A 138,135-nucleotide genomic window follows, 5' to 3' on the forward strand; every position below is an offset into this window, starting at 1 on the left:
GGGACCCAAGGTCTGTCCTTCCAGATAGGGCTCGCCGGAGAGCCTTGCGCCTGCGCACTGCACTCGGTGCGAAGCACACCACTCACCTCTACGCGCATGCGTCCGCACATCCACCGTGTGCTCAGTGCCATGCACATGAGTCCATACATCCCCTGTGTGCTCAGGGATACACGCATGCGTGCGCACGCACACGCGCGTGCGCGCGCGCACACACACACACACACACACACACACACACACACACGAGTGCACGCCAGTCTGCTGTGCGCATGCGTCCACACATCCCCTGCGCACTCAGGGCTCTGCACGTGCGTTGCGTCTGCTCTGCGCATGACGGTCCCTGAAAGGCGAGGTGTGCACATGCGCACTCAGAAAGCGCGGGAAAGGCGCGACGCCCGGTTGAAGGCTGTGGAGGCCGCTCGCGGCCGTTTACTGCCATGGCTTTTGCGCCCATGGGCCCCGAGGCCTCGTTCTTCGAGGTCCTGGACAGGCACCGGGCCTCTCTGTTGGCCTCCCTGAGAGCAGGCGGCAGGGAGACCCCCGTCCGGGGGCCCCGCCTGGTCTCTAGGTACTACAGCACGGCGGGTGCCCCCAGGCGGGGTGCCCCAGGGCGGGGTGCCCCCAGGGTGGGGTGCCCCAGCGGGGTGCCCCCAGGGCGGGGTGCCCCAGGGCGGGGTGCCCCAGGGCAGGGTGCCCCCAGGGCGGGGTGCCCCCAGGCGGGGTGCCCCAGCGGGGTGCCCCCAGGGCGGGGTGCCCCCAGGGCGGGGTGCCCCAGGGCGGGGTGCCCCAGGCGGGGTGCCCCCAGGGTGGGGTGCCCCAGGGTGGGGTGCCCCCAGGGCGGGGTGCCCCAGGGCCAGGTGCCCCCAGGGCGGGGTGCCCCAGGCGGGGTGCCCCCAGGGCGGGGTGCCCCCAGGGCGGGGTGCCCCCGGGCGGGGTGCCCCAGGGCGGGGTGCCCCCAGGGCGGGGTGCCCCCAGGCGGGGTGCCCCAGGGCGGGGTGCCCCAGGGCGGGGTGCCCCAGCGGGGTGCCCCCAGGGCGGGGTGCCCCAGGGTGGGGTGCCCCAGCGGGGTGCCCCAGGCGGGGTGCCCCAGGCGGGGTGTCCCAGGCGGGGTGCCCCAGGGCCAGGTGCCCCCAGGGCGGGGTGCCCCCAGGGTGGGGTGCCCCAGCGGGGTGCCCCAGGCGTGGTGCCCCCAGGGTGGGGTGTCCCAGCGGGGTGCCCCCAGGGCGGGGTGCCCCAGGGTGGGGTGCCCCAGCGGGGTGCCCCAGGGCGGGGTGCCCCCAGGCGAGGTGCCCCAGGCGGGGTGCCCCCAGGGCGGGGTGCCCCAGGCGGGGTGCCCCCAGGGCGGGGTGCCCCAGGGCGGGGTGCCCCAGGCGGGGTGCCCCCAGGGTGGGGTGCCCTAGGCGGGGTGCCCCAGGGCGGGGTGCCCCAGGGCGGGGTGCCCCCAGGGCGGGGTGCCCCCAGGCAGGGTGCCCCCAGGGCGGGGTGCCCCCAGGGCGGGGTGCCCCAGGGCCGGGTGCCCCCAGGGTGGGGTGCCCCCAGGCGGGGTGCCCCAGGCGGGGTGCCCCCAGGGCGGGGTGCCCCCAGGGCGGGGTGCCCCAGGGCCGGGACTGGCCGCGGGCCCAGGCAGCGCCCCACGGGAAGGCCTGCACCCCAGAGGGCCTTCCTATGGCCCCTCGCCTTTCAGCCTCCCACCCTTACTTGAAGAGCCTGCTGAAAGGTCCCCCACATGCCCGCCTCTAGAATGTTCTAGGAGCCCCTGGGCCTAACGCTAGGGAGTTGGGGACTCAGGATGGCTTCACTTCTGGTGGTTTGTGGTTTGTTTTGTTTTTGATAGATATTTTGGGGTGTTTTGGGGGGGGTAATATTAGTTTGAACTCAAGACCTTTCCCTCACTAGGAGCCATGCCTCAGCCAGTATTTATCTTGTTTTGTTTCCTTTATTTTTTTTCTGGGGGAGGGGGGTCGTGGGTCTTGAACTCTGGGCCTGGGTGCTGTCCCTCCGCTCTTCAGCTCAAGGCAAACGCTCTACCACTTGAGCCACAACACCACTTCTGGCTTTTTCTGCTTATGTGGTGCTGAGGAATCAAACCCAGGGCCTCATGAATGCAAGGCAAGAGCTCTACCATTGATCCACTTTCCCAGCCCCCCTTAATTTTTAAAAATAACAGTTTTTAGCTTCAAAAGCTAGTACCAGGTGCCAAAGGCTCGTGCCTGTAATCCTGCCTACTGGAGAAGCTGAAATTTGAGGATCATGGTTCAAAGTCAGCCCAGGCAGGAAAGTTGTTGAGACTCTCATCCAATTAAACACAAAAATCCAGAAATAGAGCTGTGGCTTAAATAGTAGACTGTCAGCCTTGAATGGAAAAAGCTAAGGGAAAGCATACAGGCCCTGAGTTCAAGTCCCAGTACACACACACACACACACACACACACACACACACACACTTCACAGGATGTTTCAGTGAGGGGAAAGGAATGTTGTAACTCTGTGCTTAGTAATAGTGGTTTTCTCACAGTTAGCAAAGACAGCAACACACGTCTTAAGTAAATGGAGCAATTTGTTTAAAAATCAACTGGAGACTCTATTATTTAAGGTAGAATTAACTACAGAAAATGTGTTTACACATTTATGTACTTATTTAAAACTTCCTCCTTTATTAGTTACTTACTTAAAATGCTTCATTACTTTGATTTCTTTATCTGTTTTTGTCTACCAAGTTTTTCATTCTAATTTCAATGTTTTTAAGCCTAGAGCAACTACTCAAAACCCCAAAAGAGCTCATGACTATAATCCTAGCTACTCAGGAGACTGAGATCTGAGGATTACAGTTTGAAGCCAGCCTTGGCAGGAAACTCAGTGGGACTTTTATCTCCAATAAACTACTCAAAAAAGCTGGAAGTGGCACTGTGGTTCAAGCGGTAGAGTGAGCACTCAGACCCAGAGTTCAAGTCCCAGGACTAGCATAAAACAAAAAAATGGGAATGTGGCTCAGTGGTAAAGTGCTTCCCTAGCATGCATGAAGTTCTAGGTTCTATTCCTCAGTACCACAAACAGAAAAAGCCAGAAGTGACCCTGTTGCTCAAGTGATAGAGTATTAGCCTTAAGCAAAAGAAACTCATGGACAGTGCCCAGGCGCTGAGTTCAAGCCCCAGGACTGAAAAAGAAAACAAAACAAAAAAAAAAAGACAAATCTTTACAAAAGCATTTCGTTTGAAGGAGTACTCCTTCATTACCCTGTAGAGGCATATTGATTTGCTTAGCTCTTAAATCTGTTTAAGTCCTCCCTGAAACTTTTTTCTTAATCTCTTGATATTAGAAAACACTAAATATTTTTTTTGGGGGGGGAGGGTCCAGTCATGGGGCCTGAACTCTGGGCCTGGGCGCTGTCCCTCAGCTCTTCAGCTCAAGGCTGTGCTCTACCACTTGAGCCACAGCGCTACTTCTGGCTTTTTTCTTTTGCTTATGAGGTGCTGAGGAATCGAACCCAGGGCCTCATGTGTGCAAGGCAAGCGCTCTACCACTGAGCCACCTTCCCAGCCCCAGGAAACACTAAATTTTTTTTTTTTTGTCGGTCGTGGGGCTTGAACTCTGGGCCTGGACGCTGTCCCTCAGCTCTTCAGCTCAAGGCCAGCGCTCTACCACTTGAGCTACAGTGCCACTTCCGGTTTTCTGGTGGTTTATTGGAGATAGGAGTCTCACGGTCTCTCCTGCCCGGGCTGGCTTTGAACCGCGATCCTCAGATCTCAGCCTCCTGAGTAGCTAGGATTACAGGCGTGAGCCATCAGCGCCCGGCAACACTAAATGTTTTAAAGTTGATTTTCTAATACCTAAGTTTTCAGTAAAAGTTCTGAAATTGCCACAGAAATGAAAACTGCTAGATTTAGTCTGGTTCCCCAATCAGACCATATGCTCATGTTCTGACAGACAACATATTTTGAAGCTGATGGTTTGTGAAATTACCAGTCAGCTGACAGAAAACTGGGCTCACTGTTAATGTTCTTCTGTAAAGTGTCCTCAGAATTGGCAAGACAACCACTTAGTGCAGAATTCACATTTATTCTTTCTGTGTTGATAAACTTCTTTCTATTTGAGCCACAAAATTCAAAAAGGGCCAATTCTAAAGCATGAGATCAGATGGGGCCATGTGCTACAACAGCTTCTTTTAGAATTCTTTTATATCACATTTTTGGGGAGAGAAATTCAAAGCCATATATCTTTTTCTCTTGACACTGGGGTTTGAAAGCAATGCCTTGTGCTTTCATCATTTTACATTCACTAGTATTTCACGACAGTACGTCTGTATTTAACTTCAGGTAAATTAAAGTAGATATGACTAGATAAAAATGTATTTGCAAATTGTTTTAATAAGTTAATGCAAAAGAGCACAACTATTCCAAATGTTAATCTGAGAAATAAAATTGCTTTATAAGTAACCATTGTAAATACAGTTGTTTTAAGGTGCTATTGAGGTTAGGATTTAGTGGGAGAGATCATTATTCACATGGATTAAGAACAACTAATGACCCTGCTGCCAGTAATCCTACATACTCTGGAGGCTGAGAGCAGAGGATCACAGTTTGGAAGCAGCTGGGCAAAAAAGTTTGTGAGACTATTATCTCCAATTAGCCACCAAAAAGCTAGAAGTGGAGTCATGGCTCTAGTGGTAAAGTGCCAGCCTTGAGCACAAAAGGTAAAGAGCAGTAGACAGGTTGAGTTCAAGCCCCAGGACACACACACACACACACACACACACACACTAAGGAGAAGCCAGGTTTGGTTGTGCATAGTTATAATCCTAGCACCCCAGAGGCTGAAGCTGGACAATCTTGAGTTCTAAGCCAGCCTGGGCTACAGGGAGAGTCTCTATCTCAAAAAAATAAAAAGAGAGAAAAAAAGAAAAAAGCAATTTTAGTATTGACCTGGGGAAACGTTTTATGTTGTAAAGCCTAGTTTGTCATTAAAATCAAATCTTGGTTTGTTTATTGTTTCAGTTCTGAGGTTCTTGAATCTATAGAAAATACCATTCAAGATGTAATCACAAGCCTGGCCAGAAACGAAGCACCTGCCTTCACAATAGAGAACAGATCCACCTGGGAGAATATAAAGTGGGCATTTTGCTGATTTGTTTTTACCTGCATTGTCAGCATCAATCAATGTGTTTGAGTTAGAGGTCAAGTCTGATTTTGTACTTTTTATGGACTTTGACATGCTAAAAAAAAAATGGAGGAAGATTAAAAAGAATGTACCAGCTGGGCGCCAGTGGCTCAAGCCTGTCATCCTAGCCATTCAGGAGGCTGAGATCTGAGGATCACGGTTCAAAGCCAGCCCGGGCAGGAAAGTCCGTGAGACTCTTATCTCCAATAAACCACCAGAAAACTGGAAGTGGCGCAAGTGGTAGAGCGCTTGCCTTGAGCTGAAGAGCTGAAGGATAGTGCCCAAGCCCAGAGTTCAAGCCCCATGACGACCTTAAAAAAAAAGAAAGAAGGAAAGAATGTACCATATAGAAAGTTGTACTAACTAAAAGTAGGAAGGAAACAAGATAGCCGGGTGCTGCTGGCTCACATCTGTAATCCTAGCTACTTAAATGTGAGGGTCATGGTTCAAAGCCAGCCTGTGCAGGAACATTCCTGAAACTGTTGTTTTCAATAAACCACCAGAAAACTGGAAGTGGTGCTGTAGCTCAAAGTAGTAAAGTGCTAGCTTTGAGTGAAAAGAGCTCAGGGACAGCGCCCAGGCCCTGAGTTCAAGCCCCACAGCCGACCAAATATATATATGGCCAATGAAAAAGTTAACAAAAAGTGGGACATTGCAAGAGGTTAGAAGCAAAAACAGGCACTGAGTTCTCCAGCACGGGGGTGGGGGGGGTGGGGGTGGGGGGGGTGGGGGGGGGCGGGGTGGAGGGGAGGTAGGCACAGTCACCTCTGCTGCAGAAGTAAACCACTGCTCAGGGCACTGAAGGGAAAGCATCTTGAGTGGGGAGACTCCACCAGGCACTCTCCTGAACACGGGCCCCTACTTGGCCCACAGCCAAGCCCTCAAACCTAATGATACCGTTTGTTTTTCAGCCCGTTGAAAGTTGAAAAACAGCAGGGATGGCTTAGAGTTTGTAACTGTCACAGGAACAGTGAAAAGAATATTAAAGGCTCCTCAGTCACTGAGTATTGTTTTCAATATAACTAATACAAACTGGGTATTCCCATGTCATTTTTGCTCCCTTTTGAAAGATGGATTGCATCCAACTTAAAAGCAGCTGACACCTAGTTTCTTTGCCTGGTGTCTTCTGCCACCTTCAGGAGAGGCTTGGCGGGTCCACATAATAATCTAATATCAGTGGTTATTTCGTGGGATGTCATTTTGCTACAAATAAAGTACCTCAACATTTATCATTATTCAATTGAGTCACATTGGTAAGTGGGTACATTAATGTTTAAAATGCAATAAAATATGAAATGCATAAATCATTCCACATGCACTGTCTTCTAATATGGTAGACACACACCAGCCCCATATGCAAACATACTTAGCTTAGACACCCTATCTTAGTTACCTGTGAGTTATAAAGCTAATTATGTAATTGCCAGGTGTCTCTAAAGCTTCTGTGGGATTTACATGCCATGCAGAGGGGGATGTTGTGTGTACTGTGTGTCCAGAGGTGAAGCTGTTTTCATTTTATTCCTTTGCTTTAAACAAAACAGGTTTGAAGATTCCGTGGGTCTTCAGATGGTGTCTCATTGTACCACAAAGAAAATCAAAAGTGACTCACCAAAATCAATTCAAAAATTTGGTAAATCTTTCTTAGCATCTGTAATAAAGAAGAATAAACGAATGTAGGCTTATTCTAGACTTTAGTTGTTCTGAGTTCAGTAATTTTACTTTTATAGACCAACTTAAAATAATTGTCTAGACTTTTGCCTTAGTAATAACAATGGAAGTAGATTCCATTGTTCCATTACTAAGTAAATATATTTCTCAAATAAAGTATTATTATTATTATTATTATCATTTAGTGGGGAATTATTCTCTCTGCTTTGCTGGTCATGGAATGGTTAGATTCCTCAGGCAGTGAGTCTGTATTTAACCCCTCTCTTCTGGGAAGAACATTTTAAAGGCATTATGGACAGTAATTAGGGATTTTTTAACTAAAAAAATTTAAGGGCAATGTCTTTTGAATTATTAGGGGAAATTAAAATGAATTGTTTGCTTTATTTTCCAGCTCTAATTCTTAAAATATTGTCCATGATTTATAAATTAGTGCAGAGCAACACTTATGCAACCAAAAGGTAAATATATTGTTTTGGAAATCCACCTTTAAATGCAGCATGAGATTTATTTGGATTGGTTTTCATTGTATGCTTTGGAAAAAGTCATGTAAGATTAGATATGGGGCAGTAAATTACTTTCCATATAGGTTGCATTTTACGGGGTTGATACTTTCTTCAAATGCCACTGTGATACTTGTCCTATTTAATTAATTAAAACACCTATTTTAAATCTCCAAAGAGACATATACTACACTGATAGCCAACTCTTTGGTAACCAGGCGGTTGTGGACAACATTATAGATGACATCTCATGCATGTTAAAGGTGCCGAGGAGGAGCCTGCACATCGTAAGTCGTACTTCAAGCAAAACATTTCTCTAAAACAAAATGTGAATTAAAACTGGGATAAACAAATGAAAGCAGTTTTTGCCTTTTTATATGAAAGTGGCATTTTCACACTATATCATTTCTCATAAACTTAAATAATCTGTTGCCACTTTAGCCTTGGATAAATGGATCCAAACAGGTGGATTAACAAATATTCAATACTTCAAAGTATGGAATTAGTTTCTCCTGCATCTCTAAATTCCAGTCTGAGCTAAAATGAAAGTGACTCCGCAGGAGGGTATGAGCAGGGTATTTAGCAGCACAAACTTAGAGGGGAAAACTCTCAGTAATTTTCCTACTTCTTCCAGCTATCCACATCCAAAGGGCTAATTGCTGGCAATTTAAGATACCTGGAGGAAGATGGCACCAGGGTGAACTGTACCTGCGGTGCCACGGTGAGTGGCTTTCCAATCTCACACCTCAGCCCCCAACCGCCCCTCCCATTAGAAATGCACTTTATTTATTTGTTATGTAACTTGGACCTTAAGATTTTAAAATATAACTGAAGGATGAGTAGGCAATCATCTACAGGGTTATGTATCAATCACATCATTTAAAAATATGCCAGCAGTCATCTTAAAATAAGAAGACACATTCCCTTTGAAAATGGATTGTTTCTTTCAGGCAGATTGCCTGTGGCATGACTGTTTCAGAAGGGTTGCTGTGTCATCTCCATAAAAATGCCAGGTTCTGGGGCTGGGAAGGTGGCTCAGTGGTAGAGCGCTTGCCTGGCATGCATGAGGCCCTGGGTTCCATTTCTCAGCACCACATAAGAAAAAAGAAAAAAGCCAGAAGTGGCGCTGTGGCTCAAGTGGTAGAGCGCTAATCTTGAGCTGAAGAGCTGAGGGACAGCGCCCAGGCCCAGAGTTCAGGCCCCACGACCAGACACCCCCTCCCCCCCCCCCCCCCCCCCGCAAAAAATATGCCAGGTTCTGAAACTAACACATTTCACCAAATCTCTGGCTGGGCTCTGATGCTTAGAGAGCCGGCAGGCAGCACTAATCACTGAGCTCGCAGAGAAGATGGGGTGGGGAAAGGGACCTCCGTGAGATCTTGCATCGCCATGCTCACTGCCCTTCTACAGTTTTGCTGCTTAAGCCGCCTACCTATAAAGCCTCCAGAAATACTGTAAGCTGGTGTGTGTGTGTGTGTGTGAGAGAGAGAGAGAGAGAGACAGAGAGAGACAGAGAGAGACAGAGAGAGACAGAGAGAGAGAAGGGGGGAATATGAGGGGGGATCTAGTTCCTGATGCTGGCATGGACAAATGAAAACAGAACTTTGTAATAAATTTTAACAACAGACTTTATACTTTTGTCTTGGAAATCAAAATTGTCTGTTTTTTTTTTAACTTAGGCCACTGCTGTGCCATCTAATATCCAAGGAATTCGGAGTATCCTTTAAGTAGGAAAACTATGTAAACTTGTGGAATGTTCCTCAGTTCCTTTGACAAAGCAGGCCTTCCTAACATGTAAGAGACAAGTTACACCCCAGGGCCATCAAGAGGAACACATGGGGCCTTCTTCAGACCTCTCAGGAGCTCACCATAAGGCAGAAGAGAGATAGCTAAGTAGATATGTTTATATATTTGAAGATAAAAGTGAAAATATTTCCTCTATAGCTGCTTTTGGGCCTATGTATCCAGCATTGGTGTTATTGGGTAGGAGACTGAAATACTCTGCCTTCAGTGTTTCAGCCTTAGCTTGTCAGATCTAATTACGGATGCAAAGTTTCTGTTAATTGTAGAAAAAGATGCAACATTTCAACGGCTCCTCGATGACAACTTTTGCAGTAAACTGTCTCCATGCATCATGGTCACGGTAGAGTATCTACCTCCCTTTGTGTCCACGACTAACACACCACTGAGCTGTTTATGACATCACCTCTGGGCCTGGGACAACATTCTGGTTCCGGTATGAACCATTGTTTGTGTCGAAGAACAGGAATGTCTAGGGTGTTAGCAAACCTTCTCAACCTGACTATGATGGAAGACGGGCCCTCGTCAGTCGATTAATTGATTTTTGTCAGTCATGGGCTTGAACTCAGGGCCTGGGGGTTAAGCTTTTTGCTCAAGGCTAGCACTCTACCACTTTGAGCCACAGCTGTACTTCTAGTTTTCAGGTGATTAATTAGAAATAAGAGTTTCACAGACTTTCCTGCCGGGGCTGGCTTTGACCCACAATCCTCAGATCTCAACCTCTTGAGTAACTAGGATTATGGGCATGAGCCACCAGCACCTAGCTCCTGATTTTATTTTTATTTTTCATGCCAGACATAGGGTTTGAACTCAGCACCTGGGTGCTGTTCCTGAGCTTTATTGCTCAAAGCTAGCACTCTACAACTTGAGCCACAATCTACTTCTGCCTTTTTGGTGGTTAAGTAAAGATAATAAGACTCCCACAAACCTTCCTGCCTTGAATCTAGCCTGGAATCATGATCCTCAGATCTCAGCCTCCTGAGTAGCTAGGATTACAGGTGTGAGCCACTGGGACCTGGCCTGGGACCTGATTTTTAAGTTCCTGTGACTTTCTGATAGTGGGGACTTTCCCTGGGCCTGTGGTGTCTCCCTCACACCACCCCCACAGTACTATTGGTGTTAGCCCTGGGGCTTCTCCCTGTTCTTCTTCCACAGGTAACGTCATTAACTCATCAGAGGAGCTTGCCTTTAAAAACATAAATGTGCAAAAAACGAGCAAAGAACATGAAAGCGTATGCGGACTCGTGTGGCCAGGAGGACTGGAATTGTTGCATCGCTTGGCAAAGGCCGTGTCCCAGCTGGCCCACCTGCTGCAACCCTGCAGACTGCACATGAGGAACCGTTACTGCTCACAGTGCTGCAGGCTGTGAGCCCCAGACCAAGGCGTTGCAGGTTCTGTGTCTGCTGGGGGGCCGTTTGTTGGCTCCTTAGACTGTTCCCTTCTCATTGAGCCCGAGCCCCCTACAGGGCTTCAGGATGAGATGGGAGAAGCCCATAAAGCTGGGCTATCCTTGAACCTTCTGCCAGAGGAGGGGAAAAGGAAAGGGAGAGGGGAGGGGAGAGGAGAGAGCTTAGGGTGTGCTGGCCGCTACAGAGCCAGAGTGTGGCCAGGCTCCACTCTTTCATGCTCTTTGCTCAGCCTTTTGCTTTGATACAACTGTGCTAAAACCTAGTTCTTTGAAGAAGCAAAGCTCTTCTACTTAAAATTCCACGGGTTTATAAGCTTAACAGGAAATATGGCATTGTGGGAGCAGCCAGGAGAGCAGTGTGGAGAGAAAGCAGGTGTTGGGTGACCCCATGGGGCTGTGAAAGGCCTGGCCAAATTCCCAGGTACACCTGACCTCTGCAGAAATAGCAGGTGCTCATGGTGGCTTTTGAGTTGTCCAGGGGAGAAAGTGAGTAGGATTAGCAAGGGCCTGGTGGGAGGGGCGGGCACTCTCTCCCACAAGCATGGAGGGGGATATAGTTCAGGGAAAGGACAGAATTAGGAATGCTTCATAAGGATTTGGAGGACCTGATGTGAGAAGCAAGTCAACATGGCCCTATGTGTTGCACCACACAGCTGTCCCTGCTGATCGCCATGGGGCTGCACACAGCTCTTCCCCGGAGGAAGTTCTGAGTGTGATCTTATCCATGTGATCCCAGTGGTCAGCAGGAACTCCTAGTCCCAAGAGTCAAAAGGGAAATGCAGACTGAGAGCCCAGAAGCAGAGGCTGGGGTTGGGTCCTTGAAATGGACGGTGGCTCTGTGGTTGGGTCCTGTGGCAGGCTGTAGCCAGCATTGTCTGCTTTCACCCCCTGACTAACCAGGGTGGCAGAACTATTACAGACAAGAGCTGCTACCTGGGATAGTCCTGGGCCTTTGAATCCCACCCACTACTAACACAGAGGCCTGGCTCATAGTTGCATTTGAATGAAGAGAAGACATAGGGGTGGTCATAAAGAACCCACATTTTTAAAGGGAGAGGTCACATGCTGCCCCTCAGCCCTTGGGTGAGGACATGTGCGCACAGCCAGGGGCAGAGCTATTGTGGTACCCTTTCTCTTAGTTTTGGTTATGGTATTTCCACACATGGTTCCTCTGTTGTTTGTAGGGCAAAGGCGTCCCTGATCTGAACACGAGACTCTTAGTGAAGAAGCTGTGGGACACGTTTCACATGCCTATGCTCACGCTGGTGGACGCCGACCCCCACGGTAATGCAGCCCTGGACCACCCACAGCAACACTCGGAACGAAACTTATTTCTGCCTGGGGCTTCTGCTCTGAGAATATGTTCACACAATATTGTTAGAGCATATTATTCAACTCCGAGGCTGATTATCTAAGACAATTTATGGTTGCGTTCGCCATATTAACTGAGAGCCATAAGGTTTGCCACTGGTAACGTCAATACAAATAAAGATCATAGTTGCTAAAGTTTGAAGGGGCAAATGATCTAATCTGTAGTACATGAGCTCATTCTAAAGTAAACCTTTTTTAACAGGCATAGAAATAATGTGCATCTATAAATATGGATCTATGGTAAGTATAAAAAGTAGGTTTTTTTCCATTGATGGCTTTTCCATTCTCTTATCACTCTCTAATAAGCCAAATACCCTCCCACCCCAAATCCTCAAGGATCCAATGGCCTCTGTGTCAGTCTGTGCTTCAAAGTGGCTCTGAAGGCAGCTCCAAGCATCCCCAGTGTGACTAGACAGTAGAGAGCCACTCCCAGTTAGTCACATTGTCACGCTGCCTCTTCCACACTCCTGCAGCCACTGCAGGCCCGCGATCTTCCCCACCAAAACATGCTCTGAATACTTCAGGTAGGCTTGAATTGTGACCTTGCCTTTTCTCCCACCATAAAGAAGGGTAAATACCACTGAATTCTGCTCACTAAACTGTGCAGTGCCCACGGCAGTGGCTCTCAGGCCAGTGGCTTCGGCATCCCTTGAAAACTTGCCAGAACTGCAAATATCTGTTCCCACCCGACCTGCTGAATCGGAGTCTCCATGTGACTCTGAGGCCTGGCTACATTGGCAGATGGTGAAAGGGTGTAAGGTACGGTGATCTCCATACCTCGCCAGCAGTGACCAGAGCAGTCATTTGCTGTTTTGCTTCAGAGGAAATGAATACAGTCTAACACTTAGTCCTCCTTAATAGAATTTGGTTGCAAAAACAGGTATGTTGGATTTTCTACATGTTAAGTAACCTCACCTAATGCGCATCTGCTCTTTATTTCAGTCCATGTCCTTCGAAGCCCACAATCTCACAGTGCCTGCTATTAGATGGCTTGGTCTCCTCCCTTCTGATATTAAAAGGTCAGATGGGGTAGCAGAACCGGGGCATTTGAAATGGTGATTCACTGGGGTTCTGAACAATAAGCCGATCAACACTGTAAAGAGCAGCACATAATTTTTTTTATGGATATTGTCCACTATGAATCAGGATCATATAACTATGTGTTAATTACTAGAGCTTCTATTTCTACCATTAAAATACTTTCAATGAGTTTGGTTAGTTTTGAATTCAGCAAGCTATAAAGTGTTTTTCCTAATTCCCGTGGGTAAAACATTTTGTTCATTTTTTATACCTAAAGTATAATATATAGATTATAAGTAATCAAGAGAACACTATAGGATTCAACTTGATCACACATTTAAACTTTTAACTTCATAAAAATCACATTTTACAATTGATAAAGTTTGAAAAGGCAAAGTATGGCCGGGCACTGGTGGCTCACGTCTGTAATCCTAGCTGCTCAGGAGGCTGAGATCTGAGGATCTCGGTTCAAAGCCAGCCCGGGCAGGAAAGATTGTAAGACTCCTATCTCCAATAAACCACCAGAAAACCGGAAGTGGCGCTGTAGTTCAAGTGGTAGAGCGCTCGCCTTGAGCTGAAGAGCTGAGGGACAGCACCCAGGCCCAGAGTTCAAGCCCCATAACCGACCAAAAAAAAAAAAAAGAAAAGGCAAAGTATGGCAAATCGAATATCTCTTCTCATTATGGGAAACATATCCGTAGGTAGCAACAAGAAAATCAATGAGAGCTGAGCTGCTTTGCTCTCCCACATCATTTCCTGTTTTCACAAAGGTATGATCTCACCCACCCGTTACTTTCTCATCTGCTTTGTGTCACATGACACCGTGTGGTTACTCTTTCATTCCTTTCTATGTCATTTCACCTTGATATCTCCTATGGCTGAGTACCAACTGGACTGACCACTGATGCATCTGTGTGTTTAGCTGCTCATCCCCACCAGAGTCTTAGTCTAAGAACTGTGGGGACAGTATCCACGTTTGCTTCTGAAGAGATGAGAGTAATGCAGTCTCTGCTCTGCTAATGTGAAATGTAAAACAGTTTCTTGTTGTTTTGATTTGCCACTGAGATTTCTTTCATCAGTGTGTGATCCCCAGTTTTGGGTGCTAACTTCCTAAAGCAGGTATGTGAACAGTCACAAAATGAGAGTCCCAGAGGAGATGCATCCTTAGATTTAGAGTTTTTACCTCCAGTGAATTAAGGTTTTATCCAATGCAGTAAGTGTGTCATGGCGGTGACGTGCTTTTGTGCAGACCATTTCTAACACACATTCAGGACAAGGGGTTTGATCAGTGTCAAGGTAGAAGATCTGGAGAAATAGCTGTGTTACTACATTCCAGCAGCACCCTCAGAAGCACCCGAAGAAACATGCCACTAGCCGGGCGTTGGTGGCATACGCCTGTAATCCTAGCTATTCAAAAGGCTGAGATCTGAGGATCAAGGTTCAAAGCCAGCCCGGGCAGGAAACTCCATGAGACTCTTCTCAATAAACCACCAGAAAACTGGAAGTAGTGCTGTGGCTCAAGTGGTAGAGTATTTGCCTTGAGCTGAAGAGCTGAAGGACAGCGCCCAGGCCCAGAATTCAAGCCCCACAACTGACAAAAAAAAAAAAAAAAATGCCACCCAGGGACACACTGACAGCCACACAAACATGCTGCCAGAGCTGCTGCCCCTCCCCTTCAGCCGCACTGTCCTCCAGCCCATCACAAGGATATTGAAAAAGGCCAGAAATATAGGATGTGTGACATCAAAGGGGATGACATCACAAGTCCCAGATCTTTCCTGGTCTATTTGTGTGTGTGCATGTGTGTGTGTGTGTGTGTGTGTGTGTGTGTGTGTGTGTGTGTGTGTTGCTCAAGGCTAGTACTCTACCACTTGAGCCATAGCTCACTTCTGGCTTTTTTTTGGGGGGGAGGGAGAGGGGCGTTAGTTTATTGGAGTCTCATAGACGTTCCTGCCCAGGCTGGCTTCAAACCACAATCCTCAGATCTTAGTCTCTTTAATAGCTAGGATTACAACACCCAGCTTCATGTTCTATTTTTAAAGCACAAACCAAGATAAAACTACATTCCCTTTTGTCTACTTTAAAACTCGCTAGGTGTCTGTGACTGTGTGGGGTGCTTGCGAAGAAGAGAACAGAGCAGTATCTACCTCCCAAATCCTCCATGAATGATAGATGTTTAGTCTGGGAGAGGAAGCTAACATCCCTCAGAGAATCTCAGTTGCTGGCCATGTGCCCTAGAGCTCCTGGCCCCAGGAGCAGGAAGTTCACAGGGCCTCACTCAGGCCTCACTCATGTTCTGGTGTCAAGATACTTGATGCCAGTGCTGTGGATATTTGTTCAGTAACCAGTGTCTGTCTGCCTGTCACCATCTCATGAGTCTAACAAGAAGGAAATTTAAAAAATCAAATCTATTTACTATGGAAACACAAACCTTCACTATAAACCTGAACACTTGCTGGTATGGGAGATCCCAAATGGTGGATTTCAGAGGAAGATCAGTGCTGATTTTCGTCTTATGTTTTTTTTTCCTGAGCTTCCTGATATGACAAATATATGTGTTACAGAAACACTTTGATGGATTAGCAGCATGGCTCAGGTGGTAGAGCACCAGTCAATGAGCAAAAGCCTCAGATACCAAGTTTGAGTCCCAATCTTGGACCAAAGAAGGGAGGAAGGAAGGAAGGAAGGAAGGAAGGAAGGAAGGAAGGAAGGAAGGGAGGGAGGGAGGGAGGGAGGGAGGGAGGGAGGGAAAGAAAGACAGACCTACCTTATTGTCACTGATTTTTCCCCCTTTGTTTTCCAGGCTAAATATACCAAAAAACAATTTGATCCCACTGACAAAGCATGACCATATGAAACTCAACAGTATTCTGAAAAGACCTTATGTTAACTGCCAACCACTCTGGAGAAAAGAAGTAACTGATGTTTTGCTTTAAAATCAAGTACTGGGTGTTCAGTTGTCTTTTACTTTACTAGTGTCTATTCATGTAATATTTCAACAGTATTCTTGAAATTTTGTATAAGAATGTATGTTAGTGTGGTTTTGTAGTAAATAATTGTTGAAATTGAGTGCTGATAGATGAGTTGAGCTGGATGGAGCTGTCTAGCATACCTACCCTTTGTCAGTGTCAGCAACCTAGTTTATGGGATTAAAAGGAAGAAGAAAACAACCATAAAAGTACCAGACCATTCCTGGTTATTCAAGGCATCATAGTAAGTATGATATGTTTACCTGATGATATGTTTTACCGACAGTAGTTCTAGAATATTCTGGCTGGCTCTAATGACTATTGCCTTGTGGTTCTTCACCATGACTAATTTGATGAATTGGCCACACTGTAACAGAGAGCTCTGGTCTGTCTGACTCTGTTTTATGTTACTGGCAGATGGAAATGATGGCAGAGTTGAACATGAAGGCAGAAATCCAAGCTTTGACCTTCCTGTCATCAGATTATCTTTCCAGAGTATACTTGCCCAACAAACTGAAATTTGGAGGATGGCTATAAGTGAGCACTGGAAGAATTTGCCACTGCTGGCGGATTTCATCTGTCTGCTTTAATTGGTAAAGACACTGTAGAGAGAATATAACATCCTAATGTTGTAAACAAAATAATTTCTATTATATTTTGCTAAACCAAGTGGTCTATTAGAATGCTCTAATATTTTCTCTAGGAGTTTTAATTTTACCCTCTGCAGAGACTGAATTTTATTTTGTTCTAGATTAAGCTAAAATATATTTGATGTTGACTTTTCAATTTTGTTTGGAAAAAATATTTGGTGTCATACAAGACGATGAAATGTTTTCTCTACTTTCTGCGGTACAACATATATCAGGTATAAGTATCTTCTTAGTAGCAGAAGACTAATAATCTGAATTTGCGTAGGTACAGGGGAATTGGGTGCCCAGGTCTCACCTGCATTGTGTGGCTTGTACAGGGCCAGCCCTGCCCACCATTTCATTGAAAGACTAGTGAAATACAGTAGGAACAGACATAGGAGGTGGCCGAGCCTTTAGTGTATGGTTTACTTTGTTTTGAGCATCCTTTTTATCGGTGATACTGAAATTTTTCTCCAGAGTGACAGGCATTATTTCCCACATTCAAGCCTTTCTCTAGTGTCTAGGTCTAGAGAAGTCACGGCATCTTCAGTGTTGACACTTACAGCCTGCTTGCCATCCCAGATCACAGAGTGGTCTTCTCAGGGTGAGCCTCATCTGTGCCATGCCCATGTGCTCACCTCTGTGAGCCTCCAAACTTGGGAGGTTCACCTTAGAGAACGCATCATTTGTGGTAGTAGGAGACTGAATTTGCACTTTTACCTAGGAGGAGGCAGGTACAGAGGTCTCAAGTTTTAATAACTGTAAGACATTGCTTCCTCTTGTAAATCTATTTTAGTTTTGCTAGAGTGAGTTTTATGACTTTATCCTGAATCTCAGGAATTTTTCATCTTAAGCAGGACTAGGAGCGTGTGGAAGTATGGCACTGTTGAGTTGGTTTATGAGGATTCACAGTAACTAAATACCATTTGTGGAAATTTTACATAAGCTTGTCACCACTTCCACATCTCATTTCATTCTCCAAGAACCTTGTGACCGCTCATAGTCTGCTGGTGGCAGCACTAACGTCCAAAGCCACAACAATCCCCTGCCTCAAGAACAGGGCCCGCTCATGATACACAGGTCTAAGCTGGGCACTGTTGGCTCACTGTTGGCTCACTGAGATCTGAAGCTCACGGTTCAAAGCCAGCCTGGGCAAGAAAGTCCATGAAACTCTTATCCACTAAATGACCCCCCCCCAAAAAAAAAGCCAAAAATGGAGTTGTGGCTCAGTGGTAGAATACTAGCCTTGAGCACAAAAGCTCAGGGACAGCACATAGGTCCAGAGTTTAAACCTCAGGACCAGAAAAAAAACAAAAAAAAGGTCCAGTGAAAATGTGGGTGGGAGGGCCTTGCTAGGCAGTTCTGACTTCCAGGACAGCAGCATCAAAAGAAGCAAGCCCTGCCTCCGGGGCCCACATTCCTGGTGACTGCCCAGAACACACCACCTGGCCAGGGTAACATGAAGGCAACACAGCAATAAAGTGCTTAATTAGACTCACAGAGCAGACATTTTTTCTTTTCTTTCCCTTCCTTCCTTCCTTCCTTCCTTCCCCTTTCTTCCTTTCCCTTTTTCTTTCCCAATCCTGGGGCTTGAACTCAGAGCCTAGGCACTGTCCGTGAGCTTCTTTTGCTCAAGGCTAGCACTCTACCGCTTGAGCCACAGCGCCACTTGTGGCTTTTTCTGTTTCTGTGGTACTAAGGAACCCAGGGCTTCATGCTTCCTAGGCAAGCATTCCACCAATAAGCCACCTTCCCAACCCAGAGCAGACTTTTTTTTCTTTCTTTCTTTCTTTCTTTTTTTTTTTAGGGGGGGAGGTCCAGTCGTGGGGCCTGAACTCTGGGCCTGGGCGCTGTCCCTCAGCTCTTCAGCTCAAGGCTAGCACTCTACCACTTGAGCCACAGCGCCACTTCCGGCTTTTTTCTTTTTGCTTATGTGGTGCTGAGGAATCGAACCCAGGGCCTCATGCATGCAAGGCAAGCACTCTACCACTGAGCCACCTTCCCAGCCCCATGAGCAGACATTTTTCTAGGCACTTTGCAAACAATTATTCATTCCACCTTCACATCCCCTTGAGCCTAGAAACTTTCACTGTGATCACCACTTCATACATGAGAAAATAAAGGCCTAGAGAAGTTAAATAACTTCTCCGAGGTCACATAGCCACTAAGCAAGGGAGCCAGGGCCCACTGCCCATGTGTGGCCTGGGCACACTGTGCTGGGGGAGGGGGGGATGAGGGGGACTGTGCTTCTCCACCCCGTCCCCTACATCACCTCTGTGGAGGTGACACTCCTGGCATGAGACTCTTCTGGAACACACTGACACCACACATCTTGGGAACTCTGCAAATGCTGTTTGACTTCCTTGTGACACCTTCAAAAATTCTAAGAACAATTTTGGAAATCACAAACATTTTTCTTTAAATTTATACTGCACTTAATCCCTTAACATATAATAATGTCTCTGAATTTTGACGATTTTGGAAAAAAATTATGAACCCATAAAACATCTGGGTTAGAATACAGTCAAAATTAGGAGAAAATGGGAAAATGTACAATTGTCATTAAAATTTGGAAATAAATTTGAAAATGGCTCGTGGATAACACTAAGTTTAGATAGTTAAGTCATCTCAACTTTATGCTTAGCAATTTTCAATTATTTGGGAAATGAAAATAGGAACAAGCCAAACTATAGTTTGGCTTTACTGCCTGTGTTTATTGGATGAAGATGGGAAAATAATGCTGGTAGCTATTTGGAACCATATAGAATTCGAATTCCTAAGACTGTCTTCCAAAAAGGATTACTGGAAAATAGAAAGCTAGTTAAACTGGCATCTGTCAACCTACATCCTCTCCACTGTCATCCCTCGGGTCTATTTTGAATATTCCCACAACTTGAATCTTGGAAGAACATTGGATCTGTTCGTGGTTAGGATGAACAGTATAACAAAAAGATGTCCAGAGACTCTTGTTTTTTCCTGAGAGGCTCATAATGACACGCGTAAAAGCTGCCCATAATATCCCGATTTCTGGGAAATTTAACTGTCGTCCTTGGTGATGCTAAGTGACTTCAGAAGTGTGATTTCACAAAAACCAGACAAACAAACAACATAGTACACTTGGTACAAAAATCTGCCAACCCTTCCAATCCTTTAGGTTCTACTCCCCTCCCCACCAACACCCCCCCCCCCACAGTTCACTGTTTGAATAGGTGTCTACTCCATTCTACTGTCTGCTGAAAGAACAGAACTATGCTGTGGGTATGTTCACATTAAAAGATTTTCAGCTGGGCACCGGTGGCTCACACCTGTCATCCTAGCTACTCAGGAGGCTGAGATCTGAGGATCATGGTTCAAAACCAGCCTGGGTAGGAAAGTCCATGAGACTCTCATCTCCAATAAACCACCAGAAAACCAGAAGTGGTGCTGTGGCTCAAGTGGTAGAGCACGCCTTGAGCTGAAGAGCTGAGGGACAGGGCCCAGCCCCAGAGTTCAAGCCCCATGACTGACAAAAAGAAAAAAAAATGATTTTCAATGGAGGTCTTGGAATGTGGCTGGGTGGTAGAGTGATTACTTGGCAGGCATGAAGCCCTGGGTTTGATTCCTCAGTAACACATACACACAAAAAAGCTAGAACTGTAGCAGTGGCTCAAAGTTGAAGAGTGCTAGCCTTGAGCAAAAGAAGCTCAGGGACAGTGCCTGAGGTTCAAACCCTAGGACTGGCAAAAACAAAAACACATTTTCAGTGGAATGTCTTTGTAGTAAAATATTGAGCAACATTTCTATTGTTAAATAGATGTTATTCACCATTCAAAGTAAATAACCCAATTCAACTTAATACTGTAATATAAGCCAAGGGCACCCTCTGCTGGCAGCAGCAGCTCACTAATGGTTCACCAATCCACTCCTTTGGATGGAAACTTTCTTTTTTTTTTTTTTTTTTTTTTTTGCCAGTCCTGGGCTTGAACTCTGGGCCTGGGCACTGCCCCTGAGCTCTTCAGCTCAAGGCGAGCATTCTACCACTTGAGCCACAGTGCCACTTCTGGCTTTTTCTGCTTATGTGGTGCTGAGGAATTGAACCCAGGGCCTCATGCATGCAAGGTAAGTGCTCTACCACTGAGCCACCTTCCCAGCCCGGGTGGAAACTTCTTTAAAGCATTTTCAAGTCCATTTTTTTCCTTTATCTTTAACTTGTGTTATAAATATGCTCTCCAAGAACCACTGGAGTCACAACAATAGACATGGAAAATGAAGAATTGTCTCTGCAAGGCAAAATTTGCTTCTGCAGAAGGATGTACCATCATCCAGAAATATGGCAAGCAAGCACAGAGAGCAAGCAGGCTACTCCCGATTATCCCTAGCAGCAGCCCCTGCCCCTTTGCTCAGACTGATTGAGCTCAGAAGGTTCACAATCTGCTCACAATCAAGTCCGCTTTTAAAGGAATGACATGGAAGAGCTTGGGCTACACCCCCACGTGTGTGCAAGTACATTTACAAAGGCTGGACAGCTGGGAGGACTTCACATGCCCCGTTCCTATTGTGGTAGGACCTGCTCCTGTCCCCTGTGCCTGGGAAAGTTGAATTCGTGTGCATATGTTGCAACTAAGCTGTTTACAAAACTTTAGGAAGGTGGCTCACTGGTAGAGTGCTTGCCTTGCATGCATGAGGCCCTGGGTTTGATTCTTCAGTACCACATAAGCAGAAAAAAAAGCTGGAAGTGACACTGTAGTTCAAGTGGTAGAGTGCTAGCCTTGAGCTGAAGAGCTGAGGGACAGCACCCAGGCCCAGAGTTCAGGCCCCACGATCGGACCCCCCCAAAAAACAAACAACAAAAAAACAAACAAACAAAAAAAACCTTTAGGCCAGCCTATTAGAACTTTTAAATTAAACCTTTCTAAGCATATATCATTTCAAATGAAAAGTAATAGGTACTCAAATTGTCAGCATACTCACTGTCCATCCACTTAGTAATAACTACAGAAAATTGTAGATATTCATAGCCATTCACCTGTGTAATGATGCTGGAAAGCCACAGCCAAAGCTCAATTTCAGTTCTTTTCTTTCTTTTCTTTTCTTTCTTTCTTTATTTTGTTGGTCATGGGGCTTGAACTCTGGGCCTGGGTGCTGTTCCTTAGCTCTTCAGCTCAAGGCAAGCGCTTTGCCACTTGAGCCACAGCGCTACTTCTGGTTTTCTGGTGTTTAATTGGAGATAAGTGTCTCATGGACTTTCCTGCCCAGGCTGGCTTTGAACTGTGATCCTCAGATCTCAGCCTCCTAAGTAGCTAGGATTACAGGCGTGAATCATCAGCACCCGGCTCATTTTTAAATGATTTTTCACTATACAATATGGCTCAACAATCACATCCATGGATACAAATTTTTATTGCTTTCCCTTCTTGTTTCTAGAGCAAAAATATGAATGACCATAACTTTGGGGCAGGCCATTCATGTACCAAGTCTGCCGCCTTCTACTGTCTGCCTCTAAGGGAGATACAAGCTGGGCTGATCTCTGACTCATTAACCACAACTGGGTCACTGTGAGGACTGTGTTTGAACGACACAATTCAGAAAGTCAGAATGCAATGGGCAAGCATGCTGCAGTTGCCAGTGCTCCAATGTTCCATGCAAAAGCAGCCTGTCTAGTCCCTATCCCTAAACAGCAAGGGGTCATAGCTGTGTCTCATCTATGGCCCTTTTAAAAGACAGTGATTTCCTGGGTTCTGTCCCAGACCTATAAAACCAGAATCTCTGAGATGCTGATGTCTCACACCTATATAAATCCAGCTATTCAGGAGGCTGAGAACTGAAGACTGAGGTTAGAAGCTAAATCCAAAAGACTCTTATCTCTAGTCAGCAAAAAGCCAAAAGTGGGGGTGGGGGGTCATGGCTCAAGTGGTAGAGACAAGCTCTGAGCAAAAAAAAAAAAAAAAAAAAAGTGAAGTTAAAGTTTCAGCACTGAGACGCACGTGCACACACACACACACACACACACAGCTGTGGGGGTGTGGTCCAGTCATTCAACCCATCTAAATCAAATCCTAGGCATCAACTGTGGTATGTCCCAGCCTGCTGGAAACGTCATTTCTCAGGCCCACCAAGTCCTTCTGTATTTGCATTTTATAAGATCACCACAGATCCCAGAGCTCTCCAAGAAGGCCAAGGAAAGCATCGCCCAGGTCCCTTCCTGTGGTCTTCTCTCTTTCAGATGCTATATTTAGACTGTGTGTAGAAAGTCATTTCTCTGAACTGAAGTGCACTGTGCCCACAGACCAGACAATCAAAATGGTGTCACTCAGAGTAAAGTTCCATGGCACTTCAGATCCTGCCCTTAAAACAACAACAACAACAAAACCACGAAGCTGGGTGCCTGTGGCTCAGGCCTACAATCTTAGTAGGAGGCTGAGATCTGAGGATCATGATTTGAAGTCAGCCTGAGCAGGAAAGTCCGTGCAACTCTTACCTCCAATTAACCACCAGAAAACCAGAAGTGGAGCTGAGGTTAACGTGGTAGAGCGCGAGCCTCGAGCCAAAGCGCTCCGGGACGGCGCCCTGGCCCTGCGTCCAAGCCCCACGACCCACCCTCTAGAAAGAGGAACAGGTGAACCCGTTGTCTCGCTGTTGTTCTGTGTTCCTGTTCCCACCTCACAAAGAAAGCGAACTTTCAAAGACACTCTGCTTTCTGTTCTTTGTTTCTGGCATTAAGTCCGTCTCTAAAACCACCTTCTATTGGCTGCACGGGGACACTCGTTCTAGGGTCTCCAGTCATGTTATCCTCAGCCCGACTAAGACCAGGCTGGTCCAGCCGCAGGACTTCGGAGTCTGCGGGAGCACAAGAGTCCCGTGGCCAGCCCGGGGGCCGGCATCAATCACTGGGGCCCCCTCCGGGGACGGCGGAGGACAGGAACTGGAAGCACTCGCGATTTCTTTAAGCTTTGAAACAAGACAAACACACTTAACTCACTAGCCCAAAGAGCCAACTGCCCTTCCGGAAGTCCCGGGTTGTGGAATTACAAACGCGGTTGCCTGGCAACGATCACGCTTCGCTTATTTTCCACCCGTTCGGAAACTGCTGGCAGAGGGATTTCCTCTTGACGTCAGTGGCGTCGTTGCGCATGCGCACGCACCGAGCGGACGCGGGCTCCTCCTCCCCCGTTGCCTTCCGGGAGACACCGGAAGTGGCAACGAAGCGCGTGCGCTGTTTCCCGCGGCGTTTGGGAGCTCGCGGAGAGCCGGGCCCCTCAGCGCCCCGCGCGCCCGCCGCCCCCTCCTCGCGCGCGTGGCTCCTCGCCTCTTCCCCGCGCCCGTCGCCCTCTCGCCTGCGCCGGAGCGGGCTTGCGGGCGCCCAGCGCCCCTCCGCCGCCGGTCTCTTCTCGGGGCGCCCCAGGTAGGCCCCGTGCGGCGTCCCCGCGGTCCCGCCGCGCTGGCGCCGGGTCTCAAGCCGGCCGAGCTTCGACGGGGCCCCAGGCAGCGCGGCCCGAGCTGGGGAGGTTTCGGGGGTCACCTCGGAGCCGGCCCCCTCGTTTTCCTGGGTAAACTGAGGCCCAGAACGCCGCCCCGCGGACGGGTGCGTGTGTCCGGGCCGGCCTCCCCTTCCCGCGGCTGCTCCGGGGAAGCCTTTCCGCAGCGGGCGGTGCGGAAGGACGGCGCGCCCTCGCTCCGTGGCTTCGTGTACCCGAGCCGCTCCGGGTACCGAGCGAGACGAGGGCGGGGCTGGCGTCAGCCCCCGGCTGTCTGTCCGTGCTGCCAGACCAGTGTGCACCGGGCCGGCACAGCCGCCTCCTGTCAGGCCCGCGGGCCGCGGGAGCGAACGCGGCGGAAGGCCCGCTGGACAGGAGGCTTCAGAAGTCTACCTTGAGACGCTAAGTTCGCCCCCTGCACGCCACGTTCTGATGAGTGGGGTCACGGTGCAGCTTCACCCCAAAGCGCTCTGCGGAGGCCACTTTTGAGCTGGGATCTGAACGTTGGAGAAGAGGCCGCTGGGTAGAGCCAGAAAGGCCTCTTGAGTGGAAGGGCCATCTGGCACAAGTGGGGGCGGGTGCGCAGGTCCCCAGTATTTCGGCTTCCCAAGGCCAGCACAGGCTTGGCTGCTGCCTGATCAGTGTTTGAATGGTTGCTATCTAGACTCATGCAACCAGAAGTGGGACAGAAATGTTTATTAAGAACCTGCTGTGCCAGGTGCCCGTGGCTCACGCCTGTGATCCTAGCTACTCAGGAGGCTGAGATCTGAGAATCACAGTTCAAAGCCAGCTCAGTCAGGAAAGTCCATGAGACTTTTATCTCCAATAAACCGCTCAGAAAACCGGAAGTGATGCGTGGCTCAAGTGGTGGAGCACTGGCTTTGAGCTGAAGAGCTCAGGGACAGCACCCAGGCCCAGCATTCAAGCCCTACCACCAACAGAAAAAGTTGATGTGTGGTGACAGGCTTGGTGGCACACCCCTGTAATCCCAGCAGTGGAGGAGGTACAGGGAAGGAGCAGGGAACTGACATCATCCAAAAAAATGAACAGGATTGGGTGTATGGAGCGCCTGTCAAGTAGGTGCAAGGCCTTCTAATACTCTCCCTACTCCTCCCAAAAAAACTTACTGTTTTTCAAGCACTATGTGTGACTTCCCCATAGTTTTCATATTTTTTTCCCCCACTCCTGGGGCTTGAATTCAGGATCTGGGGATTATTCCTGAGCTTCTTTTGCTCAAGGCTAGCACTCTACCACTTGAGTCACATCGCCGCTTCCAGCTTTTTCTGTACATGTAGTACTGAGGAATCGAACCCAGGGCTTCATGCATACTAGGCAAGCACTCTACCACTGAGCCACCTTCCCAGCCCCTCATAATTCTTATGAAGTATTGGAGTCTCTGTTTTACAGGTGAAGAACTCAAAGCTACTTGTTTTTCTGTCTGGTAATTGGTGCCCAGACCTTATGATTCCTTTGCTTTGTCACTCAAGCAGTTACCTGGTGTTTCAGGTACATCCCAGCTGAGGGTGGAGATGTGGCTGGTCCTCACAGTGCCTTCTGCAGTACACATGTGCACAGTGGCTGTTCTGCCCTGTTACTCGTATGAGGTCTGTCCCTCTTGAGCTGTCCTGTCTGAAGAAGCAAGTGTATCACTTGGCTCTCCCATGGTTTGGCCAGGGGATAACGTGATAGGGTTCTGGGTGTAAAACATCATAAACACTAATCACTGAGAGCATTGAAATATGTCATTAATGTAAGTGAGCCATTAGGGAGTTGTAGTGCTAGGACTTTCTCTTAGAAGAAAGGAAAAGGCTCTTCACGGAGACTATCACTTTGGCCTAATTCCATTTGTCCTGGAGCAGTCCTGGCGGTTATGCATTGCTGTCCATCTGCAGAACAGAACCTGAAGCCTAGAATGTGAGGGCGCCTGCTGTGGCAAAGGGCAGGGCTCCATTGAAACTGGCTTTCCTGGGCCTGCTACACTGATGCCCAGGAGAGAATGTGGCACAAGGAGCTGGCCCAAGAAGACGCCACTAGCATAATGCCTCACCTAAGTGCCCTCCAAAAGAAACTGGAAGGGTTGGAAGTGTGGTTCTGGTGGTAGGGAGCCTGCCAATGAGCACAAAGTGTCATATTCAAAGTTCAAGTTCTGGTCTCTGATAAAGAGAAAAAAAAACAACCAAATTCCTGCCAAGGTTGGCTGCTTTTCTTGGTAACTTCAGGCTGAAGCACAAAAATAAGAAGAAAGTTTCCACCTGAAAAGATAAGGTTTTTGTGTCATTTTTGCTGTTGGACCTAGTGTTCCTGTTTAAAGTACATAACTAATATACACAGTTATCTCCTGCCGGCTACTGAAGAGCAATTTCTAATGACTGATACTAGTTTATTAGTGGTAACAACAGACAGGCTAATAAAAGATAAAAGAAAGCTGGGTGTTGGTGGCTTACACCTGTAATCCTAACTACTCAAGAGGCTGAGATCTGAGGGTCGTGGTTCAAACCAATGAACCACCTAAAAATCAGAAGTGGAGCTGTGGCTCAAAGTGGTAGAGCACTAGCCTTGAGCAAAAAACTTAGGGACAGCACCCAGACCCTGAATTCAAGCCCCACGACCAAAACAAATAAACCTAAGAGGATACAAAAAAAAATAGGTGAAACTGGAAATGTAAACCTGTTCTGAAGCAGAAAGTTTACTTTTGGCAAGCTCTCTGCTTGCTCTCTTCTGAGGAGAGGCACCTGGCCTCCAGCCACTAGCACGTTGCTTCTGTGGTCTGTATCACCATGTTGCTTCTCAGTCATGTTTTCTTTCTTCTTTTAAGAGCCAAAATGAGTCTGTTTGGCACCACCACGGGGTTTGGGACTGGCGGGACCAGCATGTTTGGCAGTACGACCACAGATAACCACAATCCCATGAAGGTAAGCAGATGGCTTGTTGGGTGGCCTAGGAGACTCCTTTGGGATGAAAGCTCAGACTGTCTGGCATTAGAACTCAGACATGATCCCTACTGGACTAGTGACTGCCAACTCCCGACCTACCAGGTCTCCGGATTCACTGAGCTGCCCAGGACCCCCTTAGGACTCAAGGAGGGGAGGGCAAGATTGAACTGTTAAGAGTGTGGCTTCCAGATAGAGCTCTTCTCTTTTAACCAAAGTAAAGGAAGGTCTAATTGTATCTTTTTTTTTTTTTTGCCAGTTCTGGGGCTTGAACTCAGGGCCTGGGCACTGTCCTGAGATTCTTTTGCTCAATCTACCTCTCTACCCCTTGAGCCACAGTGTCACTTATGGCTTTTACTGTTACGGAGGAATAGAACCCAGGGCTTCATGCATGCTAGGCAAGCACTCTACCACTATGCTACATTCCCGGCCCTCTCTATAGGATTTTGAAGCACAAAGTCCACTCTGAGTGCTGAGTGAGGATGGTAGAGGTTTGATGTGATGTGGACATTCTAACAGTGTCTTTCCCAACAGGACATTGAGGTGACGTCTTCTCCAGATGACAGTATCGGGTGTCTGTCCTTCAGCCCTCCCACCTTGCCGGGGAACTTCCTCATTGCAGGCTCCTGGGCTAACGATGTAAGTGCATCTCAGACACCTCTGTGTGCTCCATCTGCACCATGTTACTGATTGAGTTGGAGGGTCTCTTGACCAGCCTGGCCTTGAGCTGCAGTTCTCCCAATCTCAGGTTCCCAAGTAGCTAGGATAACAAGCATAAGCCCCTGAACCCAGCTTAGTTCAGTACCCTGAAGTACATTCCCAAACCAGTTGTTTTCTTTGCTGTGTACACAAAGATCAATCAAAATGGACAAAAAAAATTCAGAGCCCTACTAGGATGTGAGGAGACACTTCACAAGTAGAATGTGTGACCTTCACCACACTCATGACCAGAAAAAGCCTTGTCATGTAAGTGTAGAAGAATAATGTACTGGCCAAGGTAGGCTGGGCCTTGTGTGGCTGCTGGTCCCGGTGTGACTTACAAGCAGCCCTCAAGGGAGGAGTGCTGGCCATGACTGTCATATTTCACCTTGAGCCTTTTCCCATGACTCTGGCAAGCACATGTGATGACATACTTTATGCACCTTTTCTGAATCAGTCTACTGCGCTGAGAGTGCTGTGCACTGTGACACTGGGCTTAGATCCACATTGATGGATCTGAGTCTGGGAGCCAGGAACAGGCCGCATTGTCAGACTGCTAGCTGCTGCCTGCATCCTCTAGGGAGTGTGAAGGTTGTAACTGCGATGCTAATGATAGTAGGTGATGGGTTCCTTTAAAGTTTGTAGAAGATACCACAGTGGCCTACAGCACTGGAAGGCCTGAGGAAGATGAAGGGAGGAGGAAGTCGGGGCTGAGCAGGTTGGCCTTTTGTGTGTTGTTTTTGAAAGACTTCATTTGATTTGTTGCCAGAAAGTGTTAGGAGAGTGGGCAGCGGGCAGGGTTGTGCAGGTACAGCCAGGGTCCCGGGATCTCGAGTCCTTGGCATCAGCATGAGTGGACAGAAGGCTAAGCACCACCAGGCTGGGGGGAGGGCGCTGGGGAGGGGTGGGGGGGGTACAGCATAATAGACAGTGTACCAGCTTTGTTGTCCCACTTCCAGCCTAAGTCAAATCTGCTACTTTTATGAACAAAGGAGAAAAAGTGGAAGCATTCAGAGTAGAAACTCAGTCTCCAGTCTGAATAGTTGCATGTGACAGTATGCTGTTCTGCTGTAAATGGCACATGATGCATACGAGGTGAGCACGTCAGCCTTAGTTTTATGTGCAAGCAAGGGAATCTTTATGTCTTACTGGCTTAGCAGGACAGTAGCTGCCAGCGTAGATATTTTAGGAATGTTGACGCATTAGGTAGTTAGTTCAGTAGTGAAGCGGGGTGGTGAACTGTACCCCATCAGTTTCTCAGGGTTGATGGAATCGTCTTACTGCTGCAGGTTCGCTGCTGGGAGGTTCAGGACAGCGGGCAGACCATTCCAAAAGCGCAGCAGATGCACACTGGGCCTGTGCTTGACGTCTGCTGGAGTGATGTAAGTATTGGGCCACTCCTTTCTGCCTTCGTGGTGGGTTGGGGTTTCCACTGAAGGCCTTGCACTCACCAGGCAGACGCTCTTCCACTGCAGCCACACTCTAGCCTTTTCTTGTGTTTAGATTCCAGATGAGGTCTTGTGTTTTGCCTAGAGCTGGCCTTGGACCCAAACCCTCCTGTTTCTACCTCTCAAGTGCAGCTGGGATGACAGGCATGCACCATCATATTCAGCTTATTTGTTTTTGTGTAGACTCACAAACTTTTTGTCCTATCTGGTCTCAAACCACAATCCTCCTGATCTCTTGCCTCCTGATTAGCTGTGATGACAGATATGAGCCAGCCACTTGATTTAAGTCCATTTTTAATATTTTTGGGTGTTGTTTTTTTTTTTTTTGTCGCTTATGGGCCTGAACTCTGGGTCTGTGTGCTGTCCCTCAGCTCTTCAACTCAAGGCTAGCGCTCTACCACTTGAGCCACAGCACCACTTCCGGCTTTTTCTGCTTATGTGGTGCTGAGGAATCAAACCTAGGGCCTCATGTATGCGAGGCAAGCGCTCCACCACTGAGACACCTTCCCAGCCCTCTAATGTTTTCATCTATTTAAAGTACTGTGTAATTCATACTATTCTTAATTCAAAACATTCATAATTCTTTCTTACCTGAAATGATGTGTATTGGGAAGTTTGGACTGTTTCAGTTTATTGCATTAAGGATGCTTAACCTGTGGCATGTGTGTAACTGTAGGAATTTTTTTTTTTTTGGGGTCCGGTAGTGGGGCCTGAACTCTGGGCCTGGGCGCTGTCCCTCAGCTCTTCAGCTCAAGGCTAGCACTCTACCACTTGAGCCACAGCGCCACTTCCGGCTTTTTTCTTTTTGCTTATGTGGTGCTGAGGAATCGAACCCAGGGCCTCAGGCATGCAAGACAAGCGCTCTACCACTGAGCCACCTTCCCAGCCCCAACTGTAGGAATTTTAAGTTTCTGAAATCACTTTCTGTAAATATTGGTGCTTTTAATTAGGACTTTAGTTACTCTGAATGCTGTTTTTGCATTAAAAATTTTTTTTTGTGGGGCTAGGAAGGTGGCTCAGTGGTAGAGCTCTTGCCTTGCATGCATGAGGCCCTGGGTTCGATTCCTCAGCACCACATAAGCAGGGAAAAGAAAGCCGGAAGTGGTGCTGTGGCCCAAGTGGTAGAGCGCTAGCCTTGAGCTGAAGAGCTGAGGGACAGCGCCCAGGCCCAGAGTTCAAACCCCACAACCGACCAAAAAAAAAAAAAAATTTTTTTTTTTTGTTGACTTGTTACCTTAAGCATGGATTCTGTAATCTCTTTTAGCTATAAAGGTTTGAACTTAGCCTCTTACTTGCTATAAGCAGGTGCTCTGCTGCTGAGCCGTTGCCCGGATAATTTCTTAAAGTCTTTCCTCTCTCTATGCCAGGAGCTTATTTTGTTTTTAAATTTTGAAGTTTTACTATCCTAGAGTGGGGAAAAGAGAGGCTTCTTTTATCAGACCTTCAAAATATTTGGATTATTTTGGGATTTTTTTTTTTCCCTCTCAGGCCCTGAACTTGAGCAGTTTCATGCCTGTGCTCCAGTTCGTTTGCTCTGAACTTTCTTTCCCTTTATGCTGTGGTGGCGGCCATGGGGCTGCAGTGGACAGGGCTCTGGGCAGTGTAGAGCCCGGGGGGGCTGACTGCCAGCATCTTCTCTCCCCATCACAGCTGCCTGGCAGCCAAGCCCAGTCTGGAGATGCCAAGGCAGAGGAGTCACAGTGCTCGGAGCCAGCCTCAGGCCTCTGTCTTCACAGGCGCATTGCTTTATTATAGACATAGCAAAGCCGACCCGGTATGCAGCCCTGTCCTTGGCAGTGCACGGTTACAGTGACACTGATGACTTATGGTCCCTGGACCCCCTCAGTCCTCTGTAGTCAGGTCTTCCCGCACTCCAGCTCCTGGAACTATCATGTTTTCCATGCCTACATTGTATTTAGTGAGGTTGTACTAGCTCAGAAGTGTGCAGTCAGAGCCTCTGGTGGCTTCTTCCAGTCAGCACAATGTGTTGGAGATCCACAGGTGCTGTGTTTCCTGCCGTTGTCCTGCTTGTGGCTGAGCAGGGCCACGAGAGAAGGAGGCCATCTGTGCCCCGTCTGCTGGCCGAGTTGCCTTTGCAGGACCTGTGGTATTGTTCCTGTAGTCCAGAGGAGACAGGAGCAAGTCACTGTTTCCCTTGTTCACTGGAGGACTGACAGCTTCCAGTGGGCAGACTGTTCTAGGGGAGGTCATGGACGACCACAGGTTCACACAGTGGCCACAAGACAGAGCTGGGCACGTGGCCTGTGTGTGAGGAAAGCTGGCATGGCATGCCGCCTCCCACCTCAGGATGCGGCAGGGCCGGGGAGAGCCTCTGTGCGTCCGCATTCGCCAGCTCGTGGTTTGGGGTCAGGCCTGGCATTCTGTGGTTCAGACTGGATGGTGAGAATGGTGACTGGCGGATAGTGCGCAGGCCGGGGCCTTACGAGCTCCATGGAAGTGGTGATTGTGGACACACGCACACTCTACAGAGCCAGGCAAGTGTGCGCGTGCCTCCGTCAGCCAGCCTTGGTGAGAGTTGATGAGCATTTACGTGGTATGCCAACTTCTTCTGAAGCCCAAAGTAAGAAAAAGTAATGACCATACTACTTTTTTTTTCTTTTTTTTTTTTTGGGGGGGGGTCCAGTCATGGGGCCTGAACTCTGGGCCTGGGCGCTGTCCCTCAGCTCTTCAGCTCAAGGCTAGCGCTCTACCACTTGAGCCACAGCGCCACTTCCGGCTTTTTTCTTTTTGCTTATGTGGTGCTGAGGAATCGAACCCAGGGCCTCAGGCATGCAAGGCAAGCGCTCTACCACTGAGCCACTTTCCCAGCCCCTCCATACTACTTTTTTTAAGCCTGCTAATATTTGTGTTGGTGGCTCATGCCTATATTGCTAGCTACTCAGGAGGCTAAGATCAGAGGACCATGGTTCAGAGCCAGCCCACGCAGAAAAGCCCGTTAGGTTGTTATCGCCAATTAACCACTAAAAAGTGAGAAGTGAAGCTGTGGCTCTGGTAGAGCACCAACCTTGAGCAAAGAAGGCCAAGTAAAGGCACAAGGCCCTGAGTTCAAGCCCCAGTCACGGCAGATGTGTGCACAGAACGCACACATGCACAAGCCTGCTTATGTGTTAACTCAAGAAATAAATGGTAACGTGCTGTTCTTGATACTATAGTTTGCAACTACAAGAAAAATAATGGCAAAATGTGTACATTAACCTAATGTCTGTAGGTATAGTTTAATGTTCTCTTTTAAAAATAATTTTTTGAGATGAAGTGATTACATAAATTTTATAAATTTCACAGTACTCTGGGGTAGTGATACTTAGTTAAAGTCACAAACCTTCATAAGGCAAGTTGCCATTATAGTGGTCTATAAAAGTCGGGTACTGGTGGCTCATGCCTGTAATCCAAGCTACTCAGGAGGCTGAGATCTGAGGATGGAGGTTCAAAGCCAGCCCGGGAAGGAAAGTCCGTGAAACTCTTATCTCCAATAAACCACCAGAAAACCGGAAGTGACGCTGTAGCTCAAGTGGTAGAGCACTAGCCTTGAGCTGAAGAGCTGAGGGACAGCGCTCAGGCCCAGAGTTCAAGCTCCATGACCAACCAAAAAAAAAAAATAATAAGCTTTGACAATAAAGCTATTTCTTCCCCATCAGATGATATGTACATTTCTTTCCTTTTGCTTAGTGTGAGCTGTTCCCTCTGTCCCCCTTATTCCCTCCCTCCCATCGCTGCCCTTGAGTTGCTTACTTCATTTTCGTCAATGTCCAGTGCAGCTAATAAGTCCCTCTGATGAATTTTTTCCGTTTCCCTCTGATTCTGTGCCTTCCTCTTAGCTTCCTTCAGATATGTACATGTATATACCACAGGTGAGGTCAAGAACATGGAGTCATTTAAGTAGAGGTCCTTTGTTTCTTGAGTCCTGTTACTTAGTCATATCACCTTGCATTTTGAACATTCACATATCAGGGAAGCCATGTGCCGTTTGTCTCTCTGATCTTGGCTTACTTCGCTCGGTTTAATGTTCTATTAATGGCAGGTTCTCATTTTATTTTAGGATGGGAGCAAAGTGTTCACGGCATCGTGTGACAAAGCGGCCAAGATGTGGGACCTCAATAGTAACCAGGCCATTCAGATCGCACAGGTACAGGGCCCAGGCTGTCTAGCCATTCAGGTAGAGCTGAAGTGCCTATGTAAGTGCACTGTGCTCTAGCGGTTCGAACCCTTTGCTGAGATCTGGGTCAGCAGCCTCACCAGACGCAGTAGTGTTGGAGTCTGGAAAGATAGGCACCGCAGGTGGTCCTGGAACGTTCACATTTGCACATATAACACCTGTGTGCCGCTCCTCGCTCAGCAAGTGTTCACTGAGTGCCCACTGTGTGCCAGGTGAGACCACACCTGAGAAGTGAACCTAAGAGAACCCGAACTTGGGGGCCCAGCTTGAGGATACAGGGGGTCAGAGGAGGTTTCCACACTGACACTTCTGCAGTACTGAGTTACACACAGATCACAGCACCTTGTTCTAGAAGCATCTCCCCACCCTGGTTTACACCCCCCAGTGAGTATAGGTGACAGCATCCTTACTGGGTATCCCCAGGGCGGGGCTTGGCATGGCTCACTGCCAGGTTGTGTTGGGTGCTCTGGTTTTGCAGTAGTGCTGAACTCGGCATTGGTTTTGTTTGCTGTGACCTTAGTATCTTAAGTTCCCTTGATTTTCAGAACCAAGGCTTTCTAATAGATTGTTGCATTGATCTGTCTGGCTTTGTGTTGTTGAAAGCATGATGCTCCTGTTAAGACCATTCATTGGATCAAAGCCCCAAACTACAGCTGTGTGATGACCGGTAGCTGGGACAAGACCTTAAAGGTAAGCTGTGCTGCTGGGGGCAGTGCGGCCTGGTCAGGGCGTACATCCATCCTCAGCACAAGACTGCAGCTCTGGCAGTCACTTCTGCCTCCTCTTGCTTTCAGTTTTGGGATACCCGCTCTTCAAACCCTATGATGGTCTTGCAGCTCCCAGAAAGGTGTTACTGCGCCGACGTGGTAAGGAACAGCATTTTAACTCTTTGAAACAAGGATAGCTCGCCTGCGCGTGTGCATCATGGTAGTCTAGAGCCCCTTGACCTTCTTATCAGCCACAGGTCACAACCACCCTCTGCATCTCAGGAGACTCCGCTTTATCGGAGCGGGTTTTGTCACGTGTGTGCACACAAGTCACTGGCGCACCTGGGTGGGGTCACACGTGAGGAAGGAAGAGTGTTCTCCAGAACGCCCCCTTGGTATGTCTTCTGTGTGAACTGGCCCTAGAGTTCCACTTGTAGGACTACCAGGAAAATGACGGGCGCAGGTTGTGTTGCTGTGTCCTACACATGTGCGGAAGCGACACAGTGGGCTAGCCCCACCACCTGTGTGCCTCTGGACTCTTAGCTGCTCCTACGTATTCCAAAGAAGCGAATGGCGGAGGGTGTGAGCAAGGGACGTGAGCCACAGAAGTGCAGGCACCCACATACTCAGGGCCTTGGACAGAGGTGACTCAGGTCACAGCCTAAGCTTCACATGAATGATGTACAAGGCCCAGTTCTCTGGGTTTTCGTGAATGTCAATAGGAGACTACTAAACTTAACCTTCCGTGATTTTATGAATGAAACCATTGTTCTAACCCTTTGGTATAAAAAGCTTCCTCCCTCCTTCATTTTAAGCGCATCTCTGCTTTCTTCCATTCCCTAGATATATCCAATGGCCGTGGTCGCCACTGCAGAACGGGGCCTGATTGTCTACCAGCTGGAAAACCAGCCTTCTGAGTTCAGGAGGATAGATTCTCCTCTCAAACACCAGGTGAGGCAGAGAACACCAAGAAATGAACAAGGTCAGGGGGAGAAGGGGGGAAATGGAGGGAACAGTGGAAGGGGTGGTATTGACCGAGATGTAGTGTACTCATACAGAATTGTAAGCATTCTTTGTATACTACTCATTTGAAAAAAAGAAAGGCTAGACTTAGTTGCTCATGCCTATAATCCCAGCTACTTGGAAGGTGGAAATTAGGAGGATCTTGGTACGAGGAAAACCAAGGCAAAAAGTTAATGAGGTCCCATCTCAACAAAACAAGCCAGGTATGGCGGGCAGGCACACAGGCCTTCTCACAAGCGTCAGGTAGCACGCCTGCGCCCTCTTCAGCTTGGGAGGATTACCATGACTCCCACCTTGCTTTGGGTGTCATTTACAAGGCGTGCCATATTGTCACAGAGTCAAGCTCCCCTGGGATTTTTTTTTTTTGGGGGGGGGTCCGGTCGTGGGGCCTGAACTCTGGGCCTGGGCGCTGTCCCTCAGCTCTTCAGCTCAAGGCTAGCGCTCTACCACTTGAGCCACAGCACCACTTCCGGCTTTTTTCTTTTTGCTTATGTGGTGCTGAGGAATTGAACCCAGGGCCTCATGCATGCAAGGCAAGCGCTCTACCACTGAGCCACCTTCCCAGCCCCTCCCCTGGGATTTAAGCACCGCTGATGATCAGCAGCACCGACAACTAGAAATGGTTGCTTTTGAAACTTGATTTTTTTTTTCTGATTTAGATTTGTTTTTGTGTTTGCTCTGCTTGGTCAAAACCATGCAACTAAGTCAGGCTTACCAGACTGAAAGCTGTGAGGATGGGGAGATCCTGGAAATGTCAGAGTCAGACCAGCATGGGTCGCAGGTCCTGCCAGCTGTCAGCCAGCAGAGTCTAGGTCAGGAGCTAGAGAGACAATCCTGGGCTGGTTGGCAGTGTCGTAGCAGCTGAGTGAGGGGCCGAGTGACAGCGGCCGGAACACAGCACGGACGGGCTCTCCCTAAACGAGAAGGCGGTCTGCCATGTGTGAACCAGCGGAACCAAGAAACACCATGTGAACCAGCGAGCTGGGAACGTATGCCGCCCAGCTCCAGAGTCCGGAGGGCTCTGGTCATGGTGGGGATAGGATGCGGCCTTGGCTGCAGCACAAGAATTTCAAGGCTCAACTCTGAAAAGCCTATGTCCTCGTCACCTAAGGGCCACCTGCCTGGCTGAGGCCGGCCGGAGGGCAGTCGCCTGGTTAGTGGTCATGTGGAGGGCATCTGTATAGCACTAGCCATACACAGATCAGGCAAAATCCTGTGGTTCTTAAAAAGATAGAAAGTAGGAGCTGGGAAGATGGCTCAGTGGTATAGTGCTTGCCTTCCATGCATGAGGCCCTGGGTTCGATTCCCCAGCACCACATAAGAAAAAAAAAAGCCAGAAGTGGCGCTATAGCTCAAGTGGTAGAGCGCTAGCCTTGAGCTGAAGAGGTGAGGGACAGCGCCCAGGCCCAGAGTTCAGGCCCCACGACCGGACCCAAAAAAAAAAAAAGATAGAAAGTAGAACTTGCTGGGATGAAAATGCCTCAGTCACATTTGATAACTGTGACATCTGACATTCACACTGATTTTCCTTTCTAGCATCGCTGTGTGGCTATTTTTAAAGACAAACAGAACAAGCCGACAGGGTTTGCCCTGGGAAGTATTGAGGGGAGAGTGGCCATCCACTACATCAACCCTCCAAATCCGTAAGTGGACTCAGCCTGTGGGAGTAGTCACGCAGACTGAGAAGGACAAGCTAAGATGAGCCTCTGCTTTTCAGGGCCAAAGACAACTTCACCTTTAAATGCCATCGCTCGAATGGAACCAACACCTCTGCTCCTCAGGACATCTATGCGGTATGTGGAGACAAGCTGGACTTTACCCTGGAAACACCTCTAGGTGGTGCTCCCAGTGTTACAAGATCAGAAAAAAGCAATCCTATTGGGCACCAGTGGCTCTGCCTATAATCCTAACTACTTGGAAGACTGGGGTCCAGAAACTCTTGAGGCCAGTCCAGGCAGAAGTTTGACAGACACCTTCTCAACAGATAGCTGGGCACATTGGTTCAGGCATGTCTGCTCAGCTATGTGAGATGCTGAGATCCAGAAAACGGGTTCTAGGCCAGCCCATGCAGAAAATGTCTGAAACTAACTGTAGAAGATGCTGGGTGTGGGGCACATAACCTGCCAACCCAGCTACAACAGAATGCCTAACGTAAGTAGAATGTAGTCCAGGTGTGTGCCCAGGCAGACTTATCTGAAAAATGACCAGAAAAGAACTGGAGCCAGGCGTTGGCTCATAACTGTAATCATAGCTACTCAGGAGACTGAGATCTGAGGATCAGGGTTCAAAGCCAGCCCCAGTAGGCAAGTCCATAAGACATTTATCTTCAATTAACCACCAGAAAACCGGGAGTGGCAGTGTGTCTCAAACTGGTGAAATGCTAGCCTCAAGCAAAAGAGCTCAGGGAGAGTACCCAGGCCCCGAGTTCAAGCCCAACTGACAAAAAAACGAGCCAAGGCTTAAGAGTTCGGCCCTAAGTTCAAACCTCAGTTACTACTTTTGTTTTTTTTCCTTTCATTGTTAAGGTGATCTACAGGGGGGTTATAGTTATATAAGTAAGGTAGTGAGAACATTTCTTGTCAAACTTGTTACTCCCTCCCTCATTTTTCTCCCGATTCCCCCCACCATTTTACAGATCATTTCCAACATACTGTCTTGTGAGTATAGCTTTTGCATTGGTTCCCCCGTTGTCCTCTTAGTCAGAGGGCCCTGTCTTCAAACCTCAGTTACTGCTTTAAAAAAAAAAATCTTTAGCCCAGAACCAGTGGCTCACCCCTGTAATCCTAGCTACTCAGGAGGCTGAGATCTGAGGATCACTGTTGGATGCCAACCCAGGCAGGAAAGTCTGTGAGACTTATCTCCAATTAACTACCAGAAAGCTGGAAGTGGAGTGGTGGCTCAGAGTGATAGAGCGCTAGCCTTGAGCACAAAAGCTCAGGGATACCATCCAGGCCCTGAGTTCAAGACCAACAATGAAAAAGGTCTTTGAAGAGCCTGTGTGCTCAGCTAATGCTGTGGGTCTAGTTTCTGTTTGTATATGCACATTCACCAGCTGTGCTCAGTTTGCTCCGGAGCGCAGTCTTTTGCATTTCTACTGTAATGAGTGCTGGGAGTCACTTCCCACACAAGGGGAGACAGATTGCTGTTGGTGTTTCTCTGAGCTGCAATCGTTGGGTTGCAGCTGCCCTGTGCCCTCCTGCTGACTGCTGCTTCTGTTTGTAGGCTTTAGTCCTGGGCTGGCATAACTCCAGGAGCATGTTCCTGACTCCCAGTGCAAGCATTCATTGGCAGGACCAGCCCTCCACCCATCTCTGTCTCTGCTGTTAACCATGCTTGTCCACCCTTGCAGGTGAATGGCATTGCCTTCCATCCTGTCCATGGCACTCTGGCTACTGTGGGGTCAGACGGTCGGTTCAGCTTCTGGGACAAGGATGCCAGAACAAAACTGAAGACTTCAGAGCAGCTGGACCAGCCCATATCTGCTTGCTGCTTCAATCACAATGGCAACATATTTGCTTACGCTTCTAGCTATGACTGGTCCAAGGTGAGCCGCCACAGGCAGGCCAGGGTCCTCTAAGGCAGCAGGGCTGGCGCAGGAGCAGACCCACTGGAGTTAGGACACTTGTGGGACTTGTGTATCCTGAGGCTGTCAGTGCCACCTCCCCGGGAGGGGCCTGCAGAGCTTCCTCCCTGATGGGGATGGCACTCAGTGCAGGCTAATTAGAGCCCACACAAAGGAAGAGGTTGGTCAGCACAGGCCATCAGGCCACTCTACCCTTTAGCACAGGACTGGGCAGGCTGTGGCTGGCACCCTGGAGAAGGGGCTGTGGTCACTGCTAGGAAAAGCAGGGGAAGAGTGGGTCATGGAGCTGTCGCCTGGGTGCTATTGGTTGGTTTGTGGTTTGGGCAGGAGGAGTTAGGAGCCGATGGGGTCTGGGCATGGTGTGAACTAGAGAAGCCTGTTGGCTTGGGACCGCGTCTCAGCCCACCGTAGGTAGCCACCAGCTTCTGCTGTGAGCTCTGGACAGTGCGTCCTGCCACCTCTCCTTTCCAGCCTCCTGGTGTCTTCTAGCCCATCTGAGTTCACTGCCTGGCTGGAGATGCCTTTGCTGGCTCCTGGCTTCTCACAGCCAATCTTTGGCCCTTTCCCAAGGGTAAGCCCAGCCAGCCTAGAAACCTGTTGTTGAGCCAGGTGCCAGCAGCTCACGCCTCTGTAACCCTAACTACTCAGGAGGCTGAAATCTGAGGATTGTGATTCAAACCCAGCCTGGGCTTGTGCATGAAACTTTTATCTTCAACTAACTACCAGAAGACAGAAGTGGAGCTCTGGTTCAAGTGGTAGAGCAGGCTTTTGCCTTTCTACTGTAATGAGTACTGGGAATCACTTTGCTTGAGGAAAAAAAAAAACAACTAAGCAAGAACACGAGGGTCTGCTTGCAGGGATGTGTGGTGGTGACACATGCTGGTGCTTGTGTTGGTTGGTTACACATAGGTGACACCATGGCCAGGATAGGGACCCCCTCCTCATCTCTCCAAGGGCTTCATGCATTGCCCCGGCACCTGGCCAGCATGGGGATTACAGGTGTTTGCACAGGTGCCACACACATTTTCTTTGTTCCTGGCTTTCATCGGTAACTGACTCGTGCTGGTGTGTGCCACCTGTACCTCATATACTCAAGGGAGCACAGGTTGCGGCTGGGTTGTGCCTGACCGGCAGGGGTTCCTGAGGCCTTTTGGCCTCCCTCACCTCCTCAGTGCTTCACCGATGCACTGCTCAGCCCAGCAGCCAATCCGCACTCCGTTTGCCAGGTCTTGTGCTGCCTGTAACCTAGCTGCTCAGAAGACTTAGGTAGGGGGATCTGGAGTTGGTGGCCCACTGGGCAGCTTGGCGAGTCTCAAGTCTTAATGGAGGGGCAGTTCAGGGGCAGGAGGTCCTGCTTCTGTCCACAGCATGCACGCACACGCACATACAGGCGCGCCTCTGCATCGTGGCCTAGCCAATCTCAAGGCATTCACAGAGCAGTGAAAGGCGCCAGGAGCCTCTGCTGACCGCCACTTAACACTAACACCTCACAGGTTCCAGACATCAGCCCCAGCTTACCTCTGGGTGGCAACCTGGCTGTGTGTCATTGATGTTAGCCCCCAGCCAGATGCAGCCATTTGAGAAAAGCTGCCCTTGGCACATTATGGTGGGCATTAACACTTGCATGGACCAGCTCATACTTGGAGAGCTTTCTAAAGATGCCTTTGGGAATGAGAGTAAAACATGCCATACAGTACAGGCGCAGAGCGCTCCTGGCTGCGCCCGCCTCTTCAGGCCTATGTCAGCACCCTGTCCTGTTGCAGCCCCGGCAGCTACTGCTGCAGCAGCGTATTATGTCTGGGACTTGCCTGCCGGCTCTGCCCTGTACTGGGCAGCACCTGGTCACCAGCCCTGTCCCAGCATGAGCCTGGCAGCCACACGGCCTTGGCCTTTGCTGCCCTGGCAGAGCAGCTCCCTGCCATCTAAGGCCTCCTTCCCATGCCCCGGCTCCCTCCCACTGGGGGCCGTCTGAGGCCCCCGTTGACCCAACAGTAAAGTCATGGCCCACCTCCGCAGGACGTACTCACACCTGCCCTTTGCTATTCAGGGCCAGAGAGATTTGGGTGGTACTTGGGTTTGAACCTGGGGCCTTGTGCTTGTTGGCCCAGCAGTTTTGTACCTCCTTCAAGCATTTAGCTATGTATGCAAAAACCACCCACAGTGATGGCTGTGCATTTAATCAGCTTTTTTACCCCCTTTCAGGGACACGAGTTCTATAACCCCCAAAAGAAAAACTACATTTTCCTGCGGAATGCTGCTGAAGAGCTAAAGCCAAGGAATAAGAAGTAGGGGTGGCTTTGGGCTCTCGAGATTCCTCCCGCTTGGCCTCCACTGTACAGATTCGGGACCGAGGAGGCGGTGTCAGCCATGGATCTGAATTTCCACCCAGGAGGAAGTTGGCCCGGCCGGCCCGGGACCCGGTGACCCTTGGCCTGGCGACTCTCCACTGCCAGCCTGCTGCCAGCTCTCCTGTGGCCAAGGACTGAGGCCACGTGGAAGCTGGATTCCTGAGGCACCACTGTCCTCTCGTGTGTTGTTCTCCGTGTGCTGGAGAATCTGGGAGAGCAGCCTGTGAGTGCTGTGCTGTATTTTATAAAGTATTTTGAAGATTGCTGCTGCCTCCCTTTCCCTACCCCTCCTTGCCCTGCCGTTGGACTCGGGAAACTGTCGTCCTGCCAGCTCTGCTAGACCACCATCAAAAACGGGTCTGGGACTCTTTACCCTAGGGGGGAGCGGGACCCCACCACAGCCCCTTTCCTCCTGGTGTCCTCAGAGTTCCTGCTGAATGACAGGTCTATTGCAGTCTTGCGCACCCAAGTGGGTTCACTGTGTGGCCTGGTCTGCTCCCTCCTGCACCTGGCTAATGCTTGGTTTCAGTCCGACCAGCAGGTGGCACCAGCGCCCATCCCTTCCCCTGAGGTGGGAGAGGGTGCTCCTGGCGGGGGTTGTGGGATTTGAATTCAACTGAGTGCTGGCCCACCCCCTCAGTTTACTCTTGTTACCACATCCCTCATATTTGGAAGGTGGGATGGAAAAATTATTTTCCTCTTGGAAGAATAGCTTTAAAATAATACAGTAAAAGCCAGGTGCTGGTGGCTCATACCTGTAATCCTAGCTACTCAGGAGGCTGAGATCAGAGGATTGTGGTTCAAAGCCAGCCCAGGCAGCAAAATCTGTGAGACTTATCTCCAGTGAACCACCAGCAAACTGGAAGTGGTGCTGTGGCTCAAATGGTAGAACGCTAGTCTTGAGCTGAAGAGCTGAGGGACAGTTCAGGTCCACAACCGGACCTCCAAAAAAAAAATCTCAAACTTTCCAGCCCAGGCTGGCTTTGAACTGCAGTCCTCAGAATAGCTAGGATTACAGGCAGGAGCCCCTGGCACCCGGCTACCTCACTGGTTTTTTTTTTTTTTTTTTTTTTTTTTTGTCGGTCGTGGGGCTTGAACTCTGGGCCTGGGCACTGTCCCTCAGCTCTTCAGCTCAAGGCAAGCGCTCTACCACTTGAGCTACAGCGCCACTTCCGGTTTTCTGGTGGTTTATTGGAGATAGGAGTCTCACGGTCTTCCTGCCCGGGCTGGCTTTGAACCGCGATCCTCAGATCTCAGCCTCCTGAGTAGCTAGGATTACAGGCGTGAGCCACCAGCGCCCGGCTACCTCACTGGTTTTTACAGAGTACATGCACTGAGTACTTCATAAAGCAAGGGGTTCGTGTGGTGGCTGGCAGGGCCTGGCAGCATGGTGGTGGCTGGTGACGGCCTCATTCGAGTGGGGGGCGGGCAGTCCCTCGTGAGTCTGCACCCATTGTGAAGATGGCACCCCGCTGGCCCTGGCTGTGGAGGAGCCACCATTCATAGGTTGCTGAGGTGGGTGGCATGAGTTCCTGCTCTGTCTTAGCCCCCCAGCATTTTAGAGCTGTATGCACCCCAACCCCAGGCCTGGCCTCGGTGCTGTGGGAGGTCATTTGGGCACAATCATCGTGTTCCCTGCACCCCAACTCCTACAGCTCGTCTCACTTGGAAGCACGTGGAGACCGCGTGCGTGCGTGGCGCGGTTTTTTTCAGGCTAGGTGAAAGCCTGTGACGTTTCACACATTAGGGCGGGGCTGTGCGTGACGGCAAAGACCCCGTGCAGTTGGCTGCGCATGGTGGGTTGCATCCCTGTAATCCTGGCGCGAGGGAAGTGGATGCAGGAATGTTGAAAGTTCCAGGCTAGCCTGGGTACATAGCGAGACCCTATTTTAAAAAAAAAATCAAGTATTCCATGGAATGGAGTCCAGGAGCCCCGGCTTGCTCTGTGGCTCTGTGCTTTGTTTCCTTAGTGCAAAGCGCTGTGCTTTTCACAAGAGTCCTGGGGCAGCTGGGGAAGGCTGGACTCAGGGACAGCGGCTGTGCGGGGTAGGGGGGGGAGGCTCTGCCTTGGGGGGAGGGGCGTCTGTCACCAGTGGTGAGGCTGGCACCTCCCTCTAGTCAGCCCTCCCCAAACAGCCGCCCCACCCCCTACTACTCCTGGGGTGGAAAAGGGAACTTCAGTTGGTGTGACTTGCTCATGCAGAAGCCCCAGGGGGTGAAGGGGGAAAAGCACCCCAAAAGTGCCAGAATAAGACACGTATGGAGAGAAAGTGGGGCGAGGTGTTCCCCTGTGCCTTGTTCCTCCCGTGGCCAGAGGCGCCCAGGGAGGGGAGGTGGAATCACGGCCGGCCCGCCTTGTGAGTGCTGCGTTTGCACAAGGCTTCTCACCGACATTAGGGTCCAGTAAGTCCTTGGATATAGGGGGCGTTGTAGATTGCTAATGTCCACCCCTAGATGCCCCTAGCATTTCCTCCCCTGTCTGTGACCGCCAAAGATGTCTCCAGACCACACTGCCAAATGTTCTTTGGGTCACGCGTACCAGGAGCTGTGTCTGTGCCTCATGGTCCCAAGATGTGGGCCACAGCTCCAGACGTGACTCCCGTGTTGGGGGCAGAAGGGAGAATGAGGAACCTGCACTAGCAGGAAAGTGAAAGCTTTCGCCCTACCAGACTCCCTTGTGGGTCTCCCAGTGACACGGGCGGCCCCGCCCCGGCCGTGGCTGTGTGCACAGGCGGCCCCTTGCTGCAGGGAAACTGAAACCCAACTGTGCTTTCTGAAGTCTTTTGTGGGAGCGAGAGGGAAGCAAAGCGAGGGGACTGCTGTCATCCAGACTGGGGCCCCACCGCCCCGGGCTTTTGCAAATGCGCCTGTCTGCACCAACACTACCAGCCCTGCCGCTGGCCGCTGGCCATGTCCAGCTGCTCATTGGGGTGACAGACGATGGCCGATTTTAGACTTTAGCTTAGGCTGTCACTCAACTGCTACCCAACTGACAGCTTTTTGTTTTGCACCAGTCCTGGAGCTTGAATTCAGGGCCTGGCACCGAGGTTTTGTGTTCAAGCCTAGTGCTCTACCACCACTCCACTTCTGGCTTTCTTTGGTGCTAAACTGGAGATGAGAGTCTCAGGGAGTTTCCTGCCCAGGCTGGCTTTGAACCTTAATCCTCAGATCTCAGCCTCAGGAGTAGCTAGGATTACAGGCCTGAGGCACTAGAGCCCAGAAAGCTGACAGTTTTTACAGGTGGTAACCCCCTGATGTCTAGTTTGTGTGCAAATCCTGCACACCCCCCTCAGGCCTGCCTCTGGCTTCCTTGTGGCCAGTCCTGGTGGCTTAGTCCCTGCCTGGCCCCGAGCCTCTCCAGCGTCTCCCAAACCCTGAGACAGGAACTGCCTGAGGGAGACAAGGGAGCCCCGACAGGAAAGGGACCCTACTCAGCCCCAGGCCACAGTCCTGACCATGTGACCTGTGCTAGAATGTTCCTCTGCTCACAGGAGGGCTGCCGAGACCCTGGCTCTCGGGTGCCCCCACAGCCTGCCGGAGCCACACATTCAAGGCCCTGTGACAACTGCCACCTCAGTCCCAGCCAGCTGTGGACTTGCACAGGCCCAGGGCTAGGGGAACCTAGAGCTTGAGCCATCCTTAGCTCGTGCCATCCTGAGCCCGCCTCTCCTCCCTAAACCCCTTTGCATATCCATGGAAATGAGTTGGGGCTGACTGTCCTCTACTGAGGGGTGGTCAGGCCAGCTGCTGTGCCCAGCCTGGCCTGCACTGCCCATCAACGCATCTCCCCAACCCCGAGCTCCACCAGCCCAGCACCCAGAGCTGGAGACCTGTCCTCTTGGAATGCTGCTGAGGACAAGATGGGCTCCTGGGTCCGGCCGGCCAGCCGCTGACCCCGGTAGCCACCCTCTGAAAACCCAGTTGGCGTGTCCACTTGTGGCAGTGGTTGGTGCAAGGGTGAATCGCTGAGACATGAGTCACCAGTCCCGGAGCTGGCACTGAAGTGCACTGCCAGGCAACAGGTCCTTCTTATGAGAGACGGGGGAGAATTCGCAGCCCCACCTACCATTCCACATCGGAGGCAGAGCCCTCAGGATCACCATTCACACTCGGCCAGGACAGGAAAGCCGAGGAGACTCGTCTCCAATTACCCAGCAAAAGGTGGAAGTGGAAGTGTGGCTCAAGCAGGAGAGCACAAGCCTTGACCAAAAAAGCTGAGAGATGGTGCCCAAGCCTTGAGTTCAAGCACCAGCACCAGCATGCGCACATGCGCACACACAGCCAGCACACGCGCACACACGCACACAGCACACACACACAGCACTTGAAAAAGTACTCACTAAATGGCAGAAGTCGGAGCTGTCGCAGCCCTGGCTTTCTGTTCGTTGTTCTCTGCGCCCAGGGTGGCCCCGTCTGCCCCCACCCCCCTGAGTGCCCCTTCGAGGGGCACCGGGGCCATGGCACTGCCCACCTTGTGCCTGGCTAGAGCTTTCTCAGGAAAGCAGCAGAATGCCCCCACCCTTCCACGCGCCCTCAGACCCCTGGAAGGATCCCCGGTGCAAATCCGGGCCAACAACGCTCCTGTGGGAGGTGGCGGGTGCGGGAGGGGCACTGGTGAGGCAATGCCCCAAAAGGACGTGGGCGGGGCCTGGGCCACAGTTTCAGACCACCGGGCCCTGCTCTCCAGCGTCCGCAGTGCCCGGCCAGCACGCCCCCGACCCCCACTGCGTGCCCCCTGACCCCCACAGCATGCCCCTGACCCCACCCTGTGCCCCTGACCCCCACAGCCCACCCCCTGACCCCCACAGCCCACCCCCTGACCCCACAGTGCGCCCACTTACCCCACAGCCTGCCCCTTACCCCAGTGTGCCCACTTACCCCACAGTGCACCCACTTACCCCATAGCCAGCCCACAACCCCACAGCACGCCCACTGAGCCACAGCCTGCCTCCAACCCCAACAGAGCACCCACTGACCCCCACAACGCACCCCCTGACCCCACAGTGCGCCCACTGAGCCTGCCCCCGACCCCACAGCGCCCCCCGACTCCCGCCCTCCTCGGACTCTTCCGCAGGGTGGGGTGGGAAGGGCCATGGCCGCTGGTGGCCAGGGCAGTTGTAGGCCACATGTCGGCCACCCTGGCCCCAGCCTGCCCCAGTTGCCCTGCTGGGTGTCACAGAAGGGCAACTGAGTTCCTGGGATAGGGTCCCAGCTGGTCCAAGAGCACGTAGCTGCCCCCTTCAGAGCCTCTAGTGGGTGCAACAGGGACGCAGGGGATGCAGGGGTCATGGGGGCACAGGGGCATAGGGGATGCAGGGGTCATGAGGGATGCAGGGGTCATGGGGGATGCAGGGGTCACGGGGGCACAGGGGCATGGGGGATGCAGGGGTCATGGGGGATGCAGGGGTCACGGCGGCACAGGGGCATGGGGGATGCAGGGGTCATGGGGGATGCAAGGTGTGCGGGGGATGCAGGGGGCGCAGGGGCCAGGGCGGCTCGGGGTGGCCTCACCACGGGGTGGATTCGCTCAGCAAGCACTGTCCTCCCTAGGGAAGGGTCAGGTGTCCCCAGGGGAAGCCTGATCGCAGGTGATAGGGGAGGCAAGGGTCAGACCCCGGACGGAGCTCAGCTTGGAAGACTGGGGGTTCCCTTCCCAGGAGGCCGGGGTGGGGTCCCCACCGACTGCCGGGCCGGGCCCATCTCGCTGGAACTGGACCTGGGCAGAGAAGGGGCCGGGGGCCGGCGGGAGGGCGGCGGGACGCCCCGCGGCCGCCTCGCTGCCCACTGCCCGGAGCCAGAGGTGCGGCTCCCACTTGGTCCCGGGTCGAGAGCGAGCCCCCTTGGAGCTGCAGGTCCCCAGTGCACAGGAGCCGAGGAGGGGGTGAGGCCTGCTCACCCCGGAGCGGGGGTCCGGGGGTGCCCGCCCCGCCCAGGGCACTCTCCAGGCCTTTCGAACGAGAGGCCTTCTTTACGTGGTGCTGGCCGGGGAGATCTCGTCCCTTCGTCCCCCTTTTCTGTGGCTGGGGACAGGGAGGGGGTGGGATCTCTCTGCTTGTCTCCCCAAAGGTGGGCCCACGGGGGTCGCCAGCACCAGTGGCGGCGGGGCTGCGCTCGGCCTCCCCCAGCGCGGGCGGCTCCGTGATCGGGTCCCGTCCCCGCCCTGCCCCGGTCTTGCACTGGGTCAGAGGCCGGTGCGGCCTGTGCTGCGCGTGGGGGGGGGGCCTACATGTGCAAGTGACCCTAAATCCGATCACCCTCCCTTAACGCGGGGCGTTGCTGTTCCTCTGGCAACCCCGGGATTAGACTCCCTGTCCGGCGTCCATCCCCGACAGCGCTCCCTCCGGGCGGGGCGGGGACTCGGCTCCAGGCCCGGCTTGAGGCGCGGGCCAAGTGGGCGAGGGGTTGCTGCAGAAAAGCCAGCTGGCGGGAGGCGAACTGCTACCCTGTGCTCCCTCCCCGCCAGCGCTCGCTCTCCCGCGCGCCCTCACCCCCACGTCCCCTTCCCAGGACCCCTCGCCTCCATCACGCCCCACCGCGGCCCCCGCCCCTGGCGACCCGGCCGGGCGGGGCCGGGACTACACTTCCCGACGGCCCCCGCGCGCGGAGGGGGCGTGGTCCGACGGCGGGCGTGGTCGAGGACGGGGGCGGGGTCAGCGGGGGCGGGGCCTGCTACAAAGCCCGGGGCGGACGCCGGGGCTCAGAGTTCGCGAGGCGCCGGTGCGGAGCGCGGTCGGGCGCTCGGACGGGCCCGGAGGTTGACGGCTTCCCGCCGCCCGCCCCCACCCCCCCATGCGCGCAGCGTCGCGCGGCCCGGGTCCGTAGCGGCGGGGCGCCCCCCATGCTGCTGCAGCCCGTGCCGTGCGCCCCGAGCGCCCCGAGCGCGGGCTTCCCGCGGCCCCCGGCCGCCCCCGGCGCCATGCACGGCTCGCAGAAGGACACCACGTTCACCAAGATCTTCGTGGGCGGCCTGCCGTACCACACCACCGACGCCTCGCTCAGGAAGTACTTCGAGGGCTTCGGGGACATCGAGGAGGCCGTGGTCATCACCGACCGCCAGACGGGCAAGTCCCGCGGCTACGGCTTCGTAAGTGCGCGCGCCGCCCCGCCGCCCCGCCGCCCCGCGCCCCGGCCGCGCCGCGCACCTGCCGCCTCCCCGCCCCCGCCGCCCGCCCCGCCCCCAGCGCCGTCGGGAGGGGCCCGGCCCCCCGGGGTGCGGTGGGGCCTTCCCTCGCCCTTCCTCCCCCGTTTCCCAACAGACCCCGGGGCCGCCCCAGCGCACCCCGACCACAGTGAAAGCGAGCCGGAGACGCGCTTTCCGACTTCCCTTCCCGCCCGGGCCGGCTCCCTCCTCCCGGACACCCGCGGCCCCCCAGGAGGGGCCGCCCCTCCCTGGGGTTCGGTGTTTTCCCTTCTCCACTCCCCGGGGGATCGCTTCTGCCCCGGGAGGCCGCACTTGGCAGGACTTGAACTGTGGGAGAGCCGGAGTCCAGGGGGGCAGCCTGCGGGAGGCCCCGAGGGTGGGCGCCCTGGAGGGAGGGGCGGCCGTGCTCCCCCCCCTTCCCTTCCCTTCCCGGCCACAGGGCCTTTGATCGTCTGTGCCACTCCAGGTGACCATGGCCGACCGGGCGGCCGCCGAGCGGGCTTGCAAAGACCCCAACCCCATCATCGACGGCCGCAAGGCCAACGTGAACCTGGCGTATCTGGGCGCCAAGCCTCGCAGCCTGCAGACGGGTGAGAGCTTGTGTTTTCCTCCCGGCTCTTCTGGGTTTCTATATTCAGCGCTGGTATCTGTCCGGTGAGACGGGCCCCCTCCCTCCGGGAGTGGCAGTCAGCTATCAGTGCTCGCAGAGCCCTGGCTGCCGGGCACGCACCCCAGCTCGGGAGCCCGACCCCAGCTCGCCAGTGTGTGGGCCCCGGGGACGGCGTGGGAGGGCCCAAGCCCCCGACTGCCAGCTGCCCTGACTGAGAGGAAGTTGCCCTCGGGGTTGAAGGCTGAGCCTCACCCTGAGAGGCGCTGCTCCCTCCTGGCCCCCAGGCTGGCGTTTGTTTCAGCTGGTGTGGGGGGTGGGGTAGCCTGGGAGGGGTTAGGAAGCTGGTAATCCGTTGAGACTGGGGATGGATGGTGTGCACGCCTCCCCCAACCTGAGGAGTGAGAGCCTGACTGGCCTTTCCTTTTAGGGTTTGCTGTTGGTGTGCAGCAGCTACAACCCACCTTGATCCAGCGGACCTACGGGTGAGTGGATGTGGCCGGCGTGGGGTGGGCGGTTGTTGGAGATGAGGCCGCCGGCCATGGGCTTTGCTAGTCTGAAAGATTGGGGGGATTTCCGCTTTTCAGAAGCATGATCGTAGTTTGGCAGTGAACTGGGGAAGACTAGGCAGAAGTACTTCTCCATCCCTGGCCGGGGGAAGCTTGAGTCTGGGAGATGCCAGCCCCCTCTGCCTCCCACCTGTGAGGTGTGGTGAGCGGCTTTGGATACACCTGGGCAGGACGTTTGTTTGCCTGCATTCTGGGGAACCAGTGAACTGGGCTCTTCCCTCCGTGCCCTCAGACCTGCTCTAGTGCCAGGCAGCCGTGGGTCTCCGCCCCCTGGGGTGGGTCCCAGCTGGGGTGTGATGTTTGATCGTGGCCTGGCTGCTTGTTGTGTGACATGCGCTAGAGCAGCACATCCCACTTCCCATGCTGAATATGAGGCCTGGCAGCTGCACGGGGCACGGAGCACCCTGTCTGGGGTCCTGCCTGGTTAGGCCCCTGCAGCAGCCGGGGACTGGTGGCTCTCGACCAGAGGTGGGCAGCCCTTCCCTGAGCTTTCCCAGGCCATATCCCGGTCCCTGGACTTCGGGTCTCCATTTGAGTGTGGCCCACCCGGGTTGCTGTTATGCTGCTAGGCAGTGCAATGGTGTCCTGGTAGCTTGGCAGATTCCGTGGAGGGAGCTGGAGGTGGCCTGGCTGGAAGTGTCTGTTCTCCTAGGATAGGCTTGCAGTGTCCTGGGGCCGATGGTTCTAGACTTTCTCCTTGAGATCTGTTCGCTCATGATCTAGGGCCGTGTGGGAAGGTGTTTGGGGACACTCACTCCCAGCCTTTGTATCTTCAAGGGTTTGGACCAGGGAGAAGGGCCTTTCTGTCTGTGTCTGCAAGGCTGCGTGAGGAGCAGGCACAGACCTGGCCCAGCCTCTGCTGCCTTCAGGGCCCGGGGCTTCCCACCCGCATCCAGCTCTGCTCTCAGCCGTTGCTGCTGCCTGAGCGACCAGTGCCTGGCCTCTGGGGCCAGCACAGGCCCGGGTTCAAATCCCGACTCTACACTTGGGTCCTGGCACAAGGTAACCCTAATTTTCCCTTCTGGAAAAAGGGAGCAACACCTCGTAACAGTACCCCGTGTGTGGGCTGGGGTACCATGCGTCCTGCAGACCTCCCTGTGCGCCCTTCCAGCCAGCCTCTGAAGTGGGGACCCATGCCACCCACAGGGAGACTGAGGCGAGGATGGGCTGGGTAGTCTGGGGAGGGGGGATGCTGGTTGGTAAGTGGGAGGAGACTCCAGGAAACCACCGTCAGCCAGCTCTTTGGGAGGTGAGTAGGAAGGCCCAGCCTTTTCCTTCTCCCGCAGTCCCTGGAGCCCCTGGCATGGAGTGCTCAGGGGTCGGGCACAGATTCAGTGCCATGTGCACCTGACTCACGGTGGCAGTGGTTTGTAACTGGACCACCAGCTGGTCCTGGGGTGGTCATTCAATACTGCTCACTGATTGCCAAGAGGTGGAGGTCCCGTACAGGGACAGGTCAGAGAGATGGGATCGTCCAGAGAACGTTTTCTGTTCTTCCCAGCGAGCGCTGTCCTGAGCTTCAGCCCCCGTGGAGGCCCGGGTAGCGGGATGGCCGGGCTGGGTGGTGCAGCCGCGGCCAGGCCTGGCTGTGTAGGTCATCTGTGAGCCCCAGCTCCCGCCCTGGGCCGGCCTGGAGGGCCGGGCCTCAGCGACCCCTTTGTCTTTGCAGACAATTGGGCTGGGGCACAGGAGGCCTGGCTCGGCTGTTTTGTCAGCCCAGGCTGGCAGTGGAGGCCAGGCCTGCCTAGATGAGGGTACCATGTGGGGAGAGGGCTAGGACTGGGGAGTTTGGGGGGCCACAGGGCCCGAATAAACGTTCTCCAGGCTTTCCAGGGCTCGGCTGGTTCAGAGGAGTCCGTGGCAAGACTTTCAGCAAGCCTTGCTAGGAGCCCTGGCCTCGTTGCCCAGAAAGACTGTCAGCTTGGCGAGATTCCCCAGAACCATCTGCCACTGCTCTATGCCCGGCCCCGCCAGGCCTTTCCTTTCTGAACCCCAGGCCTGTGGGTTTCCCTTGTGGATGCCGTGTGTGTGCGTGCGTGCATGTGTGTGTGCGTGTGTTTGTGTGTGTGTGTGTGTGTGTGTATGCAGGGAGGAGGCAGTTCTGCCTGGCGGAGGGGCTCTTGCTTTCTGGAGATCTCCTGTGTCCAGGCAGTGTGCTGGCCTGGCCTGGGAGGGCCTCTGAGGGTCAAGGGCATCTGTCCACTCAGCTTGGGTCAGTCAGGAGCCCAGCAGCAGAGGTTGCTCTGGCCAGGCTGCCCCTGGGGCCTCTGTGGGCTGTTTCTGAAGATCCCCATTCGTAAAGAGGATCTTTGCTGGACGCTGCTGGCTGGTGTCTGTGATCCTAGCTGCTTAGAGAAGGCTGAGGTCTGAACACAGCCAGCCCAGACAGGAAAGTGTGTGAGACGCTTATTTCCAGTTATTTACAGAAAAGAAAAGGCCTAAAGTGGAAGTGTGTCTCACGTGGTAGAGCACCGTAAGCAGAAAAGGCTAAAAACCAGTGCTGAGGCCCTGAGGTCAGCCTCAGGCCAGCTGGTCGGCCGGACACACACACACACACACACACACACACACACACACACACACACACACACGCATGCACGTACGCACACACACATGCCCACACGCCCACCTGTGTAGGGTCCCCTGGAGGATGACCACTGTACCTGGCGCACTGGCCGCCTGGCTCGGGGAACGCTGGGCTCTGTCTCACGGCAAGGACTGCTGGCGTGTTTGTGATGACCGGAGCTGGAACCTGCCAGACCCACGCTCGGTCCTCCGAGCCCTCTGCGGGTCCCGTGGTGGCTCTTGGTGTTCTGGACCAGGCCTGAGCTCCCCCCACGCGGGTCAGTTCAGGGTACTAATAGTTCGGCCGTGGGGGGCAAGGAGACCAGAGCAGAGCCCTTCGTGTCTGGTACTCGAGGTGCACGCCGCCTGGGGTGCTCACTCCCTGCCTGGCAAGGCCGCGGTGGAGGCTGAAAGATCCCCAGTTCCAGGTCAGCCCTGTCTCCATAGTGAGGGCCAGCAAGAGGTCCCGACCCCCAGGGACACAGCTTATCTTTTGGGGTGGCAGGGCAGAAAGAACTATGTGCAGCGGGGAGCTCTTTGGTGGAGAGGTGCCAGCAGGGGGTGCAGGGTTGGGGGGGGGGGCTGAGCCTGTGTGAGTCAGAAGAACCGCATGCAAAGAAGGATGCTGCTCCATGCAAAGCCGGCCTGGCGCGCAGGGCCTGTGTTGTTAGTGCACCTGGCCAGGGAGGGTCGTCGCGGGGGGCCGGGGGGGGGGGAAGAGGAGGGAGGGTGGTGGTGGTGGAGGGGTGGGTCTCCTGGCCAGGGAGGGCTGTGGGTGTGGGTGTGAAAGGGCCTGGGTCTCCTGCGCTGTTTCTGCACCTCAGGGTCCGTCTGGGTCTGGGACGAGAAGTCAGGTGGGCAGAGCGTCCTGCAGCGCTGTCTGCAAGCCCACCGTGGAGCAAGTCCCTGGGTGTTGGCTCTCCCCCCCCACCCCCCGCCGCCCTGTGCAGCCTCACCTTTCTCTCCCCTCTCTTGGGGTGGCCCTGCCGACTCCCCACAGCCGCTTCCTGTCTGGCTGTCTGACAGCAGCCAGGGCGCCCGAGGCCCGTGCTGCACCTGTTGTTTGTGCCCGGGCATTGCCGGAAGCCAGCCTCTGCGTTCCTCTCCAAGGCTGAGCTCCCACTCTGCCGGGGCCTGGCTGGAGAGGGCCTCTTCTGAAGCCTCGGACCCAGAGGCCACGAGGAGCCGGAGGCTTGGAGACCTGGACAGAGGCTCAGCCCCACGGCCATAGCCAGGCCGGCAGAGGCTCCCAGAGAGCTGACAGGGCTGGAGCTTAGCCTGCCCTGGGGCCTGGGCGAGCCCCTGCCCAGCTGGTGATCCCAGCGCCCCCTGCAGGATGGCTGGGAGGGGGGAGGGGGAGGGAGCGGGGCCTTGATGGCAGTTGTGGAATCTGAAGCTGGGTGTCCGGGCTGCCAGCAAGTGCTGGGCTGAGGAGAGATGTTTCCCAGCCTCTCCGTGCTGGTTTGATGAGCCTGGGCTGCAGAGCGGCAAGTTGGGTTGTCCCAATCTAACTCGGTGGGGGTGGGGGGTGGGGTGGGCAGGTGACAAGTTCATGTGTGTCCCGGCCATACCACAGGCAGCCTTCCCCTTCCCTGCCACTGCACGGGGGTTCCCCAGAACCCCTAAGGCCTGGCTTGCTGCCAGCGGTGGCACACTGGGCCCTCCCTTCCTGCTGAGAGTCTCCTGGGTGGGCAGCGCAGCGCTGGGACCAGCTCCCAAAGCCAGAAAAAGTGAACGGCCCTTTGCCTTTCCTGGGCTTCTTTCAGTGGTGGCTCTGTTCAGGAAACGCTCCCCCACTCCCCCCCCCCCCCCCCAGCCCTGCCTTTCCCTCGGGGCTTTGGGTTTGAGTGCAGGGCAAGGCCCTATCTCTTTTTTGTTTTGTTTTGTTTTTTTGGGTCCGGTATTGGGGCCTGAACTCTGGGCCTGGGCGCTGTCCCTCAGCTCTTCAGCTCAAGGCTAGCGCTCTACCACTTGAGCCGCCACAGTGCCACTTCCGGCTTTTTTCTTTTTGCTTATGTGGTGCCGAGGAATCGAACCCAGGGCCTCAGGCATGCAAGGCAAGCGCTCTACCACTGAGCCACCTTCCCAGCCCAGGCCCTGTCTCTCGTGACAGGCTGTGTGCCAGGCCTGCCCGTTGGGGTGACCTGTCAGCAGCCACCCTGTCCACTGAGGGCGCAGGTGCCCTGCTTCTCACCCAGCCCCTCCTAGGGCAGCCCGGGCCCGGGCAAGCTCGGTCTTGCACTCTGGCATCCTTAGTTTGCCGATGGGGAAATTGAGGCCAGGGTGGCTGCATGGTGTCAGGCACAGGCCACACGTGGCCCCGTGGGCGAAGCTGGGGGGTTCCCCGGTGCTCCTTGCTGATGAGGCCTGAGCCAGCTGGGTGGGAGGAGAGGGCTCTGGGAGGGAGCTGTGTCTGCTGGGCTCCCGCACACGCGGGTAGCAGAGAACCCTGATCATGGCTGTGTTGAGAACTCAGCACCCAGCGGCCTAGACGGGGGTCTGTTCTTCAGACTGCCAGAAAGAGTGAAGCTGCAGGCCCAAGAAAACATCTGGGAAGGTGAGCTTGCTTGCAGCGGGGGGGGGGGGGGGGGGGGGGGGGGGGTGGGTAAGGAGCCTGCGGGCAGAAGCATGGTAGCTGCCAAGGTCCTGGGGCTGGTGGGAGATGGGGTGGAGTCTGGGGGGCTGGAGGAGCCCTGGGAAGCCCCAGGTCTTGGGCTGGTCCTGGAGCTGTTGAGGCCTGGGGAGTCTTGAGCATGATTCTGTTCCTTCTGCTGTGTCCAGTGACCCAGCCCAGAGACCTGGGAAGAGGCGGGGGTGAACACGGGCACTGATTGGCGAGGAGAGTGCTCAGCGTGTGGCACAGTCCGGAGGCTGTGGGGCAGGGAGTGCATCCAGCCTGTCCTGGCCACAGACGTGGGGCAGAGGAGCCGGGCTGGGCTAGCTTGTGCCCTCTGCAGGCCTGCGGGTCCAGCGGGCAGAGCCGTGGACGGCAGGGGCGCGGGAGGCCTGGTTCCCAGGGCCAGGAAGGTCTTGGTCTGCGGTGGTGTGTGTGTCCTGGAGCCCAGGGTTGTTGGTGTGTGTGTGTTTGCACGTGCACGTGTGGGCCTTCTTTCCTCGGCTTGGGCGCCCCTGGGCGTGGCCTCTGGTCATCTCGGGTCGCCTCTGGCGTGGCTGTGATGCGGCTCTGCAGCCTCTCCTCTTCACTTGGCCTGGGGCAGGAAGGCCCGCAGCTGCCGGGCGGCCGTGCCGGGGTGACCGCTGCCCGCCTGGCTGTCGGGAGCCATTTCAACGCCCCCGCTCGCAGGGCTGTGCCGGCCTGTGTTTGGGGACAGTCGGGCTCACGGCTTCAGAACCCCACACTTGGAGGGCCGTCGGGAAGGTCTCATGGCCGGGTGGGCTGCAGCCTCCACTCCTGTCAACCTCGGTGTCCCACGGCTGGTCCTGGAGGCCACACCTGGAGGACAGACGGCGAGCTCTGCTCAGTGCCCAGGTCCCGTCGGGAATGAAAGATGGCCTCCCCAGGGCGGCAGGATTTGAACCCAGGCCGTGTTGTGCCAGGCTGGCAGGGTGCAGGCTCCAGGAGTGCGGGGCAGGCGGAGCCTGTGCCGGGCTTCCGCCAGAGGCCTGGGAATGGCTGCCGTGCGGGTCTGCGTGCGGGTCTGCGGTCTGGCTCAGGCTGCGGCCTTGGCGGCTGCCAGCCCTGGTGTGGGATCGGATCTCCAGCTTCTGTGGCTGCCTGCCCACAGAATCGCGTGGAGAATCACGGCGTGCCACGGTGTGGCGCGTCTCTGAGCCGATCAATCAGCAGGCGTGCGTGGAGTTTCGTGCTAGCGCCTCTGCCCCGTGAGGGGTTCAGCAACCCCCCCCCCCCCCGCCCCAAGGTGTGCATTCTCCTCGCCTCGTCCCACACCGCTGCCAGCTCGTGGCGTGGGGGGCAGGGCCGCCGTGGGCACGGGTTGGGCCTGCTCAGCCCCTCGGCGTCACTGGGGTATTCTCTGGCTGCAGGGACTCCGCCCTCGTGCCCCACACTGTGGAGCCAGGGCAGCGGGCGGGGGGGGGGAGCAGGACAGGCGTGGGGCCCGTGGTCTGCAGGGCACCCTGTTTTCTGTCGGTGGCTGGAGTCGGGTGGGTCTGCAGACCCCCGTTTTCTGTCAGTGGTTGGAGTCGGGGTGGGCCCGCAGGGCATCACTGGCATGGGTCTCGGGCCTCCTGTCGCCCACCTCTCCACCTGCGCCTGCACTGGCCTGGCCTTGAGCCTGGGGGGGAGGGGCAGGGGGTGGCCAGGCTCGCCTTGGTGGACCCCATCCCTCCCTTGCCGGCTTGGAATTCTCAGGGATTTTGGTTTTGGTTTTGTCAGTTGTGGGATTTGAACTCAGGCCCTGGGCGCTGTCTCTCAGCTTTGGTTCAAGGCCAGCGCTCTACCACTTGAGTCTCGGCACAACTTCCAGCTTCTCCTGTGTATGTGGTAATGAGGAATCGAACCCAGGACTTTGTGTAATGCTAGGCGAGCCCTCTACCACTAAGCCGCATTCCCACCCCAAATTCTCAATTTTAAATCGAAACGGCACACTTTTTGTTGTTGCTCATGGGGCTTGCACTCAGGGCCTGGGTGCAGTCCCTGAGCTCTTTTGCTCAGGGCTAGCACTCTACTACTTTGAGTCATAGCTCCACCTAGGGTTTTTCTGGTGGTTTATTAGAGATGAGGCTCACGGACTTTCCGGGCTGGCTTTGAACCGCGATCCTCACCTCTCAGCCTCCTGAGTAGCTAGGAGGCAGTCTTGTGAGCCTAGCACCCTGCCACAAGGCCATACTTTTGAGTTTTATTGAGCTTCCTAAATCTCATGGTCCTGCAGGAGATGGGGAAAGTCTGGGAAAGCTTTGTTGGGGCTCCATTGCGGGGGGGGGGGGGGGGGGTGGGGGGGGCTGGGCTAGTGTCCTGCTGGGAGCAAGCACAGCTTGTGCAAAGGCCCTGAGGCACGGTCCAGCTGCTCTCCTACCCCACCTGCTTCCAGTTCCAGCCTTCCCCCTCTGACGTCGGCCCTGACTCTGCTTGTTCCACAGGCTGACGCCCCACTATGTCTACCCGTCAGCCATCCTGCAGCCCAGCATGGTGATCCCGGCCACCCCGGTCCCGTCCCTGTCCTCGCCCTACCTCGAGTACACGCCCGCCCACCCAGCCTACGCCCCGTACCCGCCAGCCGCCTACGACCAGTGCCCGTACGCCGCCTCACCGGGCTCGGCCTCCAGCTTCGTGGGCTACGGCTACCCCGCCGCGATGCCCCCCTCGCTCCCGGCCGCCGCCCCGGCTGCCGCGGCCTTCCTGCAGTACCAGGCGCCCCAGCTGCAGCCCGACCGGATGCAGTGACGCGCCCGTGGGGCCTGGGAGAAGGTGGGGCGCCCGCCCGGGGGCTGGGCAACCCCCCACCCCCGCCAGCCGTGCCGGGGTGCGCGCCCCGCCCTCGTGGGGACTTTGAGACTTGTGTTCTGTCACTGGGCGGCGGTGGCGGAGCCCGGGGGCACCCGGGCCCCAAGGCCGGTGAGGCCCCAGTCGGGATGCGCAGCAGCCTTCAGGGGTACAGGATGGACCCTCCTCCCGTGTCCTGTGATCTGCAGCCAGGACGCTGTGTACCCCGCGGGGGGGCGCACGTCGTCCCCCATGGGGCTCCACGCCGATGCCGCCACGGCGCGGGCTCCCGGCCGGGCAGCCGCGCCCGCACACCTACCTCAGGGAGCCGCGTGCCGCCGCGCTGCCCTGCCGCACCGGCCGCCTGCCCGCCAGGCCGGGAGCAAGGTAGCTGTGGCCATTCCCGTATTTTATTAGACCGGCAGGGGATAACAATAAAGCTCGTTTTCTTCAGAGCTGTTGGCCTGCGACCTCGCCCCGCGCGGGGGGGGGGGGGGGCAGGAGGGGGCAGCGGGTCCGTCCAGCCTGTGCTCAGGCCATGTGCTTGGTGCTTTGAGCTTGGAAGTTCTGTTTTGCTAAAGCAAAGAGGGCTGAGTGGTTTAGGACCTGGGGGGACAGGAAGGGGCCCCGTGGGGTCCTAGAGCTGGGGCTTGGGGGAGGTGGAATCCTGGGGGATTCCATGGGTTCCCAGGGCTGGGACGGGGCCTGACAGACACGGTGAGGCTCAGGTTGCCAAGGGCCCTCAGACCCGGCTGGGTCGTTCCCCGCCGCCTCTGCCCTCCACCGCTGCACCCGTCCCAGCGCCGCCCTCTTGCCTGCGCCCTGCCCCACAAGCACCCCAGATGCCCAGAGAGCCCCGGCTCCCCGAGCTCCCAACCCTCTGTGACTCCCCGCTGCCCACGATGGCTTGTGGAGCCGTGGCCTCATCTTTCCTCACTTTACCCTAGTCCTGGCAGCCTTTAGCTTGTCATGACGCTAGGCAGAGCCACCACAGGGCCTTTGCACTTGCTAGCCATGAGGACCCCTACCCCGCCCAGCCCTCACACCCAAGTGGAGCTGGTGCACACGGCCCGGCCAGACCGCACGCATGGCCACTGCGATGGGCAGGAGAGGCGTCCAGCAAAGGAGCCCCGCCTGCCCCACAGGAGTCTGGGATGTCCAGTCTGGCAGGCCAGCGGGGCAGAGACCGGTCACCAGGAGGAAGCAGCTTCCTGGGGGGCTGTGGGACCGAGGGGTGAGCAGTGAGAGGGGGGTCCACATGGAGTTCACCCCCCCTGCCCCGTCCAGACAGGAAACGGAGGCGCAGAGGGGTGGTGCTCTGCAGGTCTGCTGTCCTTCGGCCTCCCCGGGCTGCTTGGCCTCCCCGGGCTGCTTGGCCTCCCCGGGCTGCTTGGCCTCCCAGGCCCGGCCCAGGCTGCCCTCGGTGTCTCTTTGCCAGCACGAGGGCGGGGCCGGGGGCTTGCTGGGGCTGATAAGCCCCGCAGGGTCTGCTGCGGGCACTGCCAGGGTTATCAGCAAGGCCACCTGCCGGCCGTGTCCTGTCCCTATCAGCCTCCCCAGCCTCCAGCGCGAGGCTGGGAGTGGCCCTGGATCCTGGGAGCGGGGAGGCAGCTGTAGATGGGGAGCCCAGCGGGGTGTCCGAGGGCTCGGCTCAGTGGGCTGAGGAGCACAGGACTGGGCTGGCTGGGACCGGCAGCGACTGCCCGGGACCGGCAGCGACTGCCCGGGCCCGCCGCCCTCACCCCAGGGGTGGAGGCTGCCCTTGGCCCTTTCCGTGGGCCCTGGGGCGAGCGCACACCAGTGGCCTGGGTTCTGTGGAGGTCGTGGGCGGCCTGGCTGAGGAGCTGCCCTGCCAGCCTCTGCCCTGTGCACTTCCTCACCGGGACACCCCACGGCCCTGGACGTGAGCATCTCAGCCACGGCAGCCCCCCATCCCACCTCGCCGCCCCCAGGCACAGACCCCCTGCCTGTGCCCGGCCTGCCTGCCGCAGGCGGGGGCAGAATGGTGCCAGGGGAGGTGAAGTCTGGATGCTCAGGCTTAGTATTCTGGATCTTAGGCGTGACGGCGGGAACTCTGGCAGCCATCTTGGTAACACCCCCTGTAGATGAGCTAATAGGCACAGCGCGCTGCCAGGGTTTGTCACTAGGATAAAGGAGGGCGATGAGGATGGATGGTGACCCATTCCTGTGACGCTGCCTGCGCCAGCCTCACACGCAGCTCCCGCAGCCACTGCACCAGGCGCAGTCCCCACGCCTGGCGCCCCAGCTGCTCGGGAGGCTGAGGTCTGAGGATCACAGTTCAAAGCCAGCCTGGGCAGGAATGTCTGTGAGACTCCTCTCCAGTTAGCCCGCAAAAAGCCAGGCCCTGCGCTCAAGCCCCAGCGTGTGCGCGTGCTTACACACACACACACACACACACCCACACCCACACACACACACACACACACTGTTCTCCAGCACCTCCCGGGTCCCTCATGGGTTGGCACCCCCACCTCCTGACCCTCACACACAGCCTGGTCACAGCTGGAAATGGAGGCCTGGAGGCCCGGCCATCTTCACGGGCAGGGCTAGGGTTTACATCCGGGCAAGGTGCCACATGTTTTCCCCAGAGACGTAAACACCACACCTGGACCCTCAGTGGGGGAGCCGTCCCTGGCACGGCGCTGGCACCTGGCTCTGATACCTTCAGGTCTCCTGGAAGCCGATAAGTCCAGCTGTGCTTATCAGCGGGCTCCCGGCGGGGCGGGGCCGCATGCCCCACCCGCGTGGCACCTCCACGCCAGCCACCCAGGGTGACAGCCACCCAGGGTGACCCAGCTGACCCAGGCCCAGCCCCAAGCCGGAGGCTGTGTTTGTTTTCACAGACAGCCTCCAGCTCAGCCCCTCCCGCCTCAGCGCTGTCTAACCCAGCCCCGCCCACCCTCCCTCCTCCCCTCTTCCTTCCTTCCTTCCTCCTTCCTTCCTTCCTTCTTACCCCCTCCCTTCCTTCCTCCCTCCCTTCCTTCCTCCCTCCTTCCTTTCCTCCCTCCCTCCCTCCCTTCCTTCCTTCCTCCCCTCCCTCCCTCCCTCCCTCCCTTCCTTCCTCCCCTCCCTCCCTCCCTCCCTCCCTCCCTCCCTCCCTCCCTTCCTTCCTTCTTTCCTTCCCCTCTCTTCTCTGCCAGTACTGGGGCTCGAACTCTGGGCCTCACGCACTCTGTTTTTTTCTCAAGGCAGATGTTCAGCCACTTGAGCCATTCTTCCGGGATTTTGTTTTTTTCTTGTGGTTAATTGGGGATAAAAGTCTCACGGATTTTTCTGTCCAGGGTGGCTTTGAACTATGATCCTCCTGAGTAGCTGAGACTGCAGGTGAAGCCACAGGCCCAGCTCAGCGCCTCCCCGCTTCTCCCTTCTCCCTGCTTCTCCCCTTCTCCCCGCTTCTCCCTTCCTCCCTGCTTCTCCCCTTCTCCCCCCCCCCCCCCAGCAGTCTCAGCTGCAAAGGGCTTTGATCATCAGTTTGAACATCAGTTTGCTAACCCCCCAGGGAAGCCAGTTAGGGTGGGGTGGGCCCCCCTTCCCCCTCCCCCCTCTCCTTCCTCTGCTTCTTTTCTCCTTCCCTCCCCCTCCCCTTCCTCCTTCCCACCTTGATTCACTTAAGCAGTCTAAAAGAACCACAGGCTCCAAAAATCAACGCTGAAGCCAGAGACCCACCTCACAGACACCTGGAGGGGGAAGAGGAGAGAGGCCAGGTCAGAGGCCAGAACCCCAGCCCACACCACTGATTCCAGACAGAGCTGCCCAGACCCGCTGCCCACCCCCCTGCCACCCCGCCCCGCCCTCCCTGCGTCCTGGAGCAGAAACAATGCAGATGTCCAGACACTGAAAAGCTGGCAGTGTCAGGGCCACAGACAAGTGGGGAACCAGCACCGGGCATGGAGCACTTAGCACCAGGCTGGAATGCCCTGCACCAAGTACGAAGCACCCAGCACCGGGCATGGAGCACCCAGTACCAAGCATAGAGCACCCAGCACCAAGCTGGAATACCCCGCGCCAAGTACAGAGCACCCAGCACTGGGCATGGGGCACCCAGCACTGGGCATGGGGCACCCAGCACCGGGCATGGAGCACCCAGCACCAGGCATGGAGCACCCAGCACCAGGCATGGGGGAAAGAGCGCCAGGCATGGGGCACCCAGCACCAGGCATGGAGCACCCAGCACCAGGCATGGAGCACCCAGCACCAGGCATGGAGGAAAGAGTGCCAGGCATGGGGCACCCAGCACCAGGCATAGAGCACCCAGCACTGGGCATGGGGCACCCAGCACTGGGCATGGAGCACCCAGCACCAGGCATGGGGGAACGAGCACCGGGCATGGGGCACCCAGCACCAGGCATGGAGCACCCAGCACTGGGCATGGGGCACCCAGCACTGGGCATGGAGCACCCAGCGCCAGGCATGGGGGAACGAGCACCGGGCACGGGGCACCCAGCACCGGGCATGGGGGAACGAGCACCGGGCACGGAGCACCCAGCACCGGGCACGGGGCACCCAGCACCGGGCATGGAGCACCCAGCACCGGGCATGGGGCACCCAGCGCCAGGCATGGGGCACCCAGCACCGGGCATGGGGCACCCAGCACAAGGCATGGGGCACCCAGCGCCAGGCATGGGGGAACGAGCACCGGGCACAGGGCACCCAGCACCGGGCATGGAGCACCCAGCACTGGGCATGGGGCACCCAGCACCGGGCACGGGGCACCCAGCACCGGGCATGGGGGAACGAGCACCAGGCATGGGGCACCCAGCACCGGGCATGGGGGAACGAGCACCAGGCATGGGGCACCCAGCACCGGGCACGGGGCACCCAGCACCGGGCATGGGGGAACGAGCACCGGGCACGGGGCACCCAGCACCGGGCATGGGGCACCCAGCACCGGGCATGGAGCACCCAGCACCGGGCACGGAGCACCCAGCACCGGGCATGGGGCACCCAGCACCGGGCACGGAGCACCCAGTGCCAGGCATGGGGGAACGAGCACCGGGCACGGAGCACCCAGCACCGGGCACGGGGCACCCAGCACCGGGCACGGGGCACCCAGCACCAGGCATGGGGCACCCAGCGCCAGGCATGGGGGAACGAGCACCGGGCACAGGGCACCCAGCACCGGGCACATGGGGCACCCAGCGCCAGGCATGGGGGAACGAGCACCGGGCACAGGGCACCCAGCACCGGGCATGGAGCACCCAGCACTGGGCACGGGGCACCCAGCACCGGGCACGGGGGAACGAGCACCGGGCATGGGGCACCCAGCACCGGGCACGGGGCACCCAGCACCGGGCATGGGGGAACGAGCACCGGGCACGGGGCACCCAGCACCGGGCATGGGGCACCCAGCACCGGGCATGGAGCACCCAGCACCGGGCACGGAGCACCCAGCACCGGGCATGGGGCACCCAGCACCGGGCACGGAGCACCCAGCGCCAGGCATGGGGGAACGAGCACCGGGCACGGAGCACCCAGCACCGGGCACGGGGCACCCAGCACCGGGCACGGAGCACCCAGCACCGGGCACGGGGCACCCAGCACCAGGCACGGAGCACCCAGCGGGGCACGGGGCACCCAGCACCGGGCACGGAGCACCCAGCACCGGGCACGGGGCACCCAGCACCGGGCACGGGGCACCCAGCACCGGGCACGGAGCACCCAGCACCGGGCACAGGGCACCCAGCACCGGGCACGGAGCACCCAGCACCGGGCACGGGGCACCCAGCACCGGGCACAGGGCACCCAGCACCGGGCACGGAGCACCCAGCACCGGGCACGGAGCACCCAGCACCGGGCATGGGGGAATGAGCACCGGGCACGGAGCACCCAGCACCGGGCACGGAGCACCCAGCACCGGGCACAGAGCACCCAGCGGGGCACGGAGCACCCAGCACCGGGCATGGGGCACCCAGCACCGGGCACGGAGCACCCAGCACCGGGCACGGAGCACCCAGCACCGGGCACGGAGCACCCAGCGGGGCTGTGCGGCACTGTGGAGTGAAATGGCAGCAGCTGTGGGGCTGGTTTGAGTGGGGGTGTGCGTGGCAGGAGTGGGGTGCTGGCTGCTTGGGGGAGGCCTCCTTGGGGTTCCCCCCCACACCCCCATGACAGACCCTCCGGCGGGGAGAGGAGGCGTGAGAGCAGGTGTGCACAGCGCCAGCCCGGCAGGGCCCCGAGGAGGCCAGGAGACCCAGCGGGGCCCAGCCAGGAAGTGGGGTGTGTGTGTGTGTGTGTGTGTGCACATGCTTGTGTTCTCACACATGGGCATGTGACTCGGGGACCCAGGGAGCAGGCTGGAGCCCTCCACCAGCCGAGACCCCGGCCCCTTCTGCCCCCTCCAGGCCCTGGGGCCCGGCCGGCGCTGCCCGCGCTTCCCCGCAGCCATACTGTCCCAGAGCCCCTGGACCTGCACCAGCTGGCCGGTGCTGCCCGGGGTGGTGTGAGGACGCAGGCCTCCAGCCAGCCAGGCTCAGCTGTCCCCTGGGAGGGTGAGCGTCCGGGGCCTTCCCGGGCACCACCGGCCACCAGCCGGGAGGACGGGCCAGGCCGAGAGACTCGGCAGGCCCGGGGCCTGCACGGGGCAGAGGCGGCTGGGAGGGCGGGCCAAGGGCCCAGGGCGTCACAGCCAGGCCTGGTCCGCCCCGCAGGACTCCCAGCGTGCATAGTGAGCTGCGGGCGGCCACGGGACAGTTACCGCCCCCCCAGGGCAGGTCAGCGCTGGCCCCGCAGCGCTGTCCTCCTGCAGCGGTGTCCACGTCCACTGAACACATAGAAGGGCGCAACGCGCTCTCAGGCCTGGGCCGCGCGTTAGCTCCAGCCTCTTCGGGGTAGGTGCTGGTGCTGGTGCTGGGCCCATCGCCGGATCCCTTCCTCTGGTGGGGGGGGGGGGTAGGTGGGGGTTCTGGAAAGTTCCTTGAGGTTCCCAGTGACTAGTTCACCTGGACCCACTTAGAGTCCCCAGGGGCTCCACCCTGGGAGGTCCCCTGGGGTCCTGGCTCCTAGAGGCTCCTGCTTGTGGAGGTCTGCTCCCCAGGATAACCTGCCCCAGGGCCTTTGCTCTTTCTGCCCTGCTCTGGACATCTCCGAGGACTACTGTCCTCCCTCCAGCCGCGTCCCCTCTGCCACCCCTGGGACACAGGGCCGGCACAACTCAGTCACCGGTGCTCTCCTTGGATTCTGTCCTCATCTCCTTCAGGAAGAAGAGAGATGCCCACAGACACAGAGGGAAACCCAGTGGAGGGGGTGGGGGAGGGGGAGACCCAGAATGAGGGAGAGAGACACACCAAAGACACGGAAAGGAAAACCCTGGGTCCTGACGCAGGGCCGTGCCAGCCCCCTCCTGCCCCCCCACCTGACTGCCCCGCCCTCAGGCCAGCTGGCCTCTCACTCTTTGGAGATGGTGCTCTGATTTAGGTGGCAGAGTCTATTGAATAGAGAGGAGGAAACAAAAATACAAAAGTGGGGTTGGGGAGGTGGCTCCGTGGTAGAGCGCTTGCCTCTCATGCATGAGGCCTTGGGTTCGATTCCTCGGCACCACATAAACAGAAAAGACCAGAAGTGGCGCTGTGGCTCAAGTGGTAGAGTGCTAGCCTTGAACCAAAGAGCTGAGGGACAGCGCCCAGGCCCAGAGTTCAGGCCCCACGACCAACAAATACATAAGTAAATAAAAATAAATACAAATAAAAGACACAGAAAATTCCGAGCAGGCGGCTACCCTGTACCACAGGCACTGGAAGATTTTGGTGAGAGTTGCCACCTCTCCCCCACCCCTCTCTCTCTCATCCAGGCTGACCTGAGGCTCTGGTGCCTTCTGCCTCTACTTCCCTAGTGCAGGACTTACAGGCATATACTACCATGCCTGGCTAGACGTCTTTTAGCAGTGAAGGACACAGCGAGACTCCCTGGACCCTGCGTCCAGTGCGTGGTGTGGTCACAGCAGTGACTTGTGCAGTGTGGAGCTATGGTTTGGTTTTTCCCTTGGTGACCTGGTGACACACGGAGGTCCAGCCTCACTGTGGGAGGGGCCCTGTGAGCACCTGCCCGGGCATGGTTTCGCCCCGGCCCTGCTGCTTCCCCTGGAACCTTCTGGAACCAGCCGGGAGCCTTGGGAGCTGTAGGACATCGGGGAGTGGCTGGCACGTCTGTGCTCAGGAGGGCCTTGAACTCGCTGGTGCCATCTTGAAACTCCTGGAAAGGTTGGGTGAGGGCTCCCAGTGCCTTCACATAGGCATGAGGTGCAGCCAGTCATCTGAGGGGGAGCCCTTCCCCCGGCAGCGCACACTCTACCCATTCTGCAGGTGGGGAAACTGAGGCTCGGAGAGCTCCTGGCTCTGGACACGCCAGGCGACTGCTTGGAAAGTCCACCCTGTCCCAGCCCTCTCCTCGTGAAATAGAGCTAAGGACCAGCCCGGTGGAGAGGTCCCTGCTGTCCCCAGCCAGGCCAGAATTAACTGTCACCATTTCCTCTCCCCTGAGGGTGGGGGAGGGTTGGAGTCAGGGGTGCCCCACCCCCACCCCGCTAGGCTTCCTCTCCCCAGACTGCACCCGCGCCCCTGTGGCTGTGGCTATATTTAGATTCGGGGTGTCCCTCTGAGCTGGGGTGTGGCTGGTCTGCTTCCGGCCCTGGAAGGGAACTTCCTACCTGTCTCCCCAGAGCCCCCAGCTAGGAGCCTGGGAGTCCCAGGCTGTGTGCGGGGCTCGCAGCATGCGCCCCACAACCCCACGCCACCCCCTCCTGCTCTGCTGCACCCTGGGGCTGCAAGCGCCACACCAGGCTCCGGTCCTGTGAGCCACAGCCTCGGGGAAGCGGAAATCAAACTCCACACAAGAAAGACCCGGAGTACTGGCAGGTGGCTCGCGCCTGTCATCCCAGCCACTCAGGAGGCCGGCAGCTGAGGATCACGGTTCAAAGCTGGTCTGGGCAGGGAAGTCTGGGAGACTCTTTTCTTTCTTTTCTTTGGCCAGTCCTGGGGCTTGAACTCAGGGCTGGGCGCTGTCCCTGAGCTTCTTTTGCCCAGGGCTCTTCTACTTGAACCACAGCACCACTCCCGGCTTTTTCTTGTGTCTGTGGGACTGAGGAATCGAACCCAGGGCTTCATGCGTGCTAGGCGAGCCTGGACCCCTGAGTCACCCTCCCAGCCCCGTCCGTGAGACTCTGATCTCCAATTAGCCAGCACAAAGCCAGAGAGCGGTGGCCCGAGAGGTAGAGCTCCAGCCTTGAGCGCAGCAGCTCCAGGACGCAGCCCAGGCGCTGTCAAGGCCCAGGCAGCACAAAAAGGTAGAAATGAGGCATAGCCGCCGCACCGGGGCCTGCAGCGGACCCGACGCCTGCTCGCCCTTCCCTCCGCCGCCCGGGATGCGCTCGGCAGCTTGGTCATGGCGCGGGGACACTTCCACGGCCAGAAGCGCCGGTCCCTGCAGCGCTCTCGCCAGTGCCCCTTCCACGGGCGGCCCTGCCAGGCAAGTGCCCACAGGAGGCTCCGCGTGTGGACAAGGCCACGGGCCTTGGCGTCCTGCGGCTGGATTGGGTGGGGGAGGGCCCTGGTGGGCGGGGCCTTGGCATCCTGCGGTTGGATTGGGTGGGGGAGGGCCCTGGTGGGCGGGGCCTTGGTGTCCTGCGGCTGGATTGGGTGGGGAGGGCCCTGGTGGGCGGGGCCTGGCATCCTGCGGTTGGATTGGGTGGGAGGGCTCGGGTGGGTGGGGCCTGGCGGCACAGCTGGCGCTCTGCCTGTGGACGGGACCGGGCACCTGTCTGTCGCCTGACAGCGCCCAGGCGCGGCTGGACGGAGGTGATGCCCAGGGGAAGGGGCTGGGAGAGGAGCCACAGCCGGTCACCCGCAGAGACTCGCCTGGCACAGGACAGGCCTGGGACGGAAGGGGCCTCGGTGGCGCGGCGGCCGTGGCGTGGCTGCGAGCGGACTCCGGGGTGGAGGGTGCGGCCTGGCGCCCTCGCTCGCCGCGCCCGGCCCGGCCCCCCGGAGCACCCCGTGTCCCCGGCGCCCGGCAGCTCCCCTGGGAGCCAGCTGTCAAACAATCTCCCCGCCAGGTCTTTACAAGAACCTGCTGCCGGGTGCCAAACACCCCTGAGGACAGCGCCCGTCCGGCCGGGCCCCGCTTCGCCCGGCCTTATATAGGCAAAGGCCGGGGAGCGCGCGCGGGCGGGCCAGGCCCCCGGCCGGGGCGCCCCGGGCCCGCGTGCACGGACGGGGCCAGGCCCCCGGGGCAGGGGCTGCGCCTGACGCAGGGGCCCTGGGGCTCCCCCCCCCGGGGCCTGCGCGGCCGGGACACTGTCCCCGTGTGCTCTCCGCAGAGCCCTCCCCGCGCACCACCGGCCCCCGGTGCCCGCCAGGAGCTTCCAGGTGGAAGCTCCGGAATGTTCCATTAGCACGGGGCAGGCGCCCGGCGGGGAACGCGGCCTGGCGGGGAGCGCCCGTCTACGAGGCCCAGGGAGGCCCTGGCCTCTCCCAGGGCTCCCCTGCAGGGCCTCGCCCGCCCGCCCTGCTGCTCTGTGGGGTCCAAGACCTGGGGAAGGGGGTGTCAAGAGCAGGGCGCGGGTCGGAAGGTGGCCTGGCCCTCACCGGCGTCCCGGGCAGGAGAAGGCTTGGAACCAGGCGAGGGAGGCCCGGGACAGCCCCGTGGGGAGGGCACGAGTGCGGGGCTCCTCGGGGCCTGGCAAGGACCACATTGGACCTCGCTAGACAGAGGGTCCCTCGCCCTCTGCCCAGTGCCCCCCCATGTCCTCACAATCCTGGGGTGCCGGGGTCGCACCGTCTCCCCGACAGCATGGAAGCTTGGGGTGGGGCTGGCCAGCACCTGCTGGGTGTGACCGTGTGTGTGTGTGTGTGTGTGTGTGTGTGTGCGTGCGTCTGTGTGCTCACCTGTGCACCTCTGAGCCCAGGGCACCTGCAAGTTCACGAGTTCAGCCGTGGACTCTGACAGCGTGGCCCAGTGGCCGGCACAGGTGAGTGGCCTCGGGTGGCTTTGGCTGTGGTTCTGTGCGGCCCCGAACTCCGGGCCCCACAGCCTCCCCACCCCAAGGCCGGGCGGGGTGCTGCTGCCCCAGCCACAGAGGTCAGGGGGTCACGCTGACCGCAAAAGAGGAACACACACCTTGGAAACCACATTCTCCTCTGCTCCCCCAGAGCTGCAGCTCCGCATCGCCCGAGGCCCAGGGGACCCAGACTTTGCCCACCTGCCAGCTGCCCAGACAGCTGCCCAGTCCTGGTCCGCCAGGACTGATGTGCCCTCAGGTGCCAAGGACCAGGCCCCCTTGAGGTGCTTGGCCAGACAGACGCCCAAAGCTACAAGCATACAGTGTGAATGCTCAGGTCCCTGCAAGGGTGAGGGAGGAGATGAAGGGGAGAGGCCAAGAGGGCGGAGGGGAAGGGGCTGCAGGGCCAGGGAACAAGCCAGGTTCTGGGGGCGATGTGCCAGACAGTGCAGACAGTGTGTGTAAAGGCCCGGGGGCAGCCGCCGCAGGGCAGCCCTGTGTTATCAGTGCTGCATCCTTCCGTGTGTGCGCCAGCGAGTGCTCCAGGCCCACGTGGGGGTCAGGGACACCATAGCTGTGGTCCTGGCTGCTGCGCCTGGGTGAGCCCCGTCACACGTCCGCGCATCTCAGCTGCGTGCGCACGTGTGCACTTCCTGTGACCGCAGACAGCACGGCCGGCGGCAGCCACGCTTCCCTGGCTTTCCTCCGCCGGCGCCTTCCGCGGGGGCCGGGCTCACCCCCCACCCCTGCCCCATGACCACATGGCTTTGAGGGGACATCCTGCCGTCCTGCAACCGGACTTGGCCGATTTCCCCATCAGCCCTGGCTTCTGGGGGAGGGGTGGCGCTGCCCCCACACTCCTAAGAGACCTGAGGTGGGGATGTGGCTGGCTGAGTTGGTGGGGCGTCACCTGCGACAGGAAGCCAGGCCGCTTCCCCTCCCACCGGCAGGGGGAGCCAGGGGCTGAGGCACAAGGAAAGTTGGGTACCAGGTACCTAGGACAGAAGCTAATAGGAAGGAGGCGGGTGGGATTGCCCTGGGGGGGCTGGGTGCAAATCCAGCCACGCCCATCACCACCATCCACCCTTCCTCTACTTGGTTGGGTACAGAAGCCTGGCATGGCGGGAAGATGGGAAAAGCAGAGCCCACCTGACTTCCTGCGGCCCGGGGCTGGCGTCCAAGGCTTCCTGGGGCTGTTTGGGGCTGGTGAACCACGCCCCCGCTTCCAGAAAAATCCACGGCCTTCACCTCTCCAGTGCAGACCCGCGTGCAGGCCTGCCTCCGTCCCCAGGCCCTGGAGGTCAGCCACCCGCGCCCACGCCGGCCCTGCGCTTGGTTGTTTTCCACCCAGGCCCTTGCACACAGGCTGCCCGGGTCCGGGCGCCCTCCAGGCCCTGAGCCCCTCAGTTCACATTCTGGCCTCCCCACCGCGCCTGGTACCAGCCGCCATGCCCCGCTGGGGCTGACCGGGGGTTGGGGGCAGGGGGCATGCAGCCTGCTCTCCTGGGTCCCTGGGAGTCAAGCCTGCCTGCACTGGACTGCTCTGGCAGCCATGGGTAGCCTGGCCCCAGCTGCTTCCATAAGTCCTGCTGTTAGCTTGCCTGCCTGCCTGCCTGCCTTCCTTCCTTCCTTCCTTCCTTTTTCTTTCTTCCATTTTTGTCGGTCTTGGGGCTTGAACCTGGGCCTGGGTGCTGTCCTCAGCTCTTCAACTCAAGGCTTGCACTCTACCACTTAAGCCACAGCACCACTTCCGGTTTTCTGGTCCTTAATTGGAGATAAGAGTCTCACACTTTCCTGCCCAGGCTGGCTTTGAATGGCGATCCTCAGATCTCAGCCTCCTGAGTAGCTAGGCTGACCGGTGTGCCTGGAATCTGGTGCCTGGCTCTGTGAGCTTTCTTTAGCTTGGGTTTCAAGGCTCACCTTCTACTCGGCCCCTTAGCCTCCTCCCTGCTCCTGGCTGCCGCAGCAGGACTTGAACTCACTCCTGCCATCCGGTTGATGGTCTGCTGTCTTCCTTAACCCCTACGGTGGCCTGGAGTAACTCTTAACCCAGGGACAGCCGGGGAGCAGAGGACACGGCCCCATGCTGAACTGTGGGGCACTCTGCCACTTGAGCCACACCTCCATTTCCGGATTTTTGCTGGTTAATTGGAGATAAGAGTCTCTTGGATTCATCTGTCTGGGCTGGCTTCAAACTACCACCCACAGACCTCAGCTCCTCAGCCCTGCGTAGCTACGGTGACAGGCATGAGCCCCTGGCGCCCAGTGCACAAAACATTCTTGAAAGATCCTGCTTTCAACTTCACCACGGCTGTTCCCAGGAACATGGCCGCTCACGTCCACGGCCCACAGTGTTCACCCCGGGCCCCGAGAACTCGTCTTTGCAATCAGGTGAGGATGCCGGCGACTGCCAGGCGGAGAAAATGGGGCCTGGAGGGGGAGGGGAGTGGCCACACTGGGGAGCATTTTGGGGGGGGAGGGGGGATTGGGTCATTGCTTGAGCCTGCAGGCCGCCAGCCTCCCACCTGCCCTGAGGTGCTATTCAGAGCACATCCACCAGGTGGCCCTGCTGGCTCTGGGGACAGGTCCACCCCAGCCAGGGGTCCCCGAAGCTAGGACAGCCCGAGTCTCTGCTCCAGCTGTTCATCGACAGGAGAGCTTTCCTGAGAACTTTTCTGCCTGAGCTGACCTCCACCTGCAATCCTCCCAGCGTCGGCCTCCCAAGTAGCTCAAGGTGGCAGGTGTGAGCTGGAAGGACAGGGACGGCTTGCAGGAGGAGGGGTGCGGGCCCACACAGCTGGGCTCCGCTCCACTCCGATGTCCAAGGCCTTCTGCCTTTGGTGCCTGGAGAGTGCAGGCTGCGGCACAGATGTCTGGGCTCCAGACCTTCTTCCTCCCGACGGAGAGCCTCAGTTTCCCCACCTGGGTTTTGCTAAGGTGTAGTGAGGGAAGCGCACAGGGCGGGCTCTGCAGCTGGCCACCAGGGGGCCCCGTCCTTCAACTGGTGCTCACCCCGTTACCCTGAACAGCACTTCAGTTCTGTGCCCACAGCTCCCCTGCCCTGCCCTCCCCTCCTCTGCCCTCTCCTCCCCACTTCCCTTCTCCCCTGATTTCCCCAAAGGAAGCAGGAGGTTTCCCACAGGTTTGGCGAGAGGAACAAGCATCAGCCTTGGTGGGGCTGAGATGGAGGACGGCGGCCCGTGTGCCGACGCGATCGAGGGCCGCAGGCAGCCCCGAGCCTCGCTCTCCTCTGCAGAGAAGAGCATTCACGTGGGACAAGGGAGGAAGAGCGAGGCTCCAAGCTCCAGAGGGAGGGAGACACAGGGCTTTCCCTCCCTCCTCCTTCCTTCCCTCCTTCCTCTCTCCCCCCTCCTGCCTCCCTCCCTCCCTCTGTCCCTTCTTGGCAGGTGCAGTGGGGATTTGGCATTCCACCTGAGCTGAGCTGGGACCCACACAGCCTGGGGACCCTCTTCCCGGAACCCCAGCGGACTCGGGGTGGCGTGGGCCAGAGGAGCCGGGACGCCCCTGGCTGCCCGAGCCGGGTTCCGAGGCTGCCGGCTGGCGTCGCGAGTGGCTGGTGGGCCTGTCCCGGGGTCCTGAGCGCACCTGGCCGGGGACCCGGGGTGGGGGGTGGGCGCCCCCGCAGGCGCGGTGGCCCAGGGGCGGTGCTGTGTCTGTCTGGATGGAGCTGGGGCGGGCTCAGGAGGCAGCCTGGGTGGGGACCATGGATGGAGGCCAGGAGGCCACAGAGCGGATGGAGCAGGGCCCGGCCTCCACCCCTTCCCAGCCTCAGCCCTGCTCCCCGCAGCGCCCACCCGCGCTGTTCATAGCCAGGGAGGGGGTGGAGCTGGCTCACGCAGAGGGACCCGGGTGGACGGTGGTAGCGGCCAGGAGGCCCTCCGCGTGCACCCATGCCCTCTGCCCACCGGGCTCTCTGCGCTGTCCGGGGTCTGTGAGTGCCCGAGCCTGTGGGCAGCACCCAGGGCCGCTCGGCTCCCACTGACCAAGCACCTGTGCAAACCCGTGCTGCTGCTCACCACCCGTGACCAGCTGCCACCCGCCGCCGGGGCCGCAGCCTGGCTGTGTCTCCGGAGCTCAGTGCAGGACTCGCGCGCCCGCCCCGGTGCCCGCGCGCCCGCCCCGGTGCCCGTGCCCGCCCCGGCTCGTCCATCAGGAAGCTCAGCCACAGGGGAGCGGGGCTGCGCGCCCCCTAGAGGCCCATGCTGGTCACCACACGCTGGCCTCCGTGTGGAAGCTGCAGCAGGAGGCCCCAGTGGGGTGCACCACAGGGTCCCCATCACCACACCCGCCCCTCTCTGCTCTTCCCCCCGGGCAGGGAGTGGGCGCCAGGCCACGCGAGCCATGCGCAGCCCTCGCTGAGTCTGGTTCTGTCTCTTTGTGTCCGTGTCTCTCCCTGCCTCTCCCGCCATCTCTGCCATTGTCTCTCTTCACTGTCCGTCTGGAATCCCTGGGGAGCCCCCACACCCCTCCCCCAGCCCCCCCAGCCCAAGATGGGGGCCCGGATGGTGGGCATTGGAGACGCGGCCCCTCCTCCGGATGGAGAGGAGCGCTTGGAGCGCTGTCGCCGCCGCTGTTGAGCCCTGACCAGCGCAAACGCCACTGCTGAGCCCGCCGGGGCCAGGCGGGGCTGTGCCCGAGGGGGCGCCAGGGGGCGGGCCCCCGGTGGGAACGGGCTCCATCCCAGGGGCAACTGCTGACCAGCATCCCAGCATGCGGGCCCAAGGCAAGACTTCCGGACGAGCCAGGAGAAGCAGGACGCTGGCTTGATGCCGGGCCCGGGGCTGGAACTCAGGGCCTGGCCCTGAGCTCTGGTGCTCAAGGCTGCACTCTCCCACTTGAGCCACAGCTCCACTTCTGGCTTTTTGGGTGGTAATTGGAGACAAGAGACTCTTGGACTTTCCTGCCCAGGCTGGATTTGAACCATGACCCTCAGATCTCGGCCTCCCAAGTAGCGGGGATTACAGGCGTGAGCCACCAGCGCCCGCCAGCAGATCTTGGGATAGTTTGCACTTTGTGCTGCATGAGGTTCTCCGACTTCAGTCGAGTGCCCAGTTTTCCAACAGGGGACGCGGTCTACGTGAGACCTGCGCGGAGCGACCTGTCACCTCACACGCCCCACTGTCACACCCTCTCCTTGCACAGAGACTCAGGCACCTGTGTTTGGGGCTTGGCTTGGCCCGGCCCACACGCTGGATTGTGCATCTCGCTTTCCCCTCCACACGTTTCCCGTGAGCCCCGCAGGCCCTGGGAAATCCCCCTCCCCCCTCCCCCCACCCCCCGCCGCCTCCTGCAGCCCCTGGGGCCCCAGGGCTGCTGAGGGCTGCCGAGGCAGCCGAGGCCTCTGCATTCACTGTGACTCCCGCAGACTCTGGACATGGCTAAATTTGGTCAGAGTGTACTATGGGTTGCGCAGGGTGCCTGCGAGCTAAAAATACCAGCCTGGTCTGGGCGGAGGCTGTCAGCGGAGCCGGTAAGGAGACAGCAGAGCGAATCTGGGTCTCAAAGTGCCCAGGCCACCGGGGTGTCTCCTGGGGGGGGGGGGCAGATGCCATCTCCCACGGGGCCCAGCCACCGGGGACTGTATTTCAGATGTGTCTCCTCTCGCTGGCAAAGAAGCCCAGTAGAGGCCACCTCTGAGCCCTCCTGGGAGGGGCGTTATTTTACCTCTCTGTGCCTCAGTTTCTCTTTCTGCAGAATGGACCAACTTCTCATTGCTTAAGAACTTGAATGAGGGGGCTGGGAAGGTGGCTCAGTGGTAGAGCGCTTGCCTTGCATGCCTGAGGCCCTGGGTTCGATTCCTCAGCACCACATAAGCAAAAAGAAAAAAGCTAGAAGTGGCGCTGTGGCTCAAAGTGGTAGAGCGCTAGCCTTGAGCTGAAGAGCTGAGGGACAGCGCCCAGGCCCAGAGTTCAGGCCCATGACCGGACCCCCCCCCCCAAAAAAAAAAAAAAGAACTTGAATGAGACACTACAGGGAGATGTGCTGTGTACTGAGCACTGACATCCACGCTCATCATCTCCTCATTACTTAAGTCGTTATTGTCTATAGCGTGGGACACCTCAGTGAGTGGCTTCTGTTTTCAAACCAACTGACTTCTCTACATGAAGTCAGGAAGCCGGAAGCTCACGCCTGTCATCCTAGTGACTCAGGAGGCTGAGATCTGAGATCTGGTTCAAAGCCAGCCTGGGCAGGAATGTCTGTGAGACTCTTATTTCCAATTAACCACCAAAAAGCTAGAAGTGGAGCTGTGGCTCAAGTGGTAGAGCACCAGCTTTGAGATGACAGCGCCTGGGCCTTGAGTACAAGCCTCAGTACCAGCAAAAAATAAAACAACAAATGAGAATAAAATAAAAATAAACTCTCCGGATGAGAAAGCATCTAAGGGAGGGTATGTGGATTTCCCATGAGGCTGGATCCTCCCTGTGTTTCCCTGTGGGACCCCCAGCCTCCTCCTCATGTGCCCCCCATATCACTTGGGTCTGGCTCTGGTCACCTGGGTGCTGACCTCACCTGCAGCTCTGGGGGAGGTGTGGCCAGGGCTGGCCAATCAGAGCGTCTTGTGCCCCTGGCTCTGAGCACTGATGGCACCTTGTCCTCTTCACTCTGAGTTGGAGGATGTTTGGAGCTGTAGGTTGGGAGGGCATGCGCAGTTCCTGGGGGTGTGGCTCTCTGCCCACCATTTGCCATCATGGGGTTGGGGTGTATTCGAATGTGCATCCATCCCCAGGTGGGAGCAGCTATGAGCTCCTGTGACGTCCATGCAGAGGGGGTTAGGCCCAGCTTGGAAACAGTGCAAACCAGCCTTTTAACAACCAGGTTGTAAGTAGCACTTGCCATGGGGGTCCCGAACTTGCCTGTGAGTCATCAAGGTCCCACTGAGCCTCAGCTCTGCAGAAAGGTGGAGCTGGTGGGCTGGGAATGTGGCTTAGTGGTAGAGCACTGGCCTAGCATGCATGAACCCCTGGGTTCGATTCTCCAGTACCACAGAAACAGAAAAAGCCAGATGGAAGTGGCACTGTGGCTCAAGTGGTAGCGCATTAGCCTTGAGCACAGAGAGGCTCAGAGACAGAGCCCAGGCCCTGAGTACAAGCCCCGGGACTGGAAAAAAAGAGAGAAGGAAAGAGAAAGAGAGAGAGAGAGGGAGGAAGGAAGGAAGGAAGGAACTGAGTGGGTGGGGCAGTGTGGGAGCAGCCTGAGATTCTTAGGCCAGGACCCTGACAGCCACAGGGAGCCCGCTAGAGGCCATTGTTGCCAACATCTCCTCACCCAGACCACTGGACAGTACCTGAGAACAAATGAACATGAGAGGATTCCCAGCAAACATCAAATCAAACAGTGACTCCACCTCAAGCCTTTCTCCTACAGTGCAAGGCTGGTTCAATCGCACAAAGCCTCAGTGTGTGACCAGCCGAGTCAGCAGATCTAAATGTGGCCTGTGCTGTCCTCCACAGAAACAGAAACGACATCCAAATCCATTTGTGATAAGCTCTCCCCAAACTAGGGACAGAAAGGCACATCCCTCTGCCTGATGACAGATACCCACAAAGCCTAGGCCAGCATCTTGCTTTCTGAGAAGACTGTATGCTTTCCCTGATTTGGGAATAAGGCAAAGGCAAGTACCATGCTGCGGTTCCTGGCCATGGCCACAGGGTAAGAAAAACACCAGAAACAAAAACCAAGCAGAGACACAAGGACTAGAAAGGGAAAGGTAAAATTGTATTTGCAGATGACATGTCTACCTACATAGAAAAGCCTGAGGAGACCGTGTGGAGGCTCACGCCAGTAATCCTAGCTACTCAGGAGGCTGAGATCTGATGGTTTAAAGCCAGCTTCGGCACAAAACTCTGAGACTCTTATCCCCAGTTAACCATCAAAAAGCTGGGCTGGAGGTGTGGCTCAAGTGGTAAACAATCAGTCAAGCAAGCATACTGAACAAAAACATGAGAACCTGAATTCAAGCCCTAGTGTTGGCAAAGAAGGAAGGAAAGAAGGAAGGAAGGAGAAAGAAGGAAAGAAGGAGAAAGTCTCAAGGACTTTACAAACTACTAGAACTAATAACTGAGTTCAGAAGAGTTGCAGGATACATGACTAATATAAAAAAATCAGCCATATTTCTCTGTACTAAACAAAAGTACTAGAAATCGCAATTTTCAAAGTAGTACAATTTGTAATAGTCCCCTAAATAGGAAAAAGTTGGCTGTAGATCCAACATCCATATAAGATCAGCAAAAATAAAAAAAAAGTCCAAGGAGGTGTAAAAAAAATTCTTTCTAGGTGAGATTGATTCCTGTGTGGATGGGAAGGATGGATGCTGGTGAGGTGAAAAATTCTTCTCAAACGGATCTGGTCATAGCCCCCACCCCATCCCAGCAACAAGCTAATCTGCATTTGTTGACAAGTGGATTTGAACATGGATTTAGGTAACCAAAGTAATTCTGGAAAAGGACCAGGGTGGGTACTGGAGCCAGTTGATTTTGGTGATTACCATAAGAGTTAAGAGAATCAAGGACAGGATGGGTGGGAGAGGGCTCAGGGCATCCGAATGGATGGGAGATGGAACCCTCCCCCGGCCAGCACAAGTTTGCACAGCCCACAGCTGTACCGGGAAGCCTTGGGACAAGGAGACTGTTTTGTTGTTGTTGCTTTTAAACAAATGGTGCTGGTGAACGTATTTTCCACATGTGAAAAAAACCAGATGCTGATTCACACCTCACACCAGCAATAAAATTGGCCTCATCACAGACTTAAGTGTAAAAGAGGCGGCCATGGAACTTCTACAAGTAAATCTGAGAAAAGATGTGTGTGTGTGTGTTCCAGGAGATGACATCCAAAGAACACAAATCAAAGCAGGAGCAGACCGTTTAGATGCACCCAGAGTTTTTAAATGCCTGGCCTTTGAAGATCCTGCTATAAGGACCGAGAAGTCAGGACGTGAATGGTGAGAATAGTTGCAAAACATCCATGGGATAAAGATCTTATTTCCAGACTGTTTACCTCTCAAACTCTCAAACGTCCTGGAGTAAAAGTGTTCATAAGATGCAAATAGAAGCCCCGTGCTTGTGGCTCACGCCTGTCATCCTAGCTACTCAGGAGGCTGAGATCTGAGGATCTCGGTTCAAAGCCAGCCCGGGCAGGAAAAGTCCGTGAGACTCTGATCGCCAATAAACCACCAGAAACCCGGAAGTGGCGCTGTGGCTCAAGCGGTAGAGTGCTTGCCTTGAGCTGAAGAGCTGAGGGACAGTGCCCAGGCCCAGAGTTCAAGTCTCCCCCCCAAAAAAAAAGAAGATGCAAATAGATATTCTACCAGAAAAAAAAAAAAAAAGGAAAGCGGAAGGCAAGTAAGTCCAGGAAGCCTTTACAGAATCATCTGTTCCTAGTGGAGGCCAACGAACCTGGCAGTGAGGCGTCTCTGCCACTAGGGGGCAGAGGCCAAAAGCAACGCTGGCGGAAGTCTGCCAGTGCAGAGGGGCGGGGTGGGCGGGGCTGGCTCCTGGCTGGGAGGGAGGGGCCATGTCCTCTCTGGAAATGATTTGGGAGGTCCAGACCAGTGAAATGAGCTCCATCTCACTCACCCCAGGCAAACGCAGTACCTGAAGGCAGCCACTAACAACAGCAAACCAGCGCGTACCTGGGCAGCCTGCGAGCACCCTCACGCTGCCCTGCAGGGGACCTGGTGCTGCCCTGGGGTCCCCGGGTTAAGCGTGGGCCGGGCTCAGGGTGCTGCCGGGAGGCGGTGGAACCGTTCCCAGGAGGAATTTGGAGCCTGGTCCTTGTCTCCTCTCTTTCCAGCATCTTCCATCATGTGATTCTGCCTCCATATCCCAAAGCCAAGTAATCACAACCCCCATCTTTGAAATGAGCCCCCAAAGAGCCTTCCTCCGTTAGGCTGGCTCCCCACGACTTTGCTCCCAGTGGTGGACGCCACTCACGCAGATGCCGGGCACGAGTGGATCGTGCAATGCCACACGCCGGCCTGGGCGCAGCCATGACTGGCAGTGTCACAGGCAAATGCACAGTGTGTGGTCCTGTGCAAAGAATGTTCTGGGGCTGGGAGGGTGGCTCAGTGGTAGAGCGCTTGCCTTGCATGCCTGAGGCCCTGGGTTCAATTCCTCAGCACCACATAAGCAGAAAAAAAGCCAGAACTGGTGCTGTGGCTCAAGTGGTAGAGCGCTTGCCTTGAGCTGAAAAGCTGAGGGACACCGCCCAGGCTGAGTTCAAGCCCCACGACAGACCCCCCCCCCCAAAAAAAAAGAATGTTCTGGAAAAGACCATACACTGGGCAGTAAACTAGTTGTGGGAGCGAGGGGCCGAGAGCGAGTGCCAGCCACGGGTCTGGTGGATTGGAGGCGTGAGGTCCTGCCGGGCGAGGGCTGTAGTGGGGCTCTGTGTTCATGCCCTGCTCACGAGCTCGGCTCCCCGCGGGGAGCTGCATTCAGTGGCGGAGGGCTGCTGTGGATAAATAGCGGGGAGGAGCTGGACGCTGGGAAGTCACGGGAAGCGGTCTTGGAGTGCTTGCTGTCAGACCCGAGTCTGCACTGGCCTCTGACTCCTCTTACAGTTTCTCTGAAGCAATTTAAAATTCAGTTTTCTAGGGCTTTCGCTGAACAAGCTGGGTCTTCCGGCCCCTGCAGACCCATGCCTTTGTCCTGGCTAGGGAAGGATCAACACTGTTACGATGCAGTTGATCTTAGTCTTTTTTTTCTTTTCTTAAAGCTAAGTGTATTTTTAGGGTAAACATTTTTCTTGGGGCTTGAACTCTGGGCCTGGGCGCTGTCCTTCAGCTCTTCAGTTCAAGGCTAGTGCTCTACTGCTTGAGCCACAGCGCCACTTCCAGTTTTCTGGTGGTTTATTGGAGTCTCACAGCCTTTCCTGCTCGGGCAGGCTTTGAACTGCAATCCTCAGTTCTCAGCCTCCTGAGTAGCTAGGATTACAGGTGTGAGCCACTGGTGCCTGGCTAAGGTGAACTTTTAATGGAAGCACCACACACATAAGACAGTGCAAATCTCACGAACAGATAACACAATCAGGGCTGACAAAGTGAACGCCTCCCATGCCAAGTCCACTGTCAGGAAGCCATTTATTTAAAAAATCAGCCAGGGGTTGGTGGCTCACGTGTACAATCCTAGCTACTCAGCAGGCTGAGATCTGAGGATGGATCACAGTTTGAAGCCAGCCTAGTCAATTAAGTCCATGAAACCCTTACCTCCAATGAACCACCAGAAAGCTAGAAGTGGAGCTGCAGTTCAAATGGTAGCGTGCTAGCCTTGAAGGCAAAAGCTCAGGGGCAGTGCCCAGGCCCTGAGTTTAAGCCCAGGACCATCTCTCTCTCTCTCTCTCTCTCTCTCTCTCTCTCTCTCTCTCTCTTTCTCTCTCTCTCTCTCTCTCTCTCACACACACACACACACACACACACACAGAAACATTGCTAATACCCAAGAAAGAGGTGTGGTGAGATCTGCCATCACTGTTCACTCCGGTCATAACCACGCTCCACAGGTCACAACGTGGACAGTCAGCTAGCGTCTGTCTGTACGCAGCCGCCCATCCAGGGCTGACTGGAAGCCACCTGCCGGTCCAGTGAGCGCTGGCTTTGGGCCTCTCCAGTCCGAGAGTAACAGCTGGGCGCAGGACAAAGCGGGCTTGCGGACACAGGGACTGTTCACCTTCCCACAGACAGCGCCGCACAGCATGCTGGCCGGGCAGCGCGTAAGGGGTCGCTGTGTCACGGTCCTGTGTGCGGTGGCCACAGTGTGGAAGAGGCCATCGAGTCTAGCGCACAGAGCTCTGCCTTCTTCCATTCCCTAGTGAGAGCCCAGGCTGCTCTTTAGGGTAGAACCTTCCAGAGTAAACCGCCTGGAGCCTGGCCAGCAGGGGGACCTCCAGATCCTCAGCATCTATGAGGGTGGGGAAGAAGCCCAGACTGGAGCGAGGTCAGGGGCCCTGGAGGTGCGGACTGGCAGGAGTCACCCCTAGACTCCCCTCTGTGGCTCCTGGTGTCACCCCTGGGCTCCGTATCTCTGGCGAGGCTGTGCCTAAGAGACGGTCCTTTGTGTGAGCTCCCTGGAGAACTGAGTAGAGGAGGTAACGGTGCTCTTCCCCTCCCCTCCCCCCGGCTGGAGCTTGAACTCAGGGCCTGGGCATTGTCCCTTAGCTTTTTCCATTCAAATCTGGTGTTCTACTATTTGAATCACAGCTCGACTTCCAGCCACCAAGGGACAGCTGCTGCTCACGGCCTTCTCTGGGAGGGGACCAAATTTCAGCCTTTTACCCCTATTGTGGACGCCCCTTGTCAGCAGGAAGTAGCCAGGAGTAGCCCTATTGTCAGCAGGAGTAGCCCTATTTCATGATTATTTAAAAGCTGGAATGTAAGGTCTGCTCCTGGATGGGGAGCAGACTCCACCCTCCTCGCAGCGAAGTCTCCACCCAGCACCTGCGTTACCTAGACAACTGGCACACCTGGAAGAGGTCACATCTGCATCTGCTGAGGTCACATCTGAATTCGATGTGGCCACACTTTTCTCCACCCATACCCTAGATAAGGCCTAGCCCAGGCCCAGAAGCTCTTTCCCAGCCGCATGGAGGGCCAACATGGCCTGGTGCCAGCCAGAATGATGAATAAACCTACCCCTTACCTGAATACCACGTGCGTGGTGCTGTTCTTACTCAGCAACCCCTCTTTTAAAAAAACCTAACAGGTGGTTTATGGAAAAGGCATGGACTTCCTGCCTAGGCTGGCTTCAACCATGATCCTCAGATCTCAGCCTCCTCATTGGCTTGGATTATGGGTGTGAGCAACTTGTGTCCATTCTTCCTTTTTTATTTTTGCCAGTCCTGGGGCTTGAACTCAGGGCCTGGGCACTATCCATAAGCTTCTTTTTGCTCAAGGCTAGTACTCTATCACTTGAGCCACAGCGCCACTTCCAGCTTTTTCTGTGTATGTGGTACTGAGGAGTAGAACCCAGGACTTCATGAATACTAGGCAAGCCCTCTACTGCTAAGCCTCCTTCCCAGCCCGCAGTCTTCCTTTTTAAATACCATCTCCTGGCAAACACTGGCTTCAGGCTGGCAAGCTGTGTGTCCTGTGGGTACCAGTAGCTCCTACTAGACCTTCACCTTTGAAGAAGGCAGGTCCTGATTTCGCCAAGGAAACAGCTTCATTCTAGCCTCTGTGAAACCCCTTTCACGTAGCCATCTCCAGTGCTGTTAAAGACCAAACACCGTGTTTCACTTCCCTGTGGTGAAGGTGAGAAGTTAGTAAAATTGCCAGGCCTTAGCTGTAGCTGAGTAGCGAGTTTCAGTCTGGAAGCCAGGTGTCGCCTGCCCTCTAGTGGGCAGTGTGGGCACGGCAGCCACCCAAGTAGAATGCCCTAGAAATACCTACCACCTTTCTTGGGGCATTTGGTGAACTCGGGTCATGCTACAGCCGATTTGCTTGACACAGCCTTCCACTCAAGCATCACACAATCAGAACACACCATTTCTCCCTCCCAAACTCGTTTCCTCTGAAGGCTCTGACTGCAGTCCCGGGCGGGCAGAGCATGACTGGCACCCCTGGAATCCATGCGGCCCTGCGGCTGGCACTATCTCCCAGTCCCAGGCCATCACAGCTTGTGCCTGATCTTTTCCAGAACATTCCACAGACTGCCTTTTCCTGTGACATGCCAGCCCTGCCCTCCGTGAGTGGCCTGTGTGTGTCTTGGGCCGGGCTCCCAGCTCTCGGTGTCACGCCTCAGGGCTCACCTGGGCCGAGCAGGTTTCCTCTTTACGCCGCATCCTGTTCCTCCGCTCAGGACACACGTCCTCTCTCTCGAGGAGCCGCTCTTGGTTACTGTGACTGTGCTGCTGGGGACCCACCCGAGTGTGCCTGATCTTTGGGGGCGAGCCCAATAAGGAGGTGTTCGCAATCAACCAGAGGTGGCCCATTTTCAAGACCAGGCATTTGACGCCGAGTGGAAACTCGCCAGGAGCGACGAAGTTCACGCGTCGGGACACCTGTAGGTAAACAGGACCCACGAGAAGGGGGGCGTTAGCAAGGGAGAAACGGAGGGCGGAAAATGAGACAATGGTAGAAACCGCGCCGGGAAGCACCTACCTGAAGAACCACTCCGGAACTCACAGAACAGAGTGAGCGGACAGCCACACGCGCTTCTAACACTCACAGAACAAAGTGAGCGGACAGCCACACGCGCTTCTAACACTCACAGAACAGAGTGAGCGGACAGCCACACGCGCTTCTAACACTCACAGAACAGAGTGAGCGGACAGCCACACGCGCTTCTAACACTCACAGAACAGAGTGAGCGGACAGCCACACGCGCTTCTAACACTCACAGAACAGAGTGAGCGGACAGCCACACACGCTTCTAACACTCAGCGAAGCTCAAGAGGTGCATGTGTTCAAATCCCCCAATAGAAAGTAAGGAGACTTAGGCCACGTCACTCAGAACTCAGCCAATGAGGACCTGGGGGGCGTCCCCCCCCCCCCCGCTCCTCCCCCAACTCAGCCGATGACCCGGGGAGTCCCACGCACTAGGGATGACGCCGCTTGTTGTAATCGCCGAGCGTTGCCCGCCACGAGACCCGAGCCTGCAAGACCACCACGGCGGCGTGGCTTGTGCCGTGTGTGGGCGCTGCCCCCCCCAGCTTGGGCTGCATGCTGCGCAGGGCACGGGGTGCTGGGTAAGGAATGGCGTCTGCCTTTTCTAGGACGCTTTCTGCGTCCCGGCCGTGAGCCGCCTGCAGCTGGTGCGGGGAGGGGGGAGGGAGCCTTCCCTGTGTCTCCCAGTGCGGCGCACCCCCCCCCCCCCCCCCGCCCCAAGTTAGGGCGACCTGTAATCGCATGGAGACGAAGGCGGCCATCTTGAGTCAATTCATTTTATTGAGTTGTGCAACATGTTCCAACATTACAAAAAATAAAACATCGCCAAGAGAATTCCTAGGCCCCACGCAGCGTCCGCAGACCCCGGGCTGGGCGTGAATGGGGTGGAGTGGGGAGACCCACGGCTACTGGGATCACCCTGCCCCTCCTGACGCACCCACACGTTCACGCAGACACAGAATCTGGGCAGGGCTCCTTGGCAGTGTGGGGAAGGCCACGGGGGAAGGGCGGGCTCTGGGAAGACCTGGGGGTGCGCTGAGGCCCGCCAGGCATGCAGGTGGGGGGCACACGGCGGGGGGGGGGAAGGGGAGTACCCGGCACTCACTGGTGCCAGCCAGTACAAATTCTTTACACACTCCTTTTCCTGAGCCCTTGTGTTTCTTCTCACGGGGCCAGTGGCTTACAGCTGTACAGGAAGTCACTGGAGCAAGGGGAAAACATCATGACACAGGAGAACCCAATGCACACGGCCAGCCCGATGCTTCCACGCGTGAATGCAACAGAAGCGGAAGGAGACTCAGCTCTGCCCCCTCCTCCCCTCCCCCCCATGTGCTGCTCAGGGCCCCTCTTCATTTCCATTCTTTTAAAGAAGCGTTTTGGGTTGAGTTTTTAGAGCTAATTAAAAGCACCACAGTAAGTTTTAAACTTCATGGAAAATTCATTGGTATGAAAAGGATGTAAATTCATATTCGTAATGAGATGCTTAAAACGATTTAAGATTTGGAACTTCTCGGGTGTGTACAAGTCGATGTAAAGTTTTCAGCGTTGAGAAGCCCTGGCTGGTCGTAGAAAAATCGCTATCCTCGGAAAGGTTACTCAGCAAAGGAACAACAAATGCGTGGGTTCGAGTCCCCAGCCCGACACACGCGGTCTGCGGTAGCTTCTGAGACTCGCTCCCACCCCGCCCGAGCGCCGTGCTGCGGCTGCTCCCCACAAACTGACCAACAGAGACAACCTTATGAACTACGGGAAGAGTGCGGGTTTCGAACTTGCTCAGCAGGGCAGGAGGAGGCGGGGCGGCGTCACGTCACGTGGCCATGCTGCTGCTCTCAACTCGCTGCACCGCCTCCGGCTCCGCCCGCATGGGGCGGCTCTCCCCGGCAGCGCCATCTTGAGGGAAAGACACGAGAAGATTTAAGTGAAGACACCGGGGCTCAGCCAGGCGCCCTGGGGCCCAGGGGATGTTTGGGGGCATCCTGGGCCAGGGGCGAGACCTGCTTCCTTTCCAACCCAGCCCCTGGAGGCATCATGGGCGGTGGCATGCGTGGGGCATGGCTCCGCCAGCATTCACCATGTGAGTGGGGTGCGCAGCACCGGGCCGGCTCTCCCCAGCCCTTCCAGCCCCCCCTGCTTCCCCCCCCCCCCCCGCATGCGGGGCCCAACAGCCAGTGCAGCGCCTGGCATGCAGAGGCAGAGGCGGCGTCCCGGCTTCCAGGAAACGGGGGGGGGGGGACAGATGCCCGCCGGGCAGTACCAGGGCTGCCCGTCCTGGGCTGACCTGAGAACCACGCTAGCTGCCTGACTCCCGTGGGTGAGAGGGTGGAACGCAGGGCCACGCTGGCCTCCGCCCCACTGGGGAACAGACCCTGGAGTGGGTGTGTGAGGTCCACACGGGCTCACGACCCGACACAGGTGTGGGGAGGGGAGAGAACGGGCGGGGGGGAGGCATGGAGCCTCCTCAGAGACCCCCTGGGGCTCCACCGGTCCTGGAGTCGGGGCGCTGTGCAGTGTGCCCCGAGGTGGAGTGTGCGGTGTGTGTCCGTGTCCGTGGCTGGGCACCTGTGTGTGTACCTGTACTGTGTGCAGGTGTGCACAGGTGCGTGGCACTGTGCACAGACCTCAGACCCTCACTGACTTTTCTCTTTCCTCCTGAGCCTTCTGAGAGGGGTGATGAACCCTGGGCCTCACCGGCTGCCTGAGCCTGCCAGCATGGCTGCAATTAGTGGGGTGCTGCATGGAGCCGCGGGGTGCTGGGAGGCGCCGCTGGGAGCAGCGGAGTCAGGCACAGCCAGGTGCCTTCCAGGTCTGGGCCGGGCCTGCGCGTGCGCAGTGGGCAGGTGAGTGCTGCCCTCAGCGCCCAGACACTTGCACCACACACAAGTCCACACACGGGGAACACGACACGCACACAACGTACCATCCCTGCAGCCCGTGGGTCCGGGGTCCGCCGGCGCGTTCTTCCCCGCGCAACCCTCGCCCGAGAGGCCGGGGTGCTCCGGTGCCAGGCCACACTGCTCCGCGTGGCGGTGCATGTTATGCTGTGGGAGAAACGACACAGGTCACGCAGAGCACACCACGGCCCCGGTGCAGGCCCCAGGACCCGTGTGGACAGCAGGAGCGTGGAGGACGTCTGGAGCCAACCCCGGCGTTTGCGCAGCTGTGAAACACCAGCTTGCTTTCGTGGTCTTAGTGAAGGAAGTCAGAGAGCGGCCATGCTGCCTCTCCAGAGCTCGTAGTCTCTACGTGAGGACCGAGGGAAGCGGGATTTGAACTCATCACAGTGCTATCATGCTCCACTCCGGAGGGGACAGCGCCCTGCTGCTCCTGACCTCCAGAGCTCACAGGACACACCAGAGACAGAACCTCGGCCCAGGCAAGCCCACTCCGAGTCTGACGCAGGGAACACCCAACGGGGTCAAACCAGCTAGAAAAACTTGTTTGACCTTCATAGGACTAAATAAATTCTAGATGGGAAATTTCCTCACTGAGGTGTTTACAGTGTAATCATAATACAAAAAGAAAAAACTCCCAAAGTTCAGTTTGGAAAGTTCACGTGCCGAGTGAAGGATGAGTGTCCCGAGTTCACCAGCGGCAGCCCGGCTCCGTTCTCAGGTAGGTGGGGCTGGAGCTACTCCAGGGCGCAGGCGCTTTGCCTGGGCTCAGGCCCAGGCGGACACTCACTGAGCCCACCGTGGCCGCCGGGGACGGGATGTAAACAGAAAGGGGACTTAGAACACGTGCCACAAGCTGCTTTTCTCAGCTAGGGGTCAACGGAGTCCCCAGGAGGTGGAAGAGCGCCGTCAGCCTTTGCTCTAGTGGAGTGCATGCGCAAGCCCAGTCTGCCCTCCGTGCAACTGGGCTCAGGGCTGGAGAGCGGCTGCGTCTGTTCTGTAGTGAGAAACCACACACACACACACACACACACACACACGCCAAACATGCACACACGCCAAACATGCACACACGCCACACATACACACCACACACATGCACGCACATACCACACACACATGCATGTACACACCACACATGCACACACACCAAACACATGCACATATGCCACAGTACACACACCACACACACATGCGCACACACCACACGCACGCACACACCACATACATACCACACACACAAAACACATGCCAAACACATGCACACACGCCACAGTACACATGCACACATGCCACACGTACACACACCACACACACACACTACATACACATGCACACGCACACACACACACACAGGTTCAGCAGAGTAGCTTGCAGATATGGACGGAACCCAGTGGCAGACTGCAAAAAGGACTGCGGGGCCGGCTTCCATTCTCAGCGCTGCAAGAAGTCAATAAATGATCTGCTTAAAGATGGCAGGATTCATTCACTTGGGGTAAAGAAATGTGAAAAACCAGCGTGGAAGAGAAGCTGTGACCCCAGAGAGAAGCTACCACCAAGAAGCTGTGACCCCCAAAGAGAAGCTGTGACCCCGGAGAGGAGCCGTGACCCTAGAAAGGAGAAGCTGTGATCCCAGAGGAAGCCACCACCGAAGTGAAGCTGTGACCCCAGAGAGAAACCGTGACCCCGAAGAGGAGAAGCTGTGACCCTTGAGAGAAGCCACCACCGAAGTGAAGCTGTGACCCCAGAGAGAAACCGTGACCCCGAAGAGGAGAAGCTGTGACCCTTGAGAGAAGCCACCACTGAGGTGAAGCTGACCCCAGAGAAGCCGTGACCACGGGGAGGAGAAGCTGTGACCCCGGAGAGGAGCTGTGGCCAAGCGCAGGGCAGGGCCCTCGTGGAGGGACCCGGGCAGGCTGTGCACCAGCTGGTGTGCTCATCAACTGTGACCGCTGCCTGTTAACAAGCATTAAGTCTGTAAATTATTTCACTTTGTGAACATGAAGTTGGGAGGCAGAGCGTTGCCAAGCTCTCTCTGTGAATGACAAGAGTCCAGTGGACGAGAAGGGCGGGAAGGCACTGGGCTTTGGGCTGGAGTCCGCCCCCGGAGGAGCCCTGTCATCCGGGCCATCCTCGCCATCCAGTAGCTTCTCTCTACCCCCACAGCCCTGCCCTGGAGCCTCACGGCGGCCGGGGGCACAGGTAAGGGCCATGGATGGTCTCGTGCTGCGTGTAGACCTCTCTCTGGGTTTTGAACTGGAGACGTTATTAGCGCCGAGACACACCTCCACACCAAGGGTGAGAAAGATGTTAGAAACCCGCCTAACCCAGGCCACAAAGACCACAGAACCCCGCAGCATGCTTGGAGACCACAGAGAGCAATGGTGCAGCCCACCAAGGGTCCGCCAGTGAGCAGACCAGCACAGAAGTACAGAAACTCGAGAAAACAAACTACCTCCACACAACAACCAAGTGAAGGAAATCCCAGACACCGAGCTCAAAGGACTGTTGGTAAGAATGGGCAATAAATGCACAACTACTGAGAAAGCCGAGATCTCAGGATCTCGGTTTGAAGCTAGCTCCAGGAGAAAAGTCCCCATGAAACTCTTACCTCCAGTTAACCACTTACAAACCAGAAGTGGCGCTGTGGCTCAAGTGCAGGGCACGAGCCTTGAGCAGAGAGAGACTCAAGGGCAGTGCCCAGGGAGCTGACCAGAATAAAAGAAGGTACCCATTATACCAAGCACATGGTATGACATTTACTTTTAAAGATCTTACTGCTGCCCTCCACTCCCCAAAAAGAACAGTCAATGAAACGAAAGCATCTGTAAGCAATGACACCAAGGAAGCACACAAAGGAATCAATGGAAACACAGACAAAACGTTAAGTGAATTCCTAATAAAGAGGACGCAGGTAAATGGCTACAAGAGATCAAAGAAGACACTTAAATGAAGTAGGGAATTAATGCCTGATGAGAAAATAGAGATCCAAATGGAGGGAGAAATCCTGAAAAATAACCAGAAGGCTGAGAGAGGAAGGAAGTGGATACCCCTGCAGCAGAGTCCACATTGAAGGTAAGAGTCCTTGAGCTCGAGCAGAAAGGGAAGAATAGGGGGAAAAATCAAAGAACTGTAAAGAAATTTGCTGAGTGGGGGTATATGTGTGTGAGGGGGAGACAGTGGAAGAAAAAACTAAGGCGTGGGTAACACTGTTCTACAAGAAATGTACCCATCACCTTCCTCACGTAACTGTTACCCCTCTGAACAGCACCTTTACAACAACATTTAAAAAATAAAAAAGAAATCTGTGAGAACTAAAAGACCAAACCTACATTTGATGGGCATTGATGAAGGAGAAGAGAGATTGGCCAACAGTGTGGGGAGAGGCTGTCCATATTCAACAGCATAATAGCATAAAACCTCCCAAGCCTGGACAGGGCGAAGCTGGTCTGGGCACTGACCACAGGCTTTTAGAATACCCAATACACCAGAACAGAAAAGAACATCTCCACAACGCACTATGGTTAAAACAGTAAGCACAGAGAACAAGCCAAGCTGCAGGAAGCTGTGGAGAGAGGTAAGAAACGGGTCGCTTACAAGGGAAAGCCCATGGGCAGAGCAGAGAGGGCTGGCAGCGACATGATGCCAAACATTAAAAACCCAGAACATTCTACCCAGTGCAGTTTTCACTCACAACAGAATTGCAGATAAAAAAAACCACGCCACAATGAACAAAAACAAACAACTCACCACCACTAAGCGAGGTTACCTGAATGCTGCGTTTACTTTCTGAGGGCCTGCTGTTTCCAAGGTGGACTGCTGGATCCCCAACTGCGTCTCTGTGGATGGGGCCTCCTCACAGCTGTCAACTGCTCCCTGGGAAGTTGGGCTGATGTGTGTGTGTGCGTGTCCCACGATGACATAGCACTGTGTATTTTGAAGTGCTTGTTGGCAGTCCACTGACGTCTTTGGAGAAATGTCTACTTAGATATTTTCATTATGTTTTGGCTTTTTGCTTATTTGCTAGCAGTCTCTGAGACAAGTTCTCACAAAGCGAGACCTGGAATGTGAAATCTCCTGAGTGCTAAGACTGCAGGTCTATGCACCACCATGCTCAAGTGAGTCTGGCTCATCTCGCCACTGAGCTGTGAGAATTCTTCACAAGGTCCAGGCACATGTTCAGATATGCTTTCTTAGATAGAAGAGCAGTCTTGAGACTTCAGTGGGGCCCCTGGCTTCTTTCTTCTTTCTTGCATCAGGGAAATGTCTGTTTCTGACTGTTCTATTAAACCATCTCACCTCTCCATAGTTTTAATCTGGCCTGAGTGCTGTATTCTAAGCTGCACCAAGGGCTGGTTCCCTCAGAAGCTCACCCCAAGCTGACTGCCAATGAGCCATGTAGGTGTCTTTTGCTGTCACAAAGGCCCAACACTCCTGCTTTCAGTGAACTTCATTCTTTCTCCAGAGCGCATGCTGGGGTTGAGAGAACCCTGTGCCACGTTGTTTTCTGTTGTTTGGACGGTGCAGTGGTTTGACAACTCAAAGCCTTGGGCTTGTTAAGGCAGACACTCCATCATTTAACCCACTCCTCTGCCTCTACTGTATCTTTTTTGATCACGTCTTGTCTTCCTGTCCACCTCTACCTCTACTTTATTTTTTTGATCAGGTCTTTTTCTCTGTCCAGGCTGACCTATCTATGGCTCCAGAACTCTGAGATTATAGAAACATCCCTAGCTTGTCCACAGAAATGAAGTCTCTCTACCTTTTTGCTTGGACTGGCCTCAAACTTCAATCCTCATGGTCTCTGTCTCTCAAGTAGCTGCAATTACAGTCTTACATCACTGGCACGTCGCAAAGGCCCTGGACTGCCACTTGCTTGGGGTCCTGAGGAGGGCCCTGTGGGGCCCCACAGAGAGGGCCACATGGAAAGGAAGCCAGGCCTCTGCCCACAGCCAGTTGCTGACCCACCTCGGAGCGACGGTTGGGACAGCCCGCCGTGCCATGTTGCAAGTCCTGTGGACATCTGGTTCAGCCTGGCAGCTGAGCCCTCTCCCACGCCAACCCCAGAAATTGCAAGGTAGTCAATGTTTGCTCCAAAACTCAGGTTCTTCAGGAAGCCCCAAACCATCTGCAAGGACGTGCGTGGAGGACATCCCTTCCGGGAGGGGACCCCACGCTCCTTCTTCACACAGTGGGGGTCTCAGAGCCGAGCCCTCTCCTGCTGCGTGAGAGGCACTGCCCCCGATGCAGGCGGGTCTTCACACGGTGGTCCCTTCCCCTCCTGGGGCCCGTACTGCATGTGCGTGGCTCTGGGAGCTTACCCTGCGGGAGAGCCTTTGCCACACCCGGGGCACTGGTGGGCGGTGGGGACGAAGCTGGGATCGTGGTACTTCTTCACGTGCACACTGAGCAGCTGGGTCTGCCGGAAGCATCTGCCGCAGGCCGGGCAGGCGAAGGGCTTCTCTCCCGTATGGATGCGCATGTGGGCTGCCAGGTGCCGCTCCTGGGGGGGAGGGGCACAGCTGACCCCGGAAGTGACCTGAACTTGGCACGCAGCACCTAGAGGGACACAGCTGATGCCGGGAGTGACCTGCAGGTGGCACGCAGCGGCAGTGGAAGCGTCCCCGTGTCTGTGAGAGGCTGACACTCAGCCCTGCCAGCCTCTGACATGCTGGTCGCCCGTGTTGTCGGAAGGTCCCGTGGGGAAGGCCGAAGCGCCCACCTTGAGCAACTCTGACTGCCCCGAGTCACGAGGCCCCTGGAGTCCTACTTCCACAGAATCAGTTGAAGTCGCCGAGTTTACACGGGGCGGACAAACGCGAGAACGTCCGGGGCTCAGGCTAACATAGGGACATGTGGCTGAAGTGAGCGTGAACTCTCTTCCTCTCCCTCCCCACACGTGTGTGGCAGGATGAGGTCCACAGCCACTAAGCATCCACGGCCATCTGAAACGCGATTCAGCCGCGCTGTGCCCGACACCCTCTGACGCCGCAGACCCTGCTCCTGACGCCCGCAGGCTTCGCCGCTGGTGCAAGGAAAACCCATCGAAAAGCAAGATGTCAGATCCTTGTGCTCACTAATCCTTGATTTCACATTCAGACTCCACAGGTGGTTTCTTAGTTTGGTGGCACTGTGGAGGGTAAAGCCACACTGAGCGTGCCCCTCTGGCGGCCCGTGTCTGTGCGGCATGGTGAATGATCTCCAGTGTGAGATGCATTCCACAGGCCAGGTGTGGGCAAGAACCCGGGCTCTGAGCTATGAAGACTTTGCAGCTGCAGACACATTTCACAAACCAGCATGCAACGGGCCAAACGCTCTGCACATCAGTGGCTCATGCCGCTAATCCTATTCAGGAGCTAAGCTCTGAAAATGCAGGTGCGAAGCCAGCCCTGCCTGAACATAACTATTCAGGCCTCTACCTCTAAAAATAACCAACAAAATACTGGGCTAGTGTGGTAGAGTACCAACTGTGAGCAAGTCAGGCTTGAGGCTCTGAGTTCAAAACTCTCAACACTGACACACAGACGCAGGCGCAGACACACACACACACACACACACACACACACACACACACACACACACACGTCTTCTCAGAGCCACGCCAGAGGAATGCCATTAAGGACTAGAGAGCTATCAGCCCTCAGCAATGAAAATAAGACTTCCAAAACTCAAAGCGCTCTCTTTCCTTCAGAAGGATGGGTCTACCCGTGACCCATGTCCTTGCAGGGCAGGGCCACACTGTTCACCATTAAGAAGACACGCAAGCATCCAGTAGGCGGGGTGGTCTCCCCGCGGCTGCCCCTCCCTGGGAAAGCAGCCGGTGCATTCTGGCGCCTGCCCTCTCCCCTGGCATGCCGGACACAGGGCGCTCTCGTGTCACCTCCCATTCCTCACACAGGACGTGAAGACCAGCCACCAGCACTTCCCATTCCTGAGTGACAGGGCCCTTGGTTCCTGCAGCCAGCGGGGGCCCCACAGCCATGGCCACTTCTGCGGGCGTCTGCCAGGATGCTGCCAAGACTCCTGCTTGGCTTACACAGGGGGTGAGGGCTGGGGGCACGGTTGAGCGGTGCAGCGCCTGGCTTCCAGCCCCAGTTCTGAGGTGTGATGGGCTCAGACCTGGGGACCCGTCACTGCCCCGTGGACTCTGGCTGGTTCTGGTCCTCTGAACAACTGTGAAGCATGGCTTCCCCCAGGTTCTCAAGGTAAGAGAACCCTGCTCCACCTCCCTGCCCCCCACCCGGAGCCAGGGCCCTGTGCCCCGTTCTCCCCGGGGGCCAAGCACGCACCTGCTTGCAGGCGTAGCCGCAGTGCTGGCACACGAACGGCTTCTCGTTCTTGTGGCTCCGCTGGTGCTGCAGGAGGGCGTAGCGCTCGTGGAAGGTGGCGGGGCAGTGGCGGCACGTGAGCTCCGTGGTGCTGTAGCCGTGCAGGTTGCGCAGGTGCACACCTGGATGGGCACACAGAGCAGAGCGTGCTGGGGCCTGCGGACCCGCCTTCCCGCCCGGCGGCCAGGTAAACACTCACCGGAGCCCGCTGAGGTGAACTTTAGAGTAACAGAGGAGTTTTACCCAGTGGGGATCACACTTGTTTTGTTCTGCTAGGAGACGGCGGGATGATTCCCCATGTTACAACTGAGCCCCGGGAGACGAACTGAAATCTGAGGGCCCACCCTGGAGTAGCCCCCACTCCCTTGTCCCAGGCTGGGTGACTGCCGGAGCGCAGCGCTGGCCGCAGGCAGAGCCCCTCCTGCCCGTGGTGCCCCTGAGCCACACCACCGAGGGCATGACGGCGCCAGTCTGCGTCTGGCCAGGTGCCTGGAGAGAACACGGGCAGAGCAGAGCTACGGCCCACCCACCGCCTCGGACGAGTCAGGGGACCCCCTCCACGCCTGGCACGTTTCTGTATGTCCCCAAACACAGCAACACTAGACTGAGAAAGCTGTGGGGTGCAGGTGTCCACCAGGTCTCTGTGAAGTGGACAGGCCTAGGCCAGGATCGTGACAGCCTGTGGATGGCACTTAACCAGCCTGGCCACCAGATGGCACCATAAGACCTCTGGAAAAAAATGGTGCCTCCAAGTTTCCCGGCCCAGGGAGCCGGCGTCGGGCAGGCCGAGCACGCTGCACACTCACGCAGGTCGCTCTTCCTGGCGATGAGGGTGGCGCAGCGGGGGCACTGGTGTCTGGGCGCATTCTCACTGTGCTTCTGAGCCACGTGCATCTTCATGGTGCCGCTCTGGGTGAAGCGGGCGTGGCAGACATGGCACTCGTACGGCTTCTCTCCTGCGACACGGACAAAAGGGGGAAGGATGCTCTGGGGCGCACCCCCACCCTTTCCACTGGGCCGGGCTTCCATTCCCATCAGGTGCCCAAGTCAAGCTGCAAGCATGATCTCAAGCACCACGCTCTGCGTGGCTCAGGCACGGGGCCCAGCCACGTGCGACTGGCTGACCACGGGGCTCCCCCGCACCTGGGACTTCCCACCTGCCCATGGGGGGGGTTCTTATCCACAGGAGGAGCGCCCACATGCATGTGCACACACACACACACTCCTTACACAACACACCAGGTGTTTAGTATCTGCTAGAGCACTCTGCGCATGCACAGCCCCAGAGTGCGTGGAAGCATGGACTATCACTGAGTCGCAGCGGCAAGGGCCCCGGGGGCCTGCGTCCACTGCGGGCCACGACCCGCTGGGCCTGCGTCCCCCTTCCTGCTAACCGATTGGCAGGAATGCACCCATGGAGGCTGAGCTCTGCCACTGGAGAGAAGGTTCTAGAAAGGCAGCCGTGCTCCTGCGAGTCTCACCTGAGTGGGTGCGCAGGTGGCGCTTCAGCTTGTACGCGTCCTTGCTGGCGTAGCTGCACAGGTGGCACTGGAAGGGGCGCTCGCCCGTGTGCGAGCGGATGTGGCGGGTCAGCTTGCTGGCCTGGGACATGGGACACCACTGAGTCTGGACATGGCCTGGGACAGGGGACGCTGAGCTGGGCTGGCTGTGGCTCGTGTCCTGTGGGGACGTCCTCTGCCCCGTTGGGTCTGGGGGCCGGTGGGATGAATGACGCACACCCAGGCCGCTAGGTAGAAGCCCCCTGCCCGCGCTGGGCTGCTCATAGCTGGCCGCACACAGGACCTCGGGCAGGCCAGCCACGTCTGCTTCCACACAGCCACCTGAAGACTCTCAGGCGCCAGACAAGGCTGGGAACCCAAGGCACGCGTCTGGATGGCTGGTGGGCTGTGAGGCCAGCAGGGCCCGAAGACTTTGGGCCTGGCTGCGTGCACTGCAGCCGCTCTCCATGGGAGGTGGGGCGGTGGAGAGTGCAGGGCAGCCCCTTCTCCACACAGACCCAGGCCGAGCTGGAAATGGCTCACATCAGGGCAGAGCAGCAGGGGTCCGGCACCCCAGCCCCTCCATCCCCAGGCTGCAGGGGACCCTGGCACCAGCGCCCACAGCACTGGGGCAGGGACCCAGAGAGGCCTGAAAGTCAATGGAGAAGGCTGCTCACCCCAGCTCAGAACCCTCGGGGACCTCTGTGCCTGCACCAGCGAAGCCAACCTTTAGCTGACATGAGAAAGTGCCTTGACACACAGCGAGTGCAGAAACACATTCTTGGAACCCTCTGACCCCTCTGTGCAATGTCTTCACTTGTGAAACCCAACTGCCTCAGGGCTGAACCGAAACTCACGCCATCCCCCTCAAGGGTGCCCACATCCCTTCCCGACTGGGCTGGCCAGCAGGGCTTGGCGCCCTCTACACCCCAGCAGACATGTAGAAACAGATGGGAGCCAGGGCATTGGCAGCTCACACCTGTCATGCTAGAGACGCCGGAGGCAGAGATCCTGAGGATCACCGTCCAAGGCTAACCCAGGCAGGAAAAAGTAGCAGAGATTCCATCTCCACAACAATCAGCAAAGAGCCGAGTGTTGAGTGTCGGATGGATGAGCTGGCTTGAGGCGCTGAGTTCAAACCCGAGAACCTCTAGGAGAGCGAGCAGGGAGTAGAGCGACGTACCTCCACGCTGGCATACTGGCAGAGCGAGCAGCGGAAGGGCTTCTCGTGGGTGTGTCTGTAGCGCCGGTGACGCACCAGCTCCCCGCTGGTCACAAACGCCGCACTGCACTCCACACACTTGTAGGGCTTGGTTCCTGCCAAACCACAGGCTTTAAGACAGAATTCGGAAGGATTTTATACTTTTTTTGGTCGGTCTTGGGGCTTGAACTCAGGGCCTGGGCACTGTTCCTCAGCTCTTCAGCTCAAGACTGGTGCTCTACCACGTGAGCCACAGCGCCACTTCCAGTTTTCTGGTGATTCATTGGAGATTATCCTCTCATGGACTTTCCTGCCTGGGCTGACTTTAAACCAAGATCCTCAGACTTCAGCCTCCTGAGTAGCTAGGATGACAGGCATGAGCCTCTCAATAGGCTTTGGAACTTTAGTAGCTGTGAGAGAAATCTTTTGTCTTCTCAGGGCGCTTAAGTGAGATTCAAGATCAAAAGGGCAAAACCGCCATGCGTGCTGGGGACAGAGCGCGCCCCATGCCCAGTGCTCCACAGACTGGACAGTCCCAGACTGACCGCCCGTTTCCCGCTCACGCACACGCTCCCACGCCGACGTGGGCGTGAGAACGTAAGACACGTCACCAGCAACCGTCAGCAATGACTCCTGGGACAGGAGGGTAACAGGATACACAGGAGCCATGGGAGATTTGTGTTGTGTGCGCGCGTGTGCGCACCAGGGCCTCAAGCACACCAGGCAGGCTCTCCACCACGGGTGCAGCCCAGCCCGTGGGGCGTGTACCCCAGCGCCTGGGGGGGGTAGGGAAGCTCCGGTGAGGGGCGCTGGTGTGGGCGGTGAAGCAGCTGGCGGGCGGGAGCACGGAGGCTGCTGCCGCCCCTCACCTGTGTGCGTGTTGACGTGGTTGCGTAGGAGCGTGACGGTGCGGAACGCCTTCTGGCAGAGGTGGCACTCGTGTGCCTTCCCGCTGGTGTGCGTTTTCATGTGGCGGTTCAGACTCGAGATCCCCGAGGTGGCGAATGGGCAGACGCTGCAGCGGAAGGCGCATTTTGTGTCTACACAGAGGAGACAGGGACTTGTGTACTCGGGGCGCCGCTGGGAGATCGCCCGTCCCACAAGCTGCTCTGTGCACCCCACTGGGCAGGCCAGCCTCCGATTCCAGGGGACAGATGACACTAAGCACCTGCTCAGAGCAGGGAGAAGTCTCCAGAAAGGCCCTGGAGGGGTGCAGCCCACAGGGTGAACTGCGTCCTCCACCCAGACGGCGGCTGGGCGTGGCTAGAGGACTGGACACAGTGAGGGTCCAGCTGGCCACGTGTGGCTGAGGGGACAAGGCCCAGCGAATCCCAAGTTCTGAAGAACCAGGAAGACACTCAAAATAAAAATCACTAAAAATCAGCCGGGTGCCAGTGGCTCCCGCCTGTCATCCTAGCTACTCAGGAGGCTGAGCTCTGAGGATCGCAGTTCAAAGCTAGCCTAGGCAGGAAAGTCCATCATGCTCTTATCTCCAATGAGCCATTAGAAAACTGGAAGTGGCGCTGTGGTTCAGGTGGTAGAGCGCTTGCCTTGAGCTGACTGGGACAAAACATCTTGATGAGAACAAGTGCGGACTGGACTCACCCCCCCCCTTCTCCCCCCACACTGGTGTTTGAACTCAGAATCTCAAACACGCTGGGTAGATACCCACCCCTTGAGCCACTCTGTCATCGCTTCTCACATTCATTTTGAAGTAAGATTTTGCCTTTGATACCCAAGCTCATCTGGACTGCAACCCTCTCCTTTGTGTTTCCCTGAGTAGAGGCGCAGGCCACTGTGCTCAGACAGGCTAGGGCTAACGCCACAGCTCCACCTCTGCCTCCCAAGTATCAAGAAACTATTACTTCTTAAAAATGAGGCCAAGGGGTCTGGGAAGGTGGCTCAGTGGTAGAGTGCCTGCCTCGCATGCACAAGGCCCTGGGTTCGATTCCTCAGCACCACATAAGCAGAAAAAGCTAGATGTGGCGCTGTGGCTCAAGTGGTAGAGCGCTTGCCTTGAGCTGAAGAGCTGAGGGACAGCGCCCAGCCCAGAGTTCAGGACCCACAACCGACAAACAAAAAGCATAAAACGAAGCTAAGCAAGTCATTTTTGAAGATCAAATCTGCCCCTGGGCTTGTGGATGAGATGCTTCTGGAATGACTGAGATGCTGTTGTGGGTAATGTCACAGTCCTCCTGTCCACCTCTCCGCTCCACGCAGGCTCTCCCCACGCAGGCTCTCCCCACGGGCTGAGCCACGGACAGGACCTGCACACCCTGCTGCCCGGACCATGACTGCGCTGTCCCAGGCCTTCTTCCTTCTGAAGGAAGGCTCTCTGCCTCAAGGCCCAAAAGCCTGCTCTTCCCTCTCCAGAGCAAGGCCTGTCTCCCTGACCGTCACTGCCCCCTCCCAGTTCTGAACTCGGGGACCTGAGTTTCTAGTTTCTAGGCAGGCATCATACCACCCGATCCATTCCACCAGCCTGTTTTGCTTGTCTCCAGTTTCTGCCCTGGCTGGCCTGAATGGCCACCTTCTTGCCTAGTCTCCCGAATACCTACATGACAGGCATGTGGCATCATACCCCATTTTTTACTGGATGAGATGACATTTTGTGAACTTTTTACTTGGGTGGCCTGAAACGTCATTCCTCGCAATCGCTGATTCTGAATTATAAGGAGTGGCTCTGCCCAGCTCACCTGGCCCCAGTTTCTTGTACTGAGACCAGAGAGCAGAGACCATAGCCTAACCTTCTATTTATGTGCCTGATGCATTGTGGAACATTCCCACTGTGATTCTAAAATGTTTGTGAGAGCCGGGTGCCAGTGGCTCATGCCTGTAATCCTAGCTACCCGGAGGCTGAGATTTGAGGATAGCAGTTTGAAGCAAAAAATGTCCCCATGTGAGACTGATCTCCAATAAGCGACTCAAAAAAGCTGGGCATGGCATTGTGGGTCAAGCGGTAGAGTACTAATCTCAAGCACAAAGCAGCTCAGGGGACAGTGCCCAGGCACTGAATTAAAGCTCCAGGACCAGCGGTGGGGGGGGGGGGGGGGGAGTTTGTGTGGAAAAAATGCAAAACCCTTTGGGATTTAGTGCACAATACAACATCAACATCAGCTTAAAACGTCTCCCATTTCCTGACGTTTTGAAGACAAACTAAATCAACCACTTAAAACTTGAACTACCACCAACTTTCCCACAAAGAGAAGCCAAAGGGTGCCTACCCACTGTCTCCCTCTGGCTGTTCCTGGCTGTGGGCTTTTCCACATTGGCTAGACCGGTGGTCAGTCTCTCTGGCTGTGCTTCAACTTTTAAGTTGGAAATTGTCAGAATCATTTCATCTTTTCCTTCATCCCCGGGCCTCACTTGCAAGAGGAAGAACTGCTCCTGAGTGCTGGCGGCCAGTCCTCCTTCAGGTGGCTGCTGCTGACCTTCCTCAAGCTGGTCGTGAAAATGAGAGTTCAGGCAGATATCACACTGTTAGTTACAATCCCACTCAAGCCCCACGCAGGTCTGCCTGCTCACACTAGCGACTACTAAAGAAAAGCAAAAATTAGAAACTGCATTTCAACCCAGGGCAAACATAAGAATTATTTGATATCAAGGGTTTGTAGGGATACACTGAAACCTTTCTATTTAAAATTGTGATGCACCCTACAGGATTCCGGTGATTACGATTATAATTATGATTATGATTAGTTTGGTCTGTCATGGGTCTTGAACTCTGGGCCTGGGCGCTGTCCCTGTGCTCTTCAGCTCAAGGCCAGTGTTCTACCACTTGCACCACAGCACGACTTCTGGTTTCCTGGTGGTTCGTTGGAGATAAAAGTCTCATAGACTTTCCTGCCTGGGCTGGCTTTGAACTGCAATCCTCAGATCTCAGTCTCCTGAGTAGGTAGGATGACAGACATAAGCCACCTAAATATTTAAAAAAAATTTTTTTTTCTACTTAAATATTTTTTAAAAATAAAGACCTCATGACTTTCTTGGGAAACATTTTTTACTGTGCTTAATTTTATGATTAAAGATAACGTGCATTAACTGTACGGTATTTACACACATGCATATAATGCCCTTTGGCCAACTGCATCTAATACTGAACTTTCAGTTTTAATTCCTGAGTTCGAACTCAGGCCTGGGCCCTTGTTAGGCAGGCACTTGACCACTGTGCCACACCGCCAGCCCCGTCCTCTCTCTTGTTCCCTTCTTGAGTGTTTAATTTCAAACTGCAAAAATACCTTGTCTATAGGAAATGCTGCACTAATAAGACTATTTTTTTTGTGCCTGTAATGGGGCTTGAACTCGAGGCCTGGATGCTGAAGCTCAGCCTTGTGCACAAAGCTGGTGCTCGGAGCACTCGAACAGCTCCACTCTCGGCCTTTTCATACTCAGTTGGAGATAAGGTTCCCACGGCCTTTCCTGCCCAGGCTGGTTTCGAACTGGGATCCTCAGATCTCAGGATGTCAGGCGTGAGCCACCAGCGCCCGGCACCGCTTTTTCTTTATACGTTTACTTGCCACAAATGTGGTACCTGGGTCTTTGCGCACAGGGAGTCGTTCCCGGTCCATGGCCTACCTCGGTGAACGCCGCGCCTTCTGCCTGGCGGCCCGCTGCTGCCTCGGGGGCGTCGACGCCCAGGACCAGGGCCGGGGTCCCCTCCAGCAGGTACAGCTCGGCCACCTCCAGGCCGCCCGGCGGGCACGGCGGCTCGGGCGCGCCCAGGGCCAGGCACGGCGGCGCGCCGGGCACGGGCGGCCCGAGCCACAGCAGCGCGGCCTCGGCGCCCGGCAGCCCGACGGGCGCGGCCTGCCCCGGGAGGGCGAACCGCTCGCCCGCCGAGGGCGGCTCCAGCTCGGCGTGCGGGGCGCCGGCCGGGGCCGGCCCCGAGCCGCTCCGGCGCCCCCCGTCTCTGCGCCCGGCCTGCACCCCGGCCTTCCCCGGCGCCGCCTGGCGCGGGCGGAGGCGGCCGAGGGGCTCGGGCCGGCCCCAGGCCTCGGGGGCCGCCATGGCGGGGAGGTCTGCGCGGGAGGGAAGGGAGAGGCGTGAGGCCCGGGCCGGGCCGCTGCACCCGGAGCCGCAGCCCGCGGGGCTCGCGTGCAGCGGGCTCTGGCCCGGCCTTCTAGAACCGATGGCGCGGCTCCCGCCCGGCCAGGCGCCGGCCACGGGGCCCCACGCACGAGGCCAGGCCCAGGCCCGCACCGCGCGACCCCGCACCCCGGAGAGGCCTGGGCTCCGTGAGCACCGCCCCGGCCTCGCCCCCGCCCCGCACCGTGGGCACCGCCCCGGCCTCGCCCCCGTCCCGCACCGTGGGCACCGCCCCGGCCTCGCCCCCCACCCCGCACCGTGGGCACCGCCCCGGCCTCGCCCCCCCACCCCGCACCGTGGGCACCGCCCCGGCCTCGCCCCCGCCCCGCACCGTGAGCACCGCCCCGGCCTCGCCCCCGCCCCGCACCGTGGGCACCGCCCCGGCCTCGCCCCCATCCCGCACCGTGAGCACCGCCCCGGCCTCGCCCCCGTCCCGCACCGTGAGCACCGCCCCGGCCTCGCCCCCGCCCCGCACCGTGGGCACCGCCCCGGCCTCGCCCCCGCCCCGCACCGTGGGCACCGCCCCGGCCTCGCCCCTTCCCCCCACCCCGCACCGTGAGCACCGCCCCGGCCTCGCCCCCGCCTCGCACCGTGAGCACCGCCCCGGCCTCGCCCCCACCCCGCACCGTGGGCACCGCCCCGGCCTCGCCCCCGCCCCGCACCGTGAGCACCGCCCCGGCCTCGCCCCCACCCCGCACCGTGAGCACCGCCCCGGCCTCGCCCCCTCCCCCCACCCCGCACCGTGAGCACCGCCCCGGCCTCGCCCCCGCCCCGCACCGTGGGCACCGCCCCGGCCTCGCCCCCTCCCCCCACCCCGCACCGTGGGCACCGCCCCGGCCTCGCCCCCCACCCCGCACCGTGAGCACCGCCCCGGCCTCGCCCCCTCCCCCCACCCCGCACCGTGAGCACCGCCCCGGCCTCGCCCCCGCCCCGCACCGTGGGCACCGCCCCGGCCTCGCCCCCATCCCGCACCGTGAGCACCGCCCCGGCCTCGCCCCCTCCCCCCACCCCGCACCGTGGGTACCGCCCCGGCCTCGCCCTCCCTCGCACCGCACCGTGGGCACCGCCCGGGCCTCGCCCGCGCCCGGCCGGCCCAGCCCAGCGCCCACCCCAGCCTCACCGCCGGAGTCGGCCTGGACGTGAGCCCCGCCTGGACGTGAGCACCGCCTCGAGCTCCGCCTGCAGCCGCCACCCGGGAGTGCAGTGCGCAGGCGCGCGGGCGGGGAAGGGCCGAGGGTGCGGGGGCGAGGGTGCGGGGGCGGACGCGGGGGGGGGGAGGGGGGGCCGTTCCGTCCTGGGAAGGAGTGATGGGTGAGGAGAAGGGAGCGTCCTGAAGGGGGCGCCGAAGGGCTGGGGAGGGATGATGGACGGGAGGACAGGGGGTACTGGGGGTCGAATGATGGACGGGAGGTCAGGGGGTACTGGGGGTCGAATGATGGACGGGAGGGGAGGGGGTCCCTGGGGGTCGGATGATGGACGGGAGGGGAGGGGGTCCCTGGGGGTCGGATGATGGACGGGAGGGGCGGGGGTCCCTGGGGGTCGGATGATGGACGGGAGGGGCGGGGGTCCCTGAGGTGTGGATGATGGACGGGAGGGGAGGGAGTTCTGTGGGTTGGATGATGGATTGGAGGGGAGGGGGTCCTGGGGGTTGGATGATGAACGGGAGGGACGGGGGTTAGGGAGGGCGGATGATGGACAGGAGGGACGGGGTTGGGGGGGCAGATGATGGACAGGAGGGGCGGGGTTGGGGGGCAGATGATGATGGGAGGGGCGGGGTTGGGGGGCAGATGATGATGGGAGGGGCGGGGGTCCTGGGGGGCGGATGATGGACGGGAGAGGTGAGAGGCCTCAGCAGATGATGGACAGGAGACAAGGAGGAGGGCTTTCGAGAGCGTGCTGGGGTGGGGGGGCGGTGAGTGGGGCGCTGCAGATTTGTGTGTTTGGCTTCCGTGTTTGGGGAGGGTGCACTGGAACAAAGGGGTGGCCCGCCCTATGGGAGGGGAGAGCCCTGTCCCCTGCAGGGTGTGCTGCAGAGGGAGGGCTAGTGCTAGAGGCCCTAGCCTTGTTGGGGTTCATTTGGAGTCCTGGGTAGCCCTTTTTCTTTCCCATCTCTTTCTGCCCTGTTACATTCTTTCCAGAAACATCCCTGCAGGCAGGGGGAGGTAAGAGAAGGGGGCAGGGAAGAGAGGAGGTAGGGCGACAAGGAAGCCCCAGGAGCCCATGCAGTGACAGGAACAGAAGCTGGACGGCATACTGGAGGTGGCTCAGTGGCCAGCCCTGGCCTCTGTCCCCAGAATGGGGTACAAAAGATGCATCCCCCTAACAAGCTCTGTTTAATGGAAAGGAGTGGTTCTGGTAACTTCTTGATGGGGCTGGAATGTAGCTCAGCGGCAAAGCACTTGCCTGGCAAATGCAGTGTCTCTGGGTTCAATCTCCAGTACCATCCCCCCCAAAAGATTTCCAGAGAAAGAGGGATTCTTATCTCCAAATAGATTCAGAAAAACAATACGTGGGAATGAAATTATTTGTATTTTACTAGTTTTCTCTCTTTTTTACAATATGGTTTGCAAGTCCAAATTCACCGTATTTCATTCTTCATGGGGTGTGAACTTAGGACCTTGTGTTCTTGCTTAGCTTTTGCCTGTCGAGACTGAGGCTCTACCTCTTGAGCCACAGGTCCACTTCTGGCTTTTTGCTGGTTGATTGGAGATGAGTCTCACAGACTTTCTTGCCCCAGGTATCTTCGAACTGAGATCCTCATCTTCGCCCCTAAATAGCTAGAACTGAAGATTCGGGCTATTGGCACTGGCTTTATTGGGATTTTCTTGCTGACCAGTTGTGAATGTTTGGTCAGAAAAGAAGAAAGCAGATTTGAGGGGAAACAGCCTCAGAAACTTGCACAAGTAAGAAGCGAAGCCATGACAATATCCCGAGAACCTGGTGTGAATTCCCCTCCTCTCTGGAGCCACAGAGGCTTTTCTGCACCCTTGAACATGCTTTTTTGTTTTCACCCATCCTCCCCAACTTTTCTCCCAACTCCTCATATCTTATTTGAACACAGTACATCCTCTAGATTCTGTTCATTTTTAATAATACAAAGGATAGAACTAAATTCAGGCGTGAAAAAGAAGTTATTCTGTCCTGGATGGATTGGTGAGTTAGCTTCTTGGACTGGTAAATTTCACGCTGTGTCTGGGGGTTTCTATTACAGTGCATGTACTATACGGTGAAGATAAATATTTGAAGGTCGCTGGGAAAACAGTGTGTTATAATAACTTCTTTTAAATCATTGAAATGAGTTTTTCTGCTTGAACACTCACCAGCTGCTTAGTGTCTTGGAGAGAGTAATTTTGCATTATGCTCTCCACTCCTGCAGCTAGAAACTTGTCGTCAGGACTGATAGGTAGATTCATGCTTAGAAATTTAGAAAACTAATTTAAAAGCACATTTTAAAGAGGAGATAGTGGGTTTGGAGGCATGGCTCAGGTCACAGCGCAGGCCGGTGAGTGAAAGCAAGTATAAGATAACGAGTTCGAGTTGTGAAAAGAGAAAGGGATCTAAAAGGCCAGTAGGGCAGAGGAAGGGAACGTGGGAAGGGAAAACCAAGGTACACTTGAAGGGCAAAAGTAGGTTTTTCTTTTTTCTCAGAGGTGGTTTGGAGCTTGAACTCAGGCCCTTGCGCTGTCTCTTAGCTTTTTCTTCTCAAGGCTGGTGCTCTACAACTTGATCCACACTTCTACTTCGAGCTTTTGGCTGATTAATTGGAGATAAAAGTCTCTTAGAGGGGCTGGGAAGGTGGCTCAGTGGTAGAGTGCTTGTCTTGCATGCCTGAAGCCCTGGGTTCAATTCCTCAGCACCACATAAGCAGAAAAAGCCGGAAGTGGTGCTATAGCTCAAGTGGTTGAGCGCTAGCCTTAAGCTGAAGAGCTGAGGGATAGCGCCCAGGCTCAGAGTTCATGCCCATGACTGACAAAAAAAAAAAAAAAAAGTCTCTTAGAGTTTCCTGCCTGGTCTGGCTTTGAACTGTGGTCCTCAGATCTCAGCTGCCTGAATAGCTAACATTACAGATGTGAGCTGCTGGTTGATGCCTGGCTAAGAAGAAAGCTGGATGGAAAGGAAGGGTAGAGAGGAAGGAGGCTGTTTTGGAAACCCTGAGAGTGGAGAGCCTATTTGTACTCTGCTTTCTACCAGCTCAGCATCCACGTGTACTTTTTAGAAGGTCAAGGCCAAGGGTTGGTCCTCTAGTCTAGGATGAGGACAATGAACTCCTGGTCCATGCCCTCCCTCTCAACTCTATCCCCACCCCTATGTCTGGCTTCAGTCTCTCTTGGACTGATCTATGCTTCTTTCAATGATTACTGTCATAAGATCTGGTCCTTACTCCTTCCAGACCAGACCCCTCTGGTTGGTTGAGAGGGCTGTCATGGAGCCCCGAGCGCTGGTAGCGCATGCCTGGATTCCTAGCCACTCAGGAAGCTGAGATCTGAAGATTGTTCAAAGCCAGTTGGGGCAGGAAAGTGTGTGAGACTTTTAGGTGCAATTAGCCACCAAAAAGCCAGAAGTGAGGAAGAGGCCCAAGTGGTAGGTGCTCAGCCTTGAATGTAAAAGCTGAGAGACAGTGCCCAGTCTTTGACTTCAAGCCCCAGGACTGGCTTGAACAAAAATAAAAGACGTTCTCAGTCTGCTCCTGCTTCCAAAGTAAGAGCTGAGAGGTCTGCCGCATGGCCTCCTGCCACTGACTTCGGTGTAAAACCTTCATGGGGCTCTTGTTAAACTCTCGGGCATTCCAGCTTCTCATGCGAGAAAGGGTCAGATGTTCTGTTTCTTGTAGATTGCCCAGGAGAAATGTTACACCAAATACTTCCATTAAACATCCACATGTTATATCTACTTCACTCAAGCTGCACGCATTCTTTAATATTGGATTATGAGGTGTGCAGACAAATTTGCATGTGCCGTGCGTGTGCATGTGTGTGCGTCCCCTCGGTGGGACAGGACAGGCAGAGGTCCCTGCCAACCTTGCTGGGCCTAGGACAGGGCAGCAGCGTGCTGGAGCACAGCAGCCCTGCCTGGCTAGCGCACTGGGCCAGCAAGAGGTGTGGTTGATTTCATGTCATGTGACTTACCTGTCACACACAGAAAACATCACGGTGGGTTTGCTCCTGCTTGCCTGCAGTGCCGTTTATCTGAACCACGGAGTGATGTCTCCCACCTCTTTGTTTAAAAGAAGCATATATGCATTCACAGTTGGTTGTGTAGTAGGCGTTTGTGATCACACTGGGGGCTATGCCGATGGGAACTAGGTGCTCAGGAGGCCTTTCTGGAGTGTGACCTGGCACCTGGCACTTCCATCTTGGAAGTTATGGTCGTCATTTCCCAGGATGTAATGTGTGTATGCCCCATTTCCCAGGATGCCTTGTGTGTGCCCCATTTCCCAGGATGCCTTGTGGGTGTACCACATTTCCCAGGATGCTTTGTGGGTGTGCTTCTGGGTGAGAATTGACACGCAGGCCTAGAGGAAGCTCTGTGATGTGCTGAGGTTGATGAGTGCTATGCTAGATGGCATGTGTTGCCCACTGTGCTCCAGTCGAAGGATGGAGCTGTGACATCGATGAACACTAAGTGCCCAGATTTTCTTCTGCGTAGTTGGTTGCTTCTGTAATTATTTACCATTGTTCTAAGGTTATGAAGATCATTTTTACCAAAAAGGTAAATAGATATCTTGAATGTTCTAGTTGTCATTCCGATATTTTGGACCGTGCCGGGTAACCTGTTGAGCAAGCATTGTTTTTATACAGCTCATTATACTTTGAACTTTGCTTTGAACACGGAGAGGATGGACCCTGGCTTCACAAGCTGTCCAGCATTGCTCTCGGACTTGGCCGCTGCACAGCGGGATGGGGCACTGGGAACAAATGAGTCACAAGAGTAGATTCTTAAACTGGCAAGTTGGTAAGCAGAAGAGGCCGAGTACAGGAACAGTGGCAGCTGACTGTTATATAACATACACCAGAATTTTCCAGCATTTTCCAGCACCTTACCATCACAAGTCCAGATTCTCCCGGGTTTGGTGGATGAAGAAATGCTGTTCCATGTAGTCTAACTGCATGGAGTCTGGAAATCTCCATCTTGGGAGAATCTGGAAGAGTGCTCTCCAGCTGACAAACTGCGAGTCATCTGGGGATGGAGGTGAGGTCAATGAGAGGACTTTTTTTTTCAATAGTGGGATTTGAACCCAGGCCCTCAGCCTTGCCGGCAGGCACTTTACCACTTGAGTCGCCTCCTGTACCCCAGAGTTGTTTTCTCCCCCTTTTCAGGTTTGTTTTGGAGAGTTACAGTTTTTTGCCTGAGGCCAGCCTCAGACAGCATTCCACACACCTACATTTGCCACATAGCTGGGATTATAGGCATGTGCCATCATGCTCAGCTTGGGCTACTTTTTTTCACCTTTGCATAATTTCCTCGGTAGCATGTAGAAATGGTGTGTGTATGTGGGGGTAAAGGGTCCTGAGAAGGTGGTCTAAACATCCCAGGTGGATTCGGTGTCATCAGAAGAGCTTCCAGGAGGCGCTGACATCAAGGAAGCGGAGCCAGATGAGAAGAGAATGTTCTGGGACTTCCAGGATGGAGGAGAGCCAAAAGCGCCAGGGAGGGGGGGGCTGCCACTGAAAGGGCTTCTCCGCCGGACCCCTAGAAGGGGCTCCGCGGGCACTAGGCGCCATGCCTGGGCATCGTGTGTGCGTGTGTGTGTGTGTGTGGCTGTGCTGCTTGAAGGCGCAGTTTGTGCTGGCTTGGAACAGCCGCCAGGCTCCCGTTTCCGGGTTGTAGGCCTCTGGTTCCATTCCTCTTGGGGCTGAGACCCGGCCTGTGAGCCGTCTTCTGCTCCCCGTAACTCCACCCACCGGCTGGAGACCCTGGGACTCCCCCCTCCCTCATCTGGCCAAGGCATCCTAAGCAGTGTCCTTAGTCCCCTCGCATCTTCCCACTGAATTGAATGCAGAAACTTCTAGACACTTCTTTCTCTTGTGGTGGTATCCCTTTCCATCAGTCAATGGATCTAGTCCCCAACTCTCTCTGGACTCTGGACCCCTGGCCCTTCCTGACTTCTACCAGGATCCTGGGCTGCATCGCGTCCTGCCAGCGCCTACCTTGCGTCATGCCCCAGGCCAAGTCCTCATGTACCCTCCCAGCTCCTTTCAGACTCCACAGCTAAGCACTCCAGTTTCCCTTTTCTCCTGCTCCACCAGGAGGCTCCTTGCTGCTCCTTACCCCCTCACACTGGCTGTCAGCTCAGAGACTTTGCTGTTGATTTTCTTTTTTTAAATATATATTTTTTTATTGTAAAGATACTGTATAGAGGGGTTACAGTTAATGAGTGAGGTAATGAGTACATTTTCTTTCTTTCCTTTCTTCCTTCCTTCCTTCATTTCTTTCTTTCTTTCTTTCTTTCTTTCTTGTCGGTCATGGGGCTTGAACTCTGGGCCTGGGCGCTGTCCCTCAGCTCTTCAGCTCAAGGCGAGCACTCTACTGCTTGAGCACAGCAGCACTACCGATTTTCTAGTGGTTTATTGGAGATAAGAGTCTTAGGGACTTTTGTGCCCAGGCTGGCTTTGAACTGTGATCCTCAGATCTTAGCCTCCTTAGTAGGATTATAGGCATGAGTCACCGGCGTCTGGCAATGAGTACATTTTCTATCAAGCACTGTTACTACATCCTTTGTTTTCCCATACCATTCCTTCCCTCCCAACCTCCCCAATCTTGATTTTCTTTCTCTCTTTTTGTCAGTCCTGGGGCTTGAACTCTGGGCCTGGGTGCTGTCCCTGAGCTCTTCAGCTCAAGGCTAGCGCTCTACCACTTTGAGCCACAGCTCCACTTCCAGTTTTCTGGTGGTTCATTGCCTATGAGTCTCATGGACTTTCCTGTCCAGGCTGGCTTGGAACCGCGATCCTCAAATCTCAGCCTCCAGAGTAGCTAGAATTATAAGTGTATTATAGGCATGAGCCACCAGCCCTCACTTGATTTTCTTTTTGCGTGGAAAGGTGATCATGGCAAACTGTCCTTGGATTTTCTGCCTGTTTCTGAGGCCTTCCCACCACCCCATGGAAGACCAACACCCACATCTCCTTGTCGGCTTCATTTCCCTCAGCAAGTGAGAGCTGTGTGCATCTCTGGAGGAAAATGGGATGTTCCCACTCGGCTAACAGTGATGTCACCGGGACGTGGTCTTGCTGGGTCCAAGGTTCTTCCTGTCACCTGGCCCCAGCCCAGCGCCAGGTCAGTGGCCTGTGCCTGGGGACTGTGAGCAAAGCCTGCAGAGCCAGCCAGCCTGGCCGCCTCCTCATACAACCATGGTCTACCATGATTCCTGCTGCTCAGAGCTGGGTTCGAGTAGTGCGCAGTGGGCGGGGCAGGGCTCTCAGCCTGGGTGTTTCAGTAATGGGCCTCCTGGCACCTAAACTCCTAACTTGCCAAAGTTATAAGTCTCTGCGCCATTATAAAATAAGTATGCGGGTGGCAGATGCCTTTAATCCTAGCTTCTCAAGAGGCTGAGATCTGGAGGATCAGGGTTCAAAGCCAGCCTGGGCAGAAAAGTCTATGAGACTCCATCTCTAAATAAAAACCCCAGGCTGGAAGCCTGGCTCCAGTGATAGAGTTGCAGTCTAGCAAGGAAGCCAAGGAAGGGCTCACGCACAGGTGTGCGCACATGTGTCCACGGCACACGCACATGCATGTGCATGCACGGGTGCGCGCGCGCACACACACACACACACACACACACACGAAAAAGGAAAAGAAATACAATCTCCAAACTGAAGCAGAAAATATATTCCTGGTGGATTTCAGCTGCACGTAACCCTGTTTGTTTGGGGAATACTGGACATTGAGCCCCCGCCTTGCCCACTAAACAAATGCATCATCATAGCTCTTGCTTTGTTTTTTTTTAATTTTTAGTTTTTGGTGCTGGCCCTAGGGCTTGAACTCAGGGCCTGAGCTCTTTGGCTTTAGCGTTAGCTGAGTCCGTTAGCTTTTTTGCTCAAGGCTGGCACTCTACCACTTAAGCTATACTTCCACTTCCAGCTTTTTGTTGGTTAATTGGAGATGAGTTTCGTGAACTTTCCTGCGTGAGCTGTCATTGAATCGCGATCCTGATCGCAGCCTTCTGCATAGCTAGGACTGTAAGGTGAGCCACTGGTGCTGGCTCTTTTGCTTTGGGGTAATTTTTCAGTGTGGCCTCAAACTCAGTGCCCTCCTGCCTCTCCTTCCTGAGTGCTGGGACTACAGGCATGTATCCCCATGCCTGGCCACTCCTGACTGTTTTTTTGGCCGGTCGTGGGGCTTGAACTCTGGGCCTGGGTGCTGTCCCTCAGCTCTTCAGTTCAAGGCTAGTGCTCTACCGCTTGAGCCACAGCACCACTTCCAGTTTTCTAGCGGTTTATCGGAGATAAGAGTCTCACAGACTTTCCTGCGCAGGCTGGCTTTGAACCGCAATCCTCAGCCTCCTGAGTAGCTAGGATTATAGGCGTGAGCTACTGGTGCCCGGCAACTCCTGACTTTTTATTGACAGATACCCTGAAGTCAATGTCCTGCAGAAGGTGACGTGAGAATGAAGACCCTGGAGGGTGGACGGGACACAGCTAGCAGGCCGAGGGCCTCTGAGAAGAGCCGGGGACGCTGCTCTGGGGGACAGCAAACGGGCCTCAGGGCTGGCCCCGGGCGGCCGCTGGGAGGAGCCGGCCAGATATTTGTAAAAGGAGGGGAAGAAGGAGCAGGAAGATCAACAGCAGCCAGGAAGCCCAAGGAGGAACCACGAGCCCCCCCGAGTGAGAAGGTGCGTGGGCCAGGCTCCGGGCAGGGCCCTGCTCGGGGAGACCCGGCTCCACGCAGCTCGGCTGCACAGATTCGTGGTGCCCACGCCGCCCTGCCTGAGGGAACCCACGGAGGAACTGAGGGGCCTGGGCTGCCAGTTCTGGGGGTGCTCAGCCTAGCTGTGAGTCCCAAATGCCCTGGTCTGCCTCCTCTTCAAGTGAGGCTCCGGCTCCACGCGCGTGCGGGCAGACGGGGCCCGCCATGGCCCGTGCACCTCTGTCCCCTGCTGGCTGGTGTGAGCCACACGTCGCAGGACCCCCGGGAGCGGAACACGTGGAACACGCAGACACACAGCACCGCCTCCCATCGGATTTGCCCTTCTGGGTCATTCTCCGTGCTGTCCTCTTTCTGGAGTCTTCCCTGGCCCCCAAGAAGCTCTCAGCTCTCAGCTTGGGAACAAACCGGGACAGGGCCACCACCGTGAGCAGTTCACGCCCTCCCTCCGAGCTGGCAGGACTGAGGCCGATGTGGGCGGAGCCACGGGCCCGGCGTGGCCTTCACACCCCTGGCTTGGAGCGGCTGCGAGGCTTGCCACCATAGAATCCCCTCGGAGCCGAGGCCAGTGGGAGGGAGAAAACCAAGATGGACTGTTCTAGAAGCACCCTGGTTTGGGAGGAGGGGTCAAAGGGCAGGGGCTCGGCCTGTGGGGAGTTTTGTGCGAGCTCTGAGGGCTGTCTCGCTGGACCAGGTCCGCAGGGCATCCTGTTCACCTTCCCTGTGTTAAATAATCTTTGCTGACACCAAAGGCAATTCATCTTCAGCGCACGCGCACAGCCTTCCCCTCAGGCTTCCAAGGGGGTCCCAGGGTCTGTTCTGTCTCCTCGGAGTGTGTCATTTTATGCTGCACAGCCAGATCCCACACGCAGCTTCTGGAGCCTTCTTTCTCCTGGTCATCTCCCTCTAGCCGCAGCCTCCAGCCCTCCTCCCGGCCAGGAAGGCCAAGCCAGCCCTGCCCGCCCTGTCCCGCCCGTCTTCCCGGCCTGCGCCCTGACCCCCACCGGCCCTCTCTGCTCCCACTTCTTTCTACTTCTTGTTTTTGGCTTCTTTCCACTTGCTTTTCTTGGGGCGGGCTCAGCGCCTTGATCATCTTGTTTTCTGTCTTCCACAAAGCCCGGCTTGCATACACCTGCTGAACGGACTTGACTCCAAACGTCAAGCACACTCGGGCATTTCCGGCCTGTGGGTGCCGTGCAGCCACCTCGTTAGGGACAGACGTGGCCGCCACCCTCGGTCACTGGCTGGGCTGTGTCCCCATGGCTGCGCAGACCTCCGACCTCAACTGACACCCAAGGCCCACTGGCTTCCTATGAAAGTTTTCTGGCCCCGGCCAACTCATCCAGACATTCTAGATTAAGCTGCCCTTTAGCAATTAGAGTGGACTTCAGTTGTTTTCAAAAGATGAATTGGGAGGTCATTTTCTAATTGTCAGCACTTGTCAAGCAAACAGAGACAAAGCTGCGGTGGGGATGAGTGGCCGCCGAGGCTGCCGTGATGGATGGAGGGAGGCGGCCACCTCTGAAGCTCACGCAGGACCTCACGGGACCAGCGGGGAAGCCGAGCCATAGGAGGACGTGGCCCAGGGCCGCCGGCATCTGAGCAGTAGGGAAGTCTCTGGTGGGATGGGACCTCTTGGCTCTGCCTCGTCTCAGCCGGAGACACCCTCGGCAGCCTCTGCCCCTGGCTTCGCGCGCGCGTGTGGACGCCACAGTGTGCGAGGGTTTTTTTTTTCTGCACATTTGCGAGCTCACACCTGGCAATAGTATTGATATGGTGGCCGCGGTGGTTTTCCTGCTGTGGTCGGCGTTCCTTGTGGTCACGGGTGGACCTGGTCACAGGGTGGAGAGGGTCACCGCGGTTGAGGTTCCTCGAGCTCAGGCCTGCTTTGTAAAGCTCTTGGACCTAAAGGCTCAGGTCTCTCAGGACTCTAAGGGAGGCAGCCACAGTCACCAGGCTCCAGCACACCCACCTGGGGGCCATGTTCTTACTTGCCTTACTGGGGAGACGAACTGCCACCTGCCAGGTGGCTCTGTCCCCAGACGGTATGGGCTGGAGGCAGCAGTGGTCCCTCAGGGAGAACTCTGTAGGACTCTGTTGGAGGCCCGGTGCTAGAGGCCTGGTAATGGAAGCCCATTCTAGCTTCACTTTGACTTTGCACAAGCCCAAGCCTCCCTGAGCCTCAGTTTCTTCATTTGTGAACTTGAAATGGTGCCACGCTGTTGGGATGACAGAAGGGGGGCCATAAGTGGTCTGGGGGGGTGTCTAAGGTGAAGCCCCGCACAACTTCATGAGGACAGAAGGACACAGGCTGAAGAACACAGATGTGAGGAGCTGCAGAGGTAGATTCTGGTCCCCAATAAAGCTGCTCTGGGGATCACAGCCAGAAGCAGCCTGCAGGCCCCTGCCCTCTGCCTCCAGGTCTCCTGGGGGTGTTGGGGGTTCCCCGGAGGGCGGCTGCCTGGACATCTGTGGCGTGAGGATGTGGGGCGTCTTGGGACCGGAAGCGGCCACGTTAGCAGCGCTGTCTGAGAGTGTGGTCATTCTGGGAGCGCGGCGTGACACCGGGAGGCAGAGGACCCAGCACTGCCATAGCCGTGGTGAGCTGACATGATCATCTAGCTGTTCCGTGTACTAGAAGCATCTAGAAGCTTCTCTGCTCTCTGCTCACCAGACCCCAGAGGTGCCGCCCCCAGCTGTGCTAACCAAAGCTGTCCCTGGACACTGCCACTGTCCCCAGACGGGAGGCACAGTCCCCCCCCCCCCGGGCACCAGGGCTCCTGAATGGCTGCCGGATGGCAGCTGAGCACGGGGGCGGGGGGGGGTCGCCAGGAGCCTCCCCAGGACCCACCCCCTGTGAACCTCGCTGTCACACCTGGGCTCGAGTCTCCTGCTCCCATGGGGAGCAGGACGGCCTGTGGCCCCGCGGAACAGATCCCTGGGCCCCCCAGAGGGTCATCTGGGGGGCGCATCTGTCTCTCGTGGGACTGTGGCATCCACCTTGATCGAAACCTTGGGGGTGGTATGAACCCCTGTGGACTCCCTGAGCCATATGGAATGGGGGTGCTGGGGAGTTGCCAGCAGGGCCCCCGCCCGCTGCTCTCTAGCCATACCCTGAGCTCCTCACCAGCCGGACGGGTGACTGGAAATCCGTCACCGCCAGCGCAGTCTGAGCCCTGTGATTTAGCCCTGTGAGGGGACCCGACCGGGTAAAAGTTCCAATTATCTTCCAATTAAAAAAACAATACATTATTACTTTCAACCCAGCAAGAAGCGGCCTCGGAGACGACAGCTTAATAAAGCGCGTCAGCGGAACATTAGGAAAAAACCACATCAGGATGATTCAAAGCTCTGTTTTCCAGTTCAGTATTGATTGCTGTGTTTACGCCCACAGAAAACAGCCCCCGCCCCCCGCCCTGCCAGGCATGTGTCTCCAGGGCACCTCTAGAGGCCTTTCACCAGAAATCCTGTTGACAGCTTTAATTTGCTTAGCGAAGCCTTTACGCTCTTCAAAGCTAAACTTTAACCTGACCTCTATCAGAATCGCCCCGATGGTTGCCGATTCCCAGGCTCCCTCTTCTGTACTTAATGGGGATGTGAGTTGCCTGCGCGTGACACTGGATTGATTGGTGTCTTATACCACTTAATTGGGGACAGCCAATTTTAATTCAGTTCTGTTCTACCTATTGACTGTTTACTGGCAAGGACATAAATGTATTTTATTGTTTTCAAATAGTTATACAAAGGGGTTTCAACGTAATATGTCCCTTTATGTATACGATGCGTCTTGATTAGTGTTGCCCATCCACAAATCTCTCCTTCTCCCCCCGCTTCCATGATCCCATCCTCAGATCATTTTCAGAGGAAAAAAGTCTACTTCTCTCCACGCACGCCAGCCCTGTGGGAAGACAGGGAGAATGGCTAGCTGTGGGCCAGGCTGCGTGCTGGGTCCGGGTCTGTCTCTGACAAGCCGTGCTAGTTTCTCTCCTCTTCAGACCAGCGCTTCTGAGCAGGCCTTGCTCTCCCCGCGTCATAAAGATTGAATCCGGGAAACGTGGAGGTCCAGAGACAGAAAGCGGAGAGTTTTGCTCAGAAACCTGTCCACAAGGCTTCTCAGAGCTGGCCATGGAAACGGAAATGGATGGGTGGTCCGCTCAGAGTTCTAGGAGCCTTCCAAGACGGTGCACGGGAAAGGAGGCACAGAGGGGAGCAGAAGAACTGGGACGTTTTACACATCACGCTGGCATCCAGAGATAACGGCAGCCTAGGGCAGTCCACCAGCACCCGCTGTGAGCCGGGCTCAGCAGCTCCACCCTGCAGTCCGCACACTTGGGAGGCAGAGGTCTGGGGACTGAAGATCAAGGCCGAAATGGCCAAAGTTCAAGACACCCCCATCTCAACCAAGGGCTGGGTTTGGTGGCATGCACCTGCCATCTCAGTGACCCAGGGAAGCAAAATAGGAGGATCACAGTCCAGGCTGGCCCTGGGGAAAAAGTCAGATGGAAAATAACCAATAGGAAGAAGGGCTGGCAGAGGGGTCACGTGGTAGAGGCCCTGGGTTCAATCCTCAGTATTGCCAGAAGGAGGAAGTGGAGAAGGGAATGGAGGAAGAGGAAGGGGAGGAGGAGGGGAAGGAAAAGGAAGAAGAAGAGGTGGAGGTACCAGGTAGAGGGGGGCGGTGGGTGGGTGCTTGTATGGCCGTGTTAAATGGCCAGCCACACTCTTCACAGCAGCTCCCAAATGGAAACAACCCAAGAGCTCAGTTCATCAATGGAAGAACAGATCAGCAAACTGCTGTATCCACAGTGGAATATTATTCAGTCATACAAAGGGACAATGCTGTGACACACGCTACAATGAGCTGAACTTTGAAAATACGATCCAAGTTTAAGATGCCCGTCACAAAGGAAAAGCCCTCATCCGGCGTAGCTCAGGTGTGGGCAACTTCCAATTAGGCAAATGGAAAAGTACAGGAAATGGTTGTGTGGTCGACAAGGCTGGAGGAAACTGGAGGGAGGGCAAAATCTTCTGAGGGAGGTGGGGCTGAGGGAGGGACGGCTGTGCGATTCTGTGTGGGCCACTCTGATTCCACAAGGCTTGAAAACTCTGAGCACAGTACTCTTCTCGATTAACCTGATTACTGCTGAACTGTGCGTTTTGAAGGGCAGAGTTGAGGGGGCGTGAGATACGTTCTCCAGCTGATCTGAAGAAGATGAGAATAAGTGCGGTGAGAGGTTCTGATGCTATTCCCACTGGCACACGTTTGCTCCCACATGTCCAGTGCACCCTCCGTCCAGGTCTCGGCTGGGCATTTCTGGCTCACTTTTATGACCAGCCGATTTAGAAGCACATGCCAGGTCGGCTCTGCACTCCTCCAGGCCCTTGCTTGTTTTCCATACCCTTCTCTTAGCCTTGGTTCTCAGTCCAAACCTCACACCCAGAGGTGGAAGCTGGAAAGGGTTTGGGCTTGGGAGTCAGATCAGCCTCCAGGCCTTGGACTTGTCTTGTGGCAAGTTCCTCTTCTAGAAAGATCCATGCTGGGAGCATCTAGGCCGGTGGTGACATACAACTTAGGGGTGTTTCCTATCCTGGGTTTCCTTAATTGCCCCCAGTTCTTCCTAAGGCTGCCCTGTAGGGTTCCGAGAGTACCCAGGAGCCCCCCACAGAAGGGCTGCCTGAATCGGAACCTCCATTTCTAGAATCTTCTTGACATAGTGACACCGCAAAGTCCAGGATCCAAAGAGGAAATGTCTGGACTTTCGTCTTGGTCCAAGATCTGCCTGAAGGACCCATGGATCCCCGTATTTTCCTCCTGGATTCCTGCCTATCTCTGCCACTCTGATTCCACAAGACTTGAAAACTCTGAGCGCAGTACTTTTCCTGATTAACCTGATTGCTGGCTCAAGAGAAAAACAAGGCGAGAAAAACAAGGCCCAGGGCTGGGAGTCACAGATAAGCCAGGACAACCGAGAGGCCCCGGCAGATACTGGTATCTGCAAGTAGAGGGCGCGGGGAAAGGGAGAGGCAGCGGTCGGCTGCCGTCTGTAAAGGTTGGGCCTGAGTCACTCGCGGGGGAAGGAAAGCAAGTAATAAAATAAGTGCTCAGCGGTGGGCCGCGGGCAGACGGCGCTAATAGCTCGAGTGACAACAGAAGGCACAGGAAGGCTGAGCCGGGCGGGGAGTGGGTGGGATGGGAATGGAGAAATAAATCATAAAAGCCAACACGAGGGCGCGGGCAGGGGAGCCTGTCAGTGTGTCTTCGGAGGAATTAAGAAGCCAGACAAATTACAAGTGTACTTTCATCGGGGATAGGATGAGCCAGCGTGGCGCGGCGCCCGGGGCGGCGCCGGCTCTGCGGCCTGTGGTGTCTGGCTCCCTGAGCGGCGGGCTCAGCCGAGAGCCGCAGGTGTCCACGGAGTGGGGGGCTGAGGGGAGACCTGGGGACGTGGGGACGTCGGCCGTGTGGATGGGCAGGGGAGGGGCAGGGAGGTGACAGAGGGGAGTCCTGGCTGTGTGTGACTCAGTGTCCCCTTCTGAAACAGAGGTTGCGCCCAGGAGGACCAGGGAAGGTCTCCAAAGCCCCCCTGGAGCTGTCACCCAGAGGGAACAGTGTGTCCTCTAGGCCCTTGGGTGGCCTTTCCTGCTGGAAGGGGTTCCTCTGAGAATGGCGTGTGGCCCCCGCAGAACCCCGAATGAAGCTCAAGTTCATGTGGGAGCCTGACTCTGGGGGTGCAGCAAGAGAGGGCTCCAAAGGTAGGGGCTCCTGCCCCAGATCCACCCCCAAGTCCGTGCCAAGCACATGACCGTGTCGGCCACCATGCGAGTCGGCCACATTGGCCTTTGTGGTCCTTCTAGAAGGTTCTCTCCCATGCCTAGGTGTCATGAACCCATGAAAGGAGGAGGAGGGGGAGTCTCCTTTGAAAGCAGATCACGCCTCTGAGTGTCACACTCGTGGCAGTGGGCTTCCGTGTGCCCCGGGGAAAGATCCCCTGGAACCCCACACAAACCCGGGAGAGGCCAGGCCGCCGGCCGGCCCCGCTGAGGGGGACCCCGGCCCCATAAAGGGTTTCTTGAATGGTGTCCAGACACGGCTAACTAATGTCTCCCCAGAGCAGCGGAAGGAATAATTTGTTTTCAGAGGGTAATTTTATTATCTCTTAACTCGAGGAAAGGTAAGATAAATTTCCTATTATTTTATAATAACCATATCAATTTTTATAATACCACACTGCTATCGTACCATTACCTGGCAAGTCATGAATATGTAATTGCCTCTCTTACCCATTAGCATATTGTCATTTACCACCACAATTGTTGCTTTTCCTCTTTCTCCTTAATTTTGCTACTTTCGAGATTGAAAAACTTTCCAATCTCTTCTAAAGTAGCTGAAACCTGGGACTCCCTGCAGGCCGCCTCTGCCGGCCATCCTCCCCCTTTTCAGATGGTGAATTACCCGGCACGGCTTAATGAATAAATGAATAAATTAATCGATAATGATGGGGGGGGCAGAAGGCCCCCTGGAAGGAGCCAGTGTTCGGGGTGTTCAGCTGGCCTTGTGAGTGGTGATGATGACCGTTGGATAATGCCCCCTCCCCCGAGTCTGCCTTTCCTGCGTCTCCAGCCACAATGGGGCTAGGGTTTAATTTCCAAGACAAACAAATCCTGAACAAAACATGTTCTTCTCTCAGGCTTCTGTGCCGGGGGTAGGGGTGGTGGTGACTCGGGGTTCACCCTCACCCTGGAGAAGATGGGGTTGGAGCCACGCTGTGCCTCTCTCTGGGGGCCTGCGCAGGGGCGGGGAGGTGGGTGTGTTCAGAAACTCAGTTCTGCCAAGTCGTGAAGAGGTGTGTTGTGTGGCGCAAGGGAAAGCCGTCGGTCTCTTCTGGGTCCCTCGACTAACGCAGCACAATCGAATCGGGTGTGGCTACTGATTTATTTTTACGCGTTGGTTTTTAAATAACGAATGATTGCAGACATGAGGCTACGGCGTCCTAGAAAAGCCAAGCGGTAAGGTGTCCCGTGCAAATAGGCAGACCTCAGTGGTGGTTAGAACCTGCCCGGACCAGGCCTTGGGACTGGCGTCCTGTGCAGCCAACCCCTCTTAGCCAGCTTTCTAGCTTCCACGCTGGGACCTCCAGCTCCTCCCACTCCAAAACTGGGTGGGGCAGGCCGTTAGAGGTGGGAACATCTCCAGAGGTTGTCTTGTCTTGGCTGAACTCACCAGCAATGGTAGGGGACAATAGAGTCAGGTGACAGAGGGTGGCAGAAGGTGCTGGAAGATACTGACACTTGAACAAGATGGTCCTGCCAGGCACGAACCAGAAAAGTGTTCCAGGCAAGCAGGACAACAGGTGCAAAGGCCCTGGGGTGGCGCCTGGGCTGGCTCAGGAGCACAGTGGAAGTTGACTCACAAAAGAGAAGCTGAGTTTGAAGTTCTGAGGAATCCTCGGCGCTCCCAAAAGGTGACCACAGTCCCACAAGGGGTGGAGTCGGCTATGCTCAAAATAAAACAAAGGGGGGCTGGGAAGGTGGCTCAGTGGTAGAGTGCTTGCCTTGCAAGCCAGAGGCCCTGGGTTCGATTCCTCAGCACCACATAAGCAAAAAGAAAAAAGCCGGAAGTGGCGCTGTGGCTCAAGTGGTAGAGCGCTAGCTTTGAGCTGAAGAGCTGAGGGACAGCGCCCAGGCCCAGAGTTCAGGCCCCATGACTGGACCCAAAAAAAAAAAAAAAACAAAGGGGGCGCGGCTGGGAAGGTGGCTCAGTGGTAGAGCGCCTGCCTTGCATGCCTGAGGCCCTGGGTTCGATTCCCTAGCACCACATAAGCAAAAAGAAAAAAAGCCGGAAGTGGCGCTGCGGCTCAAGTGGTAGAGCGCTAGCTTTGAGCTGAAGAGCTGAGGGACAGCGCCCAGGCCCAGAGTTCAGGCCCCACAACCAGACCCCCCAAAAAATAAAAATAAAAATTAAAACAAAGGGACAGAAATGTTCGGCTTTTTCTGCCTACTCCATGAGCTTTCCTTCCTACGGTCTCATCAGCCCTCAGAGCTATCCGCACCGTGCCCGGCTTATGGACAGCACCCAGGACACGTTTATAAGCTGCAGGACCTAGGAGAGGGTAGGAGTAGCAAGTTTACAGCGATCAATGCCTGTAGCTAGACAACTGGCCGATAGACAGGGGCTCTTTCCTCTCCACCGTCCAAGGTAACCTGGCTGCCTCGATCCCTCCACAAACTCAAAACTCACACCTCATCCCTGACTTAGTGATCTTTAGAAAAGTCTTTACTTTTTTGTTTTTCAAAGTAACACATGTCACTGAAACTTCTTTTTTTTTTTTTTTTTGATATACCCGTACCTGGGATAATGAGCCGGGGAGAACAAAGGGAGGCAGACATTCCTACATGTATTCTGAGCTCAGATTCCACCATCGCTGCCTTTCAAATGTCACCGCGCACAGCTCACCTGTTTGTCGGGAAGCGGGGAACTTTCTCTGTTCTTGTGCAAAGTGGTTGGGAGCATTTTAACTCTCCCCGTTGATCGACGGCAAGTCACTCCAAAACTGAAGCGCTCCACACCTTTCTTTTGAAAAGCCCAAGTGGCGGGCTCATCAAAGCAGCGAAGAGGGAGAGCTCTTTTCTGGAAATGTCAGCTGGCTCTCATTTAAGTAACGTGACAGCTAGCTAGGCGTCCCCGGATGGGTACAGCACACAAATATAAAGTACAACAAAGAAGTCCACGAAGTTTTCTCCTCAAGAACTTATAATTTAGGAATCCACACAAGGCTCTGGGTCTACAAAAACATTCTCATTCTCATCCTCTCTCTCTTTCTCTCTCTCTCTCTCTCCAAACCAAGGGTGCTACCACTTTCCCCAAATGATACTGGGACATCTACCAGAAACAGAGTCATAAATGCATGGAAGTATTAGATGCTCGTTACAAATAAAATAGGAGATAGAAACTCTCAGAAACAAGAACATTCTAAAAGAACTTGTAATAAAAACGAATTCATGTAAACATTAAACTAAAAAAGTAAAGATATTTCTAAAGATCACTCAAATAAACTTTGCCTAAGCAGTACCTAGAGGCAAAGACAACGATGTCAGAGAAGATCTTCAAACACACACATCTTCAACATTTGGGCCAAAAAGCACTGGGATTTCTTGTTTACCGCCATGGGGAAGTCCACCACAAATCTAATCTATTTGGCATTTTTTTTGGTGGTTGGAGGAGGTGGTGGTAAGTGGCAGTACTGGGCTGTGTGTGTGTGTCTGTGTGTCTATGTGTCTGTGTGTGTCTGGGTGTGTGCGTGCGTGCACACCAGTACTGGGGCTTGAACTCAGGGCTTCATATTACAGCCTGGTACTTTTCTACTCAAGGTTGGTGCTCTACCTCCACTCTTGGATTTTTGCTAGCTGGAAGCTAAGAGTCTCAAGGATTTGTCTGCATGGACTGGCTTTGAACTACAGATCTCAGCTCCAGAGAAGCCAGGATTACAGGTGTGAGCCATGCCTGGCTGGCTGGAACTGGGGTTGAATTTAGCTCTTTGTGCTTGATAGGAAGGTGCTCAGGCCAAGCCTCCCAGCCAGTTCTTGCCGTGTTTTTAGACACTGACCCTTGAGCAGCGGTTCTGGGTAGACTTCCCTCTCTCCCGAGCCTGTCTTTGGTAAGAGGCACTGGCAGCATGAGTTAGGTTTCCTGAGTTGGGGGACAACACCCCACACGGGTCAGAAGAGGAGTTTGTTCTTGAACGGCAGCATTACAGACAAGCAGGATAATTTGCAGTTGCCAAGGAGCTGGGGCCGGGTAGCATTTGCTCAACTCCCAGGCAATTATTGCTAACTTCCAATATAGCTCACTGCCTTACAAAGAGGATCTGCTTTTTGCCCTATGAAACAATTGTGTTGGATTGTTTTTCTGGTAACTTTGCAGTTGGTGCGCGTGTGTGTGCACGCACGCGTGTGTGTGTTGATCCTGGAGCTTGACTCTGGGCACTATCCCTGAGCTTTTTCTGCTCAAGCCTGGTGCTCTACTACCACACCTCAGCTTCTGTATTTTTGCTGGCTTGTTGGAGATAGGAATCTCATGGAAAGCTTGGCACTGGTGGCTCATGCCTGTAATCTTACCCACTCAGGAGGCTGAGATTGGAGGATCACAGTTGGAAGCCATCCCAGGTAGGAAAGTCCCCACAAGACTCATCTCCAATTAACCACAGTAAATGTTGGAAGTGACGCTGTGGCTCAAACAGTAAAGTGCCAGCCTTGAGCTCAAAGCTCAGGGACTGCACCCAGACTCAGAGTTCAAGCTCAGGACTGGCAAAAAAAACCAAAAAACAGTCTCACAGAATTTCCTGCCTGGGCTGGCTTCGAAGCATAGTCTTCAGATCGCAGCCTCCTGAGTAGTTAGGATTATAGGTGTGAGCTACTGGTGCCTGGCCTGAAGACTTACCACGAATTACTACAAGGTACAGGGTCAGCGATGCTAGGTTTGCAACGTTGTCCAGTTATCTGCTGTCTAGTGTCAACGCTTGTCACTGCCCCTGTCAGGGACCAGCGATGCCAAGACTCGGTGGTACCAAGAAATGCACTGCTCAGTGTCCCTGGGGGGGGCAGTGACATCCCCATAACCCCAGAAATACAGAACATCTCAATATTTGCCCCTAACAAACAGTCGGGGTGGATGACCTGCCCTGCCCAGGTGACAGACACTTCTGGCTGGCGGTGGCAGGGCTGCGCAGCGGTTTCCTGTTGGAAATGTCCACTGAGCTCAGCCGCCCCCCGCCCAGCTCCCCCCTCCCCCCCCCCCGCCACCGGCTGGCAGGGGCGAGCAGGATTGGCTTGTGCAAAGACCTTTGACTCTAGGATGTGAGATTGACAGTGTGTCACTTTCTAGAAAACCATTGTTGCTTTTACGTTACCAGTAAGAGTCGGGCTTTCCTATTGACACAGGTTCTGACCTAGCGGACATCTTTCTGGCCACTGTCTGCTCTGTCACAGAGCACGTGGCAGGGACTGGGGAGGTCGTGGTCCCCCTCCTTCCCTCCCTCCTTCCCTCCTTCCCTCCCTCCTTCCCTCCCTCCTTCCCTCCTTCCCCCCTCCTTCCCTCCTTCCCTCCCTCCTTCCCTCCCTCCTTCCCTCCCTCCTTCCCTCCTTCCCTCCCTCCTTCCCTCCTTCCCTCCCTCCTTCCCCCCTCCTTCCCTCCTTCCCTCCCTCCTTTCCTCCCTCCTTCCCTCCCTCCTTCCCTCCCTCCTTCCCCCTCTCCTTCCCTCCCTCCTTCCCTCCTTCCCTCCCTCCTTCCCTCTCTCCTTCCCTCCTTCCCTCCCTCCTTCCCTCCTTCCCTCCCTCCTTCCCTCCTTCCCTTTTTCCTTCCCTTCTTCCCTTTCCTCTCTCCTTCCCTCTCTTCCTTCTTCCTTCCTATCCTAGCTACCCTGTAGCCAGGATTACAGGCATGAGCCACCAGCACTGGCCAGGAAAATATTTCTTGGGTGCTCAGCACTATGGTGTGCAGGGCCGAGGGCAGGCCAGTGAGCAGAGCCTTTGCTCGGACAGGTGAGTGCCACCGTTCCCTTCTCCAGGGTCTTTCCCTGCCACGGGTTGTATTTGCTGGTCTATGTCCAGTTTTCCCCAGAAGGCTTGTGAGGGTCTGTGCAGACATGCGCAGGCACACCACCCTGCCCTGCCCGGGAAGCGGGGGCCCGGGGGGCGGAGAGGCACCGAGGCCCACGTGCATTGTCCCCACTGTCATGGAGAACCGCCTTGGAGCCTCCAGGACAGACAGATGGGGCACAGGGTGTCATCCTCTAGGGATAGGGGAACTTCGCCCCCACAATTGTCTGTGTCCTCAAAACTCTACCTCCTATCTGTCTCATTTCTTCCAGAGAACTCTGCACTTGGAGTAAGTCTGCAGCCCAGTATTTGCTTTTTTACCACCTGTGGCCCCCCTTCCAGGTATTGGGAATTGAACTTGAACTATGCCTCCAGTCCCTTTTGCTTTTATTTATTTATTTTTAGATAAGGCCTCCATCTAGGATTGAGGCCAGGATTGACCTTGGGCTGTGATCTTCCTGCCACTGCCTCTGGAGTGGCTGGACTTACAGGTGTGCGCCACCAGGCCTGGCTCTTTCTAACACTGTGGTAAGGATGGCTGCGGGGAGCTGTGCCGTCCTTCCACACCAGTTAGGTGGCAGATTGTAGAAAGGTCCATGTGATCCCCGGCCTGTGTTTGAATACAGCTAGCCTTTTCCCTCCCTGAAGAAGCATGACAAAAAAATACTTGGAGTTTATGTGGAGCTCTCAAAACTCCAGCCAAACTCTAAAGCGCCCGTTTTGCTCTCGATCTGCATAATCTCGCACTGTGGGCCGAAGTGTGGGTGGCGATGCACACTTCGTACTTTCACCCACGCCAGAGGCCGAGAGGACCTGAGATCCGAGTGTGCTCTCATGCCACACCATTTACATCCAGTTGATGGTGCCGCTGGGGGGAGAATGCCAGCCGCCCAGGAGACCTGACCCACGAGGAACGCGGCGCCCCCTACTGCACATCAGTTGAAGAGCATCCTCTGGATGGAACCCAGCCCAGGCCGCAGAGCAGGGCGGTGGAGGTGGCCAGCACCAGGTCCACGCTGCAGCGTGAGCCAGACCCTCTGGTCCCACCAGTTCTGGGCCTGGGACAGGCTGGGAAGGCCCTGGATGGCCCTTCCCATGCCTCGAATCTCCTGCCACTCTGTGGACCCTTCCATGGCTCGGCCAGCAGGTGGCCCTGGTCCTGGGCCTGAGCTGGAAGTGTCTGGATCTGTCAGGCCGGCTGTGAGGAGCCTGACTTCTCACCCAGTGCTCCCTCGGCCCCGGCCAGCAGGCTGGGTGGTTATTAAATTAGACTGAAGGTCTGGTGGCTTGCTAAGCAAATTCTTTACAACTGTTATAAAGGTCTCGGTGCTTAAGTGCAATCTCCCAGAGCCGCCAAGCACCCCCCCCCCCAAAAAAAAAACACCTCAGACTTGCAAGGAAAGCGAAAAGTGTCCTATCACCTCTAGGGACAGCTGTGTGTAGCCCAATACCTCTGGGTTGGGGGGAGGGGACGATGTGCAACAAGGAAGTTTCTAGAAGAGGTAATGCTATAGTATATGGAGTGAGGTGTGTTCTAGGGCCCAGCTTGCCTGAGCTCATCTCTCCTCTCTGGACCCCACCAGCCAGCCAGGAGTGGCTACTTGATCTCTGCCTCGGTTTCCTAGTCTGGACATGGGGATGCCCTTTGCTCTCCTGCCCTGCCCCTGGGGTTTGTTGCTCAAGACTGGTGTTCTGCCACTACTCCTGGCTTTTTGGTGGTTAACTGATGATAAGAGTTGCAGGACAGACACAGAGTGTCTTTTCCTTTCTTGTCAGTTGTGGGGCCTGAACTCTGGGCCTGGGCGCTGTCCCTCAGCTCTTCAGTTCAAGGCTAGCGCTCTACCACTTGAGCCACAGCGCCACTTCTGGACTTTTCTGCTTATGTGGTGCTGAGAAATCGAACCCAGGGCCTCACGCATGCTAGGCAAGCGCTCTACCACTGAGCCACCTTCCCAGCCCCCAGAATGTCTAGTCTTAAGCAAATGCAGGTTTTGGAGAACGGAATCCTTGTAGGACAAGCTTGATGGAGAGGCCGGCTTTCCGTCAGTGCAGGAGCTGACCCAGGAGCCCCTTCCGCGGGTCCTGACCTGCTGAGACCCTATCAGGAGAATGGGCAGGGCACCCACACAGGATTCCTGTCCTGGCTCCTGAGAGAAAGCCTGGACTTTTGGGACCTGGGCCCACCTTTCTTCCTGTCTACAGAACAGGTCTAATTCTAAGACAATAAATATGACACACAGGAGACATAAGCACTTCAGAAGCCAGAACACCCATGTCCAGAAAGGGCTAGAAGAAAGGCTCAGCCAGATGCAGGCTTCCCATCAGTCCTGGCATCCTTGGGGAGGGGAACCTCCAAGGGGAAGGTGTCCTTTCCCCCTTTTCAGCCTCCTGCTGCCACCTGTGAATAAGGTTGTGGGGAAAGCCCTAAGATGCAGCAACACTGCATGGAAAGAGTCCCCCCAATTTTTGTGCCAGTCCTGTGGCTTGAACTCATGGACTTTCTTGCCTAGGCTGGCTTTGGACTGTAATCCTCAGATTTCAGTCTCCTGAATAGTTAGTATTATAGACATGAACCCACCAGTGCCTGGTTGGTTCATCACTCTGTGTGTGTGTGTGTGTGTGTGTGTGTGTGTGTGTGTGTGTGTGTGTGAGCGCTGGCCCTGGGGTTTGAACTCAGGGCCTGGACATTGTCCCTGAGCCTTTGTGCCCAAACTGTTTTTGTGCTCAACTTTTGTGCTAGCACTCTACCACCTGAGCCATAGCTTCACTTCTGGCCTTTTGATGTTTAATTGGAGATAAGAGTTTCATAGACTTTCCTGTCTGAGCTGGCTTCCAACAGTGATCCTTAGACTTCCTGAGTGGCTGGGTTTACAGGGGTGAGCCACTGATGCCAGCCTGCTTCACCACGTTGTATCCCCATCTACCTGACAGTTCCTCTTTCTCTCTCTCAGAACAATGGATGTAGACATTTGCCTTATGGAATCTATATCTGGGAGTGTCAGGGCACTCGGTCAGGCCCCAAGTCCCCAGTAAGCTCAGATGGTGCCAAGCTCTGCCAGTGAGGTGCCCACGTGCAGAATTACGGTATGCTATTCTTCTCGTGAACTTTGACTATGGAGTGACACCTCATAAGTAGTGTTTTGACAACCAGGAGCCACTGGCACACAAAGTGTGCTGCCAGCAGCACATGAACCCCAGGGGGTGCCCTGGCCAGCCTTGTCCTTGACCCCTACCTGCCTGTCAAGGAAAGGGTGTGTGCTTTGCATCAGCACCGAATGGGGTCAAAGTTTAGTCAATAGACGTTGTGTAAGGACTCACCATGGCGGCCACAGAGGTCTGGAGGCCTCCGAACACTCATTAACAAGTTTTCTGTTCAATCATTATCTCCCCGCAGTTTACTGTGGCAAGTTTGTCCAAAACATCACTGACCGGGGCTGGGATCCAAAGACCTGCCCCTGACGTCAGGGTCGAGCCTCCCGTGCTGCGGAGGGCAGGGCTGTCCCTCCTCACAGTACTTAAAGCCTGGGCTCTGCCTCCCAGGACGGCCGTCCCACTGGGAACACAGCCCTGGCAGGGGACAGAAAGGGCCGCCTGCACTTGGACCTCTGAGCCAGACCCTCCAAAGGATCAAAGGTGAGTCTTCTCTTCCCAGTCACCTTTCTGAAATAACACAGATGCCACAAACTCACTTTTTTTTTTCTTCCTTAGCGAATAACTCTCCAAGCAGCTGGTGGGATGGGCTGGAAGGTGTTTGTGTGCCCGCGTGATCAGGAAGCTCCCGCTTTCTGTTTCAGGTGACGTTGGTGCCCGTGCCCAGCAGCACCTTGGTAGCAATGGCTCCTCAGCTGCATAACCGTGTGGACTTATCAGCCAAGGTCGTCCAAGGCACCCTGGACAGCCTGCCCCGGGCCGTGAGGGAGTTTGTGGAGAGCAATGGGCAGCTGTGTGAGCCGGACTACATCCATATCTGCGATGGCTCGGAGGAGGAGAACCAGCGGCTGCTGGGCCGCATGCAGGAAGAGGGCATCATCAAGAAGCTCCGCAAGTATCACAACTGGTGAGTGCCCCTCCAGTCTCACCCTCTTCTTGGCATCCTTGGTGGGGAGCAGCCAATGAGAAGCTACTGAGCACCCCAAAACACTTAAAAACCCATCAGAGCCCCAGAGACTCATGATGCTAGCAGAGCCGCCCAGGCTCTAACTGAGAAGCCCTTTGCAAATTAGACTCCTGATACTACTCTCAGTGTAGTCTATCTGGCCATGTTCTAGTTGCTGTGACTTCACCCTTAGGGGTCACTGCCATGTGCCAGACGGTGATGAGGAGCCAGCCAGGTGTCTTCCTGATGCTTGGCTCACGGGAATCCCATGACTTTTGCAGCTGGTTGGCTCTCACGGACCCCAGGGATGTGGCCAGGATAGAAAGCAAGACCGTGATCATTACCCAAGAGCAAAGGGACACAGTGCCCATCCCCAAGACCGGCCTCAGCCAGCTGGGTCGCTGGATGTCAGAAGAGGACTTCGAGAAAGCGTTCAATGCCAGGTTCCCTGGGTGCATGAAGGGTGAGTACCCGTCAGCCTCCAAGGACAGAAGGACAGCTAACTGTCCCTGTGACTCTTCCTCAAGGTCTTGGTCACAGGAAGGAAACTCGCTGGCTCAGCCTCTGTTCCAAATTTAAAAAACAAACCAACGAGCACCCATTTACGCATGCGCACATCCTGCCACCCAATTGCCGAGTTCTGCGCATGTGCAGGCCTAGCTGCCCAGTGGCTGTGTTCTGCGCATGTGTTTCTAGTAGCCCAGAGCTGAGTTCTACGCATGCGCGCTCACAGCACCCAATTGTGTGATTCTAAAAACACCTTAATTTTCAAAGTCTGGGGCTGAGAAAATCGGTGACGGTGGAGGTGGGGGGTGAACGTGGCCCCGGGTGACGTCAGGGTGGGGGGGGGTGGACGTGGCCCTGGGTGACGCCAGAGGGGTGAACGTGGCCCTGGGTGACGTCAGGGTGGGGGGGTGAACGTGGCCCCGGGTGACGTCAGGGTGTGGGGGGGGTGAATGTGGCCCCGGGTGACGTCGAGGTTGGACGTGAGCGCGGCCCCGGGTGACGTGAGGCGGGGGCGTGAGCGCGGCGCGCTGACGTCACGGGCGCGCTGACGTGCCCTCCGCCCGCCGCGCAGGTCGCACCATGTACGTGATCCCCTTCAGCATGGGCCCGCTGGGCTCGCCGCTGGCCAAGGTGGGCATCGAGCTGACGGACTCTCCCTACGTGGTGGCCAGCATGCGGGTCATGACGCGCATGGGCACGGCCGTGCTGCAGGCCCTGGGCGACGGGGAGTTCATCAAGTGCCTGCACTCCGTGGGCTGCCCGCTGCCCCTCAAAAGTACGTGCGCCCTTGAGCCCCAAGTTCAAGCCGCGGAGGTGGCCGTGAGAGAGCCGGGACGCGGGGTGCCGGGGTGCGGGGTGCCGGGGTGCGGGGTGCCGGAGTGTGGGTGCCGGGACGCGGGGTGCCGGGGCGCGGGGTGCCGGAGTGTGGGTGCCGGGACGCGGGGTGCCGGGACGCGGGGTGCCGGGGTGCGGGGTGCCGGGGTGCGGGGTGCCGGGGTGCGGGTGCCGGAGTGTGGGTGCCGGGGCGCGGGTGCCGGAGTGTGGGTGCCGGGGCGCGGGTGCCGGGGCGCGGGGTGCCGGAGTGTGGGTGCCGGGGCGCGGGGTGCCGGAGTGTGGGTGCCGGGGTGCGGGGTGCCGGGGTGCGGGGTGCCGGGGCGCGGGGTGCCGGAGTGTGGGTGCCGGGGCGCGGGGTGCCGGGGTGCGGGTGCCGGGGCGTGGGGTGCCGGGGTGCCGGAGTGTGGGTGCCGGGGCGCGGGTGCCGGGGCGCGGGGTGCCGGAGTGTGGGTGCCGGGGTGCGGGGTGCCGGGGTGCGGGGTGCCGGGGCGCGGGGTGCCGGAGTGTGGGTGCCGGGGCGCGGGGTGCCGGGGTGCGGGTGCCGGGGCGTGGGGTGCCGGGGTGCCGGAGTGTGGGTGCCGGGGTGCGGGGTGCCGGGGCGCGGGGTGCCGGAGTGTGGGTGCCGGGGTGCGGGGTGCCGGGGTGCGGGGTGCCGGGGCGCGGGGTGCCGGAGTGTGGGTGCCGGGGTGCGGGGTGCTGGGGTGCGGGTGCCGGAGTGTGGGTGCCGGGGTGCCGGAGTGTGGGTGCCGGGGCGCGGGGTGCCGGGGTGCGGGTGCCGGGGCGTGGGGTGCCGGGGTGCCGGAGTGTGGGTGCCGGGGTGCGGGGTGCCGGGGTGCGGGTGCCGGAGTGTGGGTGCCGGGGTGCCGGAGTGTGGGTGCCGGGGCGCGGGGTGCCGGGGTGCGGGTGCCGGGGCGTGGGGTGCCGGGGTGCCGGAGTGTGGGTGCCGGGGTGCGGGGTGCCGGGGTGCGGGTGCCGGAGTGTGGGTGCCGGGGTGCCGGAGTGTGGGTGCCGGGGCGCGGGGTGCCGGGGTGCCAGGGTGCCGGGGCGTGGGGTGCCGGGGTGCCGGAGTGTGGGTGCCGGGGCGCGGGGTGCCGGGGTGCCGGGGCGCGGGGTGCCGGGGTGCCGGGGCGCGGGGGTACCGGGGTGCCGGGGCGCGGGGTGCCGGGGTGCGGGTGCTGGGGTGCCGGGGCACGGGGTGCCGGGGTGCGGTGCCGGGTGCGGGTGCCAAGGTGGCGCGGGGCGGGGCGGGGCGGGGCCGGGCCGCACTCACGGCCGCTCGCTCACTCGCAGGGCCCCTGGTCAACAACTGGGCCTGCAACCCGGAGCTCACGCTCATCGCCCACCTCCCGGACCGCAGAGAGATCGTCTCCTTCGGGAGCGGCTACGGCGGGAACTCGCTGCTGGGGAAGAAGTGCTTCGCCCTCAGGATGGCCAGCAGGCTGGCCAAGGAGGAGGGCTGGTTGGCCGAGCACATGCTGGTGAGCATCGGACCCGACCCCCTCCCCCCCTTCCTCCTCCTCCAGAGTTCCTCACCGCCCCTCCTACCTCCCTTCCTCCCTTCCTCCCTTCCTCCCTTCCTCCCTTCCTTTTCTCCCTCCCTCCTTCCTTCCTTCCTTCCTTCTCTCTTTCCCTCCCCCTTTCCCTCCCTGCTTCCTACATCAATACAGCTTTAAATCTTTCTCTGAATTGTTTTTGGATTTTATTTCTCTTAATCTTTTCTTTTGTTTTGTTGTTTTGCCAATATCAGGCCTTGAACTCAGAGCCTGGCACTCTGACCTGACTTGCTTGCTTAGCTGGCACTCTATCACTTGAGCTTCCAGCCCATCTTTTTGCTGGCTGTTTTGGAGAAAGATGATCACACTTTTCTGCCCAGGCTGGCTTAGACCCATAATCTTCCCATCTCAGCCTCTTGAGTAGCTAGGATTTCAGGTGTGAGCCTGCTAGCACTTGGCTTGTGCTTCCTCAGCCCCTGCCCACACCACGAACACATCTGCATCCTAGGAAAAAATGGGCTTCATGTGACAGTTTCATACCCAGGAAGGAACAAAGGCCGTAACAATGAGCCTTGTCTTGGCAGATTCTGGGTATCACGAACCCTGCGGGTGAGAAGAAGTACCTGGCAGCAGCCTTCCCCAGTGCCTGCGGGAAGACCAACCTGGCCATGATGAACCCCACGCTCCCAGGGTGGAAAGTAGAGTGTGTGGGCGACGACATTGCCTGGATGAAGTTCGACAGCCAAGGTGACTGTGGGTGCAAGCTGGGGTTCCCTGGAGGTCAGCAGTTCCCACAGCTCACAGGGCGGGTGTTGACCCGGTCCAGACTCTGCGGGAGCCTTAGGAATGTGGTGGCCTCTGTTAGACACCTGGGCTGCAGTGTGTTCACACACTGACACTTGTGAAAACAGTATGCGGGGCACTGAAGAGGAGGTGAAGAGTTGGACATAAGTCTTAGCGCAGCACAATGTAAAAAAATTACATGGGGGGAGGCAGAGATAGGAGATTGTGGTCCAAAGCCAAAGGCAAAGTTAATGAGAACTATTGCACAAAAAGGGGGTGGGGGCTGGGCAGGTGGCTCCGTGGTAGAGTGCTTGCTTAGCATGCATGAAGCCCTGGGTTTGATGCCTCAGTACCACACACACAGAAAAAGCCAGAAGCGGTGCTGTGACTCAAATAGTAGACAGCTAGCCTTGAGCAAAAGAAGCTCAGGGACAGTGCCCAGGCCCTGAGTTCAAGCCTCAGGACTGGAAAAAAAAAAAAAAAACTGGCTGTGCTGGTACACAGCTGTAATTGTAGCTGTCCTGGAAGCTGAGAGCTGAGGATCATCGTGAGAAGCCAGTCAAGGCTTCTTGTAAGATTCTTATCTCTAATTAAGATTCTTATTTCTAATTAACCAACAAAAGACTCACAGTGCTTTGCTTGGCATTCATTGCTTCTCTGTTTTACTACTTTCCAGGTAACTTAAGGGCTATCAACCCAGAAAATGGTTTCTTTGGGGTGGCTCCTGGCACCTCTGGAAAGACAAACCCCAATGCCATGAAGACCATCCAGAGAAACACCATATTCACCAATGTGGCAGAGACCAGTGACGGAGGCGTCTACTGGGAAGGCATGGACGAGCCTCTGGCCCCGGGGGTCACCATCACGTCCTGGAAGAACAGGGAGTGGACACCACAGGATGGTGAGCCCCTGAGGCCCGGGAGCGGGGGCGGGGGGGGGGGGAGGGGGGAGGGGGGGAGGGCGCAGCAGGATCCTGGTCGTGGAGTTTGTGGGCTGGGCTGGGCTGTGAGGGCCTGCTATGCCCAGACACCAACACCAACACTCCCCCCCCTCTCTAGGGGAGCCCTGTGCCCACCCCAACTCGCGGTTCTGCACCCCTGCCAGCCAGTGCCCCATCATTGACCCTGCCTGGGAGTCTCCGGAAGGCGTGCCCATCGAGGGCATCATCTTTGGCGGCCGCAGACCTGCTGGTAAGGCCCCTCTCTGCTCAGACGGCGCGCCGCTGGGGTGGCCGGTGGGGTGTAAAACCTCTCTTCTTCCGTGACCTAGTCAGGGGTGCCGAAGGCCTTCCTTTCCCCGAGTCTAGACTCCCAGGCAAGCTCCAGCGTACAACTGACCCCTGTGGTCGCATATCCTTTTGGGGTCTGTGATCGAGGGGAGCTCGGAACAGTTCTGCTGTTCACTTGGGGACCTCGGAGGACCCCGGTGGCATTCCTTTGACTTACCAGTGTTAGCTTTGCATATGAAAAACCAGCTCAATTTAAAAGATGCTGCTGGCGGGGCATGGTGTCACATGCCTGGGACCCCAGGACTTGGAATACCAAGGCAGGAGGACTGCGAGCTCTAAATAACAAGACTCTGGTCTACAGAATGCTTTAAGAGCTGCTGCTTGGCTGTCTTTTCCTATGTGAAATGGTGCCACTGGTCGGGGAGTGTGAGTGTCAGGTGCTTAGAGAAGCGGACACGAGTGCTTCACACCTGTAATCCAGCTACTCAGCTCGAGGTCCTGGTTCAAAGCCAGCCAAGACAAAGACAAAACCAGCAAAAAGTCAGAACTGGAGGTGTGGCTCAAATGGGAGAGTGCCCTCCTGGACAAAAAAGCTCAGGGACAACACCCAGGTCCTGACTTCAAGTCCCGGTATTAACACACAGCCTGAACCAACCGTCTCTTCTTTTATCCTGCTTCACCAAGGGGTGCCTCTCGTCTACGAAGCTCTCAGCTGGCAGCATGGGGTGTTTGTGGGCGCTGCCATGAGGTCAGAGGCCACAGCGGCTGCAGAACACAAAGGTAAAGTCAGGTTCTCTTGGGCTCTGCCTCTGTGTGTGTGTGTTTGTGTGTGTGTGTGTGTGTGTGTGTGTGTGTGTGTGTGTGTGTAAAGAGAGAGAGAGAGAGAGAGAGAGAGACCCAGGCTTGCTTAGCTCAGCAGTCAATAAAGGCCTCTGTTTCCTGTGGGCACAAGGCACATGGATGCGTCTGCCTTTGTTTGACAGGCAAGGTCATCATGCACGACCCCTTTGCCATGCGGCCCTTCTTCGGCTACAACTTTGGCAAATACCTGACCCACTGGCTGAGCATGGCCCACCGCCCGGCAGCCAGGCTGCCCAAGATCTTCCATGTCAACTGGTTCCGGAAGGACAAGGAAGGGAAGTTCCTGTGGCCTGGCTTCGGGGAGAACAGCAGGGTTCTGGAGTGGATGTTCAACCGAATCAACGGGGAGAACAGCGCCCGGCTCACGCCCATCGGCTACATCCCCAAGCAGGACGCCCTGAACCTGAAAGGCTTGGGGAATGTCAACATGGAGGAACTCTTTAGCATCTCCAAGGAGTTCTGGGAGAAGGAAGTGGAAGATGTGGAGAAATACCTGGAAGATCAAGTCAATGCCGATCTGCCGTATGAAATAGAGAGAGAGGTCCTGGCTCTGAAGCAACGAATCAGCCAGATGTAATGGGGAGTGTGTGTGTGTGTTGGGGGGGTCTGTAGAACCAGCCCGTCCCATCAGAGGATGCATCGCAGCCAGAGGCAGCCCTTCTCCCCAAGTCCACAGTAGCAAGCCAGCACACTGGGAGCTGATCATTCACACCGTGGTTAGGTGAGAGGCGCACAGGACAGGCCGCTAGCTGTAGATAGTAGGAGAAGAATCTTAGGGAGAATCCAGAACTCACACCCAGTGCATGTTTGGTTCCACATTAAGGTCTCTCTGGCCTTCAGTCTTTTCACTTTAGTTATCTCAGTGAGTTAGAATGCACAGAAAAAAATACTTGAGTTGTACATAGGTGTATTTTGTGTATTTGTGCGTGTGTTTCTGTCTGTCCTGTTGTCTAAAAATCTATTTAACACCTTTGGGAGAATCTCGGGCAAGATTTACCTACTAGTGGTTACTAGAAAGAAATGTTGCTTTGTTACTAATACATGTGTTTAAATTATTTTTATACACTATCTTTACATAATTATGATGTGTGTCTTTATCATCTCGGGGGGGGGGGGGTAGGGGAAATTGCAAAATAAACTTTTATAGAAAATTTGGATTTGCTTTGCTTTGTTTTCCCTATTGAATCCACCAAAAACTGTTCTGATGAGACACTCTGTGATTTAAATCCTACCTCGCCCCTGAGAAAGCGGGGACCCTGCAGAATTGCCCTTGAAGTGGGGGAAAGGGGACAGGGGAGGGGAGGGATCAGAAGGAGCCATGGGGAGATGCAGGAAGGGACAGAACCAATCACAGAGGTGACAAGGCTGTACTTCCGGCTGCAGAGGCCTCTGCCGCCACTAGTTGGCGCCCCGTAGCAGCAACAGGCCTACTCAGCCGGACAGACGCAGCATTCGCAGTGTGTTTTGGGCTTCAGGGGCTCAGCCTTTCTCCAGGAAGTGCTTGGCATCCCGGTGCTGCCGCTGGCCTTTTTTGAAGAGCAGTTTCTCCACTGTGGTTTGCAGGGTGGGGCGTGGGGAAAAGCCGCCTTGAGAAGGGAAAGCGGACAGTGGCTGTACTGTGTGAATGAGGTCTAGGGCAGGTGTCTCTGCTGCTCTGGAACTTACTGGCTGCTACAAAATAATCCAAACAAACCATAAACTTGGTGTGACACGTTTGTCCCGAAGATAATCAGTATTTCCGTCTGCTGTGTTTTCCTTTCTGGGTGGGACTGGGAAGTGTTAACTGGACACACCCCAGGGGGCAGTTCTTCTACTAATCACACCTGGGCTCTCCTTTGGCAAATGTCCTGGATCTCTAGGGAAACTGAGGCAGGGATGTACACTAAACAGGCAAGTTTCCTTCTCTTTTAAGGGATGCAGGGCCACAGCCAGCCTCTCAGACAAACTGGCATGTTGTAAGGCCCAAGCCACTGACCGAGAAGCCACTTGCTGAATCCAATGTGCTCTGGAGGGTTTACTCACACCCACGCCTGCCCATGTGTTCCCTGGGCTTGAGGTAGAGTCTGGATGTGTTCTCAGATTCCAAAGCCTCCTGTCAGGAGACGCAAGCCTATGGCTGGAGCTGGGGACTAGGCCCTTCCCCCAGCCTCCACTTCTGTCCTCCAAACAGTGCCCCCCCCCCCACATCCCCCCTTCTCCTGCATCTACACCTTTAAGAAATCTGCCTAAGGGGAAAACCACTGGCTAGGCCCAAAGATTTAGCTGCAAGGATGCTTATTATAAAGTTGTCATGCCCCCAAACTAGAAACTAACCTTATTGCACAGTGGTGGGGCCTTAAAGACAAGGCTGACCTTCCAGACTTGACAGCCGCTTCTCTGCTTCAGGAGTGTTTGTGTGCAATCCTGTCACCACCTGCAACTTTTTTTTTTTTTTTCTTTGGGTTGGTCATGGGGCTTGAACTCTGAGCCTGGGTACTGTCCCTGAGTTCTTCAGCTCAAGATGGGCACTCAAGCACTTGAGCCACAGTGCCACTTTCAGTTTTCTGGTGACTAATTGGAGATAAGCATCTGGGCTGGCTTTGAACCGCAATCCTCCTATCTCAGCCTCCTGAGCAGCTAGGATGACAGGCGTGAGCCATCGGCGCCCGGCTCCACCTGCCACTTGCTTTCTGTGCTTGGGATCAAATTCTGTAGGTGGCAACAGGATGCTCATGGGGGTACAGGCCACTGAAATTCTTCTTTTGCCTCCGACCTCTTCCAGGCAGCTGGGGCCTGCCTTGGGTGGCGAGTTCACAGAAACAGGCCTGGCGTGATGCCAAGAGCCATCCTGCCCAGCCAAGCCTGGTATCAGGGTGGCAGGTGAAGAGCTGCTGCCCCTGCCCTGCCCCTGTCCACGCCAGGCCCTCTGGAGCCCTCAACCCTCCGCAGGGCTGAGGACCCGCCTTCATTCAGGAAGTGTCTGAGAGGTCACGGCCTCCCATCCTGTGTGCTTTGACCCTGGCTCCTGTCCACCCTCTGCCTTACAGTACCTGTGGCTCTTACAAGGTCCCCAAGGGGTGTACTTGAATGAAGAAAACCCGGGCTAAACAGCTCTGCGGGCCCAGCTGGCCACAGGGGCGTGGGGAAATGTATTCTGGACAGAGTAAAATGGAGCCGGTGGTGGCTTCTGCCCACTCCCCTTTAGTTTTGCCTGGAGTTTCTGTCCCTATTGACACGGTGAAGCTCAGCTCAGTGGGGGTGGGGACAGGCTCCGGTTCCAGACCCTTCCAGGAGCGCCGCACGAATGACAGGAAGAGCAGCCTGTGTGGGTCTGATTATTCCAGAACAGAGCCCACACAGGACGCTGCCACTGCCGGCCACCTGAGCCCTCTCGCGTCAGGACAAAGCTGAGGTCTCTGCGTGGCGTGGCGGCGCAGGGACTCGGGGCTGGCGCAGAGGAGCTGCGCACGTCATGGCTGCTCAGGAGTGGGGCTGGGAACACGTCTGCGTGGCTGACACCTGCCAGCTTTCCATCCACGCTCCTCCCTCGGGTTCTCGGCCCACACAGCCCGGGTCAGCACAGCCCGGCTCAGCTGTGAGCCCCTTGGTAACGGGATATGTAAATGTGTGACTGTTTGCCCGCCCGGATGGCAGATCTATTCTCCAGGCAAAGCAATTTACAGCAAAATATGCTGTAAATATTTGTTCAGCCCAGGAAAATGACTTTAATTGCATAATTAAGCTCGTTGTCGACTGCATGGGGACGGAGCGAGGGGTGGGATGGGGAGGGAGGGCGGGAGCTCACAGCTGTCCCGTGGAGGTTGTTGACAGCTCCACCGAGCGCTGGTAACTTGGAGGACAGGCAGCACAGCGCGGATGAAGGAGCGAGGGCAGGGGCGGAGCGGCCCCAGCCTCTGACAGATGGCCAAGGGACGTGAAGAAGCTCCAGGCAGGACCGAGGGCTGGCTTCCATGTGCCTCCTGTTCATCTGCTTTCTGTGGACAACGCTAACCTGAGCAAGTGACCCGCTCGCTTCACCGGAAAAATATCAACACCGTTGAAAAGAATTTACTTAGGGATTAAAAAATAAAAGGAAGACATCATGGCAGCCACATCCTGCATTCTTTGCCAGAGCGACCCCTCGGGCAGAGTGGCCACCAGCAAGCTCTGCTGGGATGTATTTTAGTCACATGTCCAGGCTGGCCAGCGTGGAGACATAGAACACAAGCCTGGACCCGGGGGGGGGGGGGATGGTGGGGTGGGAAGGGTCCTAAGGAAGGTCCAAAACAGAGGCCCCACCCCTTTTCGGGGTGATGGAAACAGCCCCAGAGTGAGGTCATGGTAACGTCACTGCGCGTTTATAAAACACCACAGAACTGTGCGTTTTTAATGGGTGAGTTTTATGATACGGAAATCATCATTTTATAAAGTTGTTTATAAAATCCAAGAGAAACCAAAGTTCGTTTAACTTGCTTGGCACGGTGAGCTGGAGGCCAGCGTGCACCTGCAGGAAGGGAGCGCCACCACCCCAAGGGCCCCCCACCCGTTTCTCCTGGAGGGAATCCTGGGGGTTCCAAGAAGATGAACTCATCCGGGGCCCAAGGTCAAGGTCGCTGCCTGCTGGACCTGGGGCCTCCAAAGTCCATTGTGAGCCCCTAAGTCATTGCTCCAATACCCAGATGAGGGGCAGAGCCTGCGAAAGTCCTGTGTCCAGCCGGGCGCCGGTGGCTCATGCCTGTGATCCTAGCTCCTCAGGAGGCTGAGATGGGAGCCTTGAAGTTTGAAGCCAACTCCAAGCAGGAAAGTGTGTGAGACGCTTATCTCCAATGAATCAGCAAAATGTCAGAAGGAGAGGCGTGGCTCAAATGGTAGAACACTAGCTTTTGAGAGACAAAAGCTAAGGAAGAGTGCTCAGGCCTTGAGTTCAAGCTCCAGTACTGGTACGTGTGTGTGCACACACATGTATGCACGCATGCATGGGCACGCACACACACACACACACACATACACACACAAAGTCACTTGGCCAGCTGGTGTTAGAGCTTCTGGGACACACTGGCTTTGAGCCATGACCGTGACCCCAGCTGGATGCCCGCTTGGCGGACATGACCCCACCAGACCTGCTGCCAGCCCCCGGAGTGGGACAACTTTCAGGGCTGGGCCTTCACCCTGGGCATCTTCACCGAGCCTGGCCTGACAGGCCATTCTCTGCCAAGGCTCTAGGTCCAGATGAGTGGACAGAGGCCTGGACTAGCCCTGGGGACCGGTCTCGTCCAGTTGGAGCCTCCAGGGCTGAAACTAGCTGTGGGATTTGACCCTGCCCCGGTCCTGTGGGTTAATAGAACACTCTGCTCTTGGAGGTGACTCGGGTCTGGCCTCGGTGGGTGCGGGGCTGTGGCTGTCTGAAATGTTGGCAAGGGCTCCATCCCCCTTAAGAATGGAGGTGAGGAACTGGGGTCCTGTGACAGCGCTCCCGCTTTGTGAAGAGGAGCTCAGGGCCATTAGCTGATAGGAGATGAAATTTACATTTTGAATTAACTCGGATCATCAGAATGCTTCTTTCCGACCCAGGGAAATTAAACACCAAGTTGGA

At 56.1% G+C, this 138,135-nt stretch overlaps 5 protein-coding genes across 6 annotated transcripts; 4 read left to right on the top strand and 1 right to left on the bottom strand.

Moving 5' to 3' along the window:
- Positions 1-437: 437 nt before the first annotated feature.
- Positions 438-16,428, top strand: Spo11 (SPO11 initiator of meiotic double stranded breaks). 2 transcript variants are annotated; one of them, XM_042699231.1, is made up of 13 exons: positions 438-568; positions 4,992-5,105; positions 6,696-6,784; positions 7,214-7,280; positions 7,501-7,609; positions 7,957-8,043; positions 9,002-9,038; positions 9,356-9,465; positions 11,716-11,815; positions 12,105-12,142; positions 12,845-12,921; positions 15,726-15,837; positions 16,309-16,428. In XM_042699231.1, the coding sequence occupies exons 1-13, from the start codon at positions 438-440 to the stop codon at positions 16,426-16,428; spliced, it is 1,191 nt and encodes a 396-aa protein (XP_042555165.1). The 2 variants fall into 2 exon arrangements, with proteins under 2 accessions (XP_042555165.1, XP_042555166.1); XM_042699232.1 differs by lacking the exon at positions 4,992-5,105.
- Positions 16,429-23,795: 7,367 nt separating this feature from the next.
- On the top strand, positions 23,796-41,149 carry Rae1 (ribonucleic acid export 1). The gene is made up of 12 exons (XM_042699230.1): positions 23,796-23,901; positions 26,790-26,886; positions 27,439-27,543; positions 28,893-28,985; positions 33,109-33,195; positions 33,829-33,915; positions 34,020-34,091; positions 34,776-34,883; positions 36,492-36,598; positions 36,673-36,748; positions 38,305-38,499; positions 40,741-41,149. The coding sequence occupies exons 2-12, from the start codon at positions 26,797-26,799 to the stop codon at positions 40,825-40,827; spliced, it is 1,107 nt and encodes a 368-aa protein (XP_042555164.1). The 5' UTR covers positions 23,796-23,901; positions 26,790-26,796; the 3' UTR covers positions 40,828-41,149.
- A 6,469-nt stretch (positions 41,150-47,618) lies between these two features.
- Positions 47,619-57,625, top strand: Rbm38 (RNA binding motif protein 38). The gene is made up of 4 exons (XM_042699233.1): positions 47,619-47,970; positions 48,494-48,617; positions 49,065-49,119; positions 56,830-57,625. The coding sequence occupies exons 1-4, from the start codon at positions 47,725-47,727 to the stop codon at positions 57,131-57,133; spliced, it is 729 nt and encodes a 242-aa protein (XP_042555167.1). The 5' UTR covers positions 47,619-47,724; the 3' UTR covers positions 57,134-57,625.
- Positions 57,626-84,109: 26,484 nt separating this feature from the next.
- Positions 84,110-100,228, bottom strand: Ctcfl (CCCTC-binding factor like). The gene is made up of 11 exons (XM_042699261.1): positions 99,797-100,228; positions 98,446-98,662; positions 96,091-96,261; positions 95,204-95,337; positions 94,003-94,123; positions 93,328-93,477; positions 92,483-92,643; positions 90,515-90,696; positions 85,403-85,487; positions 85,220-85,340; positions 84,110-84,192 (listed from the first exon to the last, which is right to left on the bottom strand). The coding sequence occupies exons 1-11, from the start codon at positions 100,226-100,228 to the stop codon at positions 84,110-84,112; spliced, it is 1,857 nt and encodes a 618-aa protein (XP_042555195.1).
- Positions 100,229-126,287: 26,059 nt separating this feature from the next.
- On the top strand, positions 126,288-133,724 carry Pck1 (phosphoenolpyruvate carboxykinase 1). The gene is made up of 10 exons (XM_042699217.1): positions 126,288-126,394; positions 126,556-126,818; positions 127,139-127,320; positions 127,936-128,139; positions 129,489-129,676; positions 130,276-130,438; positions 131,151-131,375; positions 131,533-131,664; positions 132,387-132,482; positions 132,686-133,724. The coding sequence occupies exons 2-10, from the start codon at positions 126,595-126,597 to the stop codon at positions 133,138-133,140; spliced, it is 1,869 nt and encodes a 622-aa protein (XP_042555151.1). The 5' UTR covers positions 126,288-126,394; positions 126,556-126,594; the 3' UTR covers positions 133,141-133,724.
- The last annotated feature ends 4,411 nt before the right edge of the window (positions 133,725-138,135 follow it).

Source organism: Dipodomys spectabilis, unplaced genomic scaffold (assembly GCF_019054845.1).
Source record: "Dipodomys spectabilis isolate Male_0828 unplaced genomic scaffold, ASM1905484v1 ptg000240l, whole genome shotgun sequence".
Taxonomy (NCBI): Eukaryota; Metazoa; Chordata; class Mammalia; order Rodentia; family Heteromyidae; genus Dipodomys; species Dipodomys spectabilis.

Coding starts and splice junctions, on each gene's coding strand:
- Spo11 (XM_042699231.1), top strand. CDS start 438: ATGGCTTTTGCGCCCATGGGCCCCGAGGCCTCGTTCTTCGAGGTCCTG. Junction 8,044..9,001: donor ACTGTACCTGCGGTGCCACG/GTGAGTGGCTTT, acceptor TTTTTAACTTAG/GCCACTGCTGTGCCATCTAA. Junction 15,838..16,308: donor AACCACTCTGGAGAAAAGAA/GTAACTGATGTT, acceptor TGTTACTGGCAG/ATGGAAATGATGGCAGAGTT.
- Rae1 (XM_042699230.1), top strand. CDS start 26,797: ATGAGTCTGTTTGGCACCACCACGGGGTTTGGGACTGGCGGGACCAGC. Junction 34,092..34,775: donor GGTGTTACTGCGCCGACGTG/GTAAGGAACAGC, acceptor TCCATTCCCTAG/ATATATCCAATGGCCGTGGT. Junction 34,884..36,491: donor ATTCTCCTCTCAAACACCAG/GTGAGGCAGAGA, acceptor TTTCCTTTCTAG/CATCGCTGTGTGGCTATTTT.
- Rbm38 (XM_042699233.1), top strand. CDS start 47,725: ATGCTGCTGCAGCCCGTGCCGTGCGCCCCGAGCGCCCCGAGCGCGGGC. Junction 47,971..48,493: donor AGTCCCGCGGCTACGGCTTC/GTAAGTGCGCGC, acceptor GTGCCACTCCAG/GTGACCATGGCCGACCGGGC. Junction 49,120..56,829: donor TTGATCCAGCGGACCTACGG/GTGAGTGGATGT, acceptor CTTGTTCCACAG/GCTGACGCCCCACTATGTCT.
- Ctcfl (XM_042699261.1), bottom strand. CDS start 100,228: ATGGCGGCCCCCGAGGCCTGGGGCCGGCCCGAGCCCCTCGGCCGCCTC. Junction 96,262..98,445: donor CAGCCAGAGGGAGACAGTGG/GTAGGCACCCTT, acceptor TCCTCTGTGTAG/ACACAAAATGCGCCTTCCGC. Junction 84,193..85,219: donor ACCCACGGGCTGCAGGGATG/GTACGTTGTGTG, acceptor CTTTCCCTCAAG/ATGGCGCTGCCGGGGAGAGC.
- Pck1 (XM_042699217.1), top strand. CDS start 126,595: ATGGCTCCTCAGCTGCATAACCGTGTGGACTTATCAGCCAAGGTCGTC. Junction 126,819..127,138: donor CTCCGCAAGTATCACAACTG/GTGAGTGCCCCT, acceptor TGACTTTTGCAG/CTGGTTGGCTCTCACGGACC. Junction 131,376..131,532: donor GGAGTGGACACCACAGGATG/GTGAGCCCCTGA, acceptor CCCCCTCTCTAG/GGGAGCCCTGTGCCCACCCC.